The sequence below is a fragment of the Gossypium raimondii genome, chromosome 9 (genome assembly GCF_025698545.1).
Source record: "Gossypium raimondii isolate GPD5lz chromosome 9, ASM2569854v1, whole genome shotgun sequence".
Lineage (NCBI taxonomy): Eukaryota > Viridiplantae > Streptophyta > Magnoliopsida > Malvales > Malvaceae > Gossypium > Gossypium raimondii.
In genome coordinates this window covers 43186528-43298879 of record NC_068573.1, presented here as the reverse complement: position 1 = coordinate 43298879, position 112352 = coordinate 43186528, and the positions used below count along the sequence as shown (strand labels likewise).

The 112352-nt window shown below is 32.4% G+C and overlaps 12 protein-coding genes and 1 pseudogene across 20 annotated transcripts; 8 read left to right on the top strand and 5 right to left on the bottom strand.

The window, feature by feature from the left end:
* Positions 1–4332: 4332 nt before the first annotated feature.
* On the bottom strand, positions 4333–6120 carry LOC105800001 (uncharacterized). Its single transcript, XM_012630841.2, has 3 exons — positions 5850–6120; positions 5704–5764; positions 4333–5609 (listed from the first exon to the last, which is right to left on the bottom strand). Exons 1-3 carry the CDS (start codon positions 5922–5924, stop codon positions 4702–4704), a joined length of 1044 nt encoding a protein of 347 aa, XP_012486295.1. The 5' UTR covers positions 5925–6120; the 3' UTR covers positions 4333–4701.
* A 6788-nt stretch (positions 6121–12908) lies between these two features.
* On the bottom strand, positions 12909–17659 carry LOC105800000 (uncharacterized). The gene is made up of 10 exons (XM_012630839.2): positions 17504–17659; positions 17344–17415; positions 16565–16684; positions 16067–16209; positions 15832–15979; positions 15635–15718; positions 14916–15031; positions 13959–14038; positions 13464–13554; positions 12909–13369 (listed from the first exon to the last, which is right to left on the bottom strand). Exons 1-10 carry the CDS (start codon positions 17586–17588, stop codon positions 13142–13144), a joined length of 1167 nt encoding a protein of 388 aa, XP_012486293.1. The 5' UTR covers positions 17589–17659; the 3' UTR covers positions 12909–13141.
* Positions 17660–22912: 5253 nt separating this feature from the next.
* On the top strand, positions 22913–25811 carry LOC105799999 (probable cyclic nucleotide-gated ion channel 16). Of its 2 annotated transcripts, none has more exons than XM_052620648.1 (7): positions 22913–23055; positions 23161–23610; positions 23878–24003; positions 24086–24402; positions 24497–24608; positions 24695–24931; positions 25003–25811. In XM_052620648.1, exons 2-7 carry the CDS (start codon positions 23161–23163, stop codon positions 25750–25752), a joined length of 1992 nt encoding a protein of 663 aa, XP_052476608.1. In that variant the 5' UTR covers positions 22913–23055; the 3' UTR covers positions 25753–25811. The 2 variants fall into 2 exon arrangements, with proteins under 2 accessions (XP_052476608.1, XP_012486291.1); XM_012630837.2 differs by having other exon boundaries at positions 23791–24003.
* A 1326-nt stretch (positions 25812–27137) lies between these two features.
* On the bottom strand, positions 27138–30239 carry LOC105799998 (uncharacterized). 4 transcript variants are annotated; one of them, XR_008189032.1, is made up of 7 exons: positions 29687–30233; positions 29267–29347; positions 28959–29083; positions 28736–28852; positions 28314–28379; positions 27779–27918; positions 27138–27678 (listed from the first exon to the last, which is right to left on the bottom strand). XR_008189032.1 is itself a non-coding variant. In XM_012630835.2 (4 exons), exons 1-4 carry the CDS (start codon positions 29999–30001, stop codon positions 27429–27431), a joined length of 786 nt encoding a protein of 261 aa, XP_012486289.1. In that variant the 5' UTR covers positions 30002–30208; the 3' UTR covers positions 27138–27428. The 4 variants fall into 4 exon arrangements, 1 of the variants encoding a protein (XP_012486289.1); XR_008189030.1 differs by having other exon boundaries at positions 28314–28852; positions 29687–30237; XR_008189031.1 differs by having other exon boundaries at positions 28314–29083; positions 29191–29347; positions 29687–30239.
* Positions 30240–32258: 2019 nt separating this feature from the next.
* On the top strand, positions 32259–40950 carry LOC105797730 (nucleolar GTP-binding protein 1). Its single transcript, XM_012627657.2, has 14 exons — positions 32259–32499; positions 32578–32699; positions 33218–33338; positions 33611–33675; positions 33784–33897; positions 34253–34327; positions 34971–35009; positions 35090–35161; positions 36292–36405; positions 37901–37972; positions 38045–38081; positions 38804–38916; positions 39232–39438; positions 39684–40950. Exons 1-14 carry the CDS (start codon positions 32418–32420, stop codon positions 39768–39770), a joined length of 1320 nt encoding a protein of 439 aa, XP_012483111.2. The 5' UTR covers positions 32259–32417; the 3' UTR covers positions 39771–40950.
* A 769-nt stretch (positions 40951–41719) lies between these two features.
* Positions 41720–44604, top strand: LOC105799997 (probable thiol methyltransferase 2). Of its 3 annotated transcripts, XM_012630832.2 has the most exons (8): positions 41725–41972; positions 42264–42394; positions 42549–42635; positions 42756–42856; positions 42930–43029; positions 43256–43302; positions 43475–43553; positions 44254–44604. In XM_012630832.2, exons 1-8 carry the CDS (start codon positions 41798–41800, stop codon positions 44305–44307), a joined length of 774 nt encoding a protein of 257 aa, XP_012486286.1. In that variant the 5' UTR covers positions 41725–41797; the 3' UTR covers positions 44308–44604. The 3 variants fall into 3 exon arrangements, 2 of the variants coding, with proteins under 2 accessions (XP_012486287.1, XP_012486286.1); XR_001135706.2 differs by lacking the exon at positions 44254–44604 and having other exon boundaries at positions 41723–41972; positions 43256–43382; XM_012630833.2 differs by lacking the exons at positions 42930–43029; positions 43256–43302 and having other exon boundaries at positions 41720–41972.
* A 3703-nt stretch (positions 44605–48307) lies between these two features.
* On the top strand, positions 48308–53668 carry LOC105799995 (type I inositol polyphosphate 5-phosphatase 12). 2 transcript variants are annotated; one of them, XM_012630829.2, is made up of 11 exons: positions 48308–49317; positions 49507–49759; positions 49998–50808; positions 51118–51242; positions 51337–51421; positions 51498–51663; positions 51766–51806; positions 51930–52197; positions 52288–52411; positions 52495–52855; positions 52942–53668. In XM_012630829.2, exons 1-11 carry the CDS (start codon positions 48501–48503, stop codon positions 53266–53268), a joined length of 3378 nt encoding a protein of 1125 aa, XP_012486283.1. In that variant the 5' UTR covers positions 48308–48500; the 3' UTR covers positions 53269–53668. The 2 variants fall into 2 exon arrangements, with proteins under 2 accessions (XP_012486283.1, XP_012486282.1); XM_012630828.2 differs by having other exon boundaries at positions 51498–51806.
* Positions 53669–60628: 6960 nt separating this feature from the next.
* Positions 60629–62201, top strand: LOC105799996 (polygalacturonase). The gene is made up of 3 exons (XM_012630830.2): positions 60629–61113; positions 61226–61744; positions 61821–62201. The coding sequence occupies exons 1-3, from the start codon at positions 60670–60672 to the stop codon at positions 62037–62039; spliced, it is 1182 nt and encodes a 393-aa protein (XP_012486284.1). The 5' UTR covers positions 60629–60669; the 3' UTR covers positions 62040–62201.
* Positions 62202–79109: 16908 nt separating this feature from the next.
* On the top strand, positions 79110–81574 carry LOC105799991 (uncharacterized). 2 transcript variants are annotated; one of them, XR_008189033.1, is made up of 2 exons: positions 79110–79280; positions 79675–79820. XR_008189033.1 is itself a non-coding variant. In XM_012630821.2 (2 exons), exon 2 carries the CDS (start codon positions 79492–79494, stop codon positions 81367–81369), a length of 1878 nt encoding a protein of 625 aa, XP_012486275.1. In that variant the 5' UTR covers positions 79117–79280; positions 79474–79491; the 3' UTR covers positions 81370–81574. The 2 variants fall into 2 exon arrangements, 1 of the variants encoding a protein (XP_012486275.1); XM_012630821.2 differs by having other exon boundaries at positions 79117–79280; positions 79474–81574.
* A 1058-nt stretch (positions 81575–82632) lies between these two features.
* On the top strand, positions 82633–84975 carry LOC105799993 (uncharacterized). Its single transcript, XM_012630824.2, has 3 exons — positions 82633–83216; positions 83362–83673; positions 84447–84975. Exons 1-2 carry the CDS (start codon positions 82774–82776, stop codon positions 83624–83626), a joined length of 708 nt encoding a protein of 235 aa, XP_012486278.1. The 5' UTR covers positions 82633–82773; the 3' UTR covers positions 83627–83673; positions 84447–84975.
* A 254-nt stretch (positions 84976–85229) lies between these two features.
* On the bottom strand, positions 85230–88055 carry LOC105799992 (U11/U12 small nuclear ribonucleoprotein 35 kDa protein). Its single transcript, XM_012630823.2, has 8 exons — positions 87815–88055; positions 87634–87731; positions 87495–87546; positions 87280–87350; positions 86894–86984; positions 86735–86810; positions 86318–86396; positions 85230–85922 (listed from the first exon to the last, which is right to left on the bottom strand). Exons 1-8 carry the CDS (start codon positions 87948–87950, stop codon positions 85521–85523), a joined length of 1005 nt encoding a protein of 334 aa, XP_012486277.1. The 5' UTR covers positions 87951–88055; the 3' UTR covers positions 85230–85520.
* Positions 88056–88321: 266 nt separating this feature from the next.
* LOC105797729 (isoleucine--tRNA ligase, cytoplasmic-like) lies at positions 88322–97079 on the bottom strand (annotated as a pseudogene).
* A 1890-nt stretch (positions 97080–98969) lies between these two features.
* On the top strand, positions 98970–106344 carry LOC105799994 (probable glutathione peroxidase 2). The gene is made up of 6 exons (XM_012630827.2): positions 98970–99132; positions 105165–105241; positions 105357–105418; positions 105505–105623; positions 105750–105917; positions 106025–106344. Exons 1-6 carry the CDS (start codon positions 99085–99087, stop codon positions 106055–106057), a joined length of 507 nt encoding a protein of 168 aa, XP_012486281.1. The 5' UTR covers positions 98970–99084; the 3' UTR covers positions 106058–106344.
* Positions 106345–112352: the final 6008 nt, after the last annotated feature.

The window sequence follows — 112352 nt, the reverse complement described above, 5'->3', positions numbered from 1 at the left end:
ATAGAAGGTTTTGCATGCTGGGAAAGAATTCTCTCTTTACAACATTAATTTTGTGTGTTTCATTTTTTATGGTTTGAATCGAACTTCCCAATCTTCATGGTTAACTTTTTAAATGCTTTGTTGAAGTTTTGATTGAGAAGAGCTAACTGCTCCTGTAAGTCTTCAATGGTAGTTTCCCCTTCAATTATAATTCGGCCTGCAATTTGCAATGCTACTTTCTTTTTTGCTTTGTGCTTACTCTTTTTGGTCTATTCAAGGGTCATCTTGAAAGTTTGCAATCAACTAATGAGTTCATCAATCCTCATTGTATCAATATACTTTGCTACTCTTTTTACTTATAAAGATGTAAGCACCTTTTTTACCAATTTAGCATTGGAATACTCTTCATCAAAAGCAAATGCTCGATTTGTGATGTCACACAAGCCTTAAACTTAGTTATCAGCATCTCGAGCTTGGGTTACTTAACGGATTAGTTCCTTCATGAATAATTTCAAAGATGGTCCAAGCTTTTTTGTCACTGGACTAGATTGAATAGAAAAAAAGTTTGTCAAGTTCTCATTATGAACTAGGCAAGTGCTCTGATATATAAAATAATGAACAGACCCTTTAAATAGACATGAATTAGCTTGTCAATGATACAATCAATGTGAAGCTTTATTTTCTTAAAACCAACTTTGATCAAATCTTTCATTTGGAATGAAGTAATTGAAATAATCTCTTTTAAAAATTAAAATTTCTTCAGAAAAAAAAATTCGATCACATCAAAAATCATTTTAAAATCCTTGTTTAACTTGAATATTTTCACATTTTAACTCAATAAAGTGTTAAAAAAAATTCTCGCATTAAAAAATTCAAAAATTTTAAATAAATAGAAAAAGTCAACCAAATGACAATTACACCATGTGTCAATGTAACTAGCACTAACCGTTTGAACTATAGATTAAAAAAAAGAGAAAAAAAACAAAAGCATGCAAGGCATACGCCCGTTTCCTCAAAACAGAGGACTCTTTTCTCTCCACAGATTTGTCACGTTTTTATGCTATATAGACCCAAAGCTTGATTACACGATTAGCCACGTATACGAAGCACCTATTTGTCTAAAGGCCACCTATCTAAATGGCAAGTTTGAGGTCCGCTAAGACAGTTTCATCTTCGTCTTATTCCCATTTACTTTCTTGGCATAAAGTAGCACCTAAAAACAACGTCATTTAATGTGTTTTCAGAAAGAAAAAAAAATCACGAATCAAACAGAGCCCCCATTTGAAAATTCTTCTAAACTGTAGATATAGATATACCTCTCCCACTTTTTTTATCCTCTTTTCAGCAAAGCTCAACACTTCGGTATTTTATGATCGCATATAAAGGGTTGAAAAAAAAATAGAATTTCCCTTTATTCTTATTTAGTTCCAACACAAAGTAGATAAACTTAATCATTTTTATTCCACCATTTTTATATATCATCCAACCTTAGACTTTCTTATCTTCAATTTTTATATATATTATTATAAATACGTTCGACACAATTAATTACGTTTATACGCAAATGCTAATTTTAAAATTATTAATATTTAATAGCTACAAAATTTAAGTTAAATGAATAAATAAATAGGGCAAATATATATTTTAGTACTTAATCTTGGTTTCAAAGTTCAGATTGATACCTAAGTTTTCTTTTCTCCAATTAAATACCAAAGTTTTAGGAAATTAAAGGAAAAATATAAAAAAATTAACATTCAAGAATAAAATTTTCCACAATTGTTTGTAAATAATAAAACTCTAAAAGTTCAACTAAATACAATGATGCTAACAAATCCTACTGCAGAAGAATGAATTAAATTTAAAAAATATATAATGTTGTCGATTTTTATATTTGCGTACATTTTTTTACACTTTTCGTTTGGAATTTTAAGTGTGTCCCAGTTATCTCGAATTTTTCTTTTAACTTTTAAATTTTTAGATTTTCGATGTTGTTTTGGAAATTTCAGAAAATTTTTATTTTATTTTTTTCGGTCAGTTTAAAGTATATTTCACTTTTTATTTTTATATTTTTGAAAAAATTAGAATTTTTATATATTTGTTTTATCCTTTTAAAATTCATAAGCATTTTTTTATATATATATTTGCAAGTATATGATGACCTCATGCCCAAAGAAGTTAGAGGGGATGAAAAATAAATAATTAGTGCTTAAATAGGAGCAAATGTTGAGGGACGAACTTAAGTAATTTTAGAATTCTTATTATTCAAGACATTTTATACTTGAGAGCCTCAAAAAAAAAAAATGCCAAAGCAATAACAGAACTCACTTCCAGGAGTGAACCTATGTTCACAAGCCAAAGAGTTCAAACTTCAAACACATCACCATCGTATATAAATCAATTTCTAGAGATCAATACCATGACAAAGAAATACACATATACAATTAAGTACTCATAAGCCAAAGAGCATAGCAGAACCAAAGAAAAGGAGCAAAAATTAGAATTACTAGGCAGATGACATTAGAAAACAGTCATGCATCCGTGCACGTGAAGGCAAACACATCCTATTTAGATCGACTCTTCATTAAGTACCCATGTTCAAAGCACATCTGATCATAAAAATGGGGATATGAACTTTCAAGACACTTTTCAAATACATGAAAAAACTTGGAAAAAAAGTACTCATGCTTATGTCGGAGACATACCTGTATCTGACACGCTTTGAGTCCAAGTAACATAGGTAACAGAATGTTGGTAGCATATGACAGTGAGAAACAAAGGGAATTACCAGATGACATTAGAAAACATTCATGTGTCCATGCACAAGTGTAAGCAGACATAAAGGCATAGAGGTATCAACATCAGAAACATCATGGTTGAGAAACAAGATAAATTAGATAATAGTTGAATTTGATCCGACACAAACAACAGAAACATCAAAAGGACAATTGTTTACAGTAGCATTTCTGTAACTAAGATATGTAGTATATTTAAAATTGGAATTCTAGTCTTCATCTGTTTTCACCCTCAATATACAGCTTGTACAGACTATAAGAGTAGAATGCCAAAAGATTTCATAGGAAGCCAACAACAGTAGCTATTCACCATCATTTTAAAAAAAAAACTTATTTTGGCTTTGCTTGGTACCAAGGATGGCAAAGAGTAAGGGTGGAAAATTTGTTAATCAAATGGTTAAGATTCATAATCATTTCCCTACTTTGTAGCTTAACCATTAGATTGAAATATTTTCACTCTTTTCCATCCTACATACCAAACAGAATCGAAATCTTTTGACATGCGTCAGCAAAATACTCGAGAAATGAGCCCTAAACATTCCATAGGTTGAGCACATTTACTTCACTAGATCTTTCAAAGAGAAAAGCTGAAAACCTAGAAAAATCATCCAGGTTTGGCATACTAAGATCAGCAATTTGCTCAAATATTAACACAATGATATATACCAACAAATCGGTAAAATTATAAGATGCCTAAGCTTATAAAGTACCATTCCCATACTAGTAGTAGTCACTTACTTTTATCCTCCTTTTAAGTGCTGCATTTCTGACGTATTGTATCCCCTACTAAAGATCATCAGTCATCTAATTTATCATTAAAGGAAAAGAACAAAGAGAAAAAAATATTAGACGCAACTTTATTTAGCAGTGAGGACCGGCCTAGAAAGTTCAAAGTAGTGCAAGAATAAAAGAAACCGTGGCAACAGAACAGAGAAAATGGTATAAATTGAGACATATATATCAATGTCTTAGGATATCATATCTATCTAAAGAGAGTTCAATATATGTTCTAATTGGCAACTTTTGTGCAAAATTGAAAGAAATTTAATTACTAACCTCTCAACCGCTCTTCAAGAAGACAAAAGGCAAATAAAAGTGTGATTATTGCATTTAGACACCCATTCAAATTCTACATTTCGAAATTGTCAGCCCAAATGCAACCAAAAAATGTGCTCAAAAAGTAAAAGCAACCAGTTAACAAAAATTGTTTTCCCTTGTCCATCACCCATGTTCAAGTATCACTTCGGGGAGAAAAATAGCATGCATAAATTACCAAAAGCACACATAGATTCAGCAGATGAAACAAAAGAAATGTGAATATTCTCAGTAAATCTGGCTTAGCGCACTTACAATATCCTTTCTAGGATAAAAAGCTAAACCCAAATAAGCCTTACCTCAAAGTGAAAACAGCACACATCCGAGGTATTGAAAGAAACAAAAGCAGTCATATTAATTAATGCCAGTAAACACCACGGGAATGCATTAAATGGGAAAAATATTACAGGAGAACAGTAAAAAGCAGAAGCAGAACTTGAGTGATAAAACTACCAACAAAACTGAATACTCAAATATTCACTTGATATTAAAAGCATAATCAAATAAAATTCAGAACTTTAATATAGAAAGAAACATAATAGTAGTTGGAAACACAGTGAGGCACAAGACTTATTATACTATTCATTATGTATTGAATTTCTATACCACCTTATCTATTCACATGCCAAGATGAGTACATCAACTCATGCACCAAACAGATAAGAACCAAACTCATAGAAACATAGCTCAATTCCCGGGTGCCAAAAGAGATAATGCTATACTCACATCTAAATCTACGGAAACCAGAGTCTATTACTAAGAAAACACACAATTAAGAAGGAACAAAGAAAAGAGTAATCCAACATACATAATTCACGAACAACAGAAACTGCTCCTAAGACCTTGCAATCATGCTACAAGAACGAGCCAACAGCCTAGTCGTAAGACTGCCTCCTTGAACGCTAGCTTCAGCCTCCACGGGATCATTCTCATATGGCTTCCTGCAACCAGGACAACGCCCATCCTCCTCAAGAATCCTCTTGTGGCAGAAAAGACAGAGCCGGAAACCACATAAACAGGGCAAAAAACTTGAGTCCGTGAAATCCAAATCCTCGTAGCATATGGGACATGAGGATGGCACCGAAAACGCACTGCTACGCATCCATGACACCCCTCCTTGACCAAAACGCCGGTCAGTAGCTGGAAAACTTCGCTGCTTTGACAAATTAGGAAGAGTCTGCGGACGAAAAGTATCATCAGCCCTCCATGCCCTGCAGCTCCCTGTCGCCCTCTGCACCATTCTTGGACACTCAGGTTCAGAATTCTTCAAATCTGATCCTTCCCCATTCGAACCTAACTGGGGATTTGGCTCAAGCCCAGGGGTCGACCCTAAACAAAGGTTTTCCTTGTTATTCTCGTTTGGATCCAATTCTTGCTTGTCATCATCAGCAGCCAATGCATCAGCAACCGCCTCCCAATCATCCAAGCATCCATCACCGCCTTCCTCTTCCGTGATGCTACCGGAACAGCATCCGCCACTACTTGTGCTGCTGCTGCTACTATTGGTGAAGCTTGTTCCGGAATCCATTCCTCCTAGCAGGCTGCTGCTCGTGTGGCTATTAGGAGGAAAAGACTCAGAATCGCTCTCGTGTTGGACAGATACATTTTCTCCCTCTCCGTTAGCCTCAGCAGTTTCCCTCATCTCAAAGTTCTCCAAGGAACGGTCCCTTTCACCCCGCTGAGTTTGCTTCGAGTCGCCATCGTTGGTTCCCTCCTTGCAACAAACCTTGTTCTTCACCGCACCTACTCAAAATCAAAATTGGACAAAAAAAATTAATGATAATAACCATCAAAAACCCTAATTCAAAAAGGGCAAAAACACAATTCAATAACACACTTTGAGAAAGCCATTGCTCGCGGCGGGCATCGAGTTTGCACTGCTTCAATTTTGCAGACCTCTGAAAATCCACAACGAAAAAAGAACATCAATAAAAAAATTAAAAATCGAAAATGAAAATGAAAACAGTACAATGAAGTCCCTACTCTCTTCTTTCTGGAGATATCTTTGCAGTTAGAGGCTGAAGGAGAAGAAGTGTGGCTGATCGAATCAGATTCCATAGCTCCAATGAAGAAAACAGAGAGATTTTCTTAAAACAATTGGGAGATTAAGAAACCCTAATTTTTATATTTTTTTCAATTTTGTTGGAGTTTGTTTGAGAGAGAGAAAAGAAAATGAAAATAAATAAATAAGGATAACGGAAACTCCTTAGCTTCGCTCACCCTTCCGATTCAACTGAACCTGCGAAAAAGGCCCAAGCCTCTCATTTATATACAATAATTAAAAATAAAATACCCTATTTTTATTTATGAAGAGGATTTTCCAATGATTAGATATTGCACATCCATTGGCTGAAAATAAAATAAAATATATAAGGTAATTTTTGTTTCTTTTGGAATTTCTTTGAAATAGGAAATTATTTCATATGTCACGAAGTAAATTATAGAAATATCTTTAGTTGCATTCTTTTGCTGATTTTGACTTCTGGATGATGATATTTAAAAGAGGTTTCAAGAATTAATTACAATGTAAAAAAGGAAGTATTAATTAACATAATTAATGCTATGTACAAAAGATTAACCACTTAATAATTTTATAAAATTATTATTTAAATTATTGATGAAATATTATTTAAAAGATATAAAACAATTTACAAATATACTTTAATTTTTTTAAATATAATATATTTGTAATATTCTCAATATAAATTATCTTATAATTATGAAGAAGAAAATTTGAAATATAAAACTGTTATAATATGTATATATATCATTAATGTTTATAAGTACAAAAGGCCCTTAAATATATATTATGGCATATTTAGTCCTACAACTTTATAAAAAAAGTCATTTTAATCCTTTATTTTAGTTTTCATCTTTTTGACATTTAAATTTATGTTTTTATTAAAATAACCCAAAATAAGCGAAAAAGTAAATAATTATTAACTTTGCCGTGTCGTGACATCTACGTAGTAATTTATGTATACACATTAGTAGTTTATTATTTTTTAAAATTAAAAATACAAAGTTTTATTAAAATCATTTTAATTTTTTAAACATCCAAAATTGTTAAAAATTTCAAAATTATTAAAATTTATTTACATTATTTAAAATCAAATATCTATTTTAAAATTCAAAAATATGAAATATTATAAATTTCTTCCATAATTTATTTTCTTCTTTTCTGTTAATTATTTTCTTAACATTATACAAACTAATTAGTTCTTTTTCATTGATTATTGCAACTAAAATCTTAAATCCCAATAAAATATTACAAATGAATCAACAAATAAATGAATAATCAAACTTGTAATAGGCCCAATTTACCCAGGCCCAAAAGCACAAACACAGATAAACCAAATAAAATAAAAAACCAATAAGCAGTCCATTTCACATGTCCATTTACGGACTTTAGGCCCAATACAAACTAACCCAATGTATAGCCTAACACCAGCCAAATTCTACCCTGACCCAATACAACAGACCCAAACCCTAGCCCAACTCGAAGTGGTCCATTTGCTTGAAACATCCAGAAACCCTAGGGTTTCTGGAACAATTTGCGCCGCAAGCAAGTCAGACTCCTCTCGCGCGTGCACCACCACGCCTCCCAGCCGCGCCACGACATCATACGGCCATTCCTGCAACAAACGAGAGATGAACAGCGCAACAGAGTCAGACCCCGCATGTTCTACACCTCCGCGCCAGGTCCACACGCGCCTTCTCCAAGCTGGCCATGTCCCTGACACTGTACAGCCGTACCTGCAACAAACGTAAACGAAAAAACGCAGCGAAGAAAAGGAAAATTGTATTCTTTTTTATTTATTTTTGTTTTAGATTTTCGGCCTATAAAAAAAAAGCAAAAAAGGCATTTGTAATACACACAAAAAAACCACACAGGCATTCAAAAAAATACAAAAGATATCAAAAAGGTGATTTCCGATTTTATTTTATTCTTTCCATTCGTATTTCGTTTCTTATTTTCGTTTAGGCATCTATTGTTTTTCATTAAAGATAGAAATAGCAGTAAGAAGGGGAGAAAGGTACCTTGTGACGAGATTCGGACCTCCTCCGTTGCCATCGGGGAATAGGTCTGGATCGGAGATCACTTGAGCCCCCTCAGTGCACAGAACGGCGCAGAGAACATTAGTTCTCTTTCGGTTCTCTAAAATGAAAACGTTTAGGGTTTTTAGTTTTTTTAAACACGGGACTAAAACGTCGTCGTTTGCTGCTAACATAATAGCTTCAAAACGGCGTCATTTGACGACCAGATCCAGGTGGTGACCCGATCGGGGTAGGATTCGCGCATGCTAGATTAATTGGTCTATTTGCTAAATAGGACCCTGTGTGTTTACTATGATTACGATTTGATTTCTTTAATTGTTTGTAATTTGTACGGTGCATCTAACTTGTTTTCATTCAGGTCCAACTTGAAACGGTACCGTTTTATGTGGCTTTGTAATTATTTTAATGCTTGCGTTTAATTGCTAGTTTAGTCCTTCAATGTTGAAACCGATTTCGATTTAATACAAATTCAGATTTCTTTTTTTAAATTCCACAATATTTTTAATTAATTAAATCCTACTTTCGTATATTGTAATATTTAATATTATTTGTGATATTTATTTTTAATAGTGTTTAAATTTATTATTATAGTTCAAAATGTAATAAATTATTACTTTTTTGTTTATTTTTTATTCATTATACACCAATATTTTGAGTCAATTGCATTTTAATTTTGTTCTAATTTATCATCATTCAAATTTTATTTAAGTCTCGATTTGAAATTTGTTGATTATTGTTCTCAATTTCAAAAAAAAATGTTTTGCATATTTAATTTTGATTTCAAAAGTTTTAAAAAATCAAGTTTTATACCAATTCATTATTTTTAAAAGTATTGTAATATTGGGTTAACATTTTCAAAATTATTATTGATATGATTTCTAAAATATAATACTTTACCCTCTTAAATTATTATTAATATGTTCTAAATTCATTGGCATCATTTTAGATTTTCATGATATGGAATTATTTTAATAGATATGTGTATAAAATGAATTGTAACTTGTAATTTCTAAAATTTTATTCTACGCTTTAAAATTGTTATTCATTTCGATTATGTTGATTGGTTTACTTGTGATTAAATTATTTTTGTATTAATTATTCTCATTTTGTTATTTGTAAGATTGTTTACTAGTTTATTTGATTATTAACGTCGATGTATTATATATGAAGTTGCTCCAAATTGTAAAATTAACTTGCTATTCATCATTCGCTTCGTATATTGTTATTCAATTATATTGTTTGTAAGAATTGCATTCCATTAAAACATTATAATCGTTCTATTTCAAAACTCCAAAGAAGGGCTTGGTGTTTAATAATTCTTGAGAGAATTGTGCCCTAACTTACTGGGCTTCAATTCTATTCAATGGATTTATATTATCAAGTTTCCATTTTATTAAAACCATACCGTTATTAAAATAAAGCTCTTGAGATTACAAAATGTTGGATCCTAACTTACTGGATGTGGCATTTTGTTATCTCGATTTTAAAAAATAAAAGGCAATATTTGAGGTTTAAGAATTTCGAGAAATTGAACCCTAACCCACTGGATTCTGATTTCTCGATTGACTTAAATAATCAAATAACCTTCTTTAAACTCTTTTTTTTAAAGGGAACGTACTTAATTTTGATGATTGAATTGTTACACTCTAACTTACTGAGTGTGGCAATTCATTTATTCAAAATAAGTACGTATTGTTATTCAATTTGGTTTATCCAAATTTAAAATTTAAAAGGATCGTATTTTTAAAAAAAAAAATCTTTTCAAAAACTTCCACCCTAAGACATAAAACAATCAATTTGGTACTAATTTTAGGCGTTACGAGGGTGCTAACCCTTCCTCGTGCGTAACCGACTCCCGAACTTGTTTTCTCAAAATTCGCAGTCCTCAAATTATTTTCAAAGTAATCCGATCACATCTCAACAAAAGATCGATGGCGACTCCCATTTTATTTTCAAAATCAGTCCTCGATTTAAAAAAAAAAAGTGGTTTCGACAAAACTAATAGAAACTAGTTTTTTTTAAGATAAATTTGTTACAAATTAATGAAGAACGGCAAATATAATAATTTTCAACAACAAATACAATAATATCTGAAAATGAACTTGAAAAGGCCATGGCTAGTTCTTCAAATCTTCATCTTGAACTTCGTGACCTTCCACAATGGCATAGTTTCACAGCACGAAAGCAAGCCCTAACAATATAAATCAAGAAGTCGGATTTATTAAGGCAATGGAAGACAAACTCAAAGCAAAAGATAAGGGGAAAGGAATGAAGAATGACAATCAAGAAGCAGAGGGTTATGGCTGAAACATCAAGAACAAAATGAAGAGTTATACACTAAATAAATAAAAAAAAGTAAAGGTGAGAACACAACCTGTTTGGATTTGACCGGTCCAAGGGGTTTGAGATGTCCATTTTGACGATCCCAACGGTGAAAAGCTTCATTGGATGGTGAAGAACTTCATACTGGAAAACGAGACTGATATGAGGACAGACGACGGTGGATCAAGTTTCTGTTTATTCCATTTTTTTTTTGGATTTTTCGAAGGTTTTGGTTTGGGTTTGAGGAAATCTAAACCGAGAAACATGAGTGAAGGGACAAGGAGCGTCACTTTAGGGGCTTTCGATCAGTGGGGGTCAAATGGCGTTGCGATGGTTTGGAGGGGCGAGACGAGAAGAAGGAAAAAGATAAAGAAAAAAGGGAAAATAATAATAATAATAATAATAATAATAATAATAATATTTAATTATAACATATTTAAAAATATATTTTTTATACTTTTATTTTTATTTAATATTTAGATGAAAATAAATCCTAGAAAAATGAAATAATTAAAATATAATTTTAATATTTAAAATTTTAAAAATATATACAATAAATTTTAAATCTATCTGCTTTGGGCTAATTTGACAATAAGCATAAGTTTAAAGGTTAGAAGAGACGATAATTAAATAAATGGCTAAAATGACTTTTTATTGTAAAGTTAAAAGATGAAATATCTCATTAAGTAAAAATCAATTGAACTCCTACACTAAATTCACATCCAATTGAGTCCCTATCTTTAATGGTTTCTGTTTTCAAAATCTAACAAACAAGTCAAATAGTGACACATAGTAATTTCTAACTTAATCTTATATTTTCTCATAAAAATATAAAATAAATATATTAAATTTCGTATAAACTTATAAAACTCATAAATTTTATGAAAAAATCCAAGAACTTCTAATACATTATAAATTACTAAAACATTCAAAATCTTATAAAAGATTTAAAATTCATAAAACTTACAAATAATGTAAAAATTATAAAAATATATCAAAATAAAAAATTGTAAAAAATAGAATTTATAAAATATCATTTAAACTCGAAAATCATAATGAACACACGACATCGACCAACTATTAGATAATAAAAATAGTCATTAGATCGTTAGTTAATAATGATGGGACCCTCTTTTTTGTTGATAAATTATTATTATTTTTAAAATGTTTATCTCTAGTTGATAAATTATCTCCAATTTGGACTTTGAAAATTGTTTGCTAACTCGTTTGATAATACTTTCAAAGCAACCATCAAATGAAACAAATAAGATAAAACAACCCTAGGTCTAAATAAAAAAGAAAGAAAGAAAGAAAGAAACCTAGATACCCCAGCCGCACCCAAGAGTTTCGCCGTCTACAAACAAGATTATCAGTAACCGAAAGCTCCGCTACTCCATCTTTGTCTACATTCGTTGCAAAATCTATGTGATTACTCCCTTCTCCAAGTATCCCAACCAAGGGCCCCTACTAGCCCATTGACTTCACCACTGATTCATTATATTAAAACATTACATACCATGATTTGATTATGAGTTTTGTTATTTTTTTCAAAAAAATTTCAAGTGTTATTAATAAACTTTTATAATAAGTAACTCTTTTTTTTCAAAATTTCAAAATTATATAATTACGTAACTACAATTTATATTATTAAACATAACAGAAATAATTACTATGTAGTTAAGGAACACGTCTAAAGATGAAAATATAACTACGTGAGTAGTAAGTACACCTTTTGTAATTACAAGGAATTTTAATTACTTGTGTGTGTTTGACCTGTAAAGTGTAATTATATCGAAATTCTCTACGTTATGTTTGGTAATATAAATTGTAAGTGCACAACTATATACTTTTAAATTCTAAAAAATATTAATTATGTCGATTGAGTCTTGACTGACATGAGTATAGTTGTCAATATAAGAGGACGTGAATTCAAGTATGTTAAAACACATTATCCTCTTATTTATGGGTTGAAAAAGAGCTATGAGTAGTTATAGGCATAGTGTCTAAAAAGAGATATTATCAAAATTTATAAGAATATTGATTATTATAAAAAACATAAATAATATGAAAAATTTTCTAAACAAAAGCAAAACTTAAACTGAAATATTTGTTATCATCAATAACTTTTAACTGAGTATAAATAATTAATAATAAATATTATATAATTTAGTTAAACTTAATATAAATACTATCTAATTTAATTAGTTCTCTCTCATAAATAAAAATTTCAAATTATTCAAATGAGATTAATAAAATAACATATAATTATATTTAAAATATATATATCCTAAAATTAAATTGTATAAAAATAATTTTTAAACTTAAATCATATATAATCATTTAAAAAATGTAGAATAATCATATTTGGATGAAAATATTTGTAATTACCTCATTTTTCCTTTAAAATTGAAGAATGTGATTAAAATATTCCAATTATATTAAATTCCATGAGATCCACTTATTATATTAGTTACCCAAACATGTCACAAAAGTATTATAAATAATTATACTCAAGTCCTTAGAAAAAATCAATTGAATAAGTGATTCATTCCATGCACCAGATAAGATAATCGATTTCTAATTCAACCACACCAAACCTACAAGTATTTTTGATCCATGATAATATTACGAAATCATAGTAAATGGAAAGCTGGGGAAGGGTACTCGTAAAAATTAAATTTTCTTTAATCTGATGCAAAAGACGCACTCATAAAAGCTTACAATTAGGAGATATTCTTTTAAATGTTCACTGTTGCCCGCAACTTATAAAGATTTGAAAAGAAAAAAAGAATACAAAGTATTTCAGTATACATACTTGTAAGCAAATTCCACAACGTAAAAAAAAAGTAATCACTAATTAATCAAGAAGTGAGGATCTTGGAGGCTTACTTTTATCAATGGAAGTTCCTGATTTCGAATACACGTGCAGTGCTGTCCATGGAAACAGAAACGAGAAATTCCAGATTGGAAGATACAGAGAGAGACTGGATAGCATGTTCATGCCCTTTGAAGGTTATGACACATTCCCCAGATAGACAATTCCATATGCATATTCTCCCATCACAACACCCTGTAGCCAAGAATTTAGATGCTCCAAGCCAAGCTAAGCATGTCACTCCTTCCTGCAAAGGGTGAAGGCTCTTTTTGTTTGTCCGTATCATAACACAATAAACTTTATCAAAAAATATTAAGACAGATTTAAATGATTCCACTAACCTCGTGGTTACATATGAAACGTGGTGATGAGTTTTGTAGATCCCAAATTGTAAGGTTTCGATCCATGCCACCAGAAACAGCCCAAGGGAACCTGTCATGCACAATTTTAACACAAGCTCAACTCAAACATACAAAACCATGAAATGTACTGTACTTTGGTAATATGATCATAGGTATCCCCAACCTTAGGGTGCACTCCTACGAGCAATTTGAGAAAAGCTCTTTATCTCACCAATGAGCTTTGTCAGGTTTACTTATATAATCTTATGGTGAATATTTTTTACGTTTGAAACCAAAACACTTGCTTTTCTATCTGTTTCCGAAGTAGGTTTAGGGCATTCATCAAATGACTTGATAATCTAGTAGTCATAAAATCACGAATTCACCAAAAATCCAGAAGAGAAAAAATATTTGATGAAAAAAGGCAACCAAATTCTAACTGGTAAAAACAACAAAGTATTGGGTTAGTTGTATGAGGGAGCATCATATACATACTTTGGTGCAAATGAAACGCATTCAATCGACTCTGGATCGCCTTCAGTTGAACTTGTCTGAGAAGCCCATGAACTAGCAACCTGCATAGATGGCAATATTTGCAAGCATATTGAAAGAAATAAAGAGAAACACCAACATTATGTTTAGTTAATGGAATAGAGGAGGAACAGAATAGCTTTTCAATGGCAATGGAATAAAAGGAGAATCCGTATTATGCAGTGTTGTTCATTGAATAGAATAGATAACAAATAGGAATATGTTGTTTGTTTGGTTAAAATGATGTTAGGGAATAGGCAGATAAGGAATAAGCATACCATCACATTGTACTCGCACTCCCTAAAAAGGAGGGAGAATATAAAGGGGGCAAATATATTTTTGCAGTTGTGAACCAAAGCATAAATGGAACAAAAAAGAAAGTTACTAGCTTATTTTTAATTAAACTAACTTGTTTGGAACCCCAACTCTTAGCCTAGTGGCACTGGGTGTTCAGCTCATAACCCACTTCATGGGTTTGAATCATAGGGGCAGCCCTGTTTGTGGTGTGTGAGATGGCAATGATTTGCTTCTGACGGGTATGAGAGTCAATTGTAAATGTACCCAAAAAACACCTATTTGAAAAGTAAAAACGAAAAACTAGGGACTAATTAAAATGTTAAAAAGTTCAAATTCAATGCCAAAAGTAGTAGCATAATTTAATTCCTTAGGCTCCCTTAATCAACAGTAAAGTTTTAGTATTTATATTCTGCGAGTAGAAATTAGAAAAATATTAAATCATATAGCATCACTAAATTATATTTTTGGTTGGAGCACAGAGAGAGAGAGTAGTAAAAAATATATGAAAGTTAAGATGAAATTATGTCGAAAAATAAGAAGGTTAAAGAAATTTTTTAAAGAAAAAATGACCTTTAATTAGGTACTAGGCTATCCATTTTCTTTAAGTTCCATCAGAAGCCATACCTTCCCAGTTGTGATATTCACAACGTGAACAGAGCCATCCTTTGAACCAGTAACAGCAAAAGTTGAATCAGAACTTATAGACAAGCATGTCAATCCTTCAGTATGATATGGATAACCTACGGAGAAAAAAGAATTTAGTACCAACAATTTAAAAGAGAACTATAAAAATGAGGGCAAATAAAATACTCTTTTACAAATTAAATAAAACTAGCCCAACAGACAAGGAATGCTTATTAACCTCTTCTAACCATATTTTAGAACATATGAATCCAAAACATTCCAGCACTAATGTGTTTGCAAACCTGATAAAAAAACTTTTAATAGAATGAGTCTGTCATGGTAAAACCATGAAAATAAAGAAAATGTTTCATTGCATGTCGTAAAGGGCAGTACAATTTGAGCAAATGGTTACCACTGGCAACAGCCATATTCATCCAAAAAATTGTAAAACTTCAAATCACCACTTTCTGCAAAATAAGTCCACATGAAAGCTAGCAGTTTTGGATTCCACAATGGCTCACATATCATAATGCAAAATTTTAGGCTAAACCATGAACTTTGAGAGCTAAAGATTCTAATGCTTCTGCATCTCTCTTTAGCTACTTGATTTCAATGGTATTTTCTCAGATCAATTAACTTCATGGTCTTTTATAACCTTATATTTAGGTTGGGTCCGAAATCTCAATTAGGACATTTCAAATACGATTTCATATTAATACCTCTTACAACATGAATGCTTTCACCACTTCTTGGATTCCAGATCCTCAAGGTAGCATCTTCAGAACCAGTACATATTGTTTTGCCTAGTTAAACCACATATATTTATTAAAGTTCCTGTAAACAGAAAGCAAGATGCAGAAAAAGAAAAAGAACTGCAAAATAAACAATCTAATAGTAGAGAATGGAAAGTTAGTACCATCAGGGGTAAAATCACCACAAGTTACACTGGCACCATGGCCTGAGAATACATTAAGACAGCTCCCATTATCAGCATTCCACATCCAAACAGTGCAGTCCTCAGATCCAGCTAAGATCAGATGTCCTTTAGGGTGCCACCTAATCCACTGTTAGGCAACAAGTCCGTCATTAATTAAGTTCAAAAGGAAACATATAATATTAATAGTCAGCATCCAAGTATTATGTAGTTTTACCTCAATGCCACCTCCAGGGCCCTCAAGAGTGCTTTTGAGATTTCCAGAGGTATCCCAAACTTTAACAAGTCCATCAAAACCTCCAGATGCAAGTAATTGCCCATCATGACTAAAGGCCAAACTAGAGACCGAATCAGTATGGCCTGCACAAGCATTGCATTTACAAGAAGTTTAATGGAAGAATAAGAAATGAACAATGTTACAAAGGTCAAACTAGTCCATCAAAACTTTAACAAGCCCATCAAAACCTCCAGATGCAAGTAATTGTCCATCATGACTAAAGGCTAAACTAGAGACTGAATCAGTATGGCCTGCACAAGCTTTGCAGTAGAATAAGAAATGAACAATGTTACAAAGGTCAAAGGGATGTGTGTGCGAATTACATCCACTTCGGCAATAAAGCGCAAATGCAAAAATTATTTTGGTTTCAATGAAGAGGAAGACTTATACTTCAAGAAGAGAAAGAACCGTCTAAATGTTGTATTATCAAGGCCATACCTTGGAGCTCAGAAGCCCAATCAGCATGACCTATCTTCCAAAGGAACCCCTTATCATCTCCACCCCCAGTTGCCACTAACACCGGATCTGTTGGGCTACAGGCAACTGCATAAAGTTCACCTGGAAAAATTGTGATAGAAAATAAATCCTAAGCACGTAAAACATACAATAAATTAAGATTCACTACAAACTCTGGTGAATGTTGAAGGTTTATTCATTAATTTATTAACTGCTTTCAGTCTGTCACTCTAAATTCTTTCGGTCGCATATAGGATGACTTTCTTAATGTTGTTCATCTACAGTGAAAAATAGCCTTCACAGAAAGCCTGCCTTGATATCCAATGGAGGGACTTTATAAAATCAGTGTTTCCTAGCAGTAGAATGTAAATCGAGATAAAATAAAAATTACAACAATTTGATCAGACAACCGGTTCTAAACATTCTAGTCCCTAGTTCTATATTGATGGAATAATTTCCGTCAGCATAAACATTCATTTTTTTTCCTTTACAGAAATGCGAACTAGTTTTGACATTTGAGCTAGTAAATGCAAGCAAGTTTCTCTCGAGAGAAACACTACGGAAAACATCAATGATTGTTTTCAGGAACTAATATTGAACCTCGAATTAAACTTAAAACAAGATAAATCAGTCTGAACAATAAAGTTAAGCTGTTTGAAGCTACCACGAAATGTTCTACTTTAATCCTAGTGTCGTGAAAACAAAAAAAAGCAAAAATGGAGCTGAAAGACATCGATAACCAAAACAATAAATGTTAATACCGGTATGGCCAGTGAATATGTGAATAGAATCATCTGAATCCTCAACAATATCATCTTCAGCATCAGGAAGATCTGAATTAACCCAAACACAAAAGAAAATACAAGTGAAATAACAGAAAATAACTAGGAAAACGTAATTGAAGACAGAGAGGCATAGAACCTTCTTCATCGACATCAATTTCGTCGATTATATCGGATTCGTCGAAGAATACCTCGCCTTGCTCCTCGTCTTCGTGGGCTGTCATTTTTTGGTAGGGTTTTTCAAGGGTTTCTCGACATAAATATCTGTGTGGGTTAGATCTTGAGCCCGCTCGCCTCAGCGGGCTTCTAATGGATCTGTCCCATCACAAATCACAATGCATAAGATTTTTTACTTCGTGTAAATTTGATTTAATTCGAATTATTACTTGTTAAATTAAAAATTTTATTTAGATTTAATTATAAAGTAAATAAATATTAATATAAAATTGTTTTTATTGTTTTAAATAATGGTATAAGCTTTTAAACAGGATTAACTTAGGCTTTGTTACATAAATTGAAATTTTAATTACTGATATATTTAAGTATCGAATATTATTAAAGTTATATCTTTTACATTTTTATCTTTATTTTTAAATTTTATATGAATTTAAATATAAATAAGAAATATTTGAAATAAATTCCATATTATTAAATATAAAAATAAATATTATATTGAAAATAGTGTCAAATTCATGATCAACCTCTTAAAAAAGTAATTAATTCAATTTATTTTGTTATTTATTCTCTTAAATTAATCATAAAATTTTGATGAATTTGTTTTATTGGCCTTCCTTGCACTAAGAAAACTTTCGAATAAGCCTCAACTATTGAAGCCGTTTTTATTTTGCTCAAATTTAGCATCCTAAAGTTTTTGTACTCTAAATAATACTTAGAATAACCGATGAGTTTTAATTAGATTAGTATTGATATTATTACTAATGTAGGAAAACGTATGTTTAAGTGCATTCATATTTAAAGGTTAAGAAGAGACTATGAATAATTCTAGCATCGTATAAAAAAGAACAGATACTATAATAACATATAATTAGATTAATATTTAAAAATATTTAAAATAAATTAAAAAATAAACAAAGATAATGGAGTCAAAATAAATAAACCTTAATTAATCAACAATATAAAACTAAATATTAAAATAAAGTGTAAACTACATTAGTGATTACTCAATTATTAGTATTATTTTTTTGTCACCCAATTACGAGAAGTTATAAACTGGTCACCTGACTATTAGTAAATTTATTTTCTAGTTACTCAACTATGAAAAGTTATAAAATAGTCACTCAACTACTTAGTTTTGTCTTCTTCTTCATTTTTATCATCAGCTAGCTATCGTAAAAATGAGAACACCAAAAAATCCAAGATAGTTGGGTGACTAAAAAAGGCGAAATTAAATAGTTGAGTAACCATTTTGTAATTTTTTATAGTTGGATAGCTAAATTTTTTTTATTAATAATTGGGTGACTACTAGCGAGACAAACTGGTGACACAGAATCTGTCAATAATATTATATAAATATAGATATATAAACTTTTAATATAGATAGATACTAACTAGTTTGTATTCTTGCGGTGCACGGGTCAATTGTGTATGTTAAATTTATAATTTTTATTTAAAATTGTAATTTGTTCTTTTAATATCATTAATAAATTAAAATTAATGTAATTACAAAATATTTTTAAATATTTTAACGAATTTAGAATAATTATATTAATGCTATTTAATATTTAAATTATTTAACATTAAAATAATACAAAAATTCATTGAATATTAATATTAATACGTTACAATTTGAATAATATTATCAATAATTTCTTGCAGATTATTAATTTATATATTGTTAAATTATTTTTTATATTAAAATTGTTCATGTTTAATTTTTCTAATTTTATATTTATCTTTGCTCAAAGATTGTAAACTCTTATTATATTTGAAAAATATAAATATAAATTAATAAATGTTATTAATATGTGTCTTTTAAAAAATTATATTTGAATCTTAATGATTTAATATTCATTAATTTTAATCTTACAATATTAAAACATAATTCAATTAAGTAAAATTTTAAAATAAATAGATAATTTGTTTAAAATCAAACTTTATATTTAATAAATAAAAATAAAGAAAAACTTAAAAAAAAGCATGGACCAACTTAAAAATATTAAAAGGTAAGGAGTAAAAGAATAATTTATCTAAATTGAAATAATTGTTTTAAGTAGAAGTGTCATGTGTCAAAAATGTATTGGAACTTGATTATTTATTTTTCTTTTGTAATCTCGTATTAGTACTTAAGGTTAAATATAAAATTGGTATCCGAATTTGTTTAATATTTCTCCCAAATTGGTACTTAAGATTTTTTTTGTCACAAATTGATACTCGAACTTTTTTTTCATTAATTATATTAGTACCCGAGTCTAACACCTTAACTCTAGGACAAGTGGCAGAATCAAACAATGACATATGATGATATCATTATTTCCCTTTTCTTTCATTTTCTATTTCTTTTTTTATTCTATGTTTTATCCTTCCATTTTTTCTTTCACATTCCCTCCCCCCCCCCCCCTCTTTTCTTTCCCTCGTTTTTTCTCATTTTTTTGCTTTGTTGCCATTATGACTGCGGTTGTTGATATAAACTGCCACTCTTTGATATGAACAGTTACTCTCAAAATTTCATCCATGTCAACGGGATAAGATCATACAAATGATTCTAATATTATTTATGTGTTCGAAAAGGACTATATGTAGTTCTAATAATTTTGTCAAAAAATAGATATAATCGAATTTATAATGAAATTATTTCAATTTTCAAACATATATATATTTTCTCAAAAATAATTAAGTGAATAAGATTCTTTAAATATTTCAATGATAACAATTAATTGATATGTTTGAAATTACTTTAAACTATTACAAAAACATAGGTAAATTTTAATTATTGGCAACAACAATAATTAATTGACTATATTTATTAGTTGTGACTTTTAACAACGTCGAATAGGCAGAAAGTTAAGAAAAAATTCAAAATTTTGATTTCTTTGAATATTACGACAAATACAACCAAATTTGAATTAACAATTTATTTAGCTTCAATATTGTTTTTAAATATCATATTTGTTAATTCGATTTATATGAATATTGTTGTCAATGCAGCGTAAGTTTAAGTCTTAAAATACATTATCTTCTTATTTATGGGTTGAGAGTGACTTCAATGTTTATTATATATATATATATATAATTAATTTAATTAGAAGCAATAAGGGTTACCCTTACATGTTAACGGTATATTACTTTACTAGTTAGTTTTAGACCTGTCCATGGGCCGGGCCGGGTTTGGGTCTGGCCCACAAAAAAATTTCAGCCCGTTCACTAGGCCCGGGCCCGGCCCGGCCCAAAATATGGGCCTGAGATTTTGCTCAGGCCCGACCCGAAGAAAAAAATATGGGGCCCGATCTCGGCCCGGCCCGTTTTTAACTAAAATTAAAATTAAAATTATTTTTTTAATAAAATTAAAACTAATTGTTATTAAAATTAATTGTTAGTAAAATTACCAAATTATTAATTGTTAATTGTATTAATTGTTGTAATAAAATCTAACATTTGATTAGTAAATTTATCAAATTATTAATTGTATTAATTGTATTAATTGTTGTAATAAAATCTAACATTTGATTAGTAAATTTATCAAATTATTAATTGTATTAATTGTATTAATTGTTGTAACAAAATCTAACATTTGATTAGTAAAACAAACTTGATGTTTTATTATTATTATTTTGTAACACTAGTCAAGGAAATGAAAGTAAATAAACTTAAAATAAAAACTATTATATTTTAAAAATAAAAATATATATTTAATATTTTTCGGTAGGGCAGGCAGGCCCGGCCAAAAATCTTGCCCGAGGCCCGGCCCATTTTTTAAACGGGCCTAAAATTTTGTCTAAACCCATATTTCGGGCCTATATTTTTACCCAAACCCTCTCATATTTCGGGCGGGTCGTCGCCCGGCCCGGCCCATGGACAGGTCTAGTTAGTTTTAGATTATTACTTGTTTATATAAATGTTATATAAAATAATAAATTGGAACGTATAAATTAATCACATATCAACAGTTTGAATAATATTTATTTTTCAAAAGAAATATCCAAGTACAATAGTCTTAATATAATAATATTATTTTTAACTTAAATATAATCATTTAAAAATCCAAACTATTTTAAAATTTTCTAAATTCATGACTAAAACACTGGAATTAAAAAAAATTATCGTTGTTAGGAAATACTTGTAAAATTCCGAAAATTCCATCAACACTGGAGTTGACACCATTTTTGGAGGTCAACTACTGGAATTTCGACTTTGATAAACTAATATAATTACTAAAAATTAAAATATAAAATACCGAACGTTAGTAATAGTATTTATTCATGAAATAATAGGCAAAATCATTCTGAATGCAAATTTGCTCTGTAAATAAAATTGTAAAACTAACACGATTTTGTTTTGATCATTTCACACATGAAATTTACATAATAAATAAAACTTGAAACTATGAAACTTGGATATAAAAATAAAATAACACGTGGAATTGTAATCACAAAAATTCTTAATAAGAATAAAATATTGTTGCGTAAATTTGTTGTCCTGCAACTAAAACAGGTATTTGTGGATGACAATAAATTTAAAGAAAATGATGAGATTAAAAAAGTTGTGCAATGACCATAGTTACAAAATGATATTACTTAATTATTAATTTTTTATTTTATTTTAGGCATTCAAAATATATTTTTTTCAATTTAAGCACTCATGTTCTGACATGGTAGTTAAAAAAGGTATAATAACAAATTTAGTTCTCAATTTTTACATATTATATTAATTTAGTCATAATATTTTTAAAATTAACTCTTAAATTTTACAAATGATCTTAATTTGATCTTAAATCTAAAAAATTCAAAGACATATATAAAATACATAAATATTTTTAAAAAAACTTACTAATTGAGATTGTTTTGTTTTTGTCTATTTCATTAAGCATCTAAAGGAAGAGTGACGTGGTAGTTAAAAATTAATATAATAATAAATTTAGCCATCAACTTTTATATATTATATCATTTAGTCATTATTTTAAAAATTAACTCCCAAAATTTATATTTATATCTATATTAATTAATAATCTTAAATTAAATACCATAATTATTTTTAAATGTGAATTTAGTAATAAGATGAAAATAAAAGATATTCTTATCAGTTCAAAATTTTTTCAAACTCGTATTTTTAAATATATTATAGATAAATAATAAAAATGGTATAATTATTTTTATTTAAAATTGCTTAATAAATAGATATTAAGGGGAATTTATAATTTTTTCGAGTAGGTAGATATTTTGAAAACAGTATTTTAGGAGTTATTTAAAAAATATTTGAAGTTACTATAGTCTTTCATTTTTTTTCACCGGTGTGCAATATCTAACATATTTGTTTTGATTAAACAAGCCAATAATAAAAGTTGCATTAATTAGTTTATTGCTTTGTTTGGCGCTCAAATTGCCCATGAAAATCCGCAGAAGTAGCTAGGCCTTCCATACTTGGAAAAATCTCTCAAACCCAATCCTCTTCTGCTTCTCTCTTTACCTTTCCATCGTCCATGCCAAGCCGGGGTTTTGCAGGGAAATCCCTACCACCGTAAGTAATTTCTAAGCACTTTTTTTTTGTTATTTGTAATTATCTGATGGAAAAAAAAGAGTTTAATATGAGTTATTAATTATTGATTGTTAATATTGGTGGAAGATGAATCACCTCCATCGGTACGCGTCCACCCGCTTCGGACGGCTCCCAAAGACCTTCTCAGAGTTGTCAGATCTGAGGCGGGAAGTTCCATGGTGGAATCAAGTCCTTGATCCTGGAAGCCCCACTCTAACCAAATGGAACTACATTATTCTTTGCACATGCCTCGTTGCCTTGTTTTTGGACCCTCTCTACTTTTTCCTTCCCGTTATTGGTGCCCCAGGTTGCATGCAAATCGATCTAGGCTTAGGTATCTTTGTCACCTTCTTCCGTACCGTCGCAGACTTGTTCTTTTTCATTCACATCACCATCAAGTTCAGGACTGCATTTGTCGCACCCTCTTCTAGGGTTTTCGGAAGGGGAGAGCTCGTAATGGATCGAAAGGCCATCGCCATTCGCTACTTGAAGTCCAGTTTCATCATTGATCTTGCTGCTGCCCTCCCTCTCCCTCAGGTTTCTCACTCACTTTTTCATTATATTACCATTATCTTTTTTGTACAATATCCTTTTATTTTTCCCCATGCCAAACCCTATGAACCACAACTGGAAAATTGCTTGAACAACAACTTGCAGCTAGAGGTTTGTTGATTGATATAGTTTTGCGGACGTTGATTTCGTTTTATTGCTTCTCAGATTGTCATCTGGTTCATAATTCCAGCATCGAAAAGTGCAACGGCTGCTCATGCTAACCATACACTTTCTTTCATTGTCCTCCTTCAGTATATTCCTCGATTCTTAATCATGTTTCCAATTAATCGACGGATTATTAAAAGTACGGGAGTTGTCGCCAAGACTGCTTGGTCAGGGGCAGCATACAATCTCGTTCTGTATACGCTAGCTAGCCATGTGAGTGCTGTTACACGATGATGTTAACATGAAGCTGCCATGCTAAGGTATCTGTAATTATGGTTTTAAATTGTCAGTGCAGGTGTTGGGAGCTTCATGGTATGTGTTGTCGATTCAACGGCAGTACGAGTGCTGGAGAATAGAATGTTCAAAAGAGATGAATTCCACACATTCACCCTCATGTAATCCTTACTTCCTTGATTGTAATACCGTCGGAAAGTCTGCACGGAACGCTTGGCTCAAGAAAACTAATGTGATCATCAATTGCGATGCTTTGAATGATGATGACAAAGATTTTCAGTTTGGAATGTTTTCTGATGCTTTTACCAACAATGTTGCCTCATCGGATTTCCCTGATAAATACTTTTACTGCCTTTGGTGGGGTTTGAAAAATTTATGGTATATATTTAGTTTTGATTGCATTAGGTGTTAAAATTAGTTTTTTTGTTGTTGTTTTTCTAACACCTGCAACAATTATATGTTATATATGCAGTTCTTATGGACAAAGTATTATGACAAGTACTCTGAGTTCAGAAACTTTATTTTGCATTATTATTTGCATATGTGGTCTAGTCTTCTTCTCACATCTCATAGGCAACATGCAGGTAAATTTTTATCATTTTGCTAGCTTGATTGTGACTTAAAAAACATAATGGCTATCTTACCATTGAACCTTTTGCATTTCTTGAAGGGCTATCTTCAATCTACTACAGCTAGACTAGAAGAGTGGAGAATTCGACGAAGAGATACAGAAGAGTGGATGAGACACCGGCAATTGCCACCAGATTTGCAAGACCGTGTGCGCCGGTTCGTTAACTATCAATGGACTGCCACAAGAGGTGTTGATGAAGAAGCTATATTGAAGTCCTTACCCTTGGATCTCCGGCGTCAAATTCAAAGGCATCTCTGTCTTGCCCTTGTTCGCCGTGTAAGTATTTGTTGTGTGGTTACCCCAATGTAACCAGTAATACTTAAGTAGATGCCTGGTTTTGGTTTCAGGTTCCATTTTTTGCTCAGATGGATGACCAGCTACTAGATGCCATATGTGAACGCCTTGTCTCGTCCCTGAACACCAACGACATGTTCCTTGTCCGAGAAGGTGATCCAGTGCAGGAGATGCTTTTCATCATTCGAGGCAAAGTCGAAAGCTCGACAACCAACGGGGGTCGAACAGGGTTTTACAATTCGATAACCCTTGGACCTGGTGACTTTTGTGGTGAAGAGTTGCTGACATGGGCCTTGATTCCACATTCAGACTCCATCATAAACCTTCCATTGTCAACCCGAACGGTGAAGTCAATTACAGAAGTTGAGGCCTTTGCTCTCCGTGCCTGGGATCTCAGATATGTGGCTAAACAATTTAAGCGACTGCATAGCAAGAAACTGCAACATGCGTTCAGATACTATTCTCACCAATGGAGGACTTGGGGAGCATGCTTTATTCAAGCTGCTTGGAGACGGTACAAGAGGAAAAGGCTGGCCATTGAGCTAGCAAAACAAGAACAGTTGTATGATGACATGTATGACATGGACGATGGGGCTGGTGCAGAATATGAGGATGGCGATGCTTCATCCTCGGATCAAGCCAACCATGCCCAGCATCTAGGGATCACCATACTGGCTTCTAAATTTGCTAAAAACACTAGAAAAGGAGCAAAGAAGACGGTTTCCCGGATTAACCAAGATGATTCCATCTTAAAAATGCCCAAAATGTTTAAGCCTGTGGAGCCTGATTTCTCTGCCCTGTAAATTTGGACTAAAAGTAAGTTGTGATAATTAAAAGATAATGCGAGAGGTTAGAGTGTCAATATTCCTTCATTAATTTAAAAACTATACTTGCTTCAAAAATAGATTATGTCAATATTATATAAAAAACTGAGTAGACCAAATATACATTTTGCTTTCATTTACTGGACTAGGGAGTGATAGACACAATAATTATAATTAACTAGCGATAATATTTACTATAATATTAATCTTAAATATGAAAATAGGACTTGCAAAATGACATGTTGCTCTATGTGCCAAAAAGAAAAAGATAAGTTGCTCAAACATAATCACATAGAATCAAAGTCGGTTTAGTTTGGAGAACCTGCAACTCGGATAAGAGATTATAAACCCAGCTGCTGCGTTGGCAAGGGCTTTATATTCTGCTTCAGTTGATAAGCATGCTACAGTTTTCTTTGAAGGCCAAGAGATCTCATTTTCTCTAATGTAATAACTTGTTTTTGTTTGGGTCACATTTGATTTAGGTTTGATATCAAGTTGATTAGGATTTCTTTGTTATGCCCAATTGTAATAAACTAGCACTTTATTTCAGCTTCAAAACTGTAACAAACGGACCTGTCACCGGCTCTTGTAACAGCACATCCGGCAAACCCATACCCTAACATTCCCTACCTACCAAGCACACTACAAAAGCTAGGAACCAACACCATACCAAGGGGCAAAGGGGGCTCGGATTAGCATTTCTATGACACCAACACTCACATTACTGAAGCCACCCCCTTTGGCCATTCATAATGACCTGGCTAGGTATCCAAGTCAAGCGACTTATAAAGTTAATAGCAAGAGTTGATAGGAATCTAGAGCTTAATTCATGTAAGTGTCCATTGTGAATTAGAAGTGGTAGTCACTAGTGTTCAGATACGCTCTAGAGTGGATCGACTTTGGCAGTCATAAAAACTTAACACTCTGTTAAAGTGATAAAAGATCTTCTTTCATTTTTGTGGCATGATTAATAAGATCAATAATTGGATGAAGCCCACCAGACATAAGCTCTACAAACGGTTATGAGGATTTATAAGTATAAGATCAAAGCTATGTTTTTTTAAGACATTCGTGATTAATGTAAATATAAACGTATGTTAGCCTTGATGCATACAACTAATATCTAAAGCATACTTGTTGAAGTATACGAAATATTGGGATGAGTTCTTGTTAGGAAACAAATTCATTTAAAAATGTTTTTGAAAGTGTTGTGAGAAAATAACACAGTTAGCATATAAAGAACATAACAATTGAATTTTAGGACTCCTAATATTCATGCATAAAAATTTAAAAGTTCCCCTCCTTAAGAGTTAATATAATGCCTCAAAAAGTAATTAATCAACCTCTATTGAAATTCAACTTCATTCTTTTAGCAAATGGATGGATAGATTGATTTTATGAACTAAAAATCACATTTTTACCATGTTAAGATGGAATGCTCTCCAAACTTCAGTCAGTACTTTCTAGCAGATACTATAGGGATTCCCCAAAAACTTCAGTAAGTTCCTTTCATCCTTTTCACTAAAAACTTCACCTCCAACCCTAGGACACAAACACAAGTAATTCTAAATACAGAGCAGCCTCTTCCTTTTCTTTTTCCTTTTCGGCAGACACTATTCTTTTTTTTCTTAGCATAAGATTGCTGAATTTCTCCATTAAAGAGGGATATGATCGGTGTGGAGATCCTCGGAGTTCATGGACAATATACAGAGACCATGGGGAAGAAGAAAGTAGGTAGCTAAGAATACAAGGACTCCAAGATCAGCTTCTTCGCCAACTGCTGGCCGTCGAGGATTAGCCCAGTATGTTTGGCTTGCACACCAGAAAGAATACAGGCTTGCTATGATCATAATAAGTTTCATTGATTGGTATGATTGTTTTCTGGTAGATTTTGGCAACCCCACTCTGCAAACAGGATTGTGTAAAATATTAGTTCCTCAAGACTCAAACTCAAAGCTGAAAATGATAAGATCAAACAAACATATCAAATGTGAGAAATAAGCACCTGTTGATGTAAATGAAGCCACCAATTAAACAAGTGCACAGGAATCCAACTACAACCACAGCATCTGGGTTAACAGGTGCACGGTTTATCCACCAGCCAGTGCTCAATATCCAAGTATACATGGATGACTTACCATTTTCCTGTATGTTTATCTTTGTATAAGGTCTACAAAATTATGCAAAAGAAATGCTGAACAAAAAATAAAGATAAGCTATGTCACTTGAAATCGGGTGTGAGCATTGGATATGTGTGAGTTTGTAACGAGTATAATGCAACTTCTTTTATGTTTATCCATGAATCTTTGAGAGTCATATTGACATTCCCATGTCTGGATACGTGCAAGGCGCAAATGTCATACAAGGTATTGCAAGAAAACAAAGACTCAGAGCCTTATAGAAAACAAGATATTCAATGATGCTGACCAAAGACATGAAACATAAGCCCTTCCAAGCATTCAATTGTTAAAATTATGCAGAAAGTAACTTCCTAGGTACAAAAGATTTCGTTTCTGTTTGGTTGTAAGGGAAAATCATACCCTAATAACTAGCATTTTCTTCTTGTACTTCACCATTTTTCAAAATATGCACCCCAGATAAGATACCTGATATTCAAGAGAAAAGAATGCCTTAACAAGGAATGTTCATGTCACTCGGTGTAATCATATAAAAGGGCCTCTAACACTATTTAAATCATAATACTGCTAACATGACCAAACCAGATGATCCCTAACATGGTAATCCAGCAAGGTGGCAAGACAATAATTCAATTCTTTTGTATCATATCATGTAGCACTGTGTGATATAGGTGCAATGACAAAGGATGGGAGCAAAAAAACTACAGTAACTCATCTCAAGGAAGCTACCAAAAAAACAAATTAAATCATGCTTAAAAAAGCATTAATTGCTACCTAATGATTGAATAAATTAACCATATCTAATTATTTCAAGGTGGAACAACCATGAAAACAAGTATTGTAACTCCCCCTCTCATAGGATAATTCATATTATTTGCCTTCTTACAAAGTCCAAACTGTTCCCTAACCCAACAACGGCCCTAATGTCCATTTTCAGGAATCTGCATTTAAGCACAAATCATGAATAAGCAACAAACAAACTTTAAAATTCTCAATGAGATCTTAATGATAAATTGGATATGCTGGCGCATGCCAATCCACACATACATTTCCTTAGCACCCAGTACACTGCTGTGCCATACCAAGACAACTTTTACACCCTCCTCTCCAATGAGCCATCGAATCATAATTATGCAGTCAGTATAGCATTTTGACTAATAAGTTCATGATTTCTGTCACAAAAAGAAACAGAATTGTCCATCCTCAAACATCAATTTCCTTTGCATTGGCAAACTATTTTGCAACAATTTCCAGCATCATATTGCATAACGACACTTACATGCTAATTACCGGGGAATAAACAAATCAGATACAATTAGCCACATGTCATGAAAAAAGGAATCTCTAAAATTCACCTCAAATAAATGGTCAAGGAAAAAGTGGGAAAAAGAACCAGCTGATATCAACAATAAGCATTGCTTCCTTGAAAGTGGCACCTGAAAAATAAAGTACACACATAACAAGATATGACATTACAAATCATTTGATGCAACTGAAACAAATAGTTTTAGCTAAGTAACTTGTTCATAAACAAAGGCAGAGAACTCATTTGATATTCATCACCATTTTCATCAATCTAACAGCATTGACCATACAGAACTGTTGCAAAAAAAGGTGTCATGTGCACTCAAATCAATAAACAAGAAAACAAAACCTACCAAATCTACGGCTCAACCAACAGATCATTTATCAAAAAAAAAAAATATCTTTCTATTTTCCCACAATAAAAGTAAATAAAAGAAATAAGAATCCTGATCCACTTTAAAACAGCTCACCCCTGAAACAGAATCAAGAAGGCTTCTTTTCACCAAAATACCTGATGCCCAGGAGTAGAAAAGGCATAAAGGAAGCCCCAGAATCAAGACATAATAAACAGGGTGATGGATTGAATCAGCTAAAAAAGCGAGAACAGAAGAATCAAGGAAGAGAACAGAGGTTAGCCACTCAGAGAAGGAGCCTATGTCAGGGCCGAAGAAGGCGTTGAGAGTATAGGTAAGGGTGTGGTGAGGGGAGAAACGTCCCCTGGTGAGATGGGTCAGAGCTAGGCCCGAGCTCATAGCATACATGAGGTGGGGACCTGGGCCTGGCATTTACTCAGTGGTGGAGATTGCCGGCAACTGTGCGGCTCTGGGTGGAATTTGTTAGTCTTTGACCCGATTTGGTATGTTTAACTTAATGGTGGAGTTTTCTAAAAAAAAAAGTTGGAATTAAAAACTTTCGCTTTTTTCATCGATCCCTTTGCTAATTCTCTTTTGTTTTGCATAATTAAGGTGCGGATTCCGAGCTGGTTATTACCTGTATTTTTCTTCCTCTCGTAATTCTCTTTTCTAACTACTTCCAATCAATTCAAATATATCATTCTTAAATTGTAATGAAGTCAATTATTAACGTGTCATCATCTTTATTTGATGCTAATGTTGAAACTTTTATTAGGTTAATGGGACTTGTCTTACACCTCTAAATTGTATGATACTAATTTCTCTTTAAAAACCTAATAATTAACATAAACATACATTATTATTAATATCCAACCAAATTCACAATCAATTGTCATTTTATATAAATTTTGTATTTTATTCAATTTAATCCTTAAAATTAGAACTAATCTAACTTTCTATATAAAACTCTAATTTGAAATCTAATTTCACTATAATCCATCAACGACCTCTTATTTCTTATTTCTATAGTTAATTTTACATTTTATTCAATTTAGATCTTAATGTATGAAATTATCAATTTAATTTACATATTAATCTTTTTCACATTTAAGCTTAAAATCTATCAATTTAGCACTTAAAACGTTCAATTCTCAACTATTGCAATTTTAAAACTTTAACAGTTTTATAATTTGATACATAGACTAACTAGATTAAACTCTCATAATCTCAAAAACATAAAAATTATAAAAGAAAATGACTAAATTAAATTAACCAATTGTAGGCTTTAAAATTTGAAAACCTTTGGCTAGAACTTCCTCCTTAGCCCCTGAATCCTAGTTAAGCACAATTTCAAATAATTTATTTATCAAAAATTTAATTCACCCATATAAAACTCTGTAAATATCTTAATAAAAATATTTACGAGTTCCATTGATCGAAATGGGATCTCAAAACTGTAATTTTCAATACAACTGACATTCAAATCATTACAATGCGAGGCCTTTTAATGTCCCAACTCACTTAACATGTGATTACTAACAAAGCAACTTGTTTAAACACTAATGACTTTTTGAGGGTCCCAACGTCAGACTTTGTGAAGCCTCTTGAGGCTCTGGTGCCTCATTAGGCAAGTATTCTTAAAGCCCCAATGAGGCCTCCAACATAGGCATTTTGAAGGCCCTAATGTCATTTTCAACAAAGCCTCTTGAGGCTCTAATATCCTATTGGGCTATGCCTTGTAAAGCCTAAACTTGTTAAAAAAACTATTACCAAAGAAGTAGATTAATCAAGCATCAATAGCCTTTTGAGGACCTCAATGTTGTACTTGGCGAAGCCTCTTAAGGCTCAAATGGCCCATCAAACAAAACCTTTTTAAAGCCTCGGTGCTATATCTAGTATAGGACTTTTGAGGACCCCAGTATTATTTTTTTGCGAAATCTCTTAAAATTTTATCGAACAACACATTTTAAGTTAAGTCTTGAAAAACAAATCATGGTAGAGTAAGAAGCTAGGAAAATTGCAATTTGAATATAATCAATTACTATATATATATTTTTTTAGAAATTGAAATGAAAGTTTGTATAGACAATCATTTAAAGGGCATACTCAATTTGTCAATAGAATGCTCTAAGGCTTCCTTATTTGATCACTGTCCTAATAGAGTATTTTGAGATTACGTAATAATAGTTAAATTTTAATCTTATACTCTACTTAAATTTAAAATTTAATCATATGTTTTATATTTTAAAATAATTTAGTAGGTCAATTTTATAATACCGTTAGTTATTTTAAATATTTTATTTTGATTAAAATATTGTGTAAATTTTAAGAATTTTTAATACCGTTAAATTTTTGATAAATTTAGATTCATTATAATGTCGAATTTTTTGTTATATAACTATTAAGTGAGTATTTTAAAATTTCAATGTCACAGTAAAAATTTAATAATTCTTTTAATAGTATTAATAATTGGATCCAAAATGTGAAGGGAAATAATTCTCGAAAAGAAAATATGGATATAAAGTCTAAGTATACAAAGAATATAAATTTTTGACTTATTTTAACTTTTAAATTTTCTTAAAAATAATTAACAATAGATAAGAAATATACTACTACTAATAATAACAATAAATAAAAAAAAACAATATTTCTAAAACCGGAAGGGCTTGGCCTGCTAGGCCCGTAGTACCAGTATTCATTTCCCAAAGAGAAAAAACACACACGACGGAACTCACTCTTATCTCAGTTATCTGTCTATCTCTGGCTTTGCCGTGGCGCAGGCAGGAGTCGGAACCGTTTGGTAAACTTTGGGCCTAGTTGCGATTGGCTTCTCAAGTGGTTGGGGGGAATGAGCTGCGCCTTTAGTCTACTTGAGTCATGCCACCTCCCTTGTTCCAGATATCTTTCAACAACCTTCCGCTTCTCAAGAGGTATATAAGCTTCCTTCTTATTTCATTTTTAATGATAAATTAGTTTCTCTTGTTCCCATCTTTGCTCTCCAAATTTAGGTTGGTACCAGATGCAGAGGCCTATAAAGCACAAGACCTTGTGCTTGTGTAGAAACATGCAGACTTTCGCTTGCGAGCTCGTCAAAGCAAGCTATGTACCCACTCCCCAAACTAAACCCAAGGTTATTTGTTCTTCTGAATTTCTGATGGTGGATTAAGCAGCTATTTTGTTTATTTATTTATTTATTTATTTTTAAAGCTAGCAAATGCCTCTGCTGCATTGTTGGAAAGCTTTTAGGCAAGATACTGTTTTTCTAAACTTTGATATATTATTGTACCTATGGCTCATGCATTATTGTGTCTTCTATTTTAAGGGCTAACTACGTATCTTCATGGATGTTATTGAAAATTTTTTAAGAGACGAGAAAGTGGTCTGTCACGTGCCCATTATATATCACTAAATACCGAGTTTCATAGTCTAAGTGACCGTTTGTCAATGATTTTGGCATTTTTATGACCATTTCTCATCCTACATGTAGACTAATGTTTGAAATTTCCAACTTCATGTCTTTAATCTGAGATGATGGAATTTAATGATATATGATTATTCTCATGACTATAATTAGTCAAGCAGATTAACAATATGATATTCATTATGCTGAAAAATGGATTTTTTGGTGGCTTTATATTTTGTTCTTAGGATCAATCATTGGCAAAAGTAGAAACTATTGGTGCATTTCAGAAGCTGCCAATGGTGATGCCATCAGTTGATATTTTCCAATCTGCTTCGAGGAAGGCGAAAAGGGTCTTGCCTACAAAAGGTAATTGAATACTATGTCACTTGGGATTTGGGTGCGAGTCCTTGATAAGGGCATGTGTCCGACATTGGCATGGTCAAATTTTTTACAAGTTTTGCCATGTATCTGGAGAATTCTTGGAGGTTATATCCCTATACTCATATGTCAGACACGAGTGCTTCAAGACAAATGAAGAGTCAAAGCAACATAGATTTGAATAAATTCATTTGCTCATGTTATATTTAGTTCAACAAGTCAAACTGTTGGTTTAGCATGACATTTGGTTTCCTACCTAGGCATTGCAAATGTAGCAAAGAGAGAACGAAATAGAGGTGCAAAGCAACTCGATGCACTGATGAAAGTATGATCTTATTCCAGTGTCTGTTCTTTTTGTAATAAAGGAAAACTTGTAGCTTGCAGTAATGAATATATTGCTTGAATTTAACATTTTTTTAAACTTTATCTTCAGGAATTGGCAGTTCCACTGAGAGGGTACATAGAGAATTTCCCCAAAAGAATCTATTTGCATCCTTATGAGCGATCTCTTATTGAGTTGACATTTGGGGCTGGAAATTATGAAGAGGTACTCATTAATAGCTCACTCTTCTTTTTACCTTAGATGGTCTTGTTATATATGCGAAGAATTATGATGCTTTTTATCCATTCATCTATAAGCAAAATGAATGACTTTTAGAAACAAAATTTTGAGCTTTAGTGCTGTCCCAGTGGAATAACATCTAAAAGTAAGCAAAATGATATCTATGTCAGTTTTATTATTGTTTGTGGAAGGTTTATTTACCCATCCCCCCTTTCTTTCAGTGCCATATTTAAACATTATTACTGTCTTACCCTTGTATGTTTTATGGTATTACTATATGTGGTTCATTCACTCTTCCATTCTTTCAATGCCATATTAAAACATGGTTATTGTCTCACAGGTTCTGAAAAAGGTAGATGCTCTTAGGAAGAAGGTGGTATCTGTTGGAAAGGAACATGCTTCTCTTTGTGCCAAGGTTATTTGTGCTTCCCTTAGAACGATGTTTAAAGACCCTTTTCAAGGAAAGATGTCAGAGAGATTTATTTGGGGAAAAAGGCGGGGGGGGGGGGGGCTCCTTGTATTTGATGTGCCCGTTTCATTTAAATACAAATTTAACTTTTTTATGCTTGAACTTGGGCATGGGCTGTTTTACGTTTTCATTGTTTTCCCCCATATATTTTAGTGTCTTACTCATACGCTTATACCCCTGTCCTCTATGATGCGTCCAGTATGTGTGTTAAGAAAATGAAGAGGCAAAGTAACATTGTTTCTTTCAAATCTAATCGAAGGACCATGTGATTTATATATGGATTATAATCCTATACCTTACAATGGAGTTAAAATATTCTACTGGTGAGTTTAATGCTTGCCATGTGCCATTTTTAACTCTAAAGAAGGAAGTCAATACTCAATTACTAACATATTGTTCAACATAAATGTGGCAAGCATATGAACCCACGTATGGAGCTTTTAAACTCCAATATTGGCATATTGAATTGTAAATTTATAATCCCCCCTCTCTCTTTCTACGCACGCATATGTATGTATATGGTTTAAGGTACAACTTGAAAGTCTGTTTGAAAATGCTAATTGAGCATCTATTGATTTACTCTTTGCAGTCTTTATCAAAGAAGGAAGCAGAGGAACGATTGACTGAGGTAAGTAATTATCTTTTTGCTATATAGATCTTTTATTGATGTTCAGTACTATCACTTTTGTATATTTTCTGTTATTGTAGGGTTTGGAGAAACTTCAAGAAATCTTCAAGTGTGAAGGACAGGCTATTGATGATTTATTGTATATTGCAAAGGTATATAATCATAAATCTTTTAAATTGTCTAGTTTAACACAAGTATTAACTTAAAAGTATATAACTAAAAATATAAGAACAATTTCTTTTTGAGTGTGGAAGTAGGAACTAGAAATATCTCTTTTAGCATAACCAAGAACTAAATATTAAACAATCTCTGTTTCTTAGGCTCTTCATTTTTTTCAAGAACTCATGAAACAAATTTAATAACCTAATCCATAGCTGGATATGAGGGGTTCACCCCTCCAAATATGAGGTCATTTTATGGAAAGTAAGTACAGAGATGCATATGAGTATTTGACATTTATACCTGAGTGTGAACCTTTGGTCTTAATTTCAGTTGGACATCCAATAATGCTATAATTTGAAGTTTGTTGATATTTAGCCTTGAACTTTTTGACCCTTGTTTTTCACAATATTGAATTTTCTTGACATTTTTTCTCGGCATGCAGATTGGCTTATTACATCACATGTTTTTGAGTTGTCTGTATGTTTTTGCTTGTATACGTGATTTGCTCTGTAGCTGGAAAACCATCTAAGGTGTAACTGACAGGTGCATCCTCCTAGAAAATTAATTTCTTCACTGGTGTTGAGGAATTTACTCAGAGATCATGGAAACTTTAACTTCAGGATTTCTTTCTCTTTATGTTTTTAGCATTGGAGGTTCATAGTGTCATATTTATTTACTAAGGTAATTAAGGAAGGACTTCCTTGAACAAGAATGACTGTAAGAATCGGATTGTTTGTATAATGCGGATCAAACCTTTAAACATCTAGAATCATGATCTTTCCTTAGTTTAAGTGATGGTTCATGGTAGTCATTGCTGCCAACAGACATTCTATTTGGCTCTTTCAGGAGTAATAGTGCTTTATGTTTGTAGTTCGTTTTGCTACTTTTCTAAGGTCATGTCCTTTCAGAATTTTGTTCTATTTGTCAAAGAAAATACCTCTCATTGTTTTATTCTATGTGATTAACGTGCTTATGCTGCATCAAAGTAGAAACATTTTAGGCCGTTTCAGCTTCTTCTTGATGACTTAAGCTTGAATATCCTTAACTTTAGCCTTGAAAGCTCATTTTATTGCAAGTGGAATATGTATGATGGTTTATCTTCATATTATTTGGTTTCCAGACTTTGAGAGCCATGCCAGTTGTGGATCTAGAAATGCCAACTCTGTGTCTTGTTGGAGCACCAAATGTGGGGAAGTCATCATTGGTCCGTCTACTTTCAACAGGAAAGCCTGAGGTTTGCACAACTACTTGCAGGTTTTGGTTTGGGTGCTATTTTCTTAGATTAGTACTTTATCGCTTAAAGTAGCATTGCAAAAAATGGTGTTAATTTTATTCCTATGAAAAATAGTCTAGCCCAAAAATGGTTCTTAATGGTAATCTGAGTGCTTCTGATATTGTGGTCTCCCAACATAGTTCAAACAATTTGTCTGCCTTAAGTAAATTAATAAACTTGATATACATACAAAAATCCCTAACTGAATAAAGCAAAGAGGGATTCATGCTAATAGCTATCCTTTCTTCTTTTGAACCCCACTAAAAGATCTTTTAATATTTTTGAATCATCTACCGTTGACATTTTAGTAAAGACTTCAAAAATTAAGAACTGAGAGGGAAAGGAGTCTTGATAGTTTATGATATCGATCTACATGCCCTCTTCAACATTTTAAGAGCCAGACTGACAAGAAAGCTGCTAATTGGTTGCACTAAACGGTTGACACACCATGTCAAATACCAATTTGTATTGAAAAATTTCCATATGAATTCTAAGAGAAGATGGTCTGTTAAGGTTATGGGTTGTTGATTGAGTCACTGGGCGATTCACTTGAAAGTAAGTTTTGAGGGAGCTTTTTCCCCTGTTGCGATTTCTACCATGAGAAGAACCTCTGATTAATAATATATGGAACTCGTTAAAGGGAGCTCCTAACCTTAGTCTCGTTAGAAATAGTCATAAACCTCTATAAATAATTTGTCTTATTTTATTACTAAGAAACTAAAATTAACTTGTAGAATAAGAAACTATAATTAAGGAAACTAAAATTAAAAACTTTTAATTGCAATGAAGTACTAACTATATAAATTATTCTAGTTAGGAATATTAGTCAAAGTTGTTTTTATCGTTTTTTCATCTTTGGTGCTTTTGACTTCTCGTCTTGCCCACAACGGCATCCATAACATAGTCTACTGAACTAGTTGCCAAATACCACGCCTGAGGACCTCCCTTCTTTGTCTTTCTTGTTTTCATATAGCCATACTGGTGTTTTGCTTTTGCCAAGACTCGTCATTTTCTTTGTCAGATATTTCTTGAGATCTCTCCCCTAGCCTGTTTGGTCCATCTTTTCTGTCATGTTTTGTACTATTATTGTTTAGTCTTGTAATGTTTTGGGCATAAATCTATAAATTTGCTAGTTTTTATGAATTTTTAAGTTGAACATGTGACTGGTTGTGACATTTCTGAACTTGTTTGGTGATTCCTAAAATAAGTGATAGGTAAGTAAGTAAAGAAGATCTGTTCAGGTTGAAGCTCTAGCTTTTGGTCTCTTTACATCTGAAACTGGTGATATACTAAGCATAGTCTGGTTTTGCCTGGTTGAAAGAATGAAACAGGCCGAGGATAACTGTATGGGATTTATATGAAATCAACATACCATCAAGTTGCATTTGTACTGAAATGGTATTATCATTTACCTTTTATCTCCCTTTTCCGGACAGTTTTCCTTTTATGTCCTTAGGTGTGCAACTATCCTTTTACAACAAGAGGAATTCTCATGGGTCATATTACTCTAGACTACCAGCATTTTCAGGTTAGTCTTTTTTATAAGATTTTGTGTGCTTTCAGCTTGTACCTTTTATGATTTACTTAAAACTCCTTCCAGGTGACCGACACCCCAGGCTTGTTGAAGAGATGTGATGGTAAAGAATCTTGAAGTTTGTTAGGTTTCTTTTTCCTAGTTTATTGGTTTTATACGTTCTGAAGAATTATCTTGGCCAGCATCTCTCCATCTCTCTATTACATTCTTGCTATCACTGTGCACACACAAACTGGGATAGGTTGGTACAACTGAGCATGCACGTGGTTCTAAAGTCCTTTTTTAATCCCCCATTCCCCTTCAGAATTTGACCACATTTTCTCAAGGCTTCTATGTAATTTCGATTGTTAAGTTCACATTGACTTGATGGAATTAGGAATAAAATCTCGAGTTGATAGGTGTAGTGGTTTTCCCTGGTAGTAATTGAGTAACTAATTCAGATATGTGTGGCAAAACTAAGGTCCATAAGGTTGAGACAGAAAAGGAGCAGTAATATATTGTGGGGAGCTAAACTGGCTATAATGTAATGTGGGGAGCTAAACTGGCTATAATGTAACTATTCTTTGGTTGTGTCTGCATCATTGTTGAAAATTCTTATACTTGTGGCTTTATTTCAAGTCTATTTATTTATGGAATCTGAAGTGATTAAAGTGTTTTCAAGACACCCAACCTTTTGTTAGATGCTAGTTGACTGGTAAACAGGTTGACTACCTGTCTTTTAAGCTCAACACTAAAAATTGTCATCTGCATCCTGTTTGCAGTTCTTATATGTCTGAAGTGTTTTTTTATGTAATCTTATTTGCCTACTCCCCCGGCCCATTGCAGAAGACAGGAATAATTTGGAAAAGTTAACACTTGCTGTGCTCTCACATTTGCCAACAGCAATTCTTTATGTTCATGATTTATCAGGACAGTGTGGTATGTCACCGTCTGATCAGGTATGCCATGGTCTCTTTCTTTGAGCAGTAAAGAAGTGATGCCAACGTATAATCTGTGAGATTTAAGACATCTGGAACATAACCAGAACATATCCTGATTTATGTTTGCTTGAGCGGCACTCAAGTCCTCCTAAGTATTTTGGTCATCTGTTTGTGTTATTTTGATTTTATCCTGTGGTTATTTTATTCTGTTTATCTTTCTTATAAGCAATATGAGATCTGGTTTACTTCATTTCCTGCTTAAAAGGTCAGATAAATATTTTTCTGGGTACTAAAGATAGACATTATGATTATATTTTATACTACTGTATGCAGTTCATGATATACAAAGAGATTAGTGAAAGGTTTGGGAATCACCTATGGCTTGATGTTATCTCAAAATGTGATCTGTTGAAAGAATCTCCTGTAGTCTTCATAACGGAAGATAGGGAAGTCGATCATCTTGAATTGGTTAAGTATCGAAAAATAGGCCCTGAAGGTGCACTCCATGTATCAGTAAAAAATGAAGATGGAATCGATAAGGTTATTTCCTTAAATCTCCATCTAGTTTTCATTATCATGACTTCACATACAATTTTTTTGGAATGGTAACGAACTCCCGCAGCACAACCCTTTTTCTTTCTCACCTGTCATGTGTGCATAAAATGGAGCATTGCTTGTTATATAGCTTACATTCTATGACTTTGAACATTCAGTAAAGATTGATGATGGTTATTAAGTTGTCACTGATTTACTTTGAAATTGCTTTGTGGTGTTTTTGAGTGCAGCTGAAGAAGAAGGTGCATGAGTTGTTGATGGCTCAGATGGAGAGGATCAAAAGTAAAAGGATCCAAGATAACATAGAAGTTGCATAGATAAAAGAGTTACGTCCATATCTCCACCCCACTGATGTGTTGCACAGGTTGATATGTTGTAATCAATTTTGGGATTCCGAATAGTTTGGTTATTATGACATTGTGAAGAGTGCAAAATGAGTAGAATCCACAAGTTTGATGGTCAAAACTGTAAAGGTCAGAACTAGGGAATTATATGGGTCCACTCCATAAATGTGTTGCATATGGTGAAGTTTTGAAATCTGATTCTGATGGCAAATGGTTGGTTATTATGTGATCGTGACATGCTGGATGGTCCAATTGTTGCCCATCATTTCTTTTCTTTTTCGGGGTACAAACCATTCCATTTGCTACCAGTAACCTTACAAGGCCACCAAATCTCGGGTCTCTTACCCTTGATTAAACAGGAAGAAAAAAAGCTAATTATAACTCATCATTTAAAACAGCAAGAGTTACTCCAATCTCTTGCGAAGGGCTTCATGTAGCCCAGTGGTTTATTAGAATTTTAAGAATTGGATCAATGATAAGATTATTGGTTTAATTGATTTGGATAATTTGATTAAAGAAATTATTAATAAAATTATATATTGAAAATTAGTTCAACTTTTAATTTAATCAAATTTTTAATTTGAATCAATTAATATTAATTTGTGACTCAATCTATTTAATTTTTTAAAAAAATCGAAATATCTATTGATTTTTTATCCAACCAGTGAATTCAACATTATCAATGCTATGATAATAAATTAAATAATATTTATGAAATTGTGTAATGTTTGTGTAGTTGAAGGTTAATACTCAGGCAGGAATACCAAGGGTGGGTTTAGATGGGTGATTGGGTGCGGTGCGTTTAGCTTACTTTTTGTCTCACGCTACAGTATCACTACAGTATCTAATCTCACCGCTACCGCTATTTTTATACTAAACTCACTGATGTGTTGCACAGGTTGATAAAAGAGTTACGTCCATATCTCCACCCCACTGATGTGTTGCACAGGTTGATATGTTGTAATCAATTTTGGGATTCCGAATAGTTTGGTTATTATGACATTGTGAAGAGTGCAAAATGAGTAGAATCCACAAGTTTGATGGTCAAAACTGTAAAGGTCAGAACTAGGGAATTATATGGGTCCACTCCATAAATGTGTTGCATATGGTGAAGTTTTGAAATCTGATTCTGATGGCAAATGGTTGGTTATTATGTGATCGTGACATGCTGGATGGTCCAATTGTTGCCCATCATTTCTTTTCTTTTTCGGGGTACAAACCATTCCATTTGCTACCAGTAACCTTACAAGGCCACCAAATCTCGGGTCTCTTACCCTTGATTAAACAGGAAGAAAAAAAAAGCTAATTATAACTCATCATTTAAAACAGCAAGAGTTACTCCAATCTCTTGCGAAGGGCTTCATGTAGCCCAGTGGTTTATTAGAATTTTAAGAATTGGATCAATGATAAGATTATTGGTTTAATTGATTTGGATAATTTGATTAAAGAAATTATTAATAAAATTATATATTGAAAATTAGTTCAACTTTTAATTTAATCAAATTTTTAATTTGAATCAATTAATATTAATTTGTGACTCAATCTATTTAATTTTTAAAAAATCGAAATATCTATTGATTTTTATCCAACCAGTGAATTCAACATTATCAATGCTATGATAATAAATTAAATAATATTTATGAAATTGTGTAATGTTTGTGTAGTTGAAGGTTAATACTCGGCGGGAATACCAAGGGTGGGTTTAGATGGGTGATTGGAGTGCGATGCGTTTAAACTACTTTTTGTCTCACGCCACAAGATTACCACAATGTCTAATCTCACCGCTACCGCTATTTTTATACTAAACTCAAGTAAACGCACCGCCCATCCAAACTCACCCTAAGCCAACCAATGATTTTGGTTTGTGTTCGGGTATAAATGTGAGATGGGAAGGGAAATGATTTTCAACAAGGGTAGCGTGTGGTTTATTATATATAAAAAAAATTATATAATTTTAAATTTTGTTTTCTTCTTGAAGAAAAATTTTGAAAGTTGAATATATGTTGCGGTCTCTCTTCTTCTCCCCCCGGATACGGCGTGTGGCAGTGCCATCCAGCCCTCTGGGTCCAACCCTTGCCATGGACAACAACAATCGAAGCCGCACTACTGACAGCAGTGTTCAAACCAACCCTCGCATTCAAAAACTCCAACAAATTGTTAAAACCGACGCATCTGGTACTTCTCCTTCGAACTCCCAACAGTCACTCGCACATCCCCATTTCCCATCTCGGTTCCTTTCATTTTTCTCTTTGCTTTTTATTGTGTAGGTAATAGGTATTCTTTTTCTTCTTTTTCGAGTAATTGATTGCGGGTTTAGCTTATGTATTAGACTAGTTTTACTACATGGGTTCTTGGAATGGAATATTTTATTGTCTTGCTATTCTGAGAAAACTTGTATGAAGCTTATCACTTAGAATGATCCCAACTCATACACCATGTCATGATATCTTTCCGCTTAATCTTTAGCTGGTTGGGAAGAGTCCTGGAAGCAGGGAGTCACCCCTTGGGATTTAGGTTGCCCTACACCTGTTATTTTACATCTGCATCACTCTGGATCTCTCCCCATGGGCAGGGTTCTCGTCCCTGGATGTGGCACTGTAAGTTGTATTCTTTGCAATATGCCTTATTGCTTTAAACGACAGCTTCATGTGCTAGTCAAATTTGGTGCGACCTTTTCTGCTGCTCTGCAATTATTTTCATTATATTTATTTATTCCTTAAAAATATCTATTACCGTGTTACTTAACTGCAGGGCTATGATGTGGTGGCAATGGCATGCCCTGGACGCTATGTTGTTGGTCTGGACATATCAGAGGAGGCCATAAAGAAAGCAAAGCAGGTTAGTGTGCCCTCCTCCCACTTTAACAAGATCCATAGGATGCTATCATTGCTCTGGTGTTAGGTATTTTGCTAGTTTTTGTCATTCTGATGAATTGCTTATATTTGGTTGTCAATATAGATGTCTTCCTCATTACCAAATGCAGATGATTTTACTTTCATAAAGGCAGATTTTTTCTCCTGGCGCCCTACAGACTTGTTTGATCTTATTTTTGATTACACGTAAGTTATCTTTAGGGGGGCAATTATCCCATTAGGAAAATCTCTTGATCATCACAATAGTAGGAATCTGCAGGTTTTTTTGTGCCATTCTGCCAGAGATGAGATCAGCATGGGCTCAGCAAATCCAAAACTTTTTAAAACCAGATGGAGAGCTTGTTACATTGATGTTTCCAGTAAGAACTTTTTTTGTTTTATGATTTCTTCCTCTACTTCTTTTTCCTTGTCTTTTCATTGAGGAACCACCTTTTTATGGTTGTTTTCAGTTCTTCGCAATTGTAAGTAGCTCTGATTGTAAAGAACTTTCAATCTACACAAGTTTGTAGTAATTGAAGTGAGATTTTGCTACTCTACTCTCTATACAATCACTGAAAGTAAAAAAAAAAAATTCCTTGATTGCAGATGGATGATCATGCTGGTGGACCCCCTTTTAAAGTATCAATTGAAGAGTAGTTTTCTGCCACCTTTATATGCTTTTATGTGGATTATGTTAAAAGCATTTTCTAGTCCTGTTTCCATGGCATTGCTAGTAATATTCTGGTCAAATAGGGAGGGATATATATATTATCTGCTGACGTAAGAATGATCCATCACAATCTGTCGAACTTTGTAACCATGCAGCTATGAAGAGGTTTTGCATCCAATTGGCTTTAAGGCAGTATCCATTGTTGATAATGAATTGGCCATTGAAGCTAGAAAGGTATGTTAACTTGTTTTTTGTCAGTAAACTTGTCGGACTGAGCTTGCAAAAGCTATATTGTGCCCCATATGGAGCTGTAATTGGACTTTCAAGAATGTGCACTAAATATCACAATGTCATTAAAGGAGCAAACCTAGATTCCACAGCATATATAAGATAATACCTTCACTGGAAGTGAGGACGGGATCTTTGTTGGTAACATGATTGCTATAACTTCTCCTAGTCAGAAATGACATTGAACAATCCTTGTGCAGTGCCATCATAATAGTTTATATTAGATTTATGACCGACCATCCTGTATGTGGTAAATAATAGTAAAGAAAAGGAACAGAAGAGGAAGGAAAAGGGGAAAGGGATTATTGGAGCCCCACTAATTTCTGGTGGACATTCCTTAGTATAGATTTCTATTCTTGGTTATATTTGATGCCTTTTTTGGCAAACAGAAGAGAAGATTGAATATATTTTAATGATAAGGAATTCAATGTATAATGCTTTTGGCCAATGACACTGTTACCTTGCCTCAGTACTAGGTTCCTTTCAGAATGACCTCTTCAAATTTTTACTGGCTTTTCTGGACCTCTATTCTGCTCTTTGCTTCCACTTGGATGTACTCTCTTAATGCCATTAGCCATATCTAGGGCTAGTGATTTAATTAACTCGCAATGCCACAAGGATTTCTAAGTACTGGTTCCTTCAACAGGGAAGAGAGAAGCTTGGAAGATGGAAAAGAGGTGTCGGCCACTCCTCTCTATGAATTGTGATAATGATCGTTGGCTAATTGAGGAGCCATGCTTAGGGTTGCTCGAGCTCAAGGTAAAGGGCGATTACTTTCATTCACGAAGTTCATCTGAATTAGAAGGCTTGCAAATGAGATAGTACATGTTAATGATGTTATATTTTTTCTTTCATTCCTTTTTTAACGTTTAAACACAGGAAAATATAATCAGAAAGTGATTGTAATTTAGAGACAGAGTAAACTGCTAGTTGTCATCTCTATCTTTAATTTGTGAGTTGTAATATGTACCAAAAGATAAAATAAAATGTTGTTTTTCTTTTTGCTGTAAGATTATTTTTCTTCTTAAATTGAAATTACCATACCATATAAAAGATTATTTTATATCACAACAATTTGTTCCTATTATTCTAAGCGTTTTATCAAAATCGGTTCATTTCCGTAAATTTTCAAAAATTCGCTTGTTTTTGTAATTTAAAAAAATGGCGTTTTCTGGAATTTTAGTCTCATTCTCTATTTCAATTTTTCTATACGCATTTACACATGAATTATTTAAAATATAAATATTATAATATTTTACAATAAATTTTATTAATTAATTTAGTGTAACAATTTTAAGAATATATTTAATTTAATTTAATCGTAACTTAATTTTTAAATTATAATTTATAATATAACTATATAATTTTAATTAGGTATTATAATCATTATGATATTTATATAAATATATAATTTTTACTTGGTTAATAAGTCATATAGAGTTTGACAATTTTAATTACAAAACTTATAATTACTTTTTGTTATCATTTTTTATTTTTATGTTATATATAGTTTATTATTTTATGCATAATATTTTTCACTTGTACTATGAATTATGTATTACTATTTTTATGTTTATATTATTAATTGGTTATAAAATGTTATTATTTATCAATATATTATAAAAGTAATTATGAATTTAAATATTAATAAAATATTTAATTTAAAATGCAACTTAATGCATTAGCCTGATAAATGTTATAAGACAAAGTTTAAAGTATAATTCCACGTAGATGTTTTATTATAAAATTAATAAGTTTTCAATAGAGATATTTGTTTATATTATTTATATATTTAACATATATTATAAACATGGTTAATATGATGTGAACTATTAACAAGTTAACTTTTCTAAAAAAATATTAATAAGTCAACTTAATTAGGCTATAAATTTTAATAAATATAGTATAAATTAATGTGTTATATCAATATATATTAGAAATTTTATTACATGAGTATATGTATGAAAACTACATATTTAAAACATAGTAAATGTAATGACACGTATGAAATATTTATGAAATTTTAAAAAAGTTTAAATTATGACACCAACTCAATCCACGACATTATTAATATTAATAATTATATTACACAACTGTGGAAATAACATATTTAAAATACATGTGTGTTTAAAATAATATCCAAATGAAACATATGGTTTGAAGCTAATAATAACTTATATGCAATATGTATGAATTTATAATTTATCAAATAACTTTTAACAAAAATTATCAAATTGGCTTAAATTTAAATACGTAAATACATGTAATTAAATATATTAAATCTATTCCAATAGCTTTCTAGCTCATATTGTCATTTTTTATAGAACATTAAATCTCATTGTGTTAGGTAGTATTATTTAATATGTTATCAAAATATCAAAATGTTACCATGTTGGTGAAAGAAAAATTCAATAATAAAAGATTTATTAAACAATTGAATCATAGGTAGAGTTGTAACTTACTTTAAAAATACTCTCATCAATCTCGAGATAATGTCGAGTTAATTTGTAACACCAATCCAATCAATGACATTGTCAATATTATAATTTTTATTATATGGGTATGTGTGTGGAAACCACAAACTTAGAACATAAATGTGTGTTTAAAATAACATGCAATAAATAATGTAATGTAAGGTTTGAAACTAATAATGTTGAAAATATGGAAAGATTAAAGGAGTGCCCACTCTTTGACCAACTACAGCAGACGAGACTGTTTTCATATTTGTGTTAATGGCAATTTATTGAACAAAATATTTGGTCTATATTGATATTGTGGAATGTATCCAACCTATTAATGAAGATCATATCACTTGAGGAAACGTATTTGGAGGATCAAATCATGCTTATGTAATCCATTTGGATCAAGTAAGTTGGATTGAATCGAATCACCAAAGATTTAGCTACCAACAATCCTTGTTTACCTTGTTTGTTATTATTATATTATATCCAACTTATTTAGTTGTTGTTTAATAGGGATTATGATGGATCTTCTTTATGTTAGCAAGCCTTAAAATATTCTATATAATTGATAGACTTGTATAGGTTATTGTATAGAATGATATAGCACTTAATATGTTCAAGTGAGGAACTTTATTTTATGAGTGCATTGTGATAGTAAAATCTGTTGTGTTGTGTTTTTACTTGCTAAGTTCATAGGGGTGAATTTAATGGTGAGAGTATTAGTCTTCAATGTGCAAATGTGAGGAAATTATCACAGGTGTGTGATAGATTTAGGGTAATTTGTTGTAAGTGTTGAAGATAATGAATATTTCTCACTGAACTAGGCTTTGCAAACGTTAGAAAATTGAATTGAGTAAACAATCTTTGTGCCCATTATTTTGTTTCTGTTTCTGTTTATCGTGGTGCTTGAAGAAGTGTCCACTTCTTCCAAGCACATAGCTTAGCCTCAGCAACTGTTCAGGCCAACAAATAATACTAACACATCTGCAATATGTATGCAATTAACATAAGAAATCATTTAAATTATGAGTAAAAGGAAATTTAAATAGCTAAATACAACAAATTAAGAATGCTAAACTCACACCAATTGTTTATCATTGTATTCTCATTTTTCTTGAGTTTGGATCGAGTTGACTCGTGATACTAACTTAGTCACACACTTAAATAATCTATCTATCTATCTATCTATCTATCTATCTATCTATATATATATAAACAATGTGGGTGAAATAACTTGTATAATAACATCGAAATGTATAAAATACCAAAATAAAGCTTTGGTTGAAGTGGTAAAGGAATGATTATGTAGATGCTGGTGGCATGAGTTTAAATATCAATATTTGTAACATTTTATTGATTTTTAAAATAAGAAAAATTCAAAATTATCATCATAACAAGATAATTATTTCAAATATGAAATGATATTTTGTAATTTCTCCGATCGAGTTGGTGTTTAGTTGACTTGTGAACTCAATTATGGATTTAAATAATAGTATAGAAGTATAGATATACACTTGATGAAGATAGTATGATATGCATAACAAAATTAAAATGTTAAAATAAAATTTTGATTGAGTGGAAAAATTAAAGTTTGATCGATTAAAAGTTGTGAAAGTTTTAGTTCAACTCTTAAAACTTTTAACCAATTCAAAAACTATAAAATTTAAAATGAATCAAATTAAAGTAAATGGACTAAACCTGTAATTTACCGGAGTTAAAAATTAGTAGTAGAATTTGATCTCATAATGTGTTTATTTATTTCTTTTCCAATTTATGATAAATAAAATTGTGAATTTTGAAGGAAAGGAATGGATACTTGGGAAATGATATTCCTTTCCTTTCCTTTAAAAAATTAATAGGTGTTTAATTATACTTATAAGAATATTTGAAAAATCGTATTAAACTCCTCAAAATATTTTAAAATTAATTAAATTACCTATTATTTTTTAAATGTCTCATTAAGCCCCTTAGTTTAATTCTAATTTTAAAAAAAAAAATTAATTAGAGCCAAAATTATTAACTCTATAGGTGGTGAAGTCGAGGTAAAGAGTTTTGTTTTTTTGTTTTAGGTAGTATGGGAATGATGATGGGTTGGTATATATGTAGAATGGAATGGCATGGAGATGGAAAGAACCATTCGTATCCAGTCCTTAATTAGCTCCTCTCCCGCCTCGCCTGCCTCACTCTTCGCTCTCACTTTTAAATTTTAATGCAAAATTTGGAACCTGCGATGCGAGATGATGGATCCTCCCTTTCCGCTGTCCCCTTACACTTAGCACTCTCTCCCTCCCATTTCTCCCTTGCTTTTCATTCTCATTCTCTTTTCCATTTTCATTTTTCTCTTCTGATCCATGTCAATCAACCTTCATTTTTCATTCATTAACATCTACTACTAGTAGTAACAGCCAACCTTTTTGATTCCTAATTAATAATGGATGAACATAACATCCAGGACGACGATAAGGACAAAGAGGCCCTCGCCGGTCTCTCCTCCGTCCCACCTCCCCAACGCAAGATGCATTCCTACAGCCAGCAGCTACGCGCCAACTCCGCGCATAAGCGTCACCACCAAGTCCGCAAGCACAGCCTAGATGACATCCCCAAGCCCTCCGACCATTACTACAACAACGAAGACTCTTCCGATGACGACATCTTCGCCCGAAATTCCAACAATGCCTCCGGTGAAGATTATATTATCACTCACTCTCAGAGGCTCGACCAGAACCTCTCCTTGGACAGTGGTTGCCCCCCCGATGATTCCCGCAATTTCCAGCCTCTGCCCGAGTTCATTGGCGCTGGAGGTACCAACGGTATTTTCAAGGTCCCTATGCGCGCCACCGTCCACCCTAGGCGCCCACCTTGCCTCGAGCTCAGGCCCCACCCTCTCAGGGAGACTCAAGTAGGGAAGTTCTTGAGGAACATCGCTTGCACCGACAAACAGCTGTGGGCAGGCCAAGAGTGTGGGGTTCGCTTTTGGAGGTTCCAGGACGCTTATCAACCTGGCCTTGGTACCAAAGTGAGGAGGGGTGATGAGGATGCTGCGCCCTTTCAGGAGTCTGGCAACACCGCCCCTACCATCTGTTTGCTGGTAGATAGCGCGAATAGGTTGGTTTGGAGTGGACACAAGGATGGAAAAATTAGGTCTTGGAAGATGGATCACGCTGCGGATGAACCTTCTCCTTTCAAGGAAGGCTTGTCATGGCAGGCGCATCGTGGTTCTGTTCTTTCTATCGTCATGAGCTCCTATGGTAATTATATTAACTAATCCACTATGTTTCTTTCTTCCTTTTTGTCCCCCGCTTTTCCAATTTTCTTGGCCATGATTATCAACTGGAAGGCTTCTCATATAAAATGACGTCATTTGAGTCGTTATATATATTAATGAAAAATGAACAAAAAGCCCTTTTTAACTTTTTAAGCATAATGCTTGGCTTCAGGTGACTTGTGGTCAGGTGGCGAGGGCGGTGTTATTAAGATTTGGCCATGGGAATCCATTGAAAAATCTCTCTCTCTTAGACCTGAGGAAAAACACATGGCTGCTTTATTGGTAGAGAGGTCATTCATAGACCTAAGAAGCCAAGTCACTGTTAATGGTAACTGTAGCATTTCTTCCTCGGATATCAAGTGCTTGGTTTCCGACCGTGTAAGAGCCAAAGTTTGGTGCGCTCAGCCTCTTTCCTTCTCGCTATGGTACGCTTGGCCTATGATTATTAATTATACTCTCTGTATATGAGGTTAACATTTTGATATGTATTTATAAACTTCGCAAGCAAAGTTCTCCTCTACCATTCACCACCGCTGCTAGTATCATACATGTGTTGAAAGCTTGAAGGATGTAATTTAACGGCAAGAGTAAATGTTTTATAGTTAGTTTCCAATTTATATTGTAAGCCAGCACAATCTATTGATGACTGACTTTAATGTGCAGGGATGCTCGCACGAAGGAGCTTCTCAAAGTATTTAATATTGAGGGTCAGACTGAAAATCGTGTAGACATGCCATCTTCAGATCAAGGAGGCGCCGTAGAAGATGAGATGAAGGTGAAATTTGTTTCCAGTTCTAAAAAGGAGAAATCTGGGGGTTTTTTGCAAAGATCCCGGAATGCTATAATGGGAGCTGCAGATGCTGTCCGTAGAGTTGCAACAAGAGGAGCAGGGGCATTTGCAGAAGACAATAAGAGGACTGAAGCACTAGTACTAGCTGCAGATGGGACAATATGGAGTGGATGTACGAATGGCCTACTTGTGCAGTGGGATGGAAGTGGAGTTCGCTTGCAAGATGTTAGTCACCACCCTTGTGCAGTACAGTGCTTTTGTGCTTTCGGTGCACGAATTTATGTAGGCTATGTTAGTGGGATGGTCCAGGTGATGGATCTTGAGGGGAACCTGGTTGCCGGATGGATGGCTCACAACGGTCCTGTGATAAAATTGGCAGCTGGCGATGGCTATATCTTCAGCTTGGCTACTCACGGGGGTATACGTGGGTGGAGCATCTCATCTCCAGGGCCAATTGATAGCTTATTACGAACAGACCTAGCAGAAAAAGAACCAATTTACTCAAGACAAGACAATGTCAGGATGCTTGTTGGAACGTGGAATGTTGGTCAAGGAAGAGCCTCTCAGGAAGCACTCATGTCATGGTTGGGTTCTGTTGTATCAGACGTTGGCATTGTTGTTGTTGGCTTACAAGAAGTGGAAATGGGTGCAGGTTTCCTTGCAATGTCTGCAGCTAAAGAAACCGTAAGATTTTACCAATATCATGTCATCATCTATAATGTTCTCATCTGCCTGGTCTGTTACCTTGTTGAAATTACAACATATGTCCTATTCTACTGGTTCTTCATTAACATTTATTTTTGTATGCATTACTAGTTTTAATACATTCATTTAACATTGTCAAAACATTCCAAATCAATTAAATCAGAATATTTCATACATGGTTGTTAAAGTAAAAAAGAAAGGTTGATTAGATATTTCAACTGGTTTAAAGTCGTAGTAGTTGCTTATACGCATGTATTCTCTTCGATAAACTCTTGTACCTAAGTGTAGGTAGGACTCGAAGGGAGTTCTATTGGGCATTGGTGGCTTGACACAATTGGCAAGGCCTTGGATGAAAACACAACATTTGAACGGATGGGTTCTAGGCAGCTGGCAGGATTGCTGGTTTCTCTTTGGTAAGTGGCTATTACGTCAACATAACACCTTGCGTAAATTATCCTTTTGCATTTGCTATCTAAAATCATTTATAATAATTTTATTGTCACTCAGGGCAAGGAAGAGTATTAGAACACATGTTGGGGACATTGATGCGGCAGCAGTTCCGTGTGGCTTCGGTCGAGCTATTGGCAATAAGGTTTTCCATTTTGATTTTCATGTTGTCTTTAATGGACTTATGCGGGTTCAGTATATAAGATTTAAGAGTGGTGCAGGGAGGTGTAGGTTTGAGGATCAGAGTGTATGATCGGTTAATCTGCTTTGTTAACTGTCACCTAGCTGCACATTTGGAAGCAGTAAACCGCCGAAATGCAGACTTCGATCATATCTTTCGAAATATGTCCTTCTCCCGCTCATCGAATCTACTCAATAATGCAGCTGGTATGGTGCGATTACTGTTTTTCTGTTGCTCTCTTGCGTTCTCCACATATTTATTTAGGCTGCTTTATTCTTCTGGCTTGCCACTGGTGCTCTCTGTTGCAGCTGGAGCCTCCGCTGCTGTTCAAACGACTCGGGTCACAAATGTAACACCCTTGCCCTGCTCTATTTCATTCATATCTAGTTTATTATTTATTTAGTTATGCATGTTTCTTAATATTTCCTTTCACCTGTGTTTCAACATCACTACTACGGCTACATTTCCACAGGCTGCAGGTGTTAACACTGAAGAAACAAAGCTTGATTTAGCTGAAGCAGATATGGTTGTGTTTCTTGGCGATTTTAACTATCGCCTGTTTGGTATATCTTATGATGAAGCTAGGGACTTTGTTTCTCAAAGATGCTTCGATTGGCTTAGAGAGAAGGATCAGCTGAGGGCAGAGATGAAAGCGGGTAAGGTTTTCCAAGGAATGCGTGAGGCCATTATCAGATTCCCTCCCACCTACAAGTTTGAAAGGCACAGACCTGGCTTGGCAGGTACAACACTTGCTTAACTCATTCACCTACTTAGCTTGCCTAGCCTTTCTACTACTAATCAACAATCGGTTTATTTCACCCATTTTTAAGGTTATGATTCTGGCGAAAAGAAGCGCATTCCTGCATGGTGTGACAGAGTGATATATCGTGATAACAGGTCTGGACCGGTCGATGAGTGCAGTTTGGAATGTCCGATAGTCTCCTCTATTTTACTGTAAGTTTCTTGACAAAGAGTGTTATGTTGTGGCGTTGCTTTTGATATCATTTCTCAAGTGCAATTAATGTGTAATTGGTTAGGTACGAGGCTTGCATGGACGTTACGGAGAGTGACCACAAACCAGTGCGTTGCAAATTCCACAGTACAATAGCACATGTAGATAGATCAGTAAGGAGACAAGCGTTTGGGGAAGTCTTGCAGGTGAATAAGAAAGTTAAGGCTATTCTTGATGAATTACGTTATGTCCCAGAAACAGTTGTTAGCACCAACAACATTGTCCTTCAAAACCAGGACACATCAATCCTCCGAATCACCAACAAATGTGAAAAGGATAAAGCTATATTTAGAATCGTTTGTGAAGGTCAGTCCACTGTGAAGGATGAGGAGGACACGGCTGAGTACCATCCAAGAGGCTCCTTTGGCTTTCCACGGTGGCTCGAGGTATTCCAACTAGTTAATCCTAGTCCAACCATCTTCAAGTTGTAAGAAAGTGGAGTTTGTTATCTTATGTGCTCCTTTTGCCTTAGGTTACACCAGCTGCTGGCATCATCAAACCAGAACAGTCTGTGGAGGTTGCGGTCCATCATGAAGAGTTCCACACCCTAGAAGATCTTGTTGATGGCATCCCGCAGAACTGGTGGTGTGAAGACACTCGTGATAAGGAAGTGGTATTGACGGTGTCTATAAACGGCAGTTGCTCAACAGAAACAAAAAGCCATCAGATCCGCGTGCGTCACTGCTTCTCAGCAAAGACAGTCCGCATCGACTCAAAGTCCAGCACCAGCAAGAAAAGCCAAGGAGGTAGCAGGAAGATCAGCAGCTCCTCAGATGCGATTGATGATTCCAGGAACTGACATAACCCTTGAAGCTAGAAGTGAGGTCTGTATGTAGAACATATATAGGGCAGATGTAGATGCAATGCAAGGCAACAACTGGAAGGAGCTAGCGCTGCCTGTGCGTGTGCCTGAGCCTGAGGCAAGGAGGTCTGTGGTTGCCTCAGTCATTCATTCCATTTTATTCACAACTCAAGTCAGTTTCTTGATGTAAATACTAAAAGAAGCATGGCAACTATTTGAGATGTTGGGTTGGGACTGTTGATTTGATTTGTTAAGTTGTTGTGGCTTCTTTTCTCTTATATTTAGCAATCCATATTCTTTTCATGTATTCACGGACTACTACAAGCATTCCTTGCTTGAAGGCAGCACAGTGTAATGTTTCTGAATGATTTATTTAATTTTCTATTTATTTATTTAACATGCAGAAGAAATAAGCTGGTTGCTGTCTCAATCAGTACTGCTAATATTTTTGGAGGCAAACAAATTTTTAACAAGATCAGCTGTACTGGAATCCCAGTGCGTTAGAATATTTAGGCAAAAACTTTTTCAATCGCAAAGCAAGCTTGAGTGGGGGAGAGTTTGGATATCCTTTAGTCCAACTTTAAATCACTCAACTTGTAACATTTTGATACCTGAATCAATTGTTGGATCCAAGCTATAAGGTGTTACATTCGTTGTTAGAGTAACTACGATCAATCTATATTCTATTTATATAAACAATTAAATTTCAAGCAATACATACATTAAATATGATATACATTCGTTTCTGAGTCATATACGAGCTTACAAAAGTTCTATTGCTAACCCGAGATTGAATTAAGACCAATTTGTAATGTTTTCAAAGTTTTGAGTTGATATCGCGACAATGGAGGTACCTCATTGAGATGCCACATACTGACTTGACCTCGTCATAATGACCATTGCTCGACGTTGTGGCGTGACATATGGGCTAGATCTTATCGCAACGAAAAATGTTCAACGTTGTAACGTGGCATACTATTTTTGAATGGTCAAATTTTGGTACCTATTTTTATCATTCATATGTACAAATTATCCCTTCCATTTAATCAAATAAACAGCATACCATAATTCAATACTCCATCCTTAACAATTAATACAATTTATGCCTAAATATCACTACCATTTTACCATTTAATTCAAGCATACAAGTAGTTAACATATTACTAACTATTTAGCCCATTTTAGCCAATTCATGTATATAAGTTAAACTTAGCATCATCTCATGTAAATAAAATATACCAAAATCATATATATACAACTATTTCATTATGCCATTACTCAGAAACTTTCAATTCTAGCTTTCAAAAATTCACAAGATAATATATTATACAAAACTCGACTTAATCTAGGTACATGCCGTATAACAAACAAAAAGAGACTTTACAAATTTTGATGAGTTTAGGATCTCTGGCTGGATGCTGGAGTCACTACTCAGGATCTCGAAATGTACCTAAACATGTGTACGAAAAATAAACCGTACATGGAGTAATAAAATTCAGTGATATTTCCATGATTTAAGTCAAAATGGTACACATTAAATAACTTGCACATAAAATACCAAGTTTTCAATTCAAATATGATATTCATCCAATCAATATGCCAATCATACCAAGATTTCAATCCATATACCAATTAGCATATGCAACTAAAGTACCAACAATACTATATGAATCAAAATATACATGTTTCAATTAACCAATCTAATAAATGTATCATATTAACATATTAGCATGATTGATATTCACATTTCTATTTGATTCATAACATATAACCATATTAACATACCATTTTCGAATCAAATCGATTGATTCGTCATGTTTTCACATTGACCCTCCGAGCTCGTATATCCAATCCGCATGATCTTCAACATGCTAACAATATTCATATATTATAACTTATCTTTGTATCACCAATTGTTGGATCTCGTGCCCTAAGTGTAGTATTTTCGTTTATGTACACTTGTAATTTTTTTGAATAGATTGGTTAATAAAATAATTTCATTAATTACATTAATATACTTTGTATAATTGTCCTCATGTGGTTTTTGTACGTAAAGCAAAATAGAAGCAAATGTTGCTTACTGGTAATCCAATGTTTAAACTAATACTAAACGGTGTTACGTGGTCGGACATAATACGAAAAGACAGCTTGTATTAGTAGACCTTCGGATTAAAATCCGATTTCACATATTCAATAGGGACCTCCTACTTTCCATTCTTACTAAAATTTCATAACAATTTTTCTTTTTATTCAATTTGGTCCCCAATGTACGGAATCAACAATTAATAAACTTTAAAATTTAGTCTTTTTCTTAAACTAACTGTGGGAACTGATCCTAGATAATAGATTTTTTTTCTTCGCTCAATAAGTCGATTATAAAGATCGATGAACAACCTCAAACTTTCTAATTCTTCTTTAGTAGTAAATTAATTACGGGAACAACCTAACAACTAACCCTCTCCAAGCAAATAACCTTGAAAGTAACTTCCTCGATCTAATTCCTCGGCTACCTTACAAACTAAAATAACCTAGCTCAAATCAGCGACTTCAATTATGCGAGTTGTATAAACTTGATCATTAACTCCCTTGATGGATCCAACCACTCACTCAATTAGTCAAATCAATTTGTTATTCATTGTACCAAATACAACAATTACGAATCGTACCAATTCACGAATGGTATGCCGTCTAACACTGAACCGAGTACCCTTTCTTGATTTGATGTTAAAAGTTGTGAGACGATTGAGTCTATCTCCTAAATCGGAGAATTAATGAATACCAATGTGAAAAATATTATGTGCAAATTCAAAGTCTCAAAGTTCAAACACCAGATCAATTATCGGCCTAAAACTAGATCAAAACCATCTATTTAAAATAAAAATTATTAAATAAATTATTAAATAAAATAAAAAAGAAAACAAGTTTTGGTGGGTGTAGGTTTCGCCTCCCCTTTTTCAACTCATGTAAATTTTTTCTCTCTCTCTCTATATTATTATAATAATAAAATAAAACCTAACAATTTTTTGGGTGGCTATAGGTTGAGCATTCGATCGAGTCAAATTGAATTGAGTAAAAAATTTCGAGTTAGTCGAGTTGACGAATTTTATTTTAGCAACCAAACTCTGAAATTTTTTCGAATCAAATCGAATCAAGTCAAATCGAGTCGAGTTAATGAATCTTATTATTTATACTCAATGTTGTGTTTACATGGACCGATTATTTAACTAGTAGACGAAGTACAAGATTATTTAACTACATAAATAATATAATTGTTTTGCCTTTTAACTTAATGGGTAAACATTTATCAAATCGATGTAGTTTTACTTTTTTTCCTATTCGGATTTTTGGATAACTCAAATATGTAATTCATATTTGAGTTAAACCAACAAAATTGATTTTTTATTCGAGTTGATCCGAATAACTTAAACTATTTAATTCAAAATTTGAAATTTTTATAAAATTTTTCTACTCGAATTGGATTTTACTCGTTCCTAGTTAGCTGTTCGCCTCCCCCTCTATTAATTAACGGATATAATAATGTGCCATTAGAGTTATTAGATTTTACAAGTAGAAAGAGGCTGGCAAGTTTTTTATAGGCATATTGTAAAATATTTTAAAAATAAATATTTTAAAAAAATTAAGAGACGCATGTTAAAATTTTTAAATTGCTTTTGAAATAATAAAAATACACGGGTAGTGTATCAAATATTAGCCCCAATAATAATAATAAGCTAATTTAATAAAATCCTAAAATAAAAGAGATAAACTTAAAAATGACAAGAAGTCTTAATAGAAATAATAATAAAAATTCTAAGATCTCTCTCTTACGCGCCAATTCGAGTTTTTGTGTCAAATCTTTTGTCTATTCTAAATATTTGCTTGTTTCCTGACACATTAGACAATAATTGTGCTTACATAAGAAATTATCAATTAAGTGTCAATTTAGGTTAAATTCATATCCAAAATTAATTAAAATAAATAATATTGATGTTTCAATTAAACGCATTACCAAATTCCCCTCCCTCACTTAGTCAATGCTTAAGTAATCAAGTATTTCTTGCATTTATCAATCCAAACATACTATGATAATTCAAGTCAATTTAATCACCACAATCCCGAATCCAACCAAGCAAATAAAAATTAGTAAAATATCGATCCCAAACTATCTTTCTCAAGTTAACACATTGATTCACAATTCAATTAAACGCATAATTATCAAATATTCTCACAATCAGGCTCCATAATATCATTTCATGCTAACTTGTCAATATACCAAAATTAAATAAAAATTTGCAACCATAAATAACCATTTGTCCCATTTCTTGTGTTCATTTCTCTCTTTTTTTTTCCCTAATTAAAAAGCTTATCTAGAGTGTCACTAAATCTTTTTACGCGAAGAAGGATGACAACCCAAGCATCCTACCTCGATTACTCAACTTGTCACATCTCTAAATGACTACTAGCTTTAATCATAATTGTTAAGACTATCAGAGTAAGTGAATTGCTTAGAAACGTTACTCAATCTTTTAACGTAAAGACAAATTACAACCCAAGCACTTGACCTCGGTTACTCAATTGATCACAATTCAAAGACTTTATTCAATTTTGCACACAATATCATCTCAATTAATTAGGCGAATTTAATTGTTTTCTTATCAAAATCAAATTACAGAATTAGAAATTTTCTAACGTTTACATGATTCAAATAATTGACAAAGTGAATCTTGAATTTTCCCGAATGAAAATAGCATATGCAAGAATGTGAAAAATACAATTTATACTTTAGGGACGAAGCAGGTAGGAAGGTTTTCGTGAAAGCGACCATATTTATCGTCCCTGTGGGCACTGAATCCATTGTTTAACCTCAACCTACAAAGGAAAACGAAATTAACTATTTAATTAAGATGAAAAAAATGAAAGAAAATGAAAATGAAACAAGGATGCTGAAAACAAAAATAAGGGAAAAATTGAAAATAACACGGGAAAAATATAAAATAAAATAAAAATAGATTTGGGACTTTTGAGTGTCGATGGTGGTCGGAGGTGCAGATCAGGGCTGTTGATTCGGGTGGGTCGATGGAGGATGGTGGCGAGGTGGTCGTGGGGTGGGGGACTTGGGAGGGTCGAGTGTTGATGGGAACAATTTGGGAAAGAGACAAATTTTGATTGGTTGAGTGCAACTTGACTTAGTCAAAATTCTCAATATATATATCCTCTTTTTTTTTTTTTTGGTAAAATACCAAAAAAAAAGCCACTTTTTTTTTTAAATTTACCGAAATGGGCCAGGTATTTTATTATTTACCGGAATGGGCCCTTTTTTCCTAAATCGTGTCCACGTCAGCGCAAAGTCAGGGGACGTGTCAGCAAATCGCGTCCACGTCAGCGCGCTTTGCTGAAGTGGAAATAAATAGCATCCACGTTAGCGCTATTTGTGCCCACGTCGACCAAAACGCTACCGACGTGGACGCGATTTGACGACATCGCCCCCGACTTCACAACGACGTGGACGCGATTTAGGGAAAAAGGCCCATTCGATAAATAATAAAATATCGAGCCCATTTCGTAAATTAAAAAAAGTAGCTTTTTTTGGTATTTTCCCTTTCATTTGTTCGACGGATATGTGCTACTTATCAAGACGAGTCAATTCTCCGGCCATTGCTGAAATCGTACAAATTTTTACGATTTAAAAAAATTTAAAAAATAATTTTTTTAAAATTATTTAAAAATAGGGATTTAAGAGGAAATTGAGAGCAAATTGAGATTAAATATGGATTTGAGAGAAATTTGGAAGGAATTTGAGAGCAAATTGAGAGGAAATTTGAGAGAGGATTAGTTTGTGAAAAAAAAAAGGGTGGGGGTATTTATAAATTTTTTTGACCCGTTGGGGGGGGCAACGGTCAAAAAAATGACCGTTACTCGTTTCACGCATGGGAAATCGCGTCCCAGTAGCGCTACGTGGCAGCAAATCGCGTCCACTTCAGCGCGCTTTGCTGACACGTCCCCTGACTTCGTGCTGATGTGGACGCGATTTAGGGGAAAAGGGCCCATTCCGGTAAATAATAAAATACCGGGCCCATTTTGGTAAATTTAAAAAAAAAGTGGATTTTTTTGGTATTTTGCCCCTCTTTTTTCCCATCATCCTTTCTTTTTTCTTATCAAATATATATATTTACAAAATCAGCACATAGAATTTTATACATCACTATTGCAGTAAACATGGATAATACATATCATGGGATGCTTGGAATCTTTTATAAATAAGAAATTGATGATGAAAGAATATGTATGAGTATGAGGATAAAGTTCAATTATGAGATTGAGACGAGGCATCGTTGTTGTTGTTCCTTCATATTCTTAAGCTTAAAGCTAAGGCAAGCGTTGCGCAAAAGTCACAACATGATAACAGAACAGCTGAAAACATGAAATTTGGTAGCCGGGGGAGGATCCCAGCCAAACCCAATCCTAATGTTAATGCCCAAAGCCAATGGGGGTGACGCCCTTGTTCCATGCTCGCACATGCTTTTTGCCAGTTGCTCACGTTAACTGCATGAAAACACTTCTCCTTGTTTTCTTAAATTATATATTCATTTTGTTTTATTGTATTACATATTTAACTACTAAGAAACTAACTATCCCTGGAAATCTGGAAATCTCTAATCTTAAGCAACGTTCATCTCATATACCTCCTTTGGAGCACATGCTTGCATGCCCTCTTCCTTCATTTCTTTATTCTTTTTTTGTTAATGTTTTCCTTTCCTTATTTTCTGCTTCCTTTTCCTCGCTCGTATCTCTTCCAACCATACTGCTGATCGGTACATTAACATATATATATATATATCCGATAGACTGTTTTAATACTTCGAAGACTTTGATATCAGTTAATCAAGAATATCTTTTTCTAGTATTATTCGTTTTAGAAAATCCGACGGTATAGAACTCGCCATGTGCATAACTAATATTGTGTAAACATAGATCAAGTGATTACTTACACATTATCACCTTTCTTGTTCTACAAAGAATCGCAACGTGTCAACAAAATGACAACCAACAAGCGCTGAATTGATGCTAATTTTACTTGATAAATGTGTTATAGATTTACATTGTTATGGTGATATCTTAGGATACGAATCAAGCAAATAGCGGCTGCATGCCATGCATGCATGGACATATCAAAAGACCAATCCCCACGTAATCGGTAAATAGATCAACAATTTCGGCGTGACCAAGTTGCTTTATTCACTTTGTAGTTAATTACAACCCATTGCGTTTCCAGTTAGACACAATCAGTCTTTTATAAATACCCCTTTCAGTTCTCGTATCTTCTCATCCCCTCAACTCCCTCCTCTCTTATAGAAACCACTACATTTTTATATCACCCAGAAGGACAAAAGAAAAAAAATGGAACAGGCAGCCAAATCTATTGTTTTTCTTGCATTTGTTCTACTTTTCTTCGCTTCATCTGGGGTAGCTGATCCATTGACTTATAACGTTCTTAACTATGGAGCCAAACCCGATGACAATTTTGACTCAACCCAAGCCTTGGTTGCTGCATGGACTTTGGCCTGTGGCTCCATCAATCCCGCAACTATTTACGTCCCGCCTGGGAGGTTTTTGGTGCGCAATGTTGTTTTTCGTGGACAGTGCAAGAACAATGGTATTGTTTTTCGTATCGATGGCACGCTTGTTGCTCCATCGGATTATAAGGTTATTGGAAGTACCGGAAACTGGCTTCTCTTTGAGCATGTAAACGGTGTTTCGATTTACGGTGGGATAATTGATGGTCAGGGCACTGGCTTATGGACTTGCAAGAGGTCAGGCAAAGGCTGTCCCAGCGGGGCAACGGTGAGTTTGACTACAATTCCTTGCACACAGACATGCATTGTATATATATATATATATCCTTCAATTTGACTCCATTTCTGCTTTTTTAAAATTTGATTATTTGGCTTTGCAGTCCTTAGGCTTCAGCAATTCGCGGAACATTGTAATAAGAGGATTAACATCGCTAAACAGCCAAATGTATCATATTGTCATCAATGGTTGTAACAACGTAAAAGTGGAAGGTGTAAGAGTGTCAGCCTCTGGGAATAGCCCAAACACCGATGGCATTCATGTGCAATCATCGAGCGGCGTCACCATTCTGAACACCAGAATCGGAACAGGCGATGATTGTGTCTCGGTTGGGCCCGGCACCAACAATTTATGGATTGAGAAGGTGGCATGTGGACCTGGCCATGGGATCAGCATTGGGAGTCTTGGGAAGGAAGTTGAAGAAGCTGGTGTGCAGAATGTGACTGTTAAAACAGTTGCATTTACTGGCACTGAAAATGGGGTGAGAATAAAGTCATGGGGGAGACAAAGCTCTGGTTTTGCTAGGAACATACTTTTTCAGCATGCAGTCATGACCGATGTCCAAAACCCCATCGTCATTGATCAACATTACTGCCCAGATGAAAAGAACTGCCCTGGTCAGGTACATATTAACATAAATTAATTAAATTTATAACGGCTGGGAATGATTAATTAAATTAGGAAATGAATTAACACAGGTTTCGGGAGTAAAAATTAGCGATGTGACATACCAAGACATCCATGGAACATCAGCGACAGAAGTAGCAGTGAAGTTTGATTGTAGCTCAGAATATCCTTGCAGTAATATAAAGCTGGAGGACGTGAAGCTCACTTACAGAAACAAAGCAGCTGAAGCATCCTGTAGTAATGCTGATGGAACCGCTTCTGGTTTTGTTCAGCCCTCAAGCTGCTTGTAGTAATATTTATCTTCAAAACTATCCACAAACGCATGATTTTTTTTATCCATAAAAATACCATAAGGACATGAATTTCAAATACCATTTCACTCACGATTATTGCAATTAGAGATGTTTGTAGTGATTATAGACACAGAATGAAATTCGGAATTCAAAATTGAAGTACAAGTTCATTAATTTAGTTTCTTTAGTTGAATTTAGATTTCGAGTTTTGTATCTATTTTCAATTTAGTTATCTTTGACAGTTGATATAATTAATGAGTTAATTAAGCATTAAGTCAAAAATTATTTTCAAGAAAATAATAAATATTATAGGTTGGAATATGCCCCAATTATTAGCACTCTTCCTACATTTAAATTTAGTCCTACTTTTATTTTAAAAATTTAATGTTTCTACATTTTAGATTTAAAAATGATAAAAGTTTATATTACATTACATAACGAAATAACCTTTTGACCGTCTAAGGGTTTTAGACCTATGTTGACGGAAATATTGTTTTTAGTGACAGTTTCTGAGCCGTCACTATATGATAATTTGTATGTACCTAATTTTTTATTTCAAAATATCATGCCAATAAATTTAAAAGAAAATTTTTAGTAGTGTTAATAATTAGACTCAAATCTTAAAATCTAAAAATAGTAGGACTAAATTCCAAATGTGTGAAACATATAGAGACTTGGAGCCTATTTTAACCTAAATATTATTATAATTTATAATGATTTTTTACTATTTTATCTTCTAATATTTTTATGTAAAACATTTAAATAAATGAACTAAAACCACTACTTAACATAAATTACATATTGATGGTCATTAAATTAACTATAATTACGACAAAGGCAAGCGCACTTATCGAACAATAGTATAACTATGGTGAGAAGGGAATATCGTATCCACGAGGACTAAAAGTACTAGTAATTACTATTTTTCTATTATTTAGCCGATAAATTGAAGGAATTGTTTTAATCTAAATTTACTAATCTAGATTAACTAAGAACGCGACAAAGAGTGAATTGGGAAAAATAAACGAAAATAACCAATGAGATAGACAATACCCCGGAAAGAATCCACCTAGACTTCACTTATTAATTTGAATCTGAATTAAATAATTTAGTCACTTGCGCCTTAATCCGTAGAAATCCCAAAATTATATTAATATTTCTTTCGAGAGTAAGAACAACTGACTCTAGGTTGATTAATTGAAATCTCTTTCTAATTAAAACTCCTATTGTCGCATTAATTCGATCTATAGATTTTCCTATTAGATTTGACTCTAATCCGGTAGATTTATGTCGTCCTATTTCTAAGATTGCATGCAACTCCACTCAATTATGCTAGATCTACTCTTAAACAGGGACTTTTGCTCCACTGAAATAAACACATTAAACTTGAATCAATATCTCAAAAATATTAAAATAAGAAATAAGCATACATAACTGAGAACAAGAATCAAGTATTTATCATGTAATTCAGAAATCAAATAATAAGATTCCATCATAGGTTTCATCTTCCCTAGGTATCTAGGGAATTTAGTTCATAATTTGGAATAAAATCATCTCAAAGTTAGGATAACAACAAGATATAAAGAAACTCAATAAAACTTCTAAGGAAATTGAATGAAGATCTTCAATCTTAAAGGAAATCCGCTTCTGAGTTGAATCCGGTGGCTTTCTTCGAGTCTTTTCTTCGTTCTTCTCTGTGTATCCCCTTAGGTCCTCTTCTAATATGTATTTATAAATTTTAGAATGCTCAGAAACTCTAAAAATTGGGTTTTTCTGCGTAAAAGAGAAGCAAGGTGTGAAATTGACAAGGGCCGATACATGGGTGTGTGGCCAACCCGTGTGGTTCACACAGGCGTGTGGCCAATCCGTGTGGAAATGCCCAGGCCATGTGGATCCTGAAAACAACTATTTTTGTCCGATTTTGGCCCGTTTTTCGCTCCTTTCAATTCCCTATGCTAACCTAAGTATAAAAACATGTATTTAAAGGATTAGGAGCATCAAATTCACTAATTTACATGATAAATCATCCAAAAACGCATCAAGAATGAAATTAAAAACATGCTACTTTTATGGCTTATCACATATTCAAGAATCGGGATTGAGATTAAGAAAATTTCATATATAAGTTCTTTATCTCTCCACCTATGATCCAAATACCTTTTTCTATTATATATTTTTTACATAAAATTTTTCCTTCCTCCCATATCGTGGGTGTGACATTATTCTTGTTATTATGTCTTTAACTAAGTTGGTGACATAAATTAATCAAGCACTAATTGGAAAAATACTTAAAATTATTCTTTTAAAAAGTAGCAAATATCATTATAGGTGTTATGAATATCTTATTAAGTGGATGTCCATCATGATCAAGATAAAGTTTTAATGTACTTTAAATTCTAATAAAATTCTAATAGTTACTAGAATTAGATCTCTACTTCTTTTATACTTCTTATGCCTATAAATGAAGACTCCGATGAAGCATTGTAATCATCCCTTTTGATCAACAATGTACATTCTCTATTGCTTTCATATTTTCTTTGTTCTTTATTCTATCCATCTCTCTTTATTTTATAACATGTTATCAGCACGATGATTCTCAATTTTTTTCTTTTAAAATCTTTCGAAGTCGTCCCCCAAATCCAATTCCTCTTTCATCTTAAAATTTCACCCTTACAACTTCATCTTCAAGATGTTGAAAGATTCAATCTCATAATGGATCATGGTGATGACGATGATGTTAAATATCTTCAGGTATATTTTACTATACTTTATTTATTATATCATGTTTATTATAATTGAAGACTAATAATGACAACATGAATAGATAGATTCTGATTTAAAATCTACGCATGTTTGCGATGGTGATTATGAAATAAAGAATCTATTGGGACGTTTATAAGTTCGTCATAGTAAATCTATTGCATTCCCCGAAGTGAATGCAAACATAAAGAAAATAAAAGATATAACTATGAACCACTAAAAGTGGGAACATAATAATAAATAAGAGAACATTGAGAGTTCTCAAGATAACTCTTCAAAGGGTAAAGATAACTTATGTTTTATCAATGTGATATGAAATATTATTGGCCACATATGTGGCGTATGCCCAAATATTTTGTTTCTGTTAATATTTGATGGGTGTCGAATCCACCAATATAAACCTACGCCTAATTTGCGATTTCAGCAGTATAGGAAGTAGGGTCGATCCCTCAGAGACTGGGTTTACTGTAAATTGTTCTTCTCTTGACCAGATTTATGTCGGGGCAGTTGTCGTGCCCAAGATATTATGGGGGAGGATAAAGTCGAAAATCTGGAGCCTGAAATAAATAAATAAAAATCGTAAAAAGTAAAAGTTGAAGACAGAATAATAAAAATAGTTAAATAAAATATGTAAAAGAATTAATTAAGATAAGCTCAGCCTTAGGCACGGATTTTCCCTCGTCTTTGAACCGATCCTCGAAATTAAATGAACTCCTCTTCTCCAATAAGCTAGTTATAGCTACCAAGGACGCCTCGGACACCAACTCTTCCTTGTGTAAATTAGTTATGGAACGTCCAATAACTAACCCTTACCGATCGAACAACCACGAAACGTTCGTGATTTAGAACTCCGGCAGCTTTGCGTTCTAGAAGAGCCTAGCTTGAACCAGTGCCCTCAACCGCGTGGGGCATTTAAATCCGGTTACTACTTCCCTTGACGGAACCAAACAGCAATCTCCACTTGGCACGCCAATGTGTTCACAGAAAACCGATTAGAAACGTTCCTTTCGAATTCCAAGCTGTCGTCTAACCACACTAAATCAAACGCGTCTTTTTGACTTAATGTTGATCGACTTTGTGAGTTGACAAAATCATACTCTTAATCCGGAGAAATAATAAGTCTGGAATTTAGGAGTTAAATTGCTCGGGTTCAGTAACTCACGGGTTTTGACGAGGTTAATTCGACCTAAAAGCTGAAAATGGGTTTAGTTAACTAAGGTTTGGGGCATGTTGACTATTGGATAAATTAAATAAGATAAATGGGTGGTTGGCTACTGTAAATAAAAAGGGAATTTGAAAAAGGAATTGCAAATTATTTAATTGGGTGGCTAACTAGGAATTAATAAATTGAAGAAAAAGAAACTATGAACAACAGATGCTACGTGAGAAAAAATGGAGAAAAGATTGAATTCAAAGATGAAAGTTGATTTATGAATTGATGATTAAAATGAACAAATGTAGTCTCTATTTATACTAGTGGCCTTGCTAAATTAAGAGCCAACTAGTATAGAAAATCAAGGAAAATATTCCATAATATAAAAAATATCCCAAAATAATCTCCCACTAAGTCAACAATATCAGCTAATTAATATTGGAAAAATTCTACTTTGGCCCTCCTTCTTTGCTTCTTTCTTCAATCTAGCCCAATTGTTTCCTTTTCTTCTATTTAGCCCAAAATTGCATTCTGCACAAAATTCAATAAATATGGCAAAATTAGTGGTGCATTCTAATAAATCAACCAATTTAAGTTACATAAAATATGTAACTTTAGCATTTAATCAATATTCTTTGAGGAAGGATATGAAAATGTAGTAATGAATTTTATCATTACAGATAGAAAATATTTATCTTATTTGATCTGAAACAAATCAATATTATTCCAATATTTAGTAGTACAAAATTAGTCGAAAACTCCGGAAGAGCTAATATATTAATAACTTGTGATGGTTAATCCATTAGTTTTAAAAGATATTCATAATGGATCTTATATTGAGATTGTGAATGAGGAAAATATTATATTTCATATGAATAAAAAGGGATTGGGTTATTAATTTTGTTTATTCTATAATTTTGTGATCTTCTTTTGTCATCATCCCTATTAAAGGGGTTGAAAGCAAAATATTTAATTGTGAAAGATCTACTTATGAGTAATAGAATATGATAATTCTATCTAAAGCTCGTTATGGTTGGATGCACCAAGTTGCAAGTTTTTTAAAACCGAGTATAACTCTATAGTATTCGAATAAGTTCTCAATTAAAATTACGTGAAAATATTACTGATGAGAACTCTCAAAGTTTGCTTTTAATAGATTTTTGGTATTTGAAGATTTTGACATATTTCTGAAATGAATCGCATATAATTATTTGGAAATTATATTTATTGACTTAGTGGCATTATAGACTTCACATTGATTTAGACATTTCCAGTAGTAAATGTCACAATATTACTTATATGTGGATACAAAGTAAAATGAATGATAGTAAAATTATTAATTTGTTACAATTTAGTACAATTGAAACACATATTAAAGTAAACCGAAGTTTCTTGATACAAATGCATTTACTACTTGGCGTGACCAGTTAGATCATCTGGATCATATATAATGCGAAAATTAATTAATAATTCATATGGACATTCATTAAAGAAACAGAAGGTTCTTTAATTTAAAAGAATTCTCATATGTTGCTTGTTCTCAATGAAAATTGATTATTAGAAGCTCACTAGCTAAAGTTAAGATTTAATGTCTTGCATTTTTGAAACGAATATGGGTCCATTCATCCACCATGTGGATGGTTTTATATGATTTTGGTAGATGCATCTACAAAATAATCAGATACGTGTTATCAACTTGCAACCTGTCGTTTGCAAGATTGCTTGTTTAAATAATAAATTTTAGATCATGCAATTAAGACAATTCATCTTGCTAATACTGGTAAGTTTACATCTCAGTCTTTTATTGATTGAGTTTGAAAAACTTTTGTAAAAATTTGTTATTTATGCGCATAATGGTTTAGAGAAATTATTGATTGAATGCTTTTGATTAATATCTAAACCATTACTTATGAGAACTAAACTTTCTATTTCAACATGAGATTATGTTGATTTACGTGTTGTACACATCAAGCCAATAAGTTATAAATACTCCCCATTACAATTGGTTTTTGATCAAGAGCTAAATATTTCTCATCTTTGAATTTGTGTATGTGTGTATATGTTCCAATTACTCTACCACAACGCATAAAGATAAGTGAATCCTCAAAGAAAGTTGGGAATATATATTAATTAGTAGATGTTTTGAATGTATTGGAGATTCAATAGTTTTCCCGACATTAGGGGAGAGAAATAATAACTTGTAATGAGCTAGGGGGAGAATAATTTGAACCAGAAGTTTAATATGGATAACTCATCACAAGTTAACTGTTAGATGTATTTACAAACTTAATGAGAATAACCAAGTGTTATATACCATCTAATATTTTAATTTGAATCAAAGTTCTAGTAGGACAATCAGTTAGAATAAATAATAGATTGATCGGTTCCAAATATGAAAATTCTTCTAGATGGTCTTATAGTGGAGGTGGGTGCTCCAGGTACTTGAAACTAAATTTTAAAATAATGAAAATAAGATATCTCGATAAGTTATATCAATTCGAGAAAATGTGGAACCGAATAATTAAAGTGGTCGACAATGATTTTGCATGCAATATTATTATTGAAATAATGAAATAAAAGGAAGATCTTCAATAAATCTATTGAGAAATATAGATATGAAATAAATTGATCAAAATAGAAAGACGCAACTCAAGTACAATTAAATTCATGGAGTGTTTGGACCAGTAGTCAAAATGTTTAAAGGTATAAAGCCAGTGAGGGTGCAAATGAAGTAGTTTTGCAAAAGCGGAATAAAAATATAAATTTTTTCGCTAAGTACTGGAATTGATTATGAAAAAATATAATATTCTTTTGTGGTGGATGCAATAACCTTTAGATATATTATTAAATTGACAATTCATAAAAGATTTAACTTGCATCTAATGGTTGTTGTTACAACCTTTAGAAATCACTATATAGTAAAATTTATATTAAAATCCTTGAAAGATTTAGGATGCTAGAAGCATATTGAAATTCTCGAGAAAATGTTCATTTATATGAATTGAAATAATTTGAATATATGTGGTAAATTTGACTTAGTGAATAGTAGTTGAAGGAGGATTATAAAAGGATCCAAAATACCTATTTGTGTTTTTATAAAAGAATCATGATTAAAGTTTGTTATGATTATTGTTGAATCTCTGAAGAGATCAAAATATATTTCCCCAAAATTTCTCTCACTAATGACTTTTAAAATAATGGTAATATAAATGCTTATCAAGTACGTATATGAGAAAATATGTGATGTTTTCATGAGTAAATACGCATTGCACTCTTTTTCCCTTAATCGAGGTTTTGTCCCATTAGGTTTTCCTGGTAAGGTTATTAATGAGGCAGCATATTATGCGTATTATAGATTGTGTACATTTTTTCCTTTATTAAGTTTTTATCCCACAGGGTTTTTCCTATTAAGGTTTTATGAGGCACCTTATCTACCAATGGACATCCAAGGGGGAGTGTTATGAATATCTTATTAAGTGGATGTCCATCATGATCAAGATAAAGTTTTAATGTACTTTAAATTCTAATAAAATTCTAATAGTTATTAGAATTAGATCTCTACTTCTTTTATATTTCTTATGCCTATAAATAGAGACTACGATGAAGCATTGTAATCATCCTTTTGATCAACAAAGTATATTCTCTATTGCTTTCATATTTTATTTATTCTTTATTCTCTCCATCTCTCTTTATTTTTTTAACAATAGGGATGTTTTTGTCTTTTAATTTCTTTATAAAATTTATAAAAATTAATTTAAATAAAAAATAAGTCTAGAGAAAACTTCAAAATCCTAAAATAATAAACTATAATCTAGTTTTAATCTATAGATATTATTATTTATTACATATTGTTATTTAGATACAAGAAAATAAAATAGAAATAAAATTGGTTATGTAGACACCTTCATTCCAAGTTGCTCAATATATGGGAGTGAGTCATTTAAGTGCATACAATTCTTATGCCATATGCTGTCTTTCAAATACATACATTACTTTTAAATAATTTTTAACAACAATGTAATGTTTTTCAAATTAATAAAATTTACAATTTCTTCTTTGATTTATGAATAGGCTTAATGCTTAATTTGACTCCGGAATTATATTTATTTTTTTTTTTTAGTATTTAAAATTTTTTCCATCTTAATTTGACACTTGAATTATCATTGTAACGACCCGATAGTCATGGGGGTCGAAAAGTGCATTTCTGAGACTCCGTTACCGTAAATTGGACTTGTAAATATTTATTAAAAATGTCTATGGAGCTAGTTGTGTAGTTAATTAGGTTTTGGTTAAGTGAATTTGCATGAATTAAGAGTAATTAGGTATAAGAACTAAATTGCATAAAGGGTGAAAGTTAAATTATAGATTAAAGAATAATTAAAAGGACTAAAGAAGCAATTTTGCCATTGACTTTAAATGAGGCGGCATAAAGTTTAATATTATTATAAAATTTAAGTTAAAATATATATATTATAATATAAAACTTTAAGAATTAAGTAAATATACAGAATATAATAATAAAGTAAATATAATAAGTAAATGAAATAAAAGAGAAAGAAAGATACAAAACGAAACAGAAAGGAAAGAAAGAAAATAAAGAAAGAAGAAATGCAAGGGCTTAGGGACTTTTAAGGTTTAAAGTTCAATTGGTTAGTTAATTTAGTTCTTTTTTTGTAATTTTTATATTTTGGAATCTCGGTGTTAAATACTACGACCCATGTCAAAATTTTAAAATTATTAAGTTTTTAAGTGATGTTTATGTTGAATAATTTTTGTATTAGGGATTAAATTGATATATTTTAAGATAGAAATGAAAAAAGGATTGAATTGTAGAATAAATTGTAAATTTTGAGTAATAGGGACTAAATTGTGAAAAATCCAAAATTTAGGAATTTAAGTGAGATTAGGGAGTTAAATTTAGTTTAAAGTAGAATTTGTATGAAAATATAAGATTAATTGTGAAGAAATAAAGTTAGTCCCGATTTAGGGACTAAATTGAAATTTAGACAAATATTGAGTAAAAATTTAAATGTTAAATATGAGATTGAATTGTGTTGTATTGATGAATTTTAATTGTTTTAATTTCGTAGCTAACGTTGTACCAGAATCCTCGACTAAAAAGGGAAAAGATAAAATCGACGGGGAATAACTCGAAATTTTTGGTTTGTATTTCTATAATCTAAATCTAATTATTAATTGTTGTATTTTGATTTAATGCTTATGGTAAGTGGTTGAGGTGAGTATTTGGCATTTGATATTGAATTAAATTCATATGTATATGTGATTATATGAAAAATTAATATTGGATATTGATTGTTTTTGAATTATGAAATTAAACCCTATTAACTGTATCGGGCTAAGTCGGATATAGATGGCATGCCATAGGATTGGAAGATTTCAGGGATTTTTTCGACTTTGAGTCGATGAGACACTAAGTGTCAAATTACTACTTCAGATTAATTCGATGAGGCACTAGGTGCCAATTTACTTCGATTTAGCCGATAAGACACTAGGTGTCAATTTATTACTTCGAATTATCCGATGAGGCATTGGTTGCCAAACTGGTGTGTTTTGGCTGGATCCGTGTATCCGTCCAAGTCTGAGTCGTGTTAATAGGGGTAATTAAATGAAATGGCATTATGATTGATATTAAATGATATTGTATGTGAAATGAAAATGGGACAATGAATTGAAATATGGATTGAGACACATGAATTGTGTATTCATGAATTGGATATGGAATGAACAATATTGTTGTTTAAATGATATGTGTATCATATTGTGAAAAGCTATTATATAACAAATGATGAGAATTGAGTATGGTATGAATGATGTATTTATGAATTGAATATTGAATGACAAATGTCATTGTATGAATAAATGTGGTTTTTAATATTCAATTGTGCTTATAATTAAAATGTGCATATTATATTATATTGTCTTTAAATATTCGAATTATAGAAATATCATTGAGTTTTACTCAGCGTTCGATTTTGTTTTCCGTGCGTAGGTTAAGTACTAAATTTTGATCGTCGATTCAGCATCCAACAATGATCCCGAACTCAAACGTGGTGATGTTTTTCCTTTTGTGTCGGCATGTACCTAGAGTGCCTAAATATTAATCATTTTGTGGATTGATTGTAAATAAGATTATAAGTTAATATTGGATGGTTATATACATATAAATATGGTTATATACATATTATGGCAAGTTTAAATTAATGTTTAAATGAACATGAAATAGGTAAAATAGATTGAATTTGGAATGTTTACAAATTGGATTTGAATGATGTTTTATTGATATGTTTTGATGATATAATTGTGGTACCTATGAGGGTACATTGGTTACGCACCTAGGATGATTGTTTTGACATATTTTGGATGTGTTTGATTGTGTTTTGAATTGGTAAACTTGTAGGGAATGATAAACTTGTTGTTAAAGGTACATTTTGAGTCCACACGACCTGACTACACAAGCATGTGACTGGACCGTGTGAGACACACGGCCTGACTACACGGGCGTGTGAACCCTACAGCTTTGAAAATTTTTAATATTTTCGAAAAATTCTCTAAGTTTCCAAATTAGTCCCGATTTATTTCTAACGTGTATTTTGAGCCTCGATGGCTCAATTAAGGGACTGTATGTATGAGTTTAATTTATTTTTGATATGATTATAATATGATAAGAAATGTTTGTAATTTAAGTCTGTTTGATCGAAAATCTTCGGTAATGCTCTGAAACCTTATTCCGGCGACGGATGTGGGTTAGGAATGTTACAATCATTCTATTATTTGGTTCAGTCTATTTTTTTTGTAACAACGTTAAAAAAGTTTAACATATGTATCAAATGGAAATTTGACTTACTAAAATTAAAAGCATTAAATTTAAATTCAAAATAGAAGAAAAAAATTTAAAATTAACTATTTAAAAATACCTTTGATTTTTACTTGTTGACCAATATTGACTACCGTTAATCATCCATTGAATTTGAATTTTAAATATGTTCATAAATATCAATTTAAATATATATACTTTTTGTAATTCTTTAAAAATTACTAAATTTATTTAAAAATCTATATATTTTGACTTTTTTAATGTTAAACTTTTTCAATTTCTAGGATTTATATTTTTTAGTTGAACATTTTCTCTTTTGAAATTCTGATTCATTTTTTAAAATTTTTAGAATTTAGAATTTTGAAAAAAAGTTGTTATAAATTTCTAGAATATATGTTTTGAAAATTTAAAGTTTTTTTACAATTTTCTAAAATTTAAATACTTTTTCAATTTTATATATTATTCTAAATTTTTAAATTTTAAGTATTTTTTATAAATTTTTTTGAATTATTTATATATATATTGGGTATGATTTTTTTACATTTTAATCAATATAATATACATAATACTAAAAAAAAACAAAAAAGCCAACATGACACATTCTAATAGCGCCACATGGCAATTTTGATTTTTTTAATTGCCGTGGGATAATTTGGGTAACTGGTGATAGTTTAAGTACCAAACTAACACAAAAAAAATTTAAGTACGAAAGTGAAAAAAAAAAGTATATAGTTCGAGGGCCAAGACGAACATTAAACCTTAAAATTAAAATGTCATATATATATATATATACTGGAGCGAATTTTTTTATTGAAATGTAAAAATTCTCATATTTAATTGATTTGAGAAAAAAGTGTTTTCTCTCTTTTTTAAAGAAAATTGATTCACTCAAATTATTAAATTTTCCTATTAAATATTTCAATAATTGTAATTAAATACTATTTTAAGGAAATTAAATACTATATCTTAAAATACTTCATTTTTAAAAGGAAGAAACACATAATTATCAATATACCAATTTTTGGCACGAGGTACTATAACCTTTATCACACCTATTGTGTTTCTAATCCTAAATTATTTTCCTAGTTTTCACTCATAGATTTAAAATTATATTTTGAAAAGAATTTTAAAGTTCTTTTTGTAAAAGACTTTAATAGTAAAGTTTCCTTCAACTATACCTTAATTCTCAGATTGGCTATAACTTTTTTTTGTTATAATTAGTCCTTAAATTTTTATTCTATCACGTTTATGACCCGTAAATGTAATGTCGTTAAAAATATTTATGTGACACTTTGAACAAATAAAATCTCAACATGTTGGAAAATTACTACTACAAAACAAAAACGTTAGCACTGACAAGTACAAATAATAAGGAATAAATAAATAAATACTACACCATGGAGAACTACTGCTTTAAAAGCAATTTTGTCCTGATCAATGTAATCGGAAATAGACGTCGCCCCTAAGTTTAACATAGTGTTTCCAAATTCGTACACCCAAATGAGGAATATAGAACACAATTGGTATTATTCTTCTCTGAGGAATCGAGAAATAAGATAAAAGTAATGCTTTAAAGCTAGTCGAAAAAACTTGGTCAGAAAAATCACATTAGATTCAATTCCCAGGAAAGGTTGGAAATGTCACAGACGGTCCCACTTAAAATTCAATTTCCTAGACAAAATTTCATCTAATGTATTTCATCTAATGTAATTTTAGTAATATGTCAAAGTTTTAGAGAGAAGAAAGATGAGAGAATCAAGAAGAATGAGAGAAGCTCTAATTTTGTTGCTTGTAAAAAATGAGGAAAAATGAATCCTATTTATAGGATTCTCAAAGGGCCAAAAGTGGTCCAAAAAATTTAACGGCCATATTGTAACGGTCAGATTCCAACGGTCATATTTTTACATTACCAAAATTCACTCACTAATACAAAAGAAATAATTTTTTTTGAAAAGACGGGAAAAAGAGCAAGAGCGAAATTAGTCGCTTAAGTACTAATATTTGTTTGATTGGTAGTAATACATAGTGAAATGAGCAATTCTTCTCTTAATAAGTGAACGAATCTGAAACTTGTTAAAAGAAGAGTAAACTCATAACACACGACTAATCTCATGTCTAATTGTGTTTCGTGATAGATCAACAATTTAGCCAATATACCTCGGGATGTTAGTAAGTGCTCTGGAAAAACGGCCTAACGTCTTTCATAAAAGGTGACTAATCATTCACACTTACATAGGTGATTCCATCAAGTTTATCTCAGTATAGACCACCCGGACCAAGGCTATAAAATCATTAAGAGCATTTAATAAGCTCAACCTTTCAGTTTAAAAATTCAGTGAATTCATCAAGCCCATCTCACTAGGACCACCCAAAACCTGGGATATGAATTCATTAAGAGCATTTAGTGGCTCATCCTATAAATTTGATAGGTTCATCAAGTTCGTCTTAATAGGATCACCCAAACTCTAGGTTATGAACTCATTAAGAGCATCTAGTAGTTCATCCTATATATTCGATGAATTCATCAAGTCCATCTTAGCAGGACCACCCAAACTTTAGGCTATGAACTCATTAAAACCAAGGAGCTCATTCTTATGCATGTACATTGTAAAGAAAAGAAAACTATCCATCGCCAGAATAGGGTTATAAAGAATTACCGGAGTTTACAAATTAATTTACAGACATTTCATGTCATCAAGCATTCATATTTATAACCAATCAAAATCAAAAGATTAATGAGCTAACGTTGGCCGATTTAATTTATACATGCAATTATAACCAGAATCAAATCATCCAAAATTACCGATAGTACCAATGGATAGTGTGATATATCTCCGACACAATCGGGCTTCCGATAATCATTTCAATGCATCTAATAATTATACATATTACCAATAATAATTCAATTCCAATAATAAAACACATATTTATATAATATTTATCACCAAATAACATTCACTTTAATTAAAATTATACAGAATATAGTTCATACGAACTTACCAGGCTAAATTGCAGAAATACCATAATTCAGGGACATTTTGATAATTTTCTATTTTCCTCAATTTCCACCCAATCTTGATCTAAATTAATATTTCATTCAATTTATTAATTTAAATAATAAATCAATTCATTTCATGCAATTTGGTCACTTTTGACATTTTACAAAGTTACCCTTAAAATTTTACTTTTATTCAATTTAGTCCCTGAACCTAAAACATGCAAATTAGCCTTTTTAATGAAAACTCATGCTAGTTGAATAATCATATATTTTCTCCTCCTCTCCATTTCACATCCTTAATGTATATAACATGCTTATATGTAACATTATCTATAATTTCACTATTTATTTATATGTTCATTCAAAACTGTCCACTTGAGTCATAGTCACTAAATTATTTATATCTTGAGCTACGAAACTCCGAATTAAGATCCGCTAAATTTCTATGAAACTAGAGTCACATATCTTCTTACCATAAAATTTTTAGAATTTATGGTTTAGCCAATAAGTACAATTTATTCTTTAAATTCATCACTGTTCTGCTGTCTGACAGTTTCAATCCTTTTTCACTAAAAATTAATTATCTCCTCGTACGGGATTCAGATAGTGTTACCATTTGTTTCTATTGAAAATAGACGCATTAATAATTTTAAACATATAAATTCTAACCAACAATTATTTTTATACAATTTTTAATGAATTTCCAAAGTCAGAACAGGGGAACCCGAATTCATTCTGACATTGTCTCAAAAAATTTATTATATCTCATTATTTACAATTCCATTACTTACACCGTTTCTTCTATAAGAAACTAGGCTCAATTAAATTTAATTTCACAATTTTTTTCATCCTCTAATTCGATCTCCACAATTTATGGTGATTTTTCAAAGTTAACCTACTGCTGCTGTCCAAAACTATTTTAGTGCAAGATGTTGATTACTAAGTTTATAACTCTCTTATTCCCTTTCTCTATAATATTTCTCATCACTTTCACTTATTTCCTTCACTAATATATCAAGAACATAAGACCTTATATAAGAAAACTCTACCATAACATCATTTCTATGCTTTTTCAATAACATCAAACTTAAAAATATATTGAAATCTTGATGTTCTTACCTTGTCCTATTAGTTTCAACCTTTAACTTGATTTTCTCTCTCCTCCAGCTTCTATTTCTTAAATCTAACTTGATATTCTAGCTTCTTGTTATCTTTCTCTCTTGATGGATATGGAAATTCTTTTGATTTCTAAATGAAAATGGTGAGTATTTGGTGAAAGGACCAAATTTCTTTCTTTTTCTTCTTCTTCTCACGTGGGAAAGATGATGATAATTCTTCATCTTTCTCTCCTTATATATTAAATACAATAATAATAAAATAATAAAATATCTCATTAAAATATTAATAAACTAATATTTATTTAATTAATTAATCTAAAATATCACCAACATCATCATTGCCTTCTAGATTTCTCTCTCTTCTAATTGACCATTTTGCCCTTTATGATCTTTTAAAATTTCATCATTGAGTCATCACTTAATTTGGTAAAATTGCGATTTAATCCCTCAAAAATTTTTACATTTTCAATTTGGTCCTAATTCATCCATTTTCCTTAGTTTCTAGATCATTCCATCCTTAAAATATTTACACTATTGGTCCTTCAAATTTTTGATATTTACACTTTAACCCTTCAAATTTTGAGTATTTACTCTTGGACAACAAAACTTTTCTCACTTTGCGATTTAATCCTTTCTTGAATTAATATGTCATAATATACTTCCCAATGTTGCCATAACTCAAAATTTCCCTTTTTGTCACTTTATTTCTTATTTTACTATATCAGTGATATTATCTTACTTTCTTACTGTAGTAATTTTCGGGGTATTACATACATAATGCGCATAGGGATATATAAAGATGTGCACTATGAGTTTATCCATGATTTCATTTGACCACATTGAACTTAGAAGACTAAGTTGAGTATCCACCATGAATTCCTCAACCAATAGGCTTACGACTCATCCCCCTCGACGAATAAATACTTAATCTTTGAATATTAATACTACCACCTAAGTATCGATACCAGACCCTATACTATGGATATCACAATCCAAAATTTAATATGATTGAAGATGGGTGATGAGATTTTGTGTATAATGATATTTATTTGTAAGAATCTAATAGATTTAAAAATTAAAGAATGACCACAATTGTAGATGTGTTAAAGTTGATCGTTGATACTTTCGGACATCGAATATGACACTCAATCCGAATAAAAAATGTTACAATAACAATTTATGTGACGTATGGTGTATTCACTTCGCGTACCACATTTCTATACCAAAACGAAGACAATAACGAGGCTTTATCCAATTTATATTCTTGAGATTGTAACCAATATTTTGTATATGAAATTGAAAACATTGCAATGACATTAGATTGGATTTTTTTTATAATATACTAATAAAAACATAAAAAATCATTTGGTGTATGACTCTATCTATATAAAATTGATTGAGATTTAGTTCAATTGTTATATTTATTATTATTGTAACATACCTAGAAGCATATAATATACTCAATTCATGTGCCCTTGATAAATTATGAAATATGAGTAATTTATATAATGTATAAAATACATAAAAATATTAGGGATAAATCTTAAAATTATATATAAACTTTGATTCAATATGTAATAAAACTTTGATTGTTGTTCACATGTATACTTGAAACTTTAATTTTCATTCAATTATATACATTTAAAGAAATAAAGACATCACTTTATTTTTATACTAGATACATATAATTATTTGTGTATGTAATATGTAAACATAAAAAGATGCTATAATGGTAATTGTGTTAATAGTTTGTGAGAATTGAATCAAATCAAAATTTCATGTATAAAATTGCATAAAATCAAAGTTCATGTGTAATTTTGATATTTATCTCAAATTATTAAAAATACAAATCTTGAAATTAAAACATCTTCTAATAAAATTTGTATATTTCAATAATAAAAAGGGTTAATATAATTTTTCGTCCTCCTTTCAAAAAGAAAGTTTTAGTCCTTAAATTTGGCAATTAGGACCACTTTAGTATTTGAACTTAGTAACGTAAAAGTTTGATTGTGACATTCTGGGCTTTGATGATTTGGTACAATCTCGCATCATCAAAATTAGATAGAATCCAAGTTCAAAAGCCAAAATGCACCTAGTTGCAAAGTTGATGTACCAAAGTGGAAAAAAAAGTATAATTACTAATGTGAACCTAATTATCAAGTTTAGGGACTAAAGTTATATTAATCCAAAAGAAAACCCCAAACTAAAGCATGGGTTAGAGACGGAGTCAGCCGATTCCTCCCTCAGTCGTCTCATTCTTTCTCTTCTCTGTTTAAACCTCAACGTCAATAACAAAGCACACCCTTCATCGCCTCCAATTCCATAGATTTTGTTTCTTCCGTCTCGAAGATTTGATGTCATTTCATGATTTACGGTAAACCAGTCTCTTAATTTATTTATGTTTTTACGAATTCTTGTTCACCGTCACTTATGGAGTTTAGGGTTATGTGCTCTTCTTTATTTATTTAAAGAACATAGCTTTGCTGCCTCTAATTATCAAGAGTGAAAGATTAAGAGAATACCCCTTTTTTTATTCTAACTATTATTCTCTCTCCTCTGCTTCATAGAAATTGGTTTAATTTGCAATGGCCTTTGCTTTCCTATCCACGCTACAAAATATATGGCCATTTTCTGTGTTCAAATTCGATGATTTAAGAGCCTCCCGTGATTTGGTTCATAAGCTTTCAATACCTGACCACACTAAAAAGTTTGTTTTTGCTGTTAGACCACCACACTCTCACTCTGTCATTTACATACTTTCTGCTCAGAACTTATCTGAGAGGTCAGCTGCTGATGCCGAGTGTCTTATTAGAGCAATTAGACCAGATGCTGTCGTAGCTCAGATTGGTTACTCGGCTCTCTCTGATATTCAATCTGAAGACACCCTTGTTGATAGCACTGTTCCCACTTCCTCTTTTGAAGTACTCAGACGATGCTTTGTTGATAAGATTAACAAGGACCAGTTTGATAATGTGGCTGGTAAATTGGTTCTGAGAGAGATTTTTGGTGTTGGTTTTCATGGCCATATCTTGGCTGCCAAGAGGGCAGCAAGGGAGATTGGTTCAGCTTTTATGGTGCTTGACTCACCACTACGAGATAATTTTCTTGCATATGATAATGATTACTCCAAGGAAGTTGAGGCAGGGAGCAAAATTCAAGGTCTAGTTAGTAGATTGGTTCCACAAAAAGGCACTCTGGTTCCAGTTCCCAAGTTTATGAGGTTCTGCATTACCAATGATGTTCAGTCACAAATGGTGAAGTTGTTATCTTCACATATAGATTTATTGGAGTCAGGTTCAGTTTCTGAGGTGGGGTCAAATGAAATTCAGGTGACGGGGAGTTATGAGGCTCCATCATTTGCTCAATCAATTTATCCACTGCTTTTGGATCTGCATGATATATTTGTTGATGTTCCTTCAATTGGAAGGGCACTAGCAGTTTCACAAAAGCTGCTTTTAGATGTAAATAGAGGGGAAGCCGTGGATATCAGGATAATGTCAGAAGTTTACACTTTCAGAATTGCTGTTGAAGCACTGAGAATTGCACTTAACAACGCTGGCCGGCTACCCATTGACAAATTACGAAACGGCAGAACATTTGAGATTGCTTTTTCTGAGCTCCCCTTTGAGGACAAGTCACATGCAATCCTTGCACAGGCTCTTCAAAGTCAGGCTAAGAAGTTCAAGACTGTAGTAGCCATCGTGGATGCTAGTAGCTTGGCTGGTCTCAGAACCAATTGGAATACTCCTGTTCCTCCAGAGGTCAAGGATTTAGTTTCCCATCTTGTTGTAGATGATGCAGGCGATGGGGACACCTCAGACCACACTGATAATAAGCGGTCATTATCTAATAAACCTGTGGTGGCAGTGGGTGTTGGTGCAACAACTGTTTTAGGAGCTTCATCTATGTCTAAAGTTATTCCTGCATCAAACTTCATGAAGGTTGTGACTTTGTATGTTCCTGCTTCAGTTAAGCTAGTTATGACTCAGACCCAGAAGGTCGTTGGAATTGCTCTTGGTAAAACTCTTGGTCCATCAAAATTGGTGGCCCCTGGACTTGCAAGTTCAGGAGGGAATTCATCTCTCTTCAAGGCAGCTGTTTCAGCTAAAAAAATCCGGACGGTGGTCCATGGTGTTATTGCCTCAGCTGAAAAAACCAGTTTATCAGCCATGAGAACGGCTTTCTATGAAATAATGAGGAGAAGGCGAGTGCAGCCGACTGGGGTCCTACCATGGGCTACTTTTGGATGTAGTATTGCAACTTGCGCAAGTTTGCTTGCATATGGAGATGGTATCGAATGTGCTGCTGAGTCTCTTCCTGCAGCACCCTCAATTGCCAGTTTGGGTCGTGGGATTCAGAGTTTACAGCAGGCATCTCAGGCAGTGAGGCAGACAGATGACAACAGAATACAAAAATCTATAGAACGCTTAATGTACAGGTTGAAGAAAGCAAAGATTCAGTAGGTTTGATTCTCGTATGGTAACAAGGAAATGGCAAAGTGATGGCTGAAGTAGAGGTAACAAAGATTACTACGTACATAAAAGTCCATAACGGCGGTTGTTCCTAACATCATGATTCACCAGTGTTTGAGGTATTCTTTGTCTCAAGTTTTGTCAATATTACGATAACATAATATTAAAGAAATGCAGCATTTGACTTTATCCCTCATTTCTAATGCCCTGAATGAAAATACAATTTTAGTATGTTAGGTGAGAGGAATTAATTTAAACAAGAATAGGTACTTCAGAAGCGTTTGCAGTGCACTTGTTTCTTCTCTTGGCTTCGTGTAAGATGGTTGTATTTGTATGTCTGTCTGTCTGGATAAGTGGGGCATTTCAGTATCCAAAAGAAGCAGCTAGGAACGAGTACAAGAACCAATCAACTTATGCCAGTGCAGTGCACTCTTGTGTTACTACAATCTGATATCAGACCAGATTTTAGAGGCATACCTCTGCCAGAAAGCAGAGTCTCTTAAAAGATGTGGCTGCAACGTATAGAACCCTCCCCAGCAAGTATGTTTCTGATGAGCTCTATTCCAGCTCTCCGATTCCTTCATACCTAATCCCCCTTCAGCCTTTCTGATGAGCTCTATTCCAGCTCTCCGATTCTTTCATACCTAATACCCCTTCAGCCTTTACTGAACAAATTTGGCCTCAGGCAATCCTAGCCTCAGTAGCCCTGCCCCTTCCAAAAATATCTACAGCATAACTGATTAATTCTTGATTTAAAAAAATAAAAAAATGCCCACACCGGTAGTTCTGGATGTTAAAGACCATTGATTGGATTAGCTAACCAGCAAGTTGTACGGTATTTAATCCATTTCACAAACAATTCTGGACAACTATTATTATAAATTAAAAATAAAAATGATATATTACTAAATTGTGGATAAAAAGTAAATTTTATATAAAATGTATTTATTGGATGAATTATAATTAAAACAGTAAAAGGTTTTATATACAAACAAGTTATTTTAAAATAGTATCTTTTAATGGTTTTATTCAAAGATTTTAGGTAAAGAATATGAAAAAAATAAAAATATCAATATAATAATTTTATTGTTATTTAAAAAGTAATTTTATTGAAAGAATATTCAATTGATTTATGAAATCAATATATATAAATACTAGTGTAAATTATTAAAAATATTAAATTTTTATTTAATTTAGTTCCTTAATAAAATGTATATAAAAAGGTTATGAAAATAAAACCAAATTAGTAAGTCTGATTTCACAATCAAGATAGCATTCAGTTTGGCGATTGTGTATTATTAGGATTATTATGTGGAAAACCTAACCCCATTTCCATTTCTAACACACCAAGTGCGGCTGGGCTGCTGTGAATAGCATTTTCATCAACCTCAAAACATGTCTTCTCCTCTATCACGGGACGTGGTTCTCTCACGCAGCGCCTATCTCACGCGCGAAGAGCTCCTGAAGCGCCGATTGCAGCACTTGAGGAAGCTTTCTCGATGTTACAGAGACCATTACTGGGCTCTTATGGAAAACCTCAAGATCCAGTACAGGAACTATTATTGGAAGTTTGGTATCAGTCCTTTCAAGCAAAATGATAATCAACAGCTAGCTGATGCCCAAGTTGTTGCTAATCCCATTGTCGATAACATTGAAAGCCCCCCTGCGGATAATGTTCATGTTGATAATAATTTTAGTTCGAATTTTAAGAATAATCAACATTGTTTGTTCGTTGGATGTAAGTTCAAAGCCATGGCTTTGACTAGATTTTGTCATCTCCATATTCTCTCCGATTCCAAGCAGAAGCTTTATAAGGCTTGCACTTATGTCATCAAAAGGTATCTTCTTTTCTTTATATGTAATGGGTATGTCTGTATGTATGTGAATTAGAATTAGAAAGTTGAGGTTCTCTTCAAATTTGATAATGGCTAAGCTAGGATGCTGAGGATTGATCTTATTTATTCTTGGCCTGAATTTGTACAGTGCTCATGCGGGACCTATAACATGTGGAAAGCCCATACTGAGATCCGCCATTCCTTCTCTCTGTACCGTGCACTTCCAAAAGACTCAGAAACATGTTAACAGGGCCTTGAAGAAAGCAAGTCTTAATGTTTCGTCATCAAGTAAGCTTGCTCCTATGTTTCATGTCATAGTGGCAGAATATGTACATCAAATCCAAGCCAAAAGAAGAGCTGCCTCTAGGGGAATCAGTAGTAAAGCTACTATCAAGGAAGAATGTGCTACCTGAACCTTTCACAGCTACTGCACATGTCACAAACGCTACAAAAATCAAAGGTGATACTCACTCTCTGACTTTCTGAGCAAATTTTGTTGAACAAATGAGGGAAATGTTTAGACACCTTAAAGCCTCTTTAAGACGCATACATTTTTTTCATCTCATATTTGATGTTTTGTTACCCATCCTAGCAGCTTCTCAGTTTTTACTGTGTCAAGATGTAGCAATATCCTTTTTCCTTTTGTCACTAATTATCACAATTCATATCAAAGCATCTGGTGATCATCTTTCCTCTAAACTTTGGAATTGAGAGGATCATTTTGTGGAAACTTGATTTTAACCGGTGATCATAAAATGGAAAGCTGTCTAGTAACTGTTTTCTTAGAAATATAAAGAAATACTTTAGAAAGTTACCTGAGTAGCCAACTGAACCAGGAGATATAGCCATAGCTTATGTTACTGCTGTATGGGTATCTTTTCTTTTTTTCCTTTACTCAATAGTTTTTAACAGTTCTGTAATTTTCTTTTATACGTAGTCATTTGTATTGTACTACAACCACATGAAAAAGCTGAACATAAATATAATTGGAAACTATAATATAATATACATATATAACATTACTGAAAACTATAATTAGCTCACACCAAGAAAATTCATACATAGTACATACATGATCATTCTTTAAACTTATGAATATCATTTTTCTGTGATGCATTTGAAGAACATGACTTAAGTATCTTCTTATGTTGAATTTTTTCTTTCAATATTCATAATATGTTAGTTTAGTTATCTTTATGGTCGAACTTATGATCCTGTTATCCTTGGATCCAGGTGTGTTAACTTCGAACAATACAGCTGAAGTCGAAGTGCGATTTTTGTCATTGACATCTTAGTGACACGAGAATTATAGGCATCTATGAACTAGCTGAGCTGCTATTTGTGAATGAAGCACATGACCGATGTTGCATGCATGCCTTCGCACTCAGCTTGATGAGTTTGCTGGAAGTGGTGTCTCAAAGCCTTAAAACTTGGAACAGTAGATTCGTCCTGATTATTATAGCATTTGTAGCATACTTATATGGAGCCTTGGAGAAACTTGCTAAATCCTTATTGGAGGTTGTATGTATGACTAAATCATCAAGGCTTGTATATCTTTTAACCAAACCAAATAGTTTTAATGCAGAATTCAGCTTCCAAAATGTATGCAATTCTTTGATTCCTCTGTTTTTTGGTGGTTGGAATGGGTGTGAAACCATTGTTTTTGATAATACTCGTTAGGCAGGCCATGTATTGTAACCCGCAATTCTACTTTCATCTTCATTTAGTTAAATATTTCCAGCAAGCTGCCGTCTTCTTTTTTCGTTATGTTTGTGGAATGGACGCATCAGTATCAAAGAAGCATCATTGTAATTTATTTTCCAACAAATCCCCATCTAGGATGGAATAGGATCCAACAACGATTCAATGAAAGACATTGGAATGGACGCATCAGTATCAAAGAAGCATCATTGTAATTTATTTTCCAACAAATCCCCATCTAGGATGGAATAGGATCCAACAACGATTCAATGAAAGACATCATCAATTAGATTTTGGATTAAGTGGTAGCACACATGACGTCAACAATGAAACTAAATGCATCAATAACAAGGGGAATGCATTTCCCCTGGCATCCATTGAAATTCAATTACAACACCACGTTTTAACCAAGAGATTGGTGACCTAAATGCTGCTGCAACTATCTTAATACAAGAAACTTTTCTTCAGCCACACCAAGCTCCCATATTTCTAGAGCTATTGATTAGAAAACAATAAAAACAAATCTTCATCAGCGCTTTATGTTAGTAAAGACCTATCTCTTGTTGACTGGACAAAGCAGCTGATCTGCAAAGGGACCGACCTTGCTTAATGATTGGACCGGCTATAATGTCTATGGCGCTTGCTAGGGCGTTCTTCCTTATACCTAGAGCTCCTTTTCCGAGAGATTTCTCCCCCCTCTGCATTGCTCCTGGAATGATAGTGCTCCTCTCTGTCCAGAGTACTCCTCTTATAGTTATGATCCGTCTCTATAGAAGTTGTGTTTGGAGAACACTCAGGCCTATCCTCAGAGCTTTTCCCATATTGGGATTCTTCCTCCACATAACTCCTTTTTCTGGAGCCTTGCTTTCTCCCCACTGTCCTTCTGTGTTCATCCCTCTCCATCGAGCTACTTCTTTGGGATAATTCTTCTCTGTCCACAGAGCTCCTCTTGTAAGAGTATTCTTCCTTCTCCACCAACTTCCTTGGTTTTCGAGGGGGTGATGGGACCTAGAAACAGGTGGGCAAAATGATATCATAATGACATCCTATTAGGTTAGGCTAAAATATTCCGAGGGGAAATACCTAAAGAGTTTTCCAAATAACAATAACTGGGGCTGCAAACCCAAGAAAAGGAGGCAAACAGTTTGGAGAATATTCAAGATTCCAAAAAAAAGTAATCTGTCATTTACGATTAAAAAGGAAAATATAATAAAAGTTATGTACACCAGCAACTCTAACAAATTCAGGAAGCAAAGCAAATGTACAAGTAACAGAATCATCATAGCAGCAAGACTTATGCAACAATGCATTTCTCAGTACTTATTTTGTCCCACTTCAGAATACACATATGCAACTCTAGGGTTTGAAATTTGTGTACAATAGCAAGGTGAAAGGGACAGCACCTGGAAACGAGACATGTATCTTCCTTCAGGTGGAGGAGTTATTCCAAGTTTTTTCAAATCTTCATAAGGAATCGGCTGCCTGGATTTCAAGGGAAATAGAGAATGTGTAATGGCATAGCAAACAAGAAGGTGCAGCTCTCAGTAATCTAGGCACAAGGGCTAGAAACCTTTATGAATATAGGATTACTAGTCTTTTTCACAATTTGCAACTTAATGGAACCCAAAAGTTCCACAAAAAGAGGAAAATTTTAGATAAAATTTTCATCATAATCAATTCCTAGTATAATTGAAACCAAGAAAACCATAGGAAATAATTTTGATGATGAAAATTCAGAAGGCAAAAGAACCATAAAGCATAAAGAGCATCAGATAACAGAATTAAATATGTATAAAAATTATCGGAAGAATGGTGCCTACAAGGGAGCTCTAAATGGTCTTTCTCGTCCCCCAAAACGAAGCTGTCCCGACTCTTTTCTACCACCAAGACCCCCTCCTGTTGGAAATTTGGAATACTGTCATTATCAGCAACATTCCGTAGCAGGAGGAAATGGAAAAGAAGAGAAAATTTAGACTGACCTAATCTTCTAGGAATCCACCCAGGCATCAACTGTTGCCTGTTATAATCAACAATAGTTTCAGCGTCATCAATAATTGCATGGTGAGCGTCCTGCAATGGAGTAATCATCATACTTGTTCACCCTTTTAATTTTATAAAATGGACATTAAAGATGTTATGGATGGTAAATCTCCCTGACTACAATAAAACTAAGGATAAAATATATATTTCTAGAGTAGAACTTAGGTTGCTAGTAGTATATGAGCCGTCAGCAACTTTGGCTGCCATATTAAAGAATCACCATGAAGAATGAGCTAAATTATGAGAGCAAGAATAAAGTAGTACAAGCATAAGATGTAGGCCCTAGAGAGGGTAATGGGAGAGAACATGTATCAATATTGAGTACCTGATATGCACGACGCATTTCTCTCTCAGTTTCAAATTCAACAAAAGCAAAACGCCGTGATGCCCCTGTCACTGCAACCAAAGAGACCCACAAGCAAAAGAAACAATGCATCATCCCCTTAAGCTAAAATTTAATGAAAAGATAATCTAATATGCAAAAACTAGTAATATTTCACAGCTAAATAAAGATTAAATAAAAACCCCCAAAAATGGTACCGATATGGCGGACTAAGCGCAAGTTTTTGACTCGGCCGTATTTGCTCATAGCCTGAAACACCCAAACAAATACATCAGTGAAATTAAAGGAAGAAAATTTAGATCCAAAGAAAAGAGAAGTGTGGTTTGGTTTTAGGACCTTATGGAGAGTGGGTTCCGTGGTCAAGTGGGATAGGCGACCGACGAAAACGGTGCAGTAAGGATCACCAATGATCTTGGGGTCACCCGTAGGGTCATCTTCAGCAAAAATAATAATAATAAATAAGCAAAAAAGAAAGGGAGAAACAGGAAAAAGAGTGCAAAAAGTGAGAGAGAGATACAGAGGGCAGCATTAGAGCAGAGAAGAGCTCGGTAAACGGCGTTATCGTGAGGGAGGATGTCGGTGCCGTCGATGCTGCCAGCCTGAATAGGATGGTACGACTCTGCGTAGAACACCGAGTTTATGTTGCTGCTCATAGCGTTCTCGCACACAAAAATACTTAGCTTAGCCTTTGTGTTCGTGTACTGTTGTATCGTGAGCTGAACTAAACTGAACTATAATATGGATCCCAACAAAATTTAGGACCGCAGCCAAATATATAATTCGAGATTTTATGTAATTAAATTAAATTATTTTTTCTCCTTAAATTTTGACTGAATCAGCTTTAATTTTTTATTCAAATAAAATTATAAAAAATACAAATATCAATATTTTTTTAATATAATTATGTATTAAGAAGCCTAATTCTTTCATTCTCTATCTTACAAAAAATACAATATATATATACAAAAACTAAGACGTTAGCTTAGGCCAAGATACTTATAATATATGCACTAACATATAAGGATTATAAACATCCTACTATGTATATTTACATATGCATTCATAACTTTACACTATAAATGCAGCGGAGCATTGCATATAGCAATTGGATGAAAAAGGAGTAGCTGTTGCCTTCCCTTCCCTTGCTTTGCTGCTCTGGTCTGCTCAGTCCAACATATACTTGTAATATATACACATATATGCATGTATTCAAAAATGTAATTATAAACATCCCTTCTTGTCCGTCAAATAGTAGTCACCCACCGTCAAGAAGACATGTTCTCTCTGATTCACCTCCACTGCACCCTGATTTTCAATGCATTCAACTTACCTGCAATTCCACAAAACCAAACAATAAAATAATATCTTGTTATACCCTAGATAGCCAACCTTACAAATCACTTAGAGAAAACTTGACATGTGTTTTCCAATGAAACCAACGATATCAGGGACTCACAGCTAGTTCAAGGACCCTGCAATTGGTTCACGAACCACAGCTTGGTGACCTTCAGACTTCCACATTGCTAAATTTGTCCCCCACGATAAAAGCATCATGCAAACAGCTCACGCAGGTTGCTCTCTTCTTCTCACCCTCCCTTCGCAGAATCTCTGAATTCTCTCCACAAAACCATAATTTCCTCCCAACCTTCAGACTCCTTCCCTTCATTCTACCTTCATCTTCTTCCTCTATTCACCTCACTGGTTAACATATTTCAATCCACGTAAATTTCTCCAATTATGCAGCCACTCCTTCATAACCAAAAACAAACCTGCCCATTTCCATGGTCCAACTCCAACTTCAAACAATAGTAGTCTCTTGACAGAAGATAAACCTGTAGGCTTTGAGCAAGTTTCCTATTTCCTGCAACCCCATTCAATAATATAAGGCGATAAGGGCAAAAGAGAGTGATGAACCGAAAACAAAAACAATTCAGCTCAGTAACAGCAATTATAATCTTCACTGGCGCTGGCTAATCTGCATATAATGCAACAATAGCATTCTCCTTGAAAACTAGGGCTGGTCTAGCCAAGCTTATTTTAAATGACATGTTAGAGATGCCTCTGAAATTCTCTTCACAAAGCACAACCTGAAATTTTTGTCCAAGTAGAAAGAATAAGTAAGCCATACATTCTACCAGCACAACAACTAACAAAAGGCTGCTACCATGCAAATGAAAAAAATATATATACACAGCAAGCTGCGTTACCTACTACAGATTTGTCTTCAGTTGACGCAACATATAACAAGCAATGCAAGAAAGTTAGCATCCTATCAGTGAAAGCATGATTGTCGGTGACGAGCGCACATCCAATGACAATAAAATATAATGTTTATTGATAAGATAGGGATTTCATTTGTAATTAGTCAGCAGCTAAGGCAGGATTATTATATTTACTCCAAGAATATACATAAAGCAAATTATTGAATTAGATAATACTAAGGAACAGGTTCATTGCACATCATCTCCAAAAATTAAAGATTATGAGCACATTAGTTTTTAGTTATATTTTGTAAATTAACAAAATTCTAAGATACTAATCTACAATTAAGGTACGCCAAACTCAAAGCTGATCAAACTTTTATGCTGTGGCATCAAATTAGAAGACAGCAATGGAGATCCAACTGCATCCCTAGTATAGTTTTCCTGCCATAAGATTCGAGCTTAAGCTATTATATACAGCAAATTTTCATAAATATATGATGCAAGTACAGGGAAACTCATCCACTACTTTCTCTTAAGCACAGGTACAGGGATCCACACACAGCACCATATGAACCAAAACAAACAAAGTTCTAGGAAGGATTTAGCTGTTTTTGTTATTTAATGATTACATCAAATATGGGGCAAAATGTCCACAACATTTCACAAAGTGACCATTTTCCACACTGTTCACACACCTCTCTTAATTTTCCAGGTATGTCATCAAGAAAGTCTTCATTCGGCTGAACAACTACCATCTCCCTAAATTGAATATAACAAATAGGCAGGAAAGTAAAGAAAGAGCAGAATTAAGATAATAAAATGTCCGGATAACTCCAACCAGAAAACTTTTGGAACAAATAGCATTGATCAATAAGCCACTGATGAGGTATATATACTGAAAAATATTAGAATAATTACTACAAAGATGAAGAATACCTTTCCTTCTCCTTGAGGAAAACTACAATAGTGAATGCTTTCCTCTGCTCCATCACAAACTTTCCGCAAGTTTTGATAAAGAACCTCAGTGAAAAACGGTGTAAAGGGGGCCATAACCTTAGAAGAACTTAGAAGCACCTAAAACCGTAGTGCACATTTCTAAGCATGTAAATAAGATGTGACTTTTGCTGAACATATGATAGCAGGTTAGAAGCAATGATTGCCACTACAAAAATGAAAAAATAGTACATACATTATAAAGAGTAGAGAGAGCCATACGGCTGTCTTCTTCTCCAATACGGCCTTTTACTCTCTTACGGTTGAATCTCACATATATATATTCGTGAGGTTATCAAGAAACTTCAATAGATATGGAACCACCTAACAAAATAAACCACATATCCTTTTTAATTCTATTACCATGCCATGTAACAGATGTACAACAAAAATCCTAGTATTCTATCAAAAAAAGGCATCTCGAGCATTTTAATGTAATGGTATTCCCCAAGAACCAGCAGTATAAGTCAAAGTAGCCAAGCCGATGTCCAATCTGAATGCTCAAATTACAATTGTGAAATTTATATCAGAACCTAGAAATATGTTACCAATTTCAAAACTCACTTTAGTACTATATTTAAGGTATCACATTGATATTTAGTTAAGAAAATTCCATAAGGTTATGTTAGTTTATGGAAAAAACCATATAAAGCCGGTATGCATCCATTTCCTGGCGAGCAAAGTGAACAAGACTTTGAGTTGCAGAGTTTATCCACTGGTCAAGCACATTAGATGACTTCTAAAGAACATTCAGAAAAATAGGAACAAATGGGGCAGAACCTTCACACTCAAGTCTTTTTGCATTCTGAACAAGGAACCTATATGCATTATACCATGGGAGAAAGACATCTTTGACCTGGGCAGAGACCAAGATAAAGGATTAAGAAAATGCAGGTCTGAAACATGCCCAAAAGAAAAACCAAAATAAAATAGAGTAATGGTGTTATGACACAAAATTCTCTCCAAAAGCAAAAGATGAAATGTAGTAATGCACAAAAATACTCACAACACCAAAAACTCCATCCGTTTTGAAACATAAGGTCTCAGTCCGAACAACTGGGGAGTTTATAAGGTACAATCATAAAGCATCATATAGAATTAAGAAAATAATTTGGCACTGATGAGTGAAACAAAATTCATGCCACTAGAAAGAAATATATAAAGACTTAATATTTAAAAACTAGGCTGAATAAACAAAAGACTTACAGCCCCGTTGTCATTAATGACTTCATCGGTGAAGGATAACTTTTCAATCTTTTACTCATCTTCTTTCCATCTTCAGCAAGGACAAGGCCACTACAAATGAGATTTCTGAATGCAGGTGTCCCGAGTAATGCAATTGACAACACCATAAGAGTGTAAAACCTGCAAAGGACAATGGAAGAAATAAAATTCCAAAAGCAAACTTCATTCACAGAACAGAACTTCTTTGAGGGTTAAACAGGGGGATACTGACACATAGGTAGTTTATGAAATCCTTACCTAAAATTGATTAGTCGTAACCATAAATATGGAACAAATAATAATACTAATAATAAAGTCTCCTCCTAAATGATATCAAGAAATGAAAATTAAAAATTTGACGTTAATGCTGGAAAGTTCTACAACAATATACAGGAAGAGAATAATTGAAAAGAAAAGGTCTGTCATAGGAAGAGCACAAAGTAATGTAAAAAGGTTATCGATTGAAAAGGTAATTGAAATGTTAACTTACAGGATAAGATGGAAATCCAGTGTCTATAATTGCTTGACCACCCCCCCCCCCCCCATTCCCCACAAAAAAGAAAACGTTAAAGGGTATTAAGAAAATGGAAAAAGCTTCAGCATCAATCATGATTCATGCATGTCAGAGAAATTTAAAACCAACAGTTAAACAAACATCAAGAAAAATTCATCAACTCAGAGGCTTGTTCGGTTGTTCAGTTTGTTTGCAAGCTGTCAAAGTGCATAAGATCAGCTATGAGGAAGATGTAGTCTAAAATCTGGTAATTAGGATGGCTCTAAAAGTAGGAAACAAACCATCCACGTGTTTGATCCAGCCCCTCAGCCACAAAATGCCCAGGAATTTTTTTCTCAAAAAGTTCAACATTCTCAAATGGATAATGGATATAAGCATAAGGCATAGATCCACTCGCAAACCAACAATCAAATACCTGCCAAAATAATTCAACAGAATTAATCTGTATGAAAAGCTGAGGATGCAGCATAAAAACAAAAAGAGTATTAGTAACATATGTATGAAGATGTTTAGCAGTCGCTAGGCCTAAAAAACTAGAACTTATCCAAGAATTATGGTGTAATGGGCTCAAAATTAAACTTGATCGAATTTGAAGATAGGGTTGGAACAGTAGATCAACAACATACAATCGGATGAACAACTAATAACAACATCTCTTTGCATAAAAACAATCAAACTCTGTAGCCTTACATCATCTATACGTCGTAGCACACCAAACTCTGGACCACGGGTAGAAGGTACAGTGATATGATCAATATTCTGACGATGGAGATCAAAGACCTGATAATAAAGAATAACTAAATGGAAATGTAATAAAGAATTTAATACAAAAAGAAGTTTATTGGGCCTAGCTTCCAAAGCTAAAATAATAAGATGATGCCTCTGGTACTTAGAATTTCAGACAATTCTTGAAATTAACTACATAATAAGGTACCAGATGATTGGTACATATATACTTGAAAGCACAGAGATCAATCAATAAAATAGTTCTTTTTTCTCCTCCTATAGAAGGAATTAGTTAAATTCTTATTAGCTTTCACAGCTCAAGAACAGCACTAAAATAAATCCACTATCATGACGACCCCCAGCCAAGGAGAAAAGGAGGACCAATCGTGGAGTGGAAAGGAAGCAAATAAACAGATAGAATCCAAGACACTTATCATCCTAAACAGAGTAGTACCCTGGCCATAGGAAAAAAGGTCAAACCTTAGCACCAGAAAGCTTTTCAAGTTTTTCAACAGAATCCATGACTATTACTTCCACACCATCTTTACTAATCCACATGGGAATTGGAGTGCCCCAAAATCTAGTTCAAGCCAATTGTGAAAACGTTTATCCTGTAAAATGACAAAAAGCATTGAGAAGGTGAGAGTCTGCAAGAAACCAAATACAAGATAAAATCATTTCCATCCACTTTGAGGTCTGGTCAAGCTTTCCATTGAGCAAAATAGAGGCCCATGTAAACAGAATTTCTATAGCAGATGAATAAAGCTTGCGTCTAGAAGTAAAAAAGAAGATTATCAATATTCAATAGGGAATGAAAAAAATTCATCTGACGTTCACATATTCAGGTATCCAGTAGGTCTGCTTGTTGTTTTCTAATAATTGCTCCTTCAGTTGTTCCACCCTCGCAAACCTAAAACATATGATACAGCGATTAACATAAGTGGAATACAGTGGAAAAATAAAAGCAGCAAAATGATGATTTCCAGAATCCTTGTACATACAGATATCAAAAGTTCCACATGGATAGAAACACAAAGTAGAAACAAGCAAAGCAGAAATATATAGCAATGCAAGAGTAGTAGAAAGAGCATAAAATAAAGAACATCATACAAACTTGTTAGTTAATGGTATTACTCGACTATATAGAGGATATGAAGTTTGTAGAGCAAAGCAATTCAAAGGCCTACTCTACAAATGGAGTAAATGTTGTACACCTATACCCTTCTATATCTACAGAACATTTTCCTAATCAGGGACTAACTTTTGTACGATTTCTTTGCTTGTTAAGAACCTTCTCACATCTCAATTTAGACTGTCTTCCCTCCTTGTGCGCGTTTAACCAACTTTCAAAGTATGCTATAGCCCCTATCAATCAATAAATAACAATTCAACACTAACAGAGCTTCTTCCCTGTTCTGTAGCAACATCAAACCTTGTCACAGAAAGGAAACGAAAACTGCAGTATCATAAATAATCAAAGCCTGCAAGCTAACCGTCCATCCCATAAAGAAGTGAAATCCTTACAACAACTCTATGTGGCTTGTTTATGCACAAATTTAGATAGAACTTAACAACCATTCATGAAATAAACTTCCACTTAGAGAAATTAATGATTCATTCAACTTAAAATAACTTTTAATATTGTTGCATTAAATAATAAAATGCACATCACAGAAACAAATCAACTTTCAAAGCTTAATCTGTTAATGGTTTTTTCCATGAAACACCATTAGTCAACAAATGCTCCTCAAGAGATTGCAAGCATTTTTTGCTTGTCAGTAACAGTTCTAGAAGATCAACCAAAAGTACATGTATACAACTATATTCACACAATAAAATAGGCAGAAAATGAATATCCAAATTTGAACGATATATTTAGCATTCCGTCTGCAGTGTGCTAGACATATTGCAATCAAAAGAATAGATAATTAAATGCACCAAAAACTGAAATTAATACATGAGTTGATTTGGCAAAAACACTATAAATGAGGCCCAGAAAAACAGTCACTAAAGGAGGGTAAAATAAAATTGTTCAGCCAGTTTAAAACTTATATTTTATTTACCAAAGCTATAAATTGAGATCCTTATTTTTTTCTGAATAAGAGTGATAGAATCAGGCATACCAGCTAGGAAAAGCTCCATAAATAAGAGGAGTATCAGGTCTCCAACTTCCAAACTTAACAAGCCTGCCTTTTGCCTGAGAAATTAAGAGGCTAGGTAAAATTCAGAAGAAAGAAAATAAACATAGATACATAGTGAGAAGCAAATCTTAGGACAAGTCAATTAGATTCTTCTCTTTTTTTCCTTTTTAGCTCATGGTAACGAAAACTATTACCACTGACTCTAGATTCGCACCCAATGCCATGGATTCGACAGTAGGTTCCCACTAAGGCGTTATAAACAAAACACACGAGCTCCATAATTATCTGAAGTTAGTCACAGATGCTCAACCATTTTCCTATTTTCCATCTATAATTTAAGGCTCGCAATCAATAGTTCGCCAAACAAAACATAAAAGTTCACATCAATCTGACCTTAAAGTGCTTCAATAATATCCTTAGCGCCCATGAAAGCCAGTAATTTTCCCACTTAAGCAACCATCATCATCAACTGCTACAATCAGATTCTCTCCCTACATGCCAAAAATAGATAAGTTAAAGGTAAAAGAAACGTGAAGCTAAACTGAGGGATAAAACACAATAAAAGATTGGAGACTAGTTTAGTTCACATAAAATGCAAAGCAATTTATCAAATTAAAGATAAACAAATACACATTGGAAAAGCAATATTCCTGCCTCAAGGACCTGAACAATTTCATTTGCGATGGAGAATGACAGAATGGGTGAGAAGAAGCTCTCTCCCACCATTTTCTCTAGAACTTAACCTTTCCTAGGCATTACTGATTAAGACATGAGCTAATCCTACATGTCAACATCAACATGTTGTCAAAGAAGAGAACCAATATGTGTGGCATCCAAAGGGACAACCATAGCATAAAATTTCTGAGAAAAAAGTGATAATCATGTCAAAACCATCTACCAGGATAATTACTAAGGGATGAGCACCAAATGAAAACTATGGAACAGGTGATCATAAATATCAAGGCTAAAAGAACATAATTCAGAGAAAGCATTTCCGGCAAACCTTATTGATTCTTTGATTCTCAATGCACTCTCGGTAATCATCTTCACCAAATGCAGGAGCACAGTGGACAATTCCAGTACCATTGTCATCTGTCGCATAATTGTCAGCAATCACCCTAAATGCAGCTTCTGAGCTCCAAGAAGTAGTTGAACAGTGGTTGATACCTGCAACATTTACTTCATCTTAGTATCCCATTACAAAGAAATGTCCGTGTAGTTGTTCAAGCCACAAAAGCAGCATTGTCTGGATCCCCGGCAATGGGGAAAGAGACCATTATTTCTGGATCAGGCACAAGCTGCACATTGAAGTTATGGTTACTTGTTAGACATGATTGGGATAAAACCGTCAAAGAAAAAAATAGTATTGGAGGAACTCGAGTAAATGAACATAAGACACCTTGTAGTTCTGACTGCTTCAAAGTTAGACAGAGGGGTCTTGCACCAGGTGCTGTATGGCATGACCTGCAACACAACAGTTTCTCAAGGAAGAATATTAGAAGAAAGCAATAACCCCATTCGCATTCGTTGTGGCAATAAAAAATGGAACGTAACTGTAAACAGACCTTGAAGCCTTTATAGACAAGTCCTTTTTTGTAAAGCTGAGCAAAAACCCACCAGACAGTCTCCATGAACGTCAAGTCCATAGTCTTATAATCATTCCAGCGCCTGGTCCTAGTGAATAGTGATGATGGTCTCCCACTCCTCACATACCTGGTGACAATACTCCTACACTCCTCGTTGTACTTAATAAATATATAAAAGGAAGCTCTAAGTCTAAAGGGATTTTGTCATCACACAAGTCGCTTTTCTTTTCTTTGCCCAATAAAATAATTGTAAAATTTTAGTATTCATCTCTCTACTTTGTTAAAATTAAGATTTAGTTATTTTAATAAATATATATTACAATTTAATAAACATTTAATAAATAATTATAATTATACTTAAAATTCAAACCCCATGCGAAAGCGGGCAAAACATTATAGTAATAATTAAAAGGAAATTACCTCTATATAAAAGTCATAAAAATTCAGTGATTGTTTTTTATATTCGGTGCTAATTTGTTCGGGACAACCACTCTGTCACAAAGAGTGTCTAAAATTATTGAAATTACACTCTCTTTTTTTTTTTTGTTTTGATAATTTGGGATGGAGATGGAATTGCTTGGGATTTAATCCAAATTCTTATGTCTCCTAACATAATACTATTGTTATTAGATTTTTTTTTTTGGAATAATAAAATAACATAACACTTAATTTATGATTTAACGTAATTTGATAGGTCAAATTAGATTTCCATCACACAAAAATGACTGCAGAGGTAATTTTTGTCTAACATGCCCCAACTAAAATTAGACGATCAGGGGCAATTTAATCACTATTTTTTGAGTCCATAATCTGTTAAAAAAAGGCCAAAAGTTTTCTGAACAAAGAAGACTCTAGACACTCAACACTTTTTCATGTTTTTCAATTTTTTCTCATCTTTTAGGATTTTAGTCTTCTTCTCCATAGCTCTAGGGTTTAGTTTATGTTTTCTTTCTTATAGTTATAGTTAGTTAAGTTAGTAACTTAGTTAACATTGTAGTTAGGGTTTATTTGTTTGTTCAATACCTTAAACTATTTATATTTTCAGTTTACTCCTTAGTTTCAATATAACTCAGTTTTATTTTAGTTTTATCATTAAAAATATGATTTTTAAGTATTCTTTTGCATTTCTTTTGCTGTCATTTTCATTACTTTCAAGCTTTTTCAAGAAAAGCCCAAGCTTTTCTTATTTTTATTATGTTTACCTCAGATGCATATATTTTGTGTGATTATAGTGTTTTGTTTGCTTAAGTGCGATTATAGGTAACTAAATCTGAAGTGGGAGGTTGATGGAAATATTAGCTAGTTAACTTTTGGTTTAGGGATGCAATTGCAAAAATTGGACTAAATTGAATAGACTTCAAAACTTAGGATTGATGCCCCTAAGGGAAAACTAAGATAAGTGAGACCAAGAAGAGATCTTATCGGGCACCAATTTGATAGTCACAAGTTAGTTGAGTGAGTTCGAGAGATAAACCGCGCTAATTCATCTAACTTGGTAAAATTGAGTCATTTTAGGAGTTTTAGCAATTTAGTTCATTAATTCTAAGGTTAACTAACAACATGGAAATCAATCAACCATAGCTTGTTATTAATCGATTAAGTTCGTAGTTTTGCTTGTTTTATGATTTAGTCTTTTTAGCGATTAATTAGTAAATTAGCATAATTAACCTCATTTATGTCCTGTCGTACTATAATGCTTAGTGAGTAGTTGCCTAGACTCCCTGAATTATATGTCCATAGTTTAGAAATTGCTTAATCGTCGACTCCTGTGGGTTCGACCTTTAGAATACTCTAGTGTTTCATTGAATATTATAAACATTACAATTGACATGTCACACTTGCATATACCACTTTATTATTTGATTATGTTAGTGTTGATTTCTCAACCCCACTGTTCGCGTGCCGACAGTTGAGGTGATCAATTCAATAATACCAATTAAATTTGATAATTTTAAACACAGAGAAAAATAATTAAAATACGATTTGACATAAAAAATTGAAATAAATACAATTTGAACCAACTGAAAAAATAAAATGTTAGTTTCTATTATTTAAATAAGAAAAACGCAGTTATTTAAAAAATCAGAAATACCTTATTTATTTGATTTAAAAAAGAAACATGCGAGTCAGGTCATTTAAAAAGAATTTTAAACCTGAATCTGAGAATTCAAATTTGGCAGCAGCATGCATTCTAGAAGGAAGGAAGTTTAAATTTGATTTGAAAATGGAAATAAATAAATAAATAGCGCCAAGTTTGAAAAAGAAATAAATAAATAAAGCTAAGTTTGACTTGAAAATAAAAGCACCAAAATAAATAGAAGGGAAGTGGCTCAAGTCTGAAATTGATCTTTAAGGTGTTTTCAGAATTTGGCTTCCTTCGCCGCATCAGACGCATAAACATGGCTGAAGACGCTGCTCTCAAATCCATATATCACTTCACTGTCCAGGTAATTTCTTTTCCTTTTAGTTTTTTGGATTGGAATTAGGATGCCTATCTCATTTACTATAACTTTCTTGGTATTGGGAGCCGAAGAATCACATCTAAAACCATGAGTTGATCTTCTTCTTCTTCTTCTTCTTCTTCTTCTTCTTCTTTTCATTTAAAACTTGAATAATTATAACAATTATTAGTAAAAAGATGATCCATTTATCCAACCTATGGCCGAGCATAGTAGAGACCCGGGGCGTTATGGCCCCGTAAATTTTTTATTTAGGCCTTTTATTATTTATAAAATTTTAAATTAATAATAGTAAAATTATACTTTAGCCTCCTAAAAATGATAAAATTTATTTAACCCTTTAAAATTATAAAGATATAAGCTATTAAAATGATAAAATTACATTTTTACTATCATAAAAATATACAATTTAATTCCAAACCTTCTCAAAAAAAAATTTTCTGGCTCCACCACTACTATTATTCATCCAAACTATACATTAATTCATTCAAGTTATTTGTTATTGCATCCAAACTATGTTACTAATTTTATAAATCATACATTTATGTATAAAGGAGTTGTATTGATAGATTTAAACTAAAGGCAAAGTTAAAGATTCTGTTTAGGACGAAATTAAGAGCGAAATTAAACATTATTGTAGGATTAGATACAACACTTAAAACTATTCATAATTCCTTTTCAACTTAGATAAAAATTTGAAAAAATAAATAAATTGTCAAGCTAGATTAATTGTCTAATTTGATGGCCCAATCAGAATATTTTCTTTATAAAATTAAATAAACTTGGATTTTTAATTTAAAATATTTTATTAATTTTCATTCGAAAATATATTTAGATGTTAGACGGGCTAAACTGGCTAAGCAAGAAAATTTTACTATCTAAATATGTTCTAGCTCATTAATATCAATTATATACATAAATGGTATAATTTTTTATATTCTTCATGTATATTTTATAATTCATGTCCAGATTCATAATTATATCTCTAATAATGTTAGATATTATAAATTATATTTATGGTTACCTATCTAAAAATCATAATTATTAAAATTTTAATCTAAAATAATTAAAATATGAATGAAATTATCTAATATTATAAAATAAAATATAAGATCATATTAATTTTTGGAGAGACCAAATATATTTTTAAATTAAAAATGTTACTAAGACTAAATTATTTCAAATCTAAGATCATGGTTATTCTATTTTGTACTAAATATGGTAATAGTTTTTTTCTCAGTGTGAGCATTGAAAGTAAAATATTACTTTGGTTAATTAAAATGCAACTGTAAAGAAAATTAAAGTAAAAATAACAAATCATATATGTTATAAAAGAAGGTACGGAAGCAAAAATGGAAACTTTGAGTTATGGGTTAGTTTTTTAATTTTAAAATATTTTTAAACTATATTTAAAGTAAGTTCATTTTTAAATTAAATTTTAAATATGATTTTTTGACATTAATAATAATAATAATGTTTTCAATAATAAATAACTTTAAACAATTAATTTTTATTTTTATAAATATATATTTATTTAAATATTAAAAATAAGTTTTTCTAACATACATTATTAAAAAACTTATTAAATATATATTTATAATATTACAAGGTACACATCTATAATTATATCCTATTTAAGTATGGTAAAGTTAGCATAACTCTAATTAAGTATGATAAATTTAACAGAATTACATCCTACGTATGGTAAATTTACCTTTCAAGAAATAAGGTGAAATTTTAACCCTACAGATCATCGTGCTCATGAATAATTTATGCTATTTATTTATTTTTGTGATCCTATTTTCTTTCATATAATAAACTTTTTTTCTTTTTATAGTTAAATCATAGGCAAAAGGACAAATTTTATAAATCTCCCAACTCTTCTTATTTGCGTTAGCTTGGTTGAATTTCCAAACAGAAAAGATATACATAAGTTTTATTTATTATAATTTTTCTAAATATTTTAGCACTTTTTTTTTTGAGAAAATTTTTAGCACATATTTAAATGTATACATAAAATTTATTAATTATATATTTTTCTAATATTTAGGTTTTGACTCGTGTGATGCAAGAGGTTTTTTTTTTGCTAAAATAATATTCAATTAATTAATTGTTTTGATTTTTTATTTAAAATGTTGTTATTTAACTAAATGATAGAGAAAACTATAAATATTTAATTTAATAATTAAATTAAAGGTATAATGATAAATTTAGCTCTCAACATTTACATTTTTTCATTTTGGCCTTTACTTTTTTTTAGCTAAATTTAATTATTAACCTTCAAAAAGAGTCAAATCATTTATCTTTGACGAAAATATTGACTAAAATAATAAATTTTTAGTGATGCCACTGTGGCAAGCTGTGTGACAGTCCACATATACTTCATGTTAATATGGTATTATGTGTCTTATATGTCACCTCAACAAATAATTTTAAAATTATAAAATATTCAAAAAAATAAAAATAGCATGAAGTACACATGGTTTACCATGTGAGTTGCTATGTTTAAAATTTTTAATGTTTCAATTAGTATTCCCGTTAAAAAAAATCAAATTGACTCTTTTTCAAATGTTGATGGTTAAATTGACATTTTTCAAAATGTTGAGTGTCAAATTTAGCTAAAAAAAGAGCCAAATTGACAAAAGATATAAATATTAAGGGATTAATTTCGTTATTGTACCTAAGTAAAAAATACTAGAAAAAACCAATCTTTAATAAACTTTAATTTTAGTAATCCCTCATATTAACTAAAATATATGAAATCAATTTTAACTAAAATATATGGAATTAATTTTAATTTTTTATATATCAAACGGAGATTTAAATTTTATTAAAATAATATATTTCAATTATTTTAATATTCAATTACTTTAAAACAAAAGTGAAAAAGAATTACAAACTACATTAATGTTCACTAAAAGGAGACATCTATTTATAATAAATCAAATACAAAGCCTTTATATTATTTTTAAAATGCTACAAATTTTATAACAAATTGTTAATAAATAAATAAAATATATTTTAATTCATCATAATACAAACTACCAATATTTTAAAAATTAAATATTATAACTAATAGGATTTGAACCTTAGAGATAACATTTTTAAAGGGTTAGCCACGAACCTCGGATATGGACCGTTAAATGAGAATGAATAGTACCAAAGAAATTAATATCATATTATTTTGTTTTGACTTTTCAATTATAATATTATCATATTATAATATTTTGTAATAAATATTTAAAAATAAATACAATGTATTAACTAAGCTTATGCATTGCACAGGATGAAAAACTAGTAATGTATAATTAAAAGTATTATCAAATTTACCTTAAAAATGTATTACCAAAACTTACTTAAAAAATGTTATCAAATCTAATTTTAGTAATATATCAAATAATTTTATAATATAAAATTAGGTATTATTATTATGTTCACTATTAGTGGAGCCTCACCGCCATTGACAGTGAATAAGATAATTATTTTAAATTTAGTGTTTACAAAATTCTATTAAAAAAAGTTAAGGTTTAAATTTTGAATTTATCCAACAACACATAAATTTTATTTCTTTAATTGGGCTCCCATTTGAGTAAGGGTTTTAGTCCCATTTTAGCAACACTATCTTTTACCATGTCCCTTTATTGACATTTTGTTAATGTATCTATTAAATTGATACTCGACCTAACATAAGTGATAATGTACAATCAAGTGCCTTATACATCCATGTCCTAAACTAATACGTCTAGACCTTTTACTGCAAACCTTGCTATAAGCTTGAGACATGATAGACATAAAATCACATAGAAAGGAAAGGGTTGACATATGCTCTGGCCATAATTTAATATTTATATATACATAAATTTTGAGTCGAAAATTAACTTAAAAATTTGGAGTCAATTTTTATTTATGAATTTTAAAAAGAAGTTACAATCTATAGATTTTTTTATTATAAAGAAAATATATTGATTCTTCTCTTTGATGGAGCTTTTATCCAAGAATCGTTTAAAGTTGATTTTGGAAGGATGCGATTTGCTTCAAGGTCACCGAGATTTGATCTTGAAACCGAATTTGGACATCCTTTCTTCAATTTCAAAAATGACTTTTCGCTTCCCCTCCTTGGTTGAACTAAATTGGAGTGCGATTTTTCTTCAAAACTAATGTGGCGTTCTTCAGAAATTTCTTCAAATTTTTTAAATTATTCAGAGAACTTCTAGACTTATAAAATTGTGATTGTGCTGAATGGCTTGGAGATAACCCATTTTATAGTGTCAATCAATCAAATAAAAGAGAGTTTTTGTAGAATTTAATTCATTTATTTGATTGTTCTACAAGAATTTAAACTCTTTTATTTATTATTTATCTCTTATTAATTTAATTAATTAGAGATAAAATAATCCCTCAAGAATATAGTTTCTTTATAAAAGAGTTCTAAAATGATTTATAAACTCTAATTGATCCAAAAAATTTTCCTCTACAAATGTTCCCTCAAAACTTGGTCACGTATGCAACTTTTGTTGAGGGTAGAAAGTGTGCAAGTATTGAAACTTTATTTGCTTCTAACTTCGAAGATTTTGTTCCAAAGTACGTCATCAATATTTTTTTTCATTTGGATTGAACTTGGTAATGAAATCAAACTGCCTACGTACTATCATTTTTTAAAGATCAAGTCATAATGTAGTTCAATTTTTATTGGATGTGTAGTTTAAGCTTGTGTTTAGGAGCATTGTTTTATTTATTTATTTTATATATATATATAAACAATTTATACTTGTACTTAAGAACAACATCATTTATTTTGGATGAACAATTTAAGCTCATGCTTAAGAGCATCATCATTTATTTTGTGTAAACAGATTAAGTTTGTGTTTAAGAGCAATGTAGCAGTTTAAGCTCGTGCCTAGGAGCGTTGCTTTTTATTGACTTCTTTAACATGTGTTGAAGTCCAACCGTGAGCATTCAAATATTTTGGAAATAGACATTTCCCCAAGTCCCTTGAAAACCCACCGCCTTGATTTTGCTTGGAGCCAATGTAAAGGACCAAAGTAGCTGAATTTTACAGTTCTAGCCATCATATTAGATTGAGAAATCATAGTGGCTAATGTCAAGTTTGATGATGTCACTTCTTTTTCAAACTCGATTTTCCTTCTTCATGGAGTTGCATAATCTTCCCTTTCAACATGAAACACTTCTCGAGTGGATAACTAATCAACCAGTGGTACTTGCAATAGTTGAGAATAACTATAATTTCTTACAAACCATACATTACTTTGTTCAAGCAATGCATCATTTTATCCAAAAGCAGCGACAAGGAGGCCCCGACTCCCCCTAAAAATAGATATTTATGTTAGTCCCTTTGAAAGATATAAAATATATGTTAAAATTCCATTTTGACCTAAAGAAATGATGAAATTTTGACTACGTCCTAAAATGTTAAGTTATAAATTAATATAATGGTAAAATTGTATTTTGATTCCCATAAAAATTTATAACTCAATTCTAGCCCGCAAAAAATTTCTAACTTCACCCCTTATAAACTCATATAGTTTTTGGACATTGACTAAATTTATACATTTGTAAGCTATTTTACAACATTTGTATTACAGTTGAATTATTTGTCCAGAATTTGCTAACAATGTCGTTCTCAAAATTGCATTCATATCATTGCATTGTTCCACTTACCTTTCTGTTTTTGATGTGGTATATTTTTGCTCTCGATTTTCTTATTCTTTAAATAATACATAAATATTTTTATTTTATTTAATTTTAGCTTTGATTCATATACCAGCATTTTACTACCTAGTTGCAGAATTAGCTGAGAAATGGTCGCTATGACCTGACAACTCTTGAGAGTTGAGATAATGCCATTTGCTGCTTTTGTGTCTATCATTACTCTTAGTATTAACTTTCCATTAAACATATCAATATCAGAACCAAAAATAAAAAACATCAATGTCTGTTTAAAGAAAAAAAGAATAAGCTCAAGCTTCAACTGAACAAACTTCATCGTTTATGGTCTGCAGGACATTCGTGGAAATGATGTAAGTTTAAGTGACTACAGCGGGAAAGTTGTTCTGATAGTGAATGTTGCTTCAAAATGGTAACCAGCTTCATCAGTTATATATAGCCTGAATTTTTCAGCATAACACTTCATCAATGAGTCTCACCTTTTAGCCATTCACCTTAAGTATCTTCCTTTTTTCTATTTTTGGCAGTGGTTTAACGCAATCAAACTACAAGGAACTCAATGTTTTGTATGAAAAACACAAAAACCAAGGTCTCTGTTACACTTTTCTTTAAATTGTAGACCTCGAATGTACTGTTCTGTGTAATGGTTTGAAGCTTATAAACGTTGGAGTGCAGGGTTTGAGATATTAGCATTTCCTTGCAACCAGTTCGCGGGGCAAGAACCAGGCACCAATGAACAGATTCAGGAAGTCGCATGCACAATGTTCAAAGCTGAATTCCCAATTTTTGATAAGGTTATAAATATGTTTGATTGAGTGCCTTATGCCAGCAATCACACCTCCTTAGCATGAAAATGAAACCAGTTGATTGGTATACAAACTTATGTTTTGTAATACTGTCATATGATCTGACCATTGTAGGTGGAAGTAAATGGAAAGAATGCTGCACCACTTTACAAGTTTCTAAAATCAGAAAAAGGTGGATACTTTGGGGATGCAATCAAGTGGAACTTCACAAAGTTTTTGGTGAACAAAGAAGGCAAAGTTGTGGAGAGATATGCTCCAACTACATCTCCCCTCAAAATTGAGGTTACACTCATGTTTTATTTTTTTTTCTGATATCACACTTGGTAGCTCTAAAAATGTATAAAATTCCATCAAATTATTGTTCCTTGTTAACATTTCTCTCTTTGCAGAAGGACATACAGAACCTACTAGGATCTTCTTGATGTTGCAGCAGTAGTAGCATATATTGGTGTGGCCTTAGATCTAAAGCTTGATTAGTGTTTGGTGGGTGGCCTTAGATTGGCGCTGTAATGATTGCAAGGTCAACCATGAATAATATCTGTGTGGAGCTTTTACACATGCAAATGTTTACATTTTTAGGATAATATTTGACCAATTGATGGGTACTGCTAAACAAATAAAGTTGAATGAGACCACTCCTCTCTGTATGTTGGCATTTTACGCCTAATAAATAAATAAATGCAGCCACACAAATATTGATTAGGGTCAAGTTTTGTTTACATTTGGGGACAAAACTTTTGATCTGATTAGGACTGAGAGCAAGGGAGCTTACGGATCATTCCTAAACTATATCATCTTCATTTATATTTATCCATACCCGCCATGTCCACAGATATGACATGGTTAAAATTTCATTATAAAGAAACGGTATATATATATATATATTTCCATGCGGATGCACAAAAACGAAGGACATATATATGTTTTTGACTATGAAATACATGCATATACCAGACCGAGCATGCAGTAACTTGCTTAACTGGAAAATGGCAATGGCATACGATACTTATGCTTATGGTAGCTAATTAACTCACCTGAAACTGGGTGGATCTGAGCTTGTTGTAGTGTGTGATGATATATAAATATAGGCAAGCTAAACTTGTGGAAAACGGCAGGAGTGAAGTAACACAAGGTGCAGTGGTCATGATGGGGAAGAGGGGCACATGAAGAACTAACTCACTGCAGCCTAAGTGAAGCCATAGGTAGAAAGTAATTAAACGCTTAACAGGCATTGGCAGTGCCACAAGGCATGAGTTAGTAATGCACGTGCCCTGCTTCTCCATCTTGCTCGACACACACCTTCTCTCCTCATGATCCATGGCTAGAAAGAGAGTGAGAGACCCTAAACTAGATTAATGGGACTGCAAATTTCTGTAACCCTTGCTCGCACTTTTATAACCCCCCAAAAAGAAAGGGGGAAATGGATGTGTTGTTCAAGGTGTGGTTGTATGAATTGAAAAAAGGTAGCTTAGTTGTGGGCGGGACCCTTGGATCCCATGAGGTTTGCACTTTGCAGCTCCATAATAATTACAAATAGAAATAGAAAGGAGAGGCAAAATGGTCACAGCCAGATTTTCAGAGAGCAATTAAGATATTCTAATTTTTGTTCATAGTTGCCACCTCATCACCTCAACATAAACTGTATTTGTGTTAATTTACCATGCATATAAGTTGCATTCTCATTTCTTGGCATCAAAGCTTCTTTTAAATGGCAATTTATGACAGCTAAGTTTGTTTCCTTTTCCTTTTCCTTTTCCTTTTGCTTCTTAATTTGCCTTCACCTCCATCCTTCATATACATATATTATATAGTATAAGTTTTTTTCACTTAAGATTCATACACACACACATTCATGCATGTATATCTATATAACAATTTTGGGTGGTCTTTAAAAATGTAAACTGATATCACCTGTCATTGCTAATGTATTTGGAAGAAGGTATAAATAATATATATACCTCCTTAACTAAATGATAAAAACAGTGGGGGGTGAAGCATGAAGTAGATAAATAATTAAATGCATGTGCAATTAACTCAACAAATGTAATTAATTATTGCAGGCTAGGTTAGGTTAAGTTAGGTTAGGGTTATAATTAAAAGTTTTGAAGCAATGTTGGTGATCATGGGATTGTGGGGCACGGCTTATACATATCACACTTGACAAATCACAAATGGAGGCTGGTTCCTAATTCCCCTGTTTATTTGTTTATATGGTAGAATACAAAATAAGCTTGGGTTATATAACGGATAATTAGTTGAGTTAAGGATTGTTGTTTGGTTTTGAAAATTCATAATTGCAGCAGTGTTGAGCTGAGCTGAGCACACCCACTTTAATTCAATTTCTCTTGTGGAGGTGGAGTCAGATCAGTCCCACCTTTTCAAATCCCTCTCTAAGCTTTATATATGTTTTAACCTAATTTATCTCTTCCTCTTTTCTTTTAAATCAAAGTTTAACTTTAATTTACGGCTGGAAACAAACGAGCTGGATATCACCGGTGACGTTTGGTATGTGTCAATTGATGTCATGTTTTGCCAATCATTTAACTTATACCTATTCAGGTAATAATTTATTTCCCCGTCTAATTTTATCAAAAAAAATTATTTTTTTTTAAATTGTCTCTTTTTAGTCATTAAAGTTAAATATTTGTCAAATCATTCTAAAATGGATGAGCACTACGTCAATAATTAATTAATTTTTTAAAATTTAAAAAATTAAAATTTTAAATAAATTATTAACATAATTACAATAAAAAAACTCATATATGATAAAATTTGAATCTAAAACACAATAAATTAAACTTTTAACTTTATCATTTCAACTAACATTTTATTTTATTTTATTCAAAACTAAAACTTCATTATTTTTATATAAACTTTTAATAAATATATCTATTACATAATAAATTTAAAAGATAGAAAAACATAAAGAGTAAACCAATTTAAATCATTAACATGAGAAGTAATCATGAAATGATTTGAAAAGTAATATATATATATATATAAACAATTTATATCATAGCAATGTTGACGATGTTGTCACCAAGGAAAGCTTGGATTGCAAGCATTTCGAATTTGGGATCGAGTGAAATCTATCGTGTCCAGAAAGTAGTAAGCGCATATTGAGTGGCACCAGACTGAGGGTGGATTAAACTCAATACTGATGGTTCAATTTTGGTTTCTAATGGTTCTGCTTCGATTGGAGGGGTTTTTCAGGATCATTGTGCTAAATAGATTAGTGGATTCACTATACGAACTGGGAAGGAATCAATGTTCAAGAATGAGGTTAAAGCTATAAGTGGAGTGTGATAATGCTTTGGTAGTTGAAACTATTCTAGCAAGTGGTGCTGCAAATAGTAGGATGTCAGAATTGCGTCTGATTCACCAACTCTTGCGTCATGATCGGAGAATCCGGTTTTGATATATTCTGAGGGACCACAACAAAGTTATGATACTAGTTTTGATAGGAAACTTGCTCAAATTAGATATTAACCACTTTGACTAATATCAGTTGGCAGTATATTATTATATTTGTGATCGCATTAGTACTGCTTTATTTAAAAAAACAAATTTATTAAAATCTACATAAATATTATTAGTTTCTCAAAGTTTCTATAAATATATATATATATATATATTAAATATGACGAAAAGATAACACCAAAATAAATGACACATGAATTGAAAGTTATTGATTTTTGTTGATGTTATTTTTATGAGTTTAAAATAAATATTATAAACATGTATGTTTATGCTAATAATTTGTTTTATTTTTATTTTGATGCATTTTAATACATCTCATGTTTATGTATATGCGTAGTTTATCATATGTGTTTTTACATGTTAGTAATTGGTTATAGGTAAATTTCTACATATTTATCTATGGACTAAGTACTAATTCAATTACTAGCATCTTCGAAGTCGATTTCATCATGTAAAATTCTTCAATTTAATTTAGTTAAAGTGTGAGAATTTTTCTATATATATTATTTCCCTTGCTTTTCCTCTGTTAGCCTCTCTTTCTTTAACAAAGAAAATCGGTTAAATTAATTATATATCGAAAAAAAATTAATGATCCAATAGATCGATTTGTTGAAAATTTAAGAAAATAAATCGTTTTTGGAGAGAGTTGACAGGAAAGTGTTTTTAGTTGGACGCGTTTTCTTTCTTTGAAATTTTTAAAAAAAAGCTTCCAGTTTGACATGCTTTCCAGACATGCCAGCAAAAAGTTCATTCAGCTGGAAAAGCTTTCACACTCTCTCTTTAAAAACCGACCTATTTCTCTAAATATTTTTTAAAAAATAACCCATTTAACCAATTAACAATTTTTTTTTTTACATATATGACGTATTTAACCAAACCAATTGGAACTAAACAATTCCATGAGTTAGTTGTGGAGTGGACAATCAAAGAGAAATTTAGGGGAATGGTCAAGACTCCACCCTAAATTTTGTAAAATTACTTTTTAAGGTTTTTAAGTTTAAATTTTTTTATTTTGATATTATAATTAATTTTAAAAATAAAAAAATTGTGTTTGGCCTTTCAAATTTTTTAATTTGATTTCTTATATAGAATTTATATTTTTAATGATAAAATTAGTAATCTTTTTAGTTTAATTTGGTAAAATAAAGTTTAATAATTATAATATTTAATTATAAATGACATCTGAATATTAATTTAGTAAAAGAATAAAATTAAATAATTATAATATTTAATACAATTTGTGCATTTAACTTTTTTTTTCTGAATTTCGATAATTAAAATTATCCCAAATCTAAAAATACCTATAAATCATGCCTATTTTAAACGTGTATAATTAATAAAAACATCTTGATCCCTCTTATCAATAATTTTGATTTCGCCTCGACAATGATTATTATTGAAGAGGATAACAACGTTACGATGGCCACAAATTTCATGTAAGAGATGCGATATTGCGGGGAAATAAGCCCTATTCACCTCCACCGCAACAACGCTCTTGATAGAGATATGAGTAGGAACAGCTAGTATAATAAATTAACTAACTAAGCACTATACAAGGAAAGGAATTACTCTCAATTTGAAATATGTATGTGCGTACTTGACATCACTTTATAAAACAACTATATATTATTATTAATACCAAGAAGTACTGAAAAGGGAGTAGTGTACCAATTAATTAAATTATGTACACAACAGAATGTAGTGGAGTTAGTGAGGTGTTATTCCGTGAATCAAGATGAAAAAGGCCAATTACTTTAAATTCTTTTCTTTTTTTTTTTAATATGGGGCAGAGAAGCATGAAAGTAGGTGTAAAAGATTAAAGGTAATGGACATATGACTTGCAAGCACAAAATCTTGCAGTGGAGTGTTGTGGGGGCAAACCATTATGGTCATTAGCTAGCGTAATTAATCATCAACGAGGGATTAAATTTTAAGGGGAAAAAAATGCTCAATTAGACCCACACCAATTTAACACCACAGAATAATGACAAATAGTCGGCCTTCATCTACGAGAGTATGAGCATATATAAAGATTCCATTGGATCCTAATCTCATCACCTACTTTTACAGCTATATAATGGATGGAACAACTCGAAAGTGTTGAGTTGTTTATTACAAGGCCATTCCACTTTACTATCCGTTGAGATAGATTCGTATAAATAACGAGATAGTTGAAGTAGAGAAGAATAAATGTAAATATTTTACATGGAATGTTCTTTTAAAGAGAATAAAAATGACTTCAGCTTTTCTAAATGATTAAATAAAGAGAATAAAACATGGAAAAAATAAATCTGAATGTATTAAATGTACAAACCCAAATCCCATAAACAAAACCCTAATTCGAGAACAAAATTCTCTCCATAATTATCACAAAACTCTCATTAAAACTCATATAAGACTATATTTTGTTGCCCTCAAGAAAAGCCCTTAGTGATTGGTATCACTGAATAGGAATACAATGACCCCTTTAAATATATTTAGATTAGAGTTCTAATGATACTAAAATATCACTGTATTAATCAGAGTTTGACGGGAAGGAGTCCTGCTTGGAGTCTAAAACGTGGCTGCATAACTTGGAGAAATCATCTTGGCGTCCCATGCATGCTCGTCACGACGTCGATGCCATGTTCGTTTGGGGTTTATATCGCGTCGTCCCGATGAGCCCTTCTTCGATTGTTCATTAATTGTTGTCTTAACTGTCTGCAAACTTTCCAATAAATGCGAGGCACACCCCACAAATCTCCACACTAACTTGCATTTATCACGCTTCCTTTTCTATACCCGTCACGGATCTAACTCAAATTTTACAGAATGTGAACCCTTATAAAAAAGAATATCTTAAATATAATTACACAAAGAAACACAAATTGAAATTGTGTTGATTATATACATTATCGTAACAAATCCTATATTATATATAAAAAGAAATGGTAATTGTGCGTAATGTGAATGGCGTGAAGTAAGTAGGAACAGTTGGAACTTGGAATCCACCTGCAGACCCTTGTCTCTTCTCACTCAAGTCATTTTCTCCTTAATTTAAAAATACACTACAAATATTATAATATAATAAATTATTATGGAGAATCGATTTTGGATTATCTGCTGTCGTGTCTTTTATGTAATATATGTGCATGCGTGCTTATAGTTTAATTTTTATTTATTATGTTTTAATACTGGTATATATATGTATAACACGTACGGTCGTCATACTCTCATCACCATGGCGCAATGTGTAGA

What these genes read in the sequence shown, in the direction of transcription:
- LOC105800001 (XM_012630841.2), bottom strand. Translation starts at nt 5,924, where the DNA reads ATGGAATCTGATTCGATCAGCCACACTTCTTCTCCTTCAGCCTCTAAC. An exon ending in ATATCTCCAGAAAGAAGAGA is followed by an intron (nt 5,765 to 5,849) that starts GTAGGGACTTCA and finishes GTGGATTTTCAG; the next exon opens with AGGTCTGCAAAATTGAAGCA. An exon ending in CGAGCAATGGCTTTCTCAAA is followed by an intron (nt 5,610 to 5,703) that starts GTGTGTTATTGA and finishes GATTTTGAGTAG; the next exon opens with GTGCGGTGAAGAACAAGGTT.
- LOC105800000 (XM_012630839.2), bottom strand. Translation starts at nt 17,588, where the DNA reads ATGACAGCCCACGAAGACGAGGAGCAAGGCGAGGTATTCTTCGACGAA. An exon ending in TTGGGCTTCTGAGCTCCAAG is followed by an intron (nt 16,210 to 16,564) that starts GTATGGCCTTGA and finishes ATGCTTGTGCAG; the next exon opens with GCCATACTGATTCGGTCTCT. An exon ending in GTTTCATATGTAACCACGAG is followed by an intron (nt 13,370 to 13,463) that starts GTTAGTGGAATC and finishes CACCCTTTGCAG; the next exon opens with GAAGGAGTGACATGCTTAGC.
- LOC105799999 (XM_012630837.2), top strand. Translation starts at nt 23,161, where the DNA reads ATGAATCACCTCCATCGGTACGCGTCCACCCGCTTCGGACGGCTCCCA. An exon ending in TGGGGTTTGAAAAATTTATG is followed by an intron (nt 24,403 to 24,496) that starts GTATATATTTAG and finishes TTATATATGCAG; the next exon opens with TTCTTATGGACAAAGTATTA. An exon ending in ATCTCATAGGCAACATGCAG is followed by an intron (nt 24,609 to 24,694) that starts GTAAATTTTTAT and finishes CATTTCTTGAAG; the next exon opens with GGCTATCTTCAATCTACTAC.
- LOC105799998 (XM_012630835.2), bottom strand. Translation starts at nt 30,001, where the DNA reads ATGCCAGGCCCAGGTCCCCACCTCATGTATGCTATGAGCTCGGGCCTA. An exon ending in TTCTTGATTCTGTTTCAGGG is followed by an intron (nt 29,348 to 29,686) that starts GTGAGCTGTTTT and finishes TTTATTTTTCAG; the next exon opens with GTGCCACTTTCAAGGAAGCA. An exon ending in GGCTTCATTTACATCAACAG is followed by an intron (nt 27,679 to 27,778) that starts GTGCTTATTTCT and finishes TCCTGTTTGCAG; the next exon opens with AGTGGGGTTGCCAAAATCTA.
- LOC105797730 (XM_012627657.2), top strand. Translation starts at nt 32,418, where the DNA reads ATGAGCTGCGCCTTTAGTCTACTTGAGTCATGCCACCTCCCTTGTTCC. An exon ending in GGGCTGGAAATTATGAAGAG is followed by an intron (nt 33,898 to 34,252) that starts GTACTCATTAAT and finishes ATTGTCTCACAG; the next exon opens with GTTCTGAAAAAGGTAGATGC. An exon ending in CAGAGGAACGATTGACTGAG is followed by an intron (nt 35,010 to 35,089) that starts GTAAGTAATTAT and finishes CTGTTATTGTAG; the next exon opens with GGTTTGGAGAAACTTCAAGA.
- LOC105799997 (XM_012630832.2), top strand. Translation starts at nt 41,798, where the DNA reads ATGTTGCGGTCTCTCTTCTTCTCCCCCCGGATACGGCGTGTGGCAGTG. An exon ending in GATCTTATTTTTGATTACAC is followed by an intron (nt 42,857 to 42,929) that starts GTAAGTTATCTT and finishes AGGAATCTGCAG; the next exon opens with GTTTTTTTGTGCCATTCTGC. An exon ending in TGGCCATTGAAGCTAGAAAG is followed by an intron (nt 43,554 to 44,253) that starts GTATGTTAACTT and finishes TTCCTTCAACAG; the next exon opens with GGAAGAGAGAAGCTTGGAAG.
- LOC105799995 (XM_012630828.2), top strand. Translation starts at nt 48,501, where the DNA reads ATGGATGAACATAACATCCAGGACGACGATAAGGACAAAGAGGCCCTC. An exon ending in TGTCTGCAGCTAAAGAAACC is followed by an intron (nt 50,809 to 51,117) that starts GTAAGATTTTAC and finishes ACCTAAGTGTAG; the next exon opens with GTAGGACTCGAAGGGAGTTC. An exon ending in AAACGACTCGGGTCACAAAT is followed by an intron (nt 51,807 to 51,929) that starts GTAACACCCTTG and finishes ACATTTCCACAG; the next exon opens with GCTGCAGGTGTTAACACTGA.
- LOC105799996 (XM_012630830.2), top strand. Translation starts at nt 60,670, where the DNA reads ATGGAACAGGCAGCCAAATCTATTGTTTTTCTTGCATTTGTTCTACTT. An exon ending in GCTGTCCCAGCGGGGCAACG is followed by an intron (nt 61,114 to 61,225) that starts GTGAGTTTGACT and finishes TTGGCTTTGCAG; the next exon opens with TCCTTAGGCTTCAGCAATTC. An exon ending in AAAAGAACTGCCCTGGTCAG is followed by an intron (nt 61,745 to 61,820) that starts GTACATATTAAC and finishes GAATTAACACAG; the next exon opens with GTTTCGGGAGTAAAAATTAG.
- LOC105799991 (XM_012630821.2), top strand. Translation starts at nt 79,492, where the DNA reads ATGGCCTTTGCTTTCCTATCCACGCTACAAAATATATGGCCATTTTCT.
- LOC105799993 (XM_012630824.2), top strand. Translation starts at nt 82,774, where the DNA reads ATGTCTTCTCCTCTATCACGGGACGTGGTTCTCTCACGCAGCGCCTAT. An exon ending in TGCACTTATGTCATCAAAAG is followed by an intron (nt 83,217 to 83,361) that starts GTATCTTCTTTT and finishes GAATTTGTACAG; the next exon opens with TGCTCATGCGGGACCTATAA.
- LOC105799992 (XM_012630823.2), bottom strand. Translation starts at nt 87,950, where the DNA reads ATGAGCAGCAACATAAACTCGGTGTTCTACGCAGAGTCGTACCATCCT. An exon ending in CGGAACCCACTCTCCATAAG is followed by an intron (nt 87,547 to 87,633) that starts GTCCTAAAACCA and finishes TGGGTGTTTCAG; the next exon opens with GCTATGAGCAAATACGGCCG. An exon ending in AAATGCGTCGTGCATATCAG is followed by an intron (nt 86,985 to 87,279) that starts GTACTCAATATT and finishes ACTCCATTGCAG; the next exon opens with GACGCTCACCATGCAATTAT.
- LOC105799994 (XM_012630827.2), top strand. Translation starts at nt 99,085, where the DNA reads ATGGCTGAAGACGCTGCTCTCAAATCCATATATCACTTCACTGTCCAG. An exon ending in GTGAATGTTGCTTCAAAATG is followed by an intron (nt 105,242 to 105,356) that starts GTAACCAGCTTC and finishes TATTTTTGGCAG; the next exon opens with TGGTTTAACGCAATCAAACT. An exon ending in CATCTCCCCTCAAAATTGAG is followed by an intron (nt 105,918 to 106,024) that starts GTTACACTCATG and finishes CTCTCTTTGCAG; the next exon opens with AAGGACATACAGAACCTACT.